At 38.0% G+C, this 144,179-nt stretch overlaps 4 protein-coding genes across 4 annotated transcripts; 2 read left to right on the top strand and 2 right to left on the bottom strand.

Moving 5' to 3' along the window:
• Positions 1-53,712: 53,712 nt before the first annotated feature.
• LOC580260 (gastrin-releasing peptide receptor-like) lies at positions 53,713-55,633 on the bottom strand. The gene has a single exon (XM_780332.5). It carries the CDS (start codon positions 54,651-54,653, stop codon positions 53,802-53,804), a length of 852 nt encoding a protein of 283 aa, XP_785425.3. The 5' UTR covers positions 54,654-55,633; the 3' UTR covers positions 53,713-53,801.
• Positions 55,634-62,520: 6,887 nt separating this feature from the next.
• LOC100893881 lies at positions 62,521-76,559 on the top strand. Its single transcript, XM_030994229.1, has 12 exons — positions 62,521-62,838; positions 63,784-63,946; positions 64,536-64,650; positions 65,308-65,490; positions 66,115-66,297; positions 66,849-67,012; positions 69,390-69,538; positions 69,962-70,164; positions 72,287-72,556; positions 73,069-73,200; positions 73,928-74,064; positions 75,463-76,559. The coding sequence occupies exons 1-12, from the start codon at positions 62,671-62,673 to the stop codon at positions 75,615-75,617; spliced, it is 2,022 nt and encodes a 673-aa protein (XP_030850089.1). The 5' UTR covers positions 62,521-62,670; the 3' UTR covers positions 75,618-76,559.
• A 1,249-nt stretch (positions 76,560-77,808) lies between these two features.
• LOC580439 (decaprenyl-diphosphate synthase subunit 2) lies at positions 77,809-88,922 on the top strand. Its single transcript, XM_011672372.2, has 6 exons — positions 77,809-78,124; positions 81,793-82,420; positions 82,957-83,148; positions 83,431-83,884; positions 85,509-85,655; positions 86,357-88,922. Exons 2-6 carry the CDS (start codon positions 81,834-81,836, stop codon positions 86,507-86,509), a joined length of 1,533 nt encoding a protein of 510 aa, XP_011670674.2. The 5' UTR covers positions 77,809-78,124; positions 81,793-81,833; the 3' UTR covers positions 86,510-88,922.
• An 11,457-nt stretch (positions 88,923-100,379) lies between these two features.
• On the bottom strand, positions 100,380-133,718 carry LOC100892960 (popeye domain-containing protein 3). Its single transcript, XM_003723846.3, has 5 exons — positions 133,405-133,718; positions 125,301-125,959; positions 107,002-107,110; positions 103,222-103,435; positions 100,380-101,651 (listed from the first exon to the last, which is right to left on the bottom strand). The coding sequence occupies exons 2-5, from the start codon at positions 125,786-125,788 to the stop codon at positions 101,272-101,274; spliced, it is 1,191 nt and encodes a 396-aa protein (XP_003723894.2). The 5' UTR covers positions 125,789-125,959; positions 133,405-133,718; the 3' UTR covers positions 100,380-101,271.
• Positions 133,719-144,179: the final 10,461 nt, after the last annotated feature.

The following is a 144,179-nucleotide window of genomic DNA, read 5'->3' as shown; positions in this document are numbered from 1 at the left end:
GTCGAAAAAATTTATTTTGGACGTCGCTTTTTTTTCTTTCGTTGCTACAATTAACATGATGAAGTTCATTCGAATCACAATAGCTTTCGATGCATACAGTTTTAAACTTAGTCCGCGTGTCTTAACATTTAATTAATGCACAGCCTCAGAAACGCTATACATTTTGAGGATGAGGAAGAGTCTGTATAGCCCTATATGTTTAGTCCATTACCCTTATCAACGGTCACTTCTACAACAGAAGTAACACAATTAGAGACGATTATCAGAATTTTATTCACATAATAGTGACCAACAGCTTTCCTCCTCCTTCATCACGTGTTATCGTCTCACATGTGCATTCAAAAGCATAGATTCAATGTGTGTCCACAATCTTTGAAATTGATTTTTTTTTTCTCCTAAATGCTTTTAAATACCCAAATTCTCTTAGGCAAACACGCACATACTACCAGACGACAACAAACCTACGGTCTAATTTGATCGGTCACTTACTATCGAAAAGGTGTGCCCTCCTGCACTGTCTTCTGCTGTGGCCCACATTTCCACATCCCCTGTCAGTTGAAGATCGATATCAGGGCTTAAATGGCTCTTGTTTGTTCTACTTTTCATTTGCACTTCCAATAAATATCGAGCCCCTCTTGCCCATCACCTTCTAAACGTTAAACATTAGCTCCCAAATGCGCGCTGAACTGGTTTATGGTAAATACTGGTATTAAATGGAATTGTGAGATTTTTCTTAAGAGTGATGCAGATTGCAAATACTAGGCCGGCAACATGGGACGCTGTATATTCAATGCAAACAAATAGATGGAAAAGAAACACGTCTGAACTATAATACCACATGCGTTAGATAAAAAGCAGCTTGTATTCCAAACTTACGGGGGCACTTGCCGCACCTCTAATAAAAAGAAAATACGGTTGAAAGAACTAAAGGAAAAGAGAGAAGAAAAAAATAGCGACCAAGAAGGAACATCCTTCAATATCCTTTCACTAATCATCGAAGAAGAAGAATATGTTGAAGAAGAAGAAGAAGAAGAAGAAGAAGAAGAAGAAGAAGAAGAAGACGAAGAAGAATTAGAAGACGAAGAAAAAGAAGATGAAGAAGAAGTACATTTAGAAGAAGAAAAATGAGAAGGATAAGAAGGAAAAGAACAAAAAGGCGACGACAAAGAAGGAGAATTGTGGTTTTTTATACAACGCTCATGTCACACCTTGACGCTCCAACAAATGTGATATACATGAGAATGGTGTTCTATCCTAAGATGCATATCTTATTTGTAAGAGCTCTGTGAAAATAAAGCCATGAGTTTATGCCACTGAGGTCAACTTGATACCCTTAGCAGCTTTGTTACACTTTAGGGCTCAGGCTGCTGAGCACATGCTGCAGATGGTAAAGAAGCGAACTTGAAAAAACAAAACATCAATACGAAAATAGTTGAGTGGGTTTACGGTATGTAGGCCAGTGCAGGGATATCCTCGATCCCTGGTCATCAAATTCTAGGCCTCCAGGGATCTAATTTCATTATATGTATAGAGGAGGGAACACATTGCAGGGGTGGGGTCGTCTGCTATCAACCAATACTGCCGGATTTATTTAAAATTAATTGAAGGGCCTACTTTTGAAACTTTAAAATAATTCAAATACCATTGATTATCATGATGACAGGCACAGCTTAATATTGGTTCCGCCTACCTCCAGAAGAAAAATAAATAAAGTAAGAAAAAACATTTTCGATGAAAATAAATCAAATAAAAGTATTCCGCAAATATTCTGTAGTATCTAAGTTTACTGATACTCTTGGTTTGCTGAAAACCTTTGGTGTCATAATATCGAATTTAAGGCCGCCAATATCCCTGTGATATACCCGCCAAAATGGAAGGCATGAGTAAACGCTTAGAATTGCAAAATGTGATGTTTAGAAACTGGATAGATTTCGACATTTTGATTCGAATGTTCGAGTGGGCTGCGGGGGGAACATGAACAAAAGATGACAGTAAGTGAGGGTATGGGATGGGATGTCGTAGAAATTAAAACCATCATTTTCCTTCTCTCTTTCCTTAATGGCAGCAACCCTGGAAGAATGTTGCCCTGGATTTTGCCAGAGGGTTTTGATGAATGTTTGTGGAAATAAGGTATCACAAAAGGCTCTAAAGGGGACTTATCCAATTTGATCACGTTCCCGTGGGTCGTGTCACGTGATTTAAGGGAGCAAAAAAGCTCGTGTAGTCTGCTAATCGGATGGGAATGATTGCGAGTTGAAACGCGGGCCAATTTTCCGCGGTTCAGCGGTGAAGATAAATTGTTTAAGTTTGATTCTATGAGTATTTGCAATTTGATGAAAGAGGTATTAACAGAGTGATGATTGATCGAATGTTGAGTTTACAGTGATAGTGAAAATGAATTGAATCCGGTTTTTCTTTTAGATGAGACTAAGATTTAAGTGATTTTAAACGTATATGGTAACGAATGAAGAGGGTTATCTGTCATTTAATACGTGTGTGAGATCCATGAAGTAACAGCCTTCCATCTATCAATGAAATTGATCTGTCCAATTAATATATGTCCTGTCTTAAATTGTGTTCCTGATATGGAATAATATACGATTTATTTTTTCCCATGAAGTCTGAAATAAATGTTAAGGCGCCTAAACTATTAAGCAATTTTGGGAAATTTGATGGTAAATTTTATTTGGCAAACTTGTTGCATTAGGATAGGGAGCATGATAAAAAAGGGACATTTTATGAAATACACATGTTTAATATTTTATAAAGCGACAGTTGAGTTCAAACCTTTTTTCTTCTCTCCCACTCATTTGTGGAGAGATGATGTAGCTTAATATGGAGGAAAAAAGTGGGATATGTCCTCGCTTTGTTGTTTTGATATAAGTTTAAGCCATCGCCTACGGGAGCTAAGTACCCCTGGATTATGGGAAATAAAAAAATCCAGTAGATCATGAGTAAAAAATACTTTTGTTCGCTCTATAGTCAAATTTATTTTTGAAAAGGTTAATGATTTCAGATACTCTCTCACTCCTCTCTCTCTCTCTCTCTTTCTCTTTCTCTTTATCTATCTCTTTCTCTTTATGTATCTTTCTCCCGTTTCGTTATCCCTCCTATTTTGTGTATTGAGTGATGGATCCTAGTTTAAAATGTTTATGATTTTTTCCTAGATATACGTCATTCTAGAAGTGTTTCCACCTCTCTCTCTCTCTCTCTCTCTCTCTCTTCCCACCTCTCTCTCTTTCTCTCTCTCTCTCTCTCTTTTCTCTCTCTCTCTCTCTCTCTCTCTCTCTCTCTCTCTCTCTCTCTCTCTCTCTCTCTCTCTCTCTCTCTCTCTCACACTTTCTCTCTCTCTTTCCCTTTCTCTCTCTCCCATTATTCATACGTTCTGTGATGAGTGATGGACCTTTCGATCAATGATGGGATCAAAATCGACTGATTACATTTTTGTTCTAATTCCGAGTTTTCCCAATTTATACGTCTTCAAATTCTTACTTTAAAACCATGCAGCTTTCTGTCATGATATTTTAGAAAAATATATTCGCCTGACCTTTTAAACGAAAGGGAAAGACGTAACCTATTTTCACGATCCTTTTGGACATTGGTTTTGAAGCGCTGGAGACTGCAGCAATATACTCGGGATATATTAGTGATCTTATTGTTTTTGTTACATCCTGTTACTGAAAATATCTTAGAATTGTTTCTTCTTCAAACCTATGAAATTCGAGTGGAAATGGGGGTAAATAGAAGAGACTAGTGAAAGGGGAACCCCCCCCCCTTTTTTTTTTATACAGCCCTCTATTGGACCATAAGATACATGTGTATGTCTTTATATTCTTATTTCTTTTTCTCTTTCTATTTGGGAGGGGGTTCTTATCAATCAATGTCGTCCCCCCCCCCTCCCCCCATCCTCTGTCTCTGAAGCGTATTTCTGTCAGTGCCACAACTCTAAGATTCAGATTGCATTTGTGTCATATGTGTCACTTCCCCCTAAAATACCCCACGGGCGACCCCCAGGATAAGATCCCTCTCGACTAGAGATACACGCTGAAACAAGTTTCACTTATAATCATTGATTGGTGAATTGTAAGACAATAATATTGAATCTTATCTTTTTATGCAAATTAGTCTTATGCTGGCCAAAATGCAATTTCGAAGCGTCTCATGTGGACGGCAATGCAAGGTCTTATATATTTATTTGTTTTAATATAATCTTAATTTACGGCAGTAATAAAATATGAAAGGACATATTTTCAAATTGTCATTTTAATTAATAATCACCGACTGTTTGGTCTAAATATTCATATTGAAAAAATTGGATTTAGAGCATGATTAATTTATTATTAAAAGCGGACGGTCAAGCTTATAATATTTCAGTAGGTAATTGTATATTAATACCTGGATAAAGGTCGCGTATTGTTGGGTTATCTGGAAAAAGTGGCAGGGAACCAATGTTTTCAAGGACCCACAAAACAAATTAACGTCGCCTAAAATTTGTTCGTGTTATACAATTTCAATTTCAAAGACGATTTTGACATTGCCTGGGGTTTATTCAGATGCCTTTGACTTCAACAATAACAACCCCAAAAGTGATGCAGAGTGCTAAATAATAAGTGAAGAAATCAATTAAAGATGGGGTGTTTTATTTCGTTCAACGTAACATGAAAGAGAGACCTTTAATAACACGCGTGTGTTAACGTTAACGCATCGCTGGTTATCACAAGGGCGTTTTCTCGAAGATTTGAACTGTGTCGGAAACACGTGTTGCGATTAAGCCCGCTCAACTGAACGCAGTTGCGTTCTCGAATCAAATTACATGGACGATTTGTAATTGAAGACAAAATCAATGGCTATTCATATTTGTGTAGCTCTCCCATTATATGTATAGCGATCGGTCATTTCATATTTTGTTTTCTTAGGTTCACAAAAAAAAATGAATCGATCTGATTAATATTTCAAAGCAAATTGTGTTTTTTTTTCTAAATGAGATCGTTATACTGATAGCAACTATCAGCATGTAATCGGTTTTGTCTCGCATCTGACAAAGACTGCAAAAAAGGGCGACTTTCGAATCGAGTAGCGTTCCTGGCATAAAAAACGTCTTTACGGCCTTATAAATATTTTAGAGAAGATATTAAGAAGCTACATTACTGATGACGTGTTGTTTTGAAACTATCAGCGTGGCAAGGAAATTTCGAGATTTATTACATTTCAAAGGTAAAACTGCGTCATAACTAAGTGTTCCCGGCATCTCTAAAGCTTAATGTCATTCAATATTAATGCGCTGATTACCGCGAGCAAGGGTATTAAGGTACTGGTAATCATATCATTTGTAGTATCCTTCCAGCTTCCGTACGTCTTTTTTCCTAAGGTCCCACCTATTCAAGTCTAATGGGGTTTAAATCCTTCCATAAATCAAACTCTAAGGTCTTTTGATAGCTTCTCTCTTGAAAACATGGATGTTTCATATGTGTAAATGATTGATTGACGGAAGGGTTTCACTCTGGCGTAATATCCAATCCTGGTATTTATAAAGCGCCAATATCTAGTTGCCTAATCAAAGGCGCTGAAAAATAGCTACTCGTTGAATAATATGTGTCCATTAGGACACTCGTTTTACTTCTAATGTTGATTTAACGTTAGATTCAAAAGGCACTAACTCTAGTTTTCATCTGCGTTTATGATTGACTGACGAAAGTGAGGCGCTCTAGCCGCTAGCGTAATAACTACCGTCTTCCTCCATGCGTTAGATAGGACACTCGTTTCATATTAAGTGATGAAATTGTAAATTCAAAAAGGCGCTCACTCCAAATATCAGTTGCGTTAACATTATGATGGATTAATTGACGGAAGGGCTTCAATCTGGCGTAACAGCTATTTTGTTCCTATCACGCGTTAATTATGACACTTATTTCACATCACCTGATTATCATGTTCATTCCAAAAGGCTTTTAACTCCATTTTTTCATTTGCGTTTTATATGAGTGATATACGGAAAGGCTTTAATCTGGGGTAATAGTTTCCATGTCCTATCATGTATAAATTATGACGCTCGTTCCATATCTAATGCTGATTATGACGCCGGGTAATTCCAAAAGGCGTTTACCACAGTTTTAATCTGCGTTTATAATTGATTGACAGATTCACTTCAATCAGACGTCATAATATATAGCCACCGTAATTTATTTGCATGCATCATGTAGGACACTTGTCTAATGCGAAACTTACGTTAATTCTAAATGGCGCTTACTCAATTCAATCTGATGTAGGAGTTACCGTTTCGTATCATGCGTCAGTTATGACACTCATTTCACACCTAACGCTGATATTACGTTAATTCCAAAGCGCGCTAACGCCTGACGTCTGACGTCATCGACGGAATGGTTTCACTTTGGCGTACTTCTGACCGTTTCTTATCATGTGTCAATTATTGTGAAAATCGTTTCACATCTAACGCTAATATAACGTAAATTCCAAAGAGCGCTAACTCCTGATGTGATCTGCGTTTCTGATTGATTGACGGAATGGTTTCACTTTGGCGTACTTCTGACCGTTTCTTATCATGTGTTAAGTATGACAATCATTTCACATCTAACGCTAATATAACGTAAATTCTAAAGAGCGGTAACGCCTGATGTCATCTGCGTTTCTGATTGAATAACGGAATGGTTTCAATTTGGCGTACTTCTGACCGTTTCTGATCATTGTGTCAATTATTATGACAATCGTTTCACATCTAACGCTGATATAACGTAAATTCCAAAGAGCGCTAACGCCTAATGTCATCTGCGTTTATGATTGATTGACGGAATGGTTTCACCTTGGCGTATTTCTCACCATTTCCTATCATGTGTCAAGTATGACAATCATTTCACATCTAACGCTGATATTACGTTAATTCCAAAGAGCTCTAACGCCTGATGTCATCTGCGTTTCTGATTGATAGACGGAATGGTTTCACTTTGGCGTAGTTCTGACTGTTTCATATCATGTGTCAATTATTATGACAATCGTTTCACATCTAACGCTAATATAACGTAAATTCCAAAGAGCGCTAACGCCTGATGTCATCTACGTTTATGATTGAATGACGAAATGGTTTCACTTTGGCGTAGTTCTGACCGTTTTCTATCATGAGTTACTTAGGACAATCATTTCACATCTAACGCTAATATAACGTAAATTCTAAAGAGCGGTAACGCCTGATGTCATCTGCGTTTCCGATTGAATAACGGAATGGTTTCAATTTGGCGTACTTCTGACCGTTTCTGATCATGTGTCAATTATTATGACAATCATTCCACATCTAACGCTGATATTACGTACATTCCAAAGAGCGCTAACTCTTGATGTCATCTGCGTTTCTGATTGAATGACGGAATAGTTTGACTTTGGCGTAGTTCTGACCATTTCCTATCATGCGTCAATGAGGACAATCATATCATATCAACCCTGAGTTGACTAATGTTAATTCCAAAAAGGCACTAAACCAAGTTGTCATCTGTTGTTTTTTTTTTTTTTTAATTTGATTGCCGGAAGGGCTTTAATCTAGCGTAATAACTTCTGCTTTCTCATCTAATGTGTTAATTCGAAAACTCGTTTCATATCTCAAGGTGATATTACGTTGAATCCAAAAGAGCCCTAACTCCTAATGTCAACTGCGTTTCGGATTGATTTTAGCACCGTTCTGACCAGTTTCTAACATGCGTCAATTAGGACAATAATTTCATATTAACACCGAGTTAACTAATGTCAATTCGAAAAAGGCACTAACCCAAGTTGTCATTTTTTTTAATTTGACTGCCGGAAGGGCTTCAATCTGGCGTAATAGCTTCTGCGTCTTCTAATGTGTCAATTAGGAAACTCGTTTCATATGTCACGCTGATACGATATGAAGAAAAAAAAAGGCACCAACTCAGGTTTTTACTTATGGAGATACTGAAATATATACTTCCATGTTTCCCGGGAACCTAACAGTCCGTCTATTGAGAAAAAATGTTAGTATCATATTCAAATTTGCAATTTCAGATGTTACATCAAACCCCTTTTGAAAAATTGCTGAGCCGTAAATTTACAAACGTTTTAAAGAAAAAATACTTATTGGTAGGTAATTTAACTAGAGATTTACAATTTTTAATTTAATCTGCTCGCTTCATTTGATATATTTGATAACACAAATGGCAGTGACGAAAATGTGATCAATAATTCATTCCGCACCGACTTTAGACAGTTGTAAACTCTGATGAGAACGGTAGATCTATGTGGAATGGGCAATGTGCCGAAAATGTAAGCATAAGGTTATAGTGCTTCGTATAATATTGTTTTGTTTGGATGTTCTTTGGACAGTGTGCCTCCTACTAGCCCAATATAATGTTAGGATGTAGTTGTTGTTTTTTATTTCAACATTATCCCACAAGCTCCACCGCTATCGATCCCCTCCCCCTCCCCCCCCCTCCCCCTCCCCCTCCTCACTCTCTCTCTCTCTCTCTCTTATTGATATTTCTTCTTTTAAAAAGTAGATCCAGACCTTCCTTAAGACAAAGCCAATCCTTCTAGCATATAAACCTGATCCGATTATGCCTTTAATACTCTCATCATTGTACATTAGACATTACCCCAGTCGTATCCTACATTCAGGGGCTTCCATACTTGTCTTACGCGCCGACAGTAATACTGAAATTACGTAAAAGGATATAATAAACGAGCCTTGAGAAATACGAGTATGGGGACCGCCCGAAAACTAGACTATACAGAGTACTGTACCTGAGGAATAGGATTCGATTGATGCTATCCAGTACCGCTTATGAAAGCCTTCGAAGTTTATCTCATCACTTTGAGGGTGGATGGAAATGATTTCAAATTGCTCATGAAATCAATCGTCCGTTCCTGTTTGCCAACCGGTCTAGAAATACATGAAGGAGTTTGAGTGTATGCATGTAGATGTTTTCTTGGAGGAAGAGCTTATTACACTGCGGTTTATGATGTTCTCTTGTCTGTGTCTATATGCAGTGAATTATTTGGAGTAATTACGAGTGTGGGCGGAAAGAGTGTTTATCTACTCTACTGCCAGGACTGTGGTGAGAGAGGAGGAGGCAGGCACAGCGGTGAAACGATGGGTTTATAAGGGGAATGATGGTGAATGGAAGGAATAACATGAGACCTAAAGACAGACGGACAGACATTCAAAGAGAGAGAGAGACAGAGAGAGAGAGAGAGAGAGCGCAAGAGAAAGAGAACAGGCAGAGAGAGAGGGAGAGAGAATTAAAGGAGAAAGAAACATAGAAACAGAGAAAGATCGAGAGGTATAGTGCTGGTGCCAGGTACAAAGACAAATTTAAAAATAAGACGATGGAAGGGAGAAAGATTAATAAAGAAAAGTGATATTTCAAAAGATGCTAATAGAACAGAAAAACAGGAAATGGCCACCGATATTCATACGATATTCATTTATACTTCTTTGAAAAGCAAAGCGATACCGCAAAGGCAGGGAGAGACAGAAAGGCACATGAAAAGAAAAAGAGAGGGGGGGGTCAATCTTTATTACAAAAACAGGTTATGTTTTAAGAATTAAGCGGGGAAGAGTGAAAATAAGAGAGATGACTGGGGGAGAAATCATAAGAGAAGAGGATAGTAGAGATCGAGATACGAAAGAGAAAGGGTGAGCGAGAGAGAGGTGACAGAAAAAATAAAAGACAGTGGATATATAGAGTGTGGGAGACAGAGAGTGTGTGTGGGGGGGAGAGAGAGAGAGAGATAGAAAGAGAGAGAGAAAGAGAGAGAAAGAGAGAGAGAGAGAGAGAGAGAGAGAGAGAGAAGTGTACTATTGAACAGGCGGACAGTCTGACAAATAGCTGTATGTATCAATTGTGATATTTTGATAGAGTAGATAGATACACAATCACCCGAATAATGGATGCGTTTGGAAATGGAGTTTCACCTCGCCAGATTCACGTCCACTCCAATACGGACCAGGCTTCTAATGTCACCTACGTGCTTGGCATAATTATGAAGTACATTGTAGATGTAGATGAAAAGATTTCTAGATACAACAACAATCGGTCCTTTTTCTTCTTCTTCATCTACCTCTTTTTTCTTTTTAAACAAACAGGAAAGACAGAGGTGGGTGAGTTAAGTGATGGGAAAGTGCAAAGAGAACAGGGTAAAGTGATGGCAAAGAAACGGTGACAAGCGAGTCCAGGATTATGTAGCGAGAGGGGAGAGGGTGGGGCGATACCGAAATATATCAGGGGTTCAGGGGCCTGTTTTGGGGAGTATAATTTTGAGGTGACACACGTTTTTAGAATACTAATTTAACATGTTTAAATTGATATATTATCCCGCAATATCATTATTTTTCATCATCAATTATCACCAATAGTTGAATACCCTGGCAAAGTTTTTTTTCATGTAATTGTGGAGTCCTTTGCCCCTTTATACTTGTATGCAATATCTTTCTTCCTCCAATCAAGCGCAACTTTGCTATTTGTTTATGGACTTGATGCTTTACTACTTTTCTATATACATTGCGTCCCAGAAAAAACGAAACCGAGAAGTATCGATGTTCTATCATAACTTAATCACAACTATAATTAATGAATGATACATATTTGGAAAGCTTAGAGTCCCCTCTTTCATGTGATGCTACTATATTGCTGCATATTTCACGCATGAGTGATTAAAAGCAATTTGAAGGAAGGAAACCAAAAAGACATTTGGCGGGCGGTATCTGAATTTCGAAGGAAAATTCACATTTCTAGAAAGTTGAGTTTCTACCCTTTCATATGGCACCTCAATCAGGAAAAATGAGCGAGGAATGACAAAGTTCTGTTTGTTTAAAGTAGTGCTTGCATTTCCATAATTTTATTAAACGAATTCGTTTTAATCACTCATGCGTGAAATATGCATCATCTGAGTAGCACCAACTGAAAGAGGGGACTCTAAGCTTTCCAAATATGTATCATTCATTAATTATGGTTGTGATTAATTTATGATAAAACATCGATACTTCTCGGTTTCGTTTTTTCTGGGACGCACTGTATACAAAATTAGATTAGACATTCTATTAAAACAGATTTTCTTCTCACGATACCTCTCAAATATTCTAGAAAAATCCGCCAGCTCCGTTGTGCCCCAGTGAGCTTAAATAGTATTATTGTAATTACATAAATTGTGACGGAAAATCCATACCACCTGGCCTCAATATATTCATTAATTTCTATTAGTTTTGTGTTTCCTTTATTCCTAAAATCCTCAGTTCGATTTTTCGCAATCGGACAATAATTGAATCGCTTTTTTTGTCTAAAAAAAAGATGTTTTTAATGCAAGGGATGCATATTTGTATGAATTAAATGAACGTTTTATGCATTAAACTCAAAAACAGCATTATCATTCGAAATAGCTTCAGGGAAGATTTTCTTTGGAATACTAATTTATTCATTACTACTAGTCCATGGATCTCTGTCACTGCTGTATTACCTCAGTGAACATAAAGGGGATAGATACCGTGGTCAAATTGACATTAAATTTGACAAATAATCTGTATCCCCCGGCCACAATATCAATTGGTTTTCAATTTCATTTTTCATTGATTTTATAACTCCAGGCCAACCTTCACATATAGCATTATAATCAAATTGCCCTTTTCGCTTTTACAAAAACAAAATCGTTACCGTTTTTGTAATAAATAAATGATATTGATATATGATATCGATATATTTCCCCAATTCTTAAACACGTGAAAATACCACGCCTTGGTTTTACAGAGCAGAGAATAACGTTTGCAAATGTTGTAACTATACTGTCCTGCCGCTCGGCATGCTTAAAAATCATTCGAAGTCGTTTCAGGGAATGTCCATCCACCTACAACCCCCCCCCTTCAAACAAAAAAGAACAATAACAAAACAAAACAAAACTCAACTCACCTTAGGAAAGCAATTTGTATAAACAGAAACGAGGGTAGAGTTGAAGATGTCTTTTCTTTTGTTGATGTTTTTTTTTAACAGAAAGAGAAGAAGAAGAAAAAAGATTTCTACCGTCAATCTCGCCGGAAATTCTTATGGGAAGTAACATACTCCGAAGCTTGAGTAATCAATAGGTCTGACTTTTTTCGTTTTCTTTTTTTCCCCTTCTTGTTTCTGCTTTTTATGCAACCAAATTGTATTGTATTGCACCTCTTTAACTAATGGACGACACAAACACATTTTCTACATAGATAGTTCTTTATAACCGGGCCAATTTTCACCATGCTACAGTTCTATTATTGATGTTTAATCTCTGGGGCTTCAATGTCCGCTGGAACATGGATGTAAACAAGATGCCCGGGTTCTTTCGTAAGCATAGTTTCGCATCACAACTTTGAAAGTATTCCTTCTTATCTCCACGTGGGAGACGGCTAAATAATAATTGTTCTAGCTTTAGAAACTCCTCTGAAACAACATGTTTTCAGTTAGAGAACATGTTATGTTCTTTTTTTCGGGGAAAAGGGATAATAATCTTCATACTTTAGTTTCAGGTATAGATGAGAAAGAAAAAATATTGCTCCATTGCACTTGTCATACTACATATATTTTTTAAAGAATGTAGATATATTAAGGAAAATAAAAGTAGAATTCTCTTTTATCATTAGATTTTATCATTTTGTTTTTCACATTCCAATTGCGATTAGAAGCTGGATACAAGACAATTCACTTTTTTTAATTCGCTTCTTTAGGTACTTCTTAATTAAGTGCTAGACAAGAGTCTGACATTTTAATACTTGAAGGGGTGTCCTACTGCCCCTAATATGCCCAAGGCATGTATCGATGCCCCTGGAATGAGACATTCATGAATCTTAAGCAGGTAATTGATGCGGGTGATCTGAGTTTGAAAAGGGCAAACACACTTGAAGTTTATTATTCCATTAAGCACGATTATGTAATCATTCTCAAGTCCCTACCAAATATTGACAGGAAAAGTATCGAGTTTTTTTTTGTCAAACGAAGGAAAGTTACTATCAGAGGCAGCCACACATGTGTTAATAAGTTCCTCTCCTCGTGACCATTACCTTGTCGTACGTATTGGGAAGGCTTATTTGAAGATCCAACAACACTCGTATGGTTTTTAGATGCGGGTAAGAGGAGAAGTCACGTGTCCCCTTAAAGATGAAAAATAACTTATCATACCTTACATACACGAAATAAAGACCCGTATAGATATGACGGGGTAAACCACCGCATTTTCGTGTAAATAAAAGGCTATTGCTCGCATCAAAGGTCCTGATGTCTGTGTTATAAGATAGGGATTGAATAGCACTTACGTGGTCATTAAACAAAAATCACAGCTGTTTTAGCGCGTCATATCTGAACGGGGCTAAGATACGCCCCCTGTGTGTTTCCGTTTCTAGTTAGACTGCACTCGATGAATGTATACAGAATCCATAAGTGGTGTACAATGGTGCTTGTCGTGTTGGTAACGATATGACCAGCAACATAGTCAATATGATGATGATGACATAATCATGTGCGTGGGTACTTGATGATTATGTGGGGATGAACCCTATCTCCCCTCCACAACGAAGAAACATACACGAAACCGACAATCGATGGAACAAGAAATTACGCTACCCGAAGAAAACCGCGGCGTTTTGTTTTTCTGTCTTTTTTCTGTTTACGATGTCGTAAAGTGTAATGCGCTTCACACTTCTCCATCTTATACCACAGAGCTCAGTGAATACGCACAAGTGGGCTATTGGTATTCATTAACACCAGAAGAAAAACTGTGGCGGCTTTTTTCCTCTTCTTTTGCGGCGGTCTACCTTGCCATATTTAAACAAGTCTTAATGGCTAAGATTTGGTCAATAGACCATTTTCATTATGTATACGTGTTGTAAAGTAGGACAAGCCATAATGTTCGTCTTACCTAGCATCAATTAATGTATTCAATTCTAACTGATGAAATACAAATATTCGTAACAGGTGAATGATATAATGTGTAACTTAACAAACATTTGTGTCTTAAATTTGATTACAATACGAAAATTGCCTTTTGGCGATCTATTTGTTAGCTTACTATGAAAAAACTTACCACTGTTAACAATATTATGTTTGGTACAATGCAACAGAAAAACAACAAATGACCGGAGAAGTAGGAATATCTGATGGAAAATTAGGAAAACGGGTGGCAAGAGGAGAGGAATAAAGGGATAAATCATAGAGAAAGAAGAAGGTTTCATGAGTGATTAAAACGTTAATGTAAAACATAACAATTCTATACAATTGATAAGGGACAATATGGATCTCAAAACTGCCAATCAGTATTGCTTTTTCTTCTTTCTCTCTCTCTCTCTCTCCCTCCCTCTCTCTCTCTCTCTCTCTCTCTCTCTCTCTCTCTCTCTCTCTCTCTCACACACACACACACATACCATTTCTCTCTTTCTCTTCCTCCTCTTCAGGCTCCCACTCCCACTCGCTGTCATCCCTTGCTCTTACTGTCTCTTGTGTAAACATGCATGTTCAGCTGTATCTACAAAAACGTGATAAAACATGCACTACGGCTTGTTTCAAGTGTTAACAATTCCTAAGCTCAACATGTAGCAATTAGTACTGTCTAAAGGCGAGAATCTGTCTTATTAATGACGCTCTTTTATTTTTGTGCCACTCATGGATCACGAGCTGAAAAAACATCATTTTAAACAAATGTTTCGGGGCAGAATTGGTCGCAGGCCGCCTCATCATTGCTATTAAACCTTAATGTGAAGCATGATTTGTGTTATTATTATTACGAGTTGAACGGAAAATGAAAAGTATATTTTTCCCCTTATCTTTTAGAGGTACAATTCAATATGGTGGGTACTAATACGAAAAATGTTGTCTAATTTTGGAAATTCAAATTAAACAGAACTAATGTCAATAAATATTTTATAAGAAAATAAAGAAATATAACATAGGCCTACTCAAACCGATTTAGTAACATTGAAAACTAAAGTATGTTGTTCTAATGTATGTATTTAGTCGAATCAGTATCCACTTAATTATTTAAAACTGCAACTGTGTTATTTTGTAGGAATATTTTAAAAGAGCGTTGGTAAAAAGAACCTGATTGTGAAAACAATATAAAGGCTGAAGAATGTTAATGAGCGGAACCTGCTAACTTATTTATCGGCAAATTGGGAGTATCAAAATAACTTACGAATAATAATTATAATAATTACAGTGCTTATATAGCGCCTAACACTTACTTTGTCAGAAGTCTCTATTAGCGCTCTACAATAATGCAGCATAATTACCCGTGTAACGATACCCCACCCACACCGCCAAACGTACTGAAATGTGAACGCACTGTAAGCTGCAGCAGGCTGTCATGTGCGGAAACTACTAACTTATTTACAGGTTAATTGACAGATCAAACATGACATATAAGGGGTAATTGGCTTGGGTACATTAAGACCAATGTTCCTTAACATTTAAAGTAAGTCAGAGCACCGTCTCACGAGACTGTCGTTAGCACCAGATCGCAGACATCCCATTAGAATTAGTGTTAATTTTGTACTCAGGACGGTTTCGTGAGACACTGTCCCGCTCATTAAATGGTTAAGACGATTGAGGGCAACGAACCCTATATCTTTAACGCTTGGGGGAGGGGGGGGGTAGGAACGCCTTGTTTAAATTCTAGGACACCTGATTTATTGCACGTCAAGTGACAATCTTAGTATTATTATTAATCACAATAATTTGGTAAAAGAGAAAAATATGAATACTCGAAATGAATCCAGTTATGAAATAAATATTACAATTTTGCTTCATAAAAACATAATTTTCATGCTAATTTAATTGACAAATATTTCTGAATATTCAGTTAAAAAAATAACGGTAATATCTTCCTGATAAAGAGGTTGGCACTTCGCTCTCCATAACAACGCTGACTTCGGGGTTAAAATCTGAACGAATTTTATTAATACCGACTATCAAACTTTTAAATTGGGTTATGAACGACTTGCTGAATTTACAAACGGTCATACCTATACACGCTGGTAGGAGTAAAATTTCAACTTCATGTAATGACCCCGTTTTGGCTGCTTCTAATTTTACTACCACTCGTTTGCATCAGCACGTCTGTGGGATGGGAAACGTGCCTCGAAATCGATCGTTGCCTAAACGTTTGGAGTAATGTTAGAAGTTTGTGATTTCCTAGAACGATCGGTTTCAGAAAACACGGTTAGACTAATGGATCTTAAAGCCAAGAAAACGGTGTGGAGCTTTTTCGGAGAAACAAGCTCACGTTGATGAAGGTTTTCGTCCGTATAGCCTGTGTTCGATGCCCGGGCTTATGCATAACAAAAACTACCTTCAGAATCGTCCATTGGTTATGTCATTAACTTTTCCTCTCAATTTCTTCCTTTTTTTTCCTATTTGATTGTCAGTGCAAGAAGGCCTATTTAATTTCCTTCTCTCCTTTACCCCATCTCTCTTTATTGTTCGATTTATATGTGTCTCTCTCTTACCCAGTTCCATCTCTCCCTATTCCCCCTCTCCCATCTATTTTTATTTAACTATACTGTTTATACTTGCCTGTCTGTATTTATTTTATTCTCTCTTTCCTTCTCCCTCATTTAGCCCCCCCCCCCCTCTCTCTCTCTCTCTCTCTCTCTCTTACTTTTGTATGTATGTTTGTCTCTCTGTCTGTCAGTCACCCTCTCTCTCTCTCTTTCTTTCCCTCACCATCTCTTTCTCTCAAAATAGTTGAATTTCATCACCCCTTCATATCTAAACTAGGCCACGGACACGGATAATATCATGGCATACATCCCATAACCCGAATTTAACCGACGTGACAACCTATTTCAATTTGAATCCAATCAATTTTTTTATCATTACAATATACAGGACCCTCTGTCTTATGCATTAATGTCGTCTCATTTTGGGGGTGCACATTACCCATTTTTGTCAGCTGTCATTCTCGTATAACGTCATATTATATACACGAAGCGCGTCTGCACTGCAACGAATCTTAACAACGTGAATACAATAACAAAACCATAGGAAAATATCATAACAAGACATGGGTGTATTACATAGAAGTTAGCTGTAACTAATTACGTAATTATTTTCACTTTTTTTTGTTGTTGTTCCTTCTTTTTTTTTCTTTTTCATTTTTTACTTATAAAGGCAGATCCCAGCACCAACTTTAACACCCCCATAAAGGCTTTCATGAAATCCGGGCCCTATATTCAAACTGATCATAAAAGTGGAAAGTTCAAACACCTATAGGGGATGATTAAGCGTCTACACAAGTTCAAAATTACGTGTATTTTTTTCCCCAAATGCGTTTACGCAATTCACAAAAAAAAATACAGTGTATGAACCTTTTTTTTCTCGAAGAAAATGTTCTTTTCTAAACTTCTTTCTTCTGTGAATGTTACTATCCAACTTCCAAACAACCCCTACCCCCCCCCCCACCCTTAAAAAATGAACAGTATCTTTAAACATGATGACACTTGTGTCTCATCGTGTTATAATCTCCTCTGGCTGACGATACACGTACCTGACAACCAAAGTGTAATGTATCATATCATGTTTTATAATCAAGAATCTCAAATTGTACGGAGTCTTCATGATTTTCCTGATACAGCCCGATATCCTTGTTTACTGGCGTTTGTCAATTCCTGATTGTTTCATCACCTCAAGACGTTTACTTAAAATCTTAACATCGTGCAACTCAAGCCCATTGTTGTGGATATATATTTTGTTTATCGTATGATGACAAGTTACGCGACCGGTAAGAGAAAGGGCAAGTGCTTCCTGCAACCCTTCAAATTAATTTTGTAACATAAATTTGTTAAACATTAACGTTCACCTTTAAGTGAAAATACCGGGTAAGGAAGTGCAAATAATTTGATGATGGGATGAAAGCAAATATATGGGGATGTATTAAGGGATAGAGGGATGGAGGAAGGGAGAGAATGATGGATCAAGGGATGAATTCTAGATGGAGGATGGGAGGGTTGGATGGATGCGGGATGGATTGAGGGTGATTGGTATGTATCAATCATTGCGATCGACATACCTGTCCGATGGGGGGAGTAACACTTCGACATTACGTGAAGTGTGATCCACACGTGATCCACATTCCCCTTTTTACTCACGCATTAGACCCCCTCTCCTTAACTGTTCAAGACTTTATAAAAACGAACGTCAATCAAAAAACTAAATAATAACTGGGGATAGGTATGTCGTTTTAGACTTGTTTAAGCACTATAACCAGTGATGCGAAGGTCGGAGGTTCGAGCTCCGACAGGGCACAACATTCCTTTAATAAGGCATTTATCTGTCTTTTCCACTTTCGACCCAGTTGTGCGGATAATGATTGTCAATAATAACTTCCAAAGCTCTGGAGACGTTATGTCGTCTGCATATATTAATATAAAGTAGAATGGCGTCAAATTAACATCGTCAAGCATCATTAACAAAACAAATGGTAATTATCCTATCGGCTAATTGGGTCGTCTCGTTATTGTATTAATTACGTCATATGTATGCTTCATCAGGCTTGGATGGCCACGAATTAGCACGACCATCCATGAATTTTAATTTTAATTTGATAGTTATATTTTCCCCTTTAGAAACCGGATGGGAGATGGGAGATGTCTGCGCAGAGGGGTGACAAGTTCATGATGTCACAACGTTTGGGGCGATTATTTATTTATTATTAAGTGGAAATAGAAATCGGTTCATCCTCCTCAGCTCATCTAAAAGCAAATATTTCACAATATGAAACATTTATTTTACTTGGAAACCAGAAAATGATCCATTCTATGATCTCAAAGGGATCTTAGGATAGTCTGATGCAACAGCTCTTATTTGAATGCATTTGAATTTTGGATTCGACGGATGTTGGCGAAAATCATGGTTCACCTTTGACATTTAGCGACGTCTAGCGAAGTCTAGCGGTAATTAGCAACATTTGAGCGAATGTTTGAGAAAGTGTTTGCGGAAGGCAGTCTGCGTCTATATTAGCGACTGTAAGTAAATTTTGGCGAGATTTTTTGCGAGGATTAGTAACTATATGCCAATCCCTTGCCACTATTTGTGAATGTTTGGGACCTCTTGCTAACTCCTGGTACTCAACGGGTCGTTTAATATAGGAACCATATTGTCACGTAGTCCTTAGCAATGGCGAATCAAAAAGAACATCAGCGTCATTGTCTTACAACCGTTTGCAAAGGCTTACGACCGGTTTGAAAACGCTTGCAACTGTGTGCGGAAAAATAAATCAGCAAATCTTTTTTGAATATGTCACATGTTCAAAGTTCCCTTGCGAATTTTTGCGACAAGACAAACTGTTTTTGAACTTTCTTGCAACCTTTTACGAACCTTTATCAACCTTTTACGAACCTTTTGCAACCTTTTACGATCCCTGGCGAAAACCCAACTTCGCTACGTTCGCGAGCATTCGCCGCTCAGTGAGATACTCCCTTTTACGTGTTGCAATTACGAAAATACCGAAACATTAGTGTTACCCCCAATGTCAAATTGGTTTATTTATCTATCGACACTGCCCGATATGAAAGGAAAACAACATTACGTGACACAAACACCACAGCTGTGTAATACACCCTGGGCCCACCGGCACCTATACATTGGGGACAAATTGACATTGGCTATGCCGGGGGTCCCGTAGTTATTAAAGCGAGGAAAGGAAATAGCCGAGTATAATATGAAGCTCGGCGATAGACAAAGCCAAATTACCTCAAAGAAATGTGAAGTTGCATTAATGTAAAGCCGCGTCAGATTAATACTGTCCTCGACAATTCTTTTCTTCTTATTATTATTATTATTTCTTTCTTTCTTCCCTTTTCACCAATACGCGTATTGGTAAGATTTGTTTCACAATTATCTATCAACAAAATTATTTATTGAAAATTATTGAAACTGATAAGGCACTCCACGTATTACGTATTCTAACAGAAGGTGTGGAAATGTGTCATCTTTCTCTCCCTTCCTCCACCCTCTCTCTCTCTCTCTCTCTCTCTAATATATATATATTGTGTAACCTTATTATCTTTCTCATTTTCCCTCCTCATTCCCCCCCCCCCCAATTCTATTTCCCCTCATTTTATTCAATTTTTGACTTTCTCCATGTCTCCATCCATCCCCTGCGAGGCGTGACACCAGGTCACCCCATGTCACCGTACCAGACACATTTACACCTGCGCTGTGCTATTCTTCCAATTAGATTGATGCATGGGGGATCGTGGTAAAATAGAACTAGGAGTGAGGATTATTATTCCAATAATAAAACATCCTCAGGATAACTGAGGAGAGATCCTGCCAAGTAAGGAATGAGGCAATTAACGCGACTAGAGAGGATGGATATACATTTCGTGGAGGTGAAGGGCGGGGGGGGGGGGGGTGTAGCCCCTATAACTGTGCACAGCTGTGGCGTTTTATTGACCAAACTGGGCGCCACTGCGGTAAAATAAACGTCCACCTTGAACCTTAGCATGTAATGAACGACCGCAGACGCCCATCATCGAGGACGTTGGCCAATTTTTATGACGATGATGATGATGAACAAGAAGAGGGAGATGAAGGAGGAGAAGAAGAATAAGAGGAACAAGAACAACAACAAAACAAAGAAATAAAAAGACAGCGAAAATGATAATGTTGTAGAAGCTGATAACGAAGAACAAGAAAAAGAAGAAGAAGAAGAAGAAGAAGAATAAGAAGGAGAACAAGAAGGAGAAGAAGAAGAAGAAGAAGAAGAAGAAGACGAAGAATAATAATAATAAGAAAAATAAAAAGAAGAAGAAGAAAGTGTAGAAGTAGAATTAGTAGTAGTAGTAGAATTAGTAGTAGATGTTATATTAGTAATCTTATAATATTTATGATAATAACGACGATGATGATAATAATGATATTACTATATTACGGCTTCTCCTATTAATAATAATACTAGTACTACTACCACTACTACTATTACTACTTCTACTAATTACATTATTACTAGTAGTACTACTACTGCTTATAATAGTCGGAGGATGGGGAGGAGTAGTAGTTGCAGTAGTCCCTGATGAATTTATGATGCGTCTTCTCATAATTAGGCTTCTACATGATATCATATGCTATACCCTCCAAGAACACTGACCTCATAAAGGTCAAGATCAAGTCACCGGTCATTGTCCATCCTCATAGTCTAGGCATCATCATCATCATAAAACTGCCCCACACGACCCATGCAACCCTCTTCCTGCTAACAAACGAAAGCAATTTATAACAAGATGCTAGACCAATTTCCAAATGACTCCTTCGCGATCATGACTCCGCCAAAATCGTGTTAAATAGACCTCATGACCGGGGACAAAATCCTTTGCATAATTACTGCTTCTGGTAGCGTGTGGTTCATATTCCCTAAAGCCAAGTCAAGCCTGGTAAACGGAGCATAAAATAGAGACTTGCCCCTACACTGATGTTGGGGGTAATTATGCTTTCGTTGGATATAGTGGTGTAGCTTTAGAGGTCATGGGGGAAAGCCCTCCCCCACAATCGAGTGACGAAAAAGAGAAACTATAAGAGATAGGGAAGATATAGGGTTGATATGTGAAAAGAATAAGATATAACCCCTGCCAACCCCCTCATTTGATGGCCTCATTGTCTCGTACCATTGTATTCATATTTCAACACTGGAGCCCCTACCCTAATGATACCAGCGCCCTCTAAAATGGCTGGACCCACTATACGCCATTGTTAAGGGAGATATGGGACCTTGTAAGATAATAACCTTTATGAATAAAATGTGTATCGAACACAACGTGAAGCGTTCGATATTTCATGTAACTTGGAACAACAACAAAAAAAATCATCGCATTATTTTGACATCCTTCACCCAGAACCTCCAGAAGATCACATTTCAATAGTTTTAGTTGTCCTTTTTAAAAAGTTAATACTACATATTTCTCCGACAAGAATTTGTATTTAGATGCCTTCAGTGGTATTGAAATTAACAGGTGCCGTGAACTTGTGGATACTTAATTGTACTGTGGATCACAAGGTACGAGGTTCGAAACCCAGACGCAGCACCAATGACCTTTGGAAAGGTATTTATCTGCAATTGCCACTCACCACCTGTGTTTTGGGAAAAGGTTTCTGGTAGGAAGTAACACGTTGAACTTTGTCAGCGCCTTAGCGCCTTAGGGCAGCTTGGCTAAAGCTGAGGTAATACTACGATTTATAGGGTGCCTTAAGCATCCCCTGTGACGGAAATGACTTTTGTGAGTACTACAAATTTAGCTTTTATTACTATTGCTATTATTATCACTATCAAAATTGCTAGCGATGGACACGACATGTTGACACCATTTTCGTGTATACGGTGTTTACTTGACGTTTGGCAGAATGAGCTTCCGGGGGTCCCCTGCCCCGCCGATCCGTGTAAATTAAATGCTCCAATTTTGTTGAATTTCTTATTAGCAATGTCACTGTTTTAGCTTTAATATTACTAAATACCAAAATAAACAAAGCTTGTTTCCCCCACCAGTAAAGTAAACTTTTAATGTCATACTTATAACAACATACATTTTCACGCCAGGAAAATGATCATTACAACATTTATAGTCGAAACAAATTCTGTTACATCTAATAATTGATCAAATTTTTTTCTTCGGTAACGCGCAATTTATTAAAAAAAAAAAAGTCCCACCCCTCCTAGCCCTCCCACCCCACCCTACCCCACTTCTGTCACAGCGTACATCATTTTGCAACCCAAGGCCGTTGGGCAAATCTCACATTATAGGCACACACCGTGCGTGCCAGAAGCGGAAAATGCAATATCATTACGATGTAATTTTGATCTTTAATCCCCATCGGGCAGAAGCGATTAGGTGAGGTAATAACGTGATGGACTATTAAAGATGGGGGTTAATAGAGGAAGCTTTAAAGACTTGTCCCCCATTTAGAGTTCAATCGTAGCTGCCAGAAGTGCCTGGAAAGGTCAAATATAAATTGTTGCACTCTTATCTTTTTCTTAAGTGTCTTATTGACTTTGTATAGTCCATGCTCAGTTTATATCGACAACATCCTTATGTTCGTATATTGCTGTAAACATTAACACTTGATAGCAGTACTGGAAATGATAATATGAAGTCAAATGACAAATTAATATGATGTCAATTTATATGAGGAACTATACAATACCAGGTTATTCAAGGACCTCTGATGTCTAAATGTCATTAACCTCCCCATCAAAAGTAAACTATGACTATAATTATGATCATATCAAACAGGTTTCTTCATCAGAATATGAGAAATGCATGTAGGTATGCCTTTAACTCCTTTAATGCCAAGGATCTAGGTTTGTAGGTCTACTTATTGAATGTAACTTTGGTTAACCCTGTTTAATGTATTGGAGAACTGATTGGCCTTTTTAAATTTAATAATCTCGCAAACTAAATGTTTTGTGCATATCATGTGCATGAAATGCCTCATTCGAGACTCGTTAAAAATAATTGTGTGTATGTGTGCATTGTGTGTGAGCGCGCCTGTGCGTGTGTGCGTGTATAATGAATTCATCATCTCTGACTTATCTACCGAGTATCACTATGCATCCTTTATAGATGCTGCTTAATTATGCTCGACCGATACTTTTAAGAAAAAAATTAATCGCTGTCTGAACTTCCATTCAACCTACTTGGTCGTACCGCACTGTATTCACAAAACTTAAAATTTTGCTTCTTCTTCTTCTTTCGTATGCGATAGTAGTAAATATATAAAGCTTTTTCTTGAAGCTGGGTAAGCCAGTTGAATTGTGCATCCCGTGAACCCTGTCAGTTGGCGGAAGTCAGGCGAACGACAACATCTAGAGTTAGTAGTATTTTCCATTTTACTGTGTACCCTTTTCTAACAGAAAACTGTAATTGCCCGTCAAGCTATAGAAGATTTTTAGATTTTCTATCATGCCATCAAGAATCTTTCCTCCGGAAACATGACTTTATAATGACCAATTATTTCACTGTCACCGTGCACATCGGAATTCAGTAAACGCCATTTTAAATAAATATGCCCCTCGGAATAGCGGTAACTAGGTCAATTATCGTTCGATCAAACTACGCACATGCGCTGTCATGTTTTGGAGTCATACACCTATGTACAGTCTGAGGGATCTCCATACGACGATTATATTTAGAAACTTTCCTGCCCTTAACGTGTTGTTAAATTTAGATGGGGTAAACATAAAATTCCGATGCTTTTGTCTTGTGTATTTATCGCTTCTGTACCCTCGTTAGGACAAATTTACGAGTGTCTTGAACATCGGTTGATAGATAAAGCAAACACGAACGCGTGTTCTTCAACGAGTCTCAAAATGTCAGGCTGTAAGAATATGGTGCTAAAGTTTTGTAAGAAAAAAAGAAAGGAAAGGTCAGTTTTGAGATGGCAAGTGTTCTTTCTGTGAGATATCATGATTGAAAATACTCGTAGGTGGAAAGTAAAGTGCATTTAAACCTACAATACATGTAATTATAGCCTAGGCCTTTTGATCATAAGCCTAAACTTATGACATCGTATTGTGAAAGAAATTGTCTGGAAGCGATACGAGAGTAAAGGTGAATTATCAAGGATTGATGTATACTGTGGGGTTTTGGGAGTTATCAACATGATAATAAAGTGACTCGATCTGATGAAGTCACATGCACTTTACACAGAATTGGATGTATGGGACTACACAAACACGTGCCACTAAAATTTCGTTCATTGAACCATCCAGCTATTTGTAGTAATTCATTTTGAATATGGGGGCATTTAAAGAGCAATCCTTTGCAGTGACATTTTTTCTATAATATTCTTGCACACTGACATTGAAAGAATGAGAAAATCTCACTCGTTATTTTTCACATTTGCCAGAACTCCACTTCCGCTTTAAGATCTGTCCTTCGCCTTTGTGCGAAAGTGCTCCCGTTCACAGCTGCTGTCAAAGAGTGGATCAATGGAAACCCAATCCAGCTCAGATATATCACAACATTGAATCGCAAAGAACTCTTACCCTGCGAAAATGTCAACTTATATCACCATGTCACCTGACACCTCAGTCAAAGGATGATACAATGTCACCTGACACCTCTATTAAAGGATGATACAATGTCACCTGACACCTCTATTAAAGGATGATATCATGTGACGTACCTGTAGCGTATATTTACTTTTATTTCACACTACAATTTGAAAGAATTATATTATACTGGTCATTGTTGACGGAAAGATGAACAGATGGGAAAGACCATTCAGTCCTCATATTGCCCACACCGCTGAGTTTGACTACGCCATAGTGTGTTGTAAACATTCTGCGATTATTTCTGTGGTCATTCAGTGTCCTTGGTAAAACAAAATCTTTTTCTATCGAGAACAAAAACAAGATTGTAACTCCCTAATTTAGTTATTATTATAAATATACTCCGGGAATTATTAGCCAGGATATAAGGAATCAAGGAATAACCTCCAAACTGAATAAAATTGTCAAATGGTGCTGCTCTGCTCTGTGTAGTAGCTCACGTTAATGGATTACGAAATTAAGACATTGATTAGAACACGATATCAACTATTTTCGAAAAATACATTCGGGGCCAGTTCTATCGTTATACATCATTGCCATGGTCTGGCAATTCAGTAGGTGACACACAAGGCTATTGAAAATGAGTTAGGCTGGTTTTGTCCGTATGTAGTTGTAATCGTGTTTAATTTATGCTAAGCTGTGAAAAGATGGATAACATTATCTAACATAAATGACGTAACATTTCCACCACTCTCTATAACAGCGATACATTTTTATGTACATGGTGCTCAGCCAAATAATGACCAGCGCTCATAATACTACATGTATTTAGCTATTAAAATAAAGATAACATCTCCTAACATCATGACTTCACATTGTGGCCAGTCCATGCATACAACAGCGCCACTTAATCATGCACATAGCATGCAGGAAAATAATGACAAGAGTCCGCTCATTATAATTAGTATGTTATTAGGCTGGTATCGTCGAACATTAAACGTCACAGACAAAGTAATATGACGATCACCAGTAATTAAGCATCCAATCATTTTCTCATCATTATTGATGTTGATTCCCTACACTCTATCAATTATTACTCCGTCAGTGGACCCTTTAGCCGAGTTGCGCTCCATCTAAGGTTAGCGACCGCCAACCTGCAAAGTGATGATTAAAAATTGTTGCTTCGTTCAAGCGCAAATACCACGTACAAAAATGTTGGTTTGAATACTGATTCAACAAAATGAATCAATGCTCCAATAATTTGGCACTGATGTTAAGCGGTGAAATCCGCGATACCGGTTCCATTGTCAGTAATTTCCTAATTCTATTAATCATGCTTTCACGTTGAGAAAAATAGACATTAAATGCGTGAATGCTTTCTAAAGTGTCAAGTCATGCATGCTATCAATATATTGATAGAAGGTAATGAATTGAAGATGTGAAGGTGTTTGAGTGAAATTTTAAGGACGGGGAAAGTGTACACATTGTATAAAATCATTGGTATAAAAAGGCCAGAAATAATTATTGCAGAGCTCTATAGGCCTATATGTTTGTTTTTTCTTGTCATTTCTTTTGTGTTCCCTTTTTTTTTATTGAGGCATAATAATTTTCAAGTCAAGCTAAATTGTGGAAGAAGATTAGAACGTACCAATAATTATCCCATTTAGCACATTTTTGTTTTCTCTTTTCCTCATACGAGGCACTTTATTACTTTATATCATTTTAACAACATTGCATATAGAGTTTAATAACAATATCTATATATATTCGCAATCAACAAACTGATATAATAAAATAGGGGAAACATAAGGAAAGTGGAAGGGAAAGATCAAGGCATGAATATAAATGCGTTAAAGGTTCAACTAAGAAAGATTCATCTTGATATTACTTATTAATTGTTCTTGGTTTCTGTATTGCCAATTGACATAAAACATAAAATCGCTTTTGAAAGTCATCCAAATTGAATGACTATTGAAGGATTTACTTCTAAGATGATTAAGTGTATACACCTTATAAATTGCATATTGTGCATAAACAATTAGTACGTTCACGAGCAGAAACTCCGGGTCTTCAATGTTGAAACCAATTAATATGATTTTTTTCTCCTAATTCAATATCTTTTTGGAACAAGTTCGATTTAGCACATTTATGGCGTTACTAGAAAATAAAGGTCAAATTTGATGACAAGTTTACTGGAATTTTTCCACCGGGCAAACAATATCTCGAAGTTGATTTTAAAAAAAAAATATTTAAAAAAATAAAATAAATAAATCCATTTTGTTTCTCAACTCGTCAATATGACTTTTAAAACTCATATCAATATATTTTCGGACTTCAGAGTGGAGAACGGAAGAAAGGCTTTTTCGTTCCATATCCCACCTTTACCTACGTACTTATCCGAAGTAGTTTCATATCTCACGCTGATGGGCCCCTAACGTTTAGATAGAGGAACATACAAAGTGCTTTCGATTGTAGCCGCCGTTTCGGGGAGGTAGATGTTTTATTTTCTGGCCTGCCATGTTTAACTTCGTTTCTCCAAGGAGTTACATATTAATCAACAAAGTGTACCGATAATCCTCTCGGGTGGGCTTGTCTAAATGGAAGATCTTAAATTCAAAGCTATATGAAATATGTAATGAAAACACAGAGAGAAAAAATTAATTAAAAGTTTCATGGTGAACATGCTCACGTTTATTTCAAAAGACGTCTGAAATGGATCATATTGTCTTCAAATTATAAATTGATTTAAACATGGATAAGTTGGTTATAACATCGAAGACCCAAAATTTAAGTTGATCAATTTTAGATAAATTTGGCTAAGTTTACAAAAATGTTAGAAATCATTACGTAAAATAAATCTTTAGAAATTGCTGACCAGTCATTCCTCTTAAAGTAATAAATAAAATAACAGAATGAACTTACAGATTCAATGTCAAAGAGGTCAATAAACTAATTGATATATTGTAGTCTTTTCAGAATTAATATCATAATTTTGCCTCATTCTTTTATTTACTTGCTAGGATGTACATTAATCCTTTCAGAAGAGGCAAAGAGAGAGACAAAAAGGTTTTCCAATTGCCCTGGGAAACCTGATTATTTCTTTGACATTTGAAGCAATCTGTGAACCATCGACCCCGCCTGCTCTTGACAAATGAAAAGTAATTGCTATCTTTGCTGACAGGAATTGATGTCTTAGTCGACCTAGTTTGGTTAAGCTATGCACATGATCCATCCATATCTCTTATACTTGATTGACTCATCCTGCTCTGTGTATTTCATTCCATGGTAAGACTGTATCCTTCATAAACTTTCCTGTTTGACAACTAGGCGTTGTGGCGTGCGCCTGTAATCCAGCTAATAGTGGAAGTTACGAACTGATTAAGCCGAGGACGCAGGTTCGAAACTGAGTCACGTCTTTCGGATAATGACGTTTAAAGGTCGGTCCCCAGACGTAAATCATCATATCTGATTGATACACGCCTGTAAAAACCCAACACACACACATAAACGTTTGAAATACATGTACATGTCTGCTCTTGTGTTCATTGTAGCGTTATCTATAGCTTATAAGTACATGCTTGTGCTAAAAGGCAATGACATTGAATGTGAACACTCAAAAGGAAATAAAAACAAATAACACTGAAGATAGACTTTGATAGACAAAATAGATTGGTATTTGTCTCTATGCCCTTAAAATACAGCTAAAACAAAATACAATGTAATGCTTACAGACTTTAAACAGATTAATGTTAATGTAAACATTAAAACGTCACGTAGTTCTTAAACTATATACATAACAAGAAGAGGAATAAATGATATTGTATATATGTACGTGTATACATAACTTACGTCAGTATTGCATATTGTGTCAAAAGACATTGACAAAGTAAATAACGAAATAAACGAACAGCAAATAAATATTGTAATCTAACTCAGATTAAAAACTGAAAACTGAAGCGTTCCAGCATGTTATCCCCGACAATTGTTCGGAGGTTTTTTCTCTTGGTCCAGCGTTATAATGGAAAATTTGGGCATGGAAAGAAATAACTAACTTCCATGATTAAAAAGTTCCGTTCCTTCAATCAACCAACTTTCATGGAAGAATCGGGAAAGGGATAGTTGAGTTCTTGTTTCAGACCGCAAATGCCTTCAAAGTGCATGGTTATTGCTCTTATTCTTATTTATGACATTTCTAGTGCTCAGTTAGGACCTAAACTTGCTATGAAGGTAATATTAGACCCCAACATAATGTGAAATTAAGCCAATACAATTATACAAATTCAGGTACACTTTAAAAAAAATACGGTGACCGTTAATTGATTACTTAATTAATGATAACAATACACGGGTTGGCTGGTTGTGCGTATTAAAACCAACACCAAAAAGCCAACAAAAAGTCAACATCGGCATTGGCTGGAATAAAATGTATAAGGCGCTATCTCATTTTCAACGGCTGGTTCAAATCATCGAATATTTGTGAGGCACCACAAATATTATAAATCGTTATATCTATTTATATTTCAGCCGTCTCTGAACCGATTTTGATCAAACAAAGATGATTTCGTCATTTCAATTGTATGTTCTTTCAAATTTGACACTCATTTTTTCATTATCTCACACAAAAAGTTTTGTGTGTACCGCCCTCTGCAACAAAACTCAACTATCCCTTTAAGTACACGTCTAAGAATATTACCTTATCGTTTTCAAACTGCGCATACCTCCATTTTACGGACTGAACCGTGTGAACGCCTTTTTATTTCTGAGGAAAGAATTTGTTCAGAGTATAATGTTTCCTTACTTTAATGATACAAAAAGAGTTTTTCTTTCTTTCGTTCGTCTTCTATCCACCCTCCCCCAGTCATAACTTCATAATACCTTTGTAATCATTGTTTGATGTTATGGGATCGACGTAGCCGAACACAACCCGAATTCGACTAATCTACGGATTGAGGCACCCCCTGTATTAAATAACACACAAATACAAAAAATACCAAGGTACAGGCGGGAGGGCAGGATTATCCTCACACAGAAGAAACGGGGAAATTTTTTGACAGTTTCGTTCGTTCTAACCATGACCTAGAAACTTTCCCTTGAGGTATGCGTTCCACCCTGGACAGAAATTCAATAGAACTTGTACACTGCCATCATGACAATGTGAAATCAATTTGAGAACACATTTTGAAAATGAACTGAAATTCCTCCATTCTTGTCAGCCGAGGGTAGTGTACCCAAACAAAGAATAAACAAAATACAATAAAATCAATGAAATGATACATGTGCAAATGCATGTGACATATTAGTCGGAGATTATGTTGCAGTATACAATCTTACAGATTGGATTCAAATCTGGTCATGCGATTGCATTGTGATAACAAAGTGAGAGAAAAAAAATCATTAAACAAAAAAATAATTTTAAAAAATGCGTGTTTTTCAACAAGAAGAGATGGAAAACTCTTACGGAAGATCACGAGCAGTAATCTGCAGTGTACTCAGAAATTTGATCCAAAGTTATCATTAATTTGTCTAGTCATATTTCGTAAATTACGGCATGTGAAAAAGAATCCGTTGCAGTGAATTGTATTTCTTACTGTAATATTCTTCCTCAGAAGAATTTTAAAAAGTAAGAAAGCTCGCAAATTGATTTTTGTTTATTACTTTTACCAGAGCTAAACTTTCTCTTTAATCTTGATAATCAAACGTACATGAATGTCAGGCGCGATTTGAGGGACAGTGTTTATTATCTAATGATGGATCGATTGGAATGGCGGGTATAGCGACTGCATCGATTTTTCTTGTCTTAACCCGAGATGACGACAGGGAGGATGTGATTAGAAAGAGAAAGAAATATAATTATCAGGCAGAGACGGCCAGACGGTGAGAGAAGACAATAAGAGATAGTGAGAGAGAGAGAGAGAGAGAGGAAGAGAGATAGCAAGATAGATAGATAGACAGAGAGAGAGAGAGAGAGAGACGACTAGAAACACTCAAGAGAAAGATATGGGGGGAGGTGGTTGGAGATATCGTCATGAACATGCATGGTTAGAGAAAAATGTGATTATGTATACACAGGTAGTATGTGTAATCGTATGTTAGAACGGCATCGTTTACCCCCCCCCCCCCCCCTCTCTCTCTCTCTCTCTCTCTTCTTCTTCTTCTTCTTCTCTCGCAATATATTTCCTTTCAAATTTTCCCGTCTTTTTTACCCATTACCTCCCCCTCTCCCTCTCTCTCCCATACTATTTACCCCCCCCCCCCCCTCTCTCTCTCCTTCTTTCTCGTTCAACCTACTTTCTTTCTTTCTTTCTTTCCTTTTCCCCTCCCTTTTCTCTTTATCTCCTACCTATCTCTCTATCTCTTTCAAGGATAATATTTTACCCTTCACTTTCTTTCTCTCTGTCCTTCTTTCTCATTCCCAGTTTTATACATGTATTATGTATCTCCCTTTGTCTTTCTCTCTCTATCCCTCTCCTTCTCTATCTAAACAAAGCAAATGTAGTAAAATTCTCGCTTTTATAGATTTGCTTTATGATATATATTTGTTATTCATTTGTTTACATTGTACCCTCCGTGCGTAAAAATAATATTACAAGTCACATCTAGTAAAAGAGAAATCGTCTTTTCAATATGCTTCATGGTTTTCCCACCCGAAATTGTCAATATACAAGCGAAAACATTGTAAAATATCCAAATTGAAAATGCAATATCCCGACTGATTTTTGAAGATGAAAAGCGTCAGAACTAATTTATGAACGATGTGGTTGTGATCAGGAACATGGTCTTCCAACCATAAACAAAGACCGCGTGTTATTCAACAATGTATTATGGGCAATATTTCTCCAGGTAGGGGCGTCGTTGAAAAACTTTCAGGGGGGGGGTCAGAGGGTGTTCAGGATATACTGATTACTTGTCCGACTAAAATACAGAAATGGGGGTCTCATTTTGTTAGACTTGTTCCATTCCCCGATTCGATTATGGCAGATGTTTAGAGGGGGAGTGGCACAACCCCATCCACCCCTCTGGGCGAGGGCCATGTTAACTTTCCACTGCTGTGAATATTGCCTATCCCCTACTACCCATTAGCTATTAATATCTTGATTTAAAACCATAAACATATGTACATTAAGCATGTACACGTGTGTTGATATCTTTTTTTATCCGCTAAGATTATATTTTGTTGATATGCGATTGGTATGATGACAGCAATCCAAGTCACGTGATGCATTCCATTCCTATAGCTCTATTTCCTTTAGCTGAATCGATCTTATACATTTCGTTTGCTGTCATTCTCTTTTAATTCTCTTCACGCCCTATACGTATGCGGTAATTAGGAATTTTTTCATCAAAGACAAAATTAAAGTCATCATAGAATCCAACAATTTTAGCACTGAATCTGCCTTATACCAATATGACAGGAAATGCATCGTGTTAAAATGTACTGAGTAAGAAAGGTGAAAACATGTTGATCCACTTGTATATATCCATGTGGGTGCCTTTTCGTATAATCGCATCGGCTGATGATAAATTATTTTGACAGTTTATATCGACAAGCTGTATTACAAGTCTCCATTCTAATCAAACGCTCTAGACTGTCTTAAATCACGTTTAAAAATGTTTAATTATAGTTATTTTTGTCCATATTCTCTATCTTAATTCTCTCCCCTTGCATTCATCTCACAAATAAAATCCAACGTTCCCTTTGGGAGAGATCACCTCTAATAACCGCTCGACCTTCTCAATCTGTGACTCCAATAATACATTCACGAATCTTCTTCCGACTTAACAAAGTTGGCATTTGTCAGATATCGTGTGCGTCAAGAAGTTTATTGTCCGCATGATGCTAGGATCAAGTAGGAGCGCATTAGAATCTGATGCGCGGTCCGCGCGGATTAACCCTGTCACACCCGAAAGCAGATGCACCCAAGCCGGTGATGCGTTGTGCTTGTGCATATAGTACGGAGATGGTTAAGACAGCATGTCATCAATGCGATGGTATAGCGTAACACAAATGCAAAAGTAAAACATATGAAAGGCAGACATTATACACAGCACGATTGCGAAGACTTTCAGTAAATCATAGTATCAGTACCTTATTGCATTGCCTGTAGATACCATGTTCGGAATATGCCATTTGAATCAACATGTTCGCCTGTTCAATAGGCGACGCACACGACTATTGAAACTGTTGTTTATTTCTTTTTAAAGGAATTTATCATTCATTTATTCATTAATTTCCCCACTCTTATATGGGGTGAAAGATTTCCATAGGGCTCCATTACGAAACATAAAGCAGAAAAAAGACGAATCTGTATTACCGTATGAGTTAACGCAAAGTACCAATTTAGAAATAATAATACTGAATTGAATTATTAACATAATGGAGAAACATGACATTGTACTTGTACAATAGGCCCTACAAGCAAAGGAAAAGTCAAAACTTAATAGCGCTGTCATTAACATTTACACAATTTGATACTAATATCTGCTTGCTTTTTCTCTTTTTCCCCCTTCATTTTAACAAACGAAGTTTATACAAAATTCACATTCAAAGCACGGTCTTCGTAATGCTTTTAATTTACATAACGTCATATATTTCGATCTCTCTCTCTCTGTTTTTTTTTAAAAGACATGTCATGTCTCACTATGGCCGAATCGTAAATAACGAATCATAATGATTCTATTAAAAGCGTATGGAATGTTTTACTATCAATCACGTATCGTGTTCAGACCCTGAGATCCATTACCGAAAAATTGAAATTAATCAATTAATATTTGACACGTCTTCAGTGCAATATCGTTTATCACTGCCAGTTGATACTGTTCCCAATAGACGTTAGTGTTGATTCAGATGACCTTAGGCTATTAATGAATACCAAAGGGGGGGGGGGGGTTGGTGTAATTGCAGGAATTAAAACATAAGGTCCACGGTTTTAATATTCCACCTTTAATGCTTGTATGGCCTTATGGGAGCGTGGCTAGAATTAAGTTGTTGTGACATGCCTGCATTCATAAAGCTTTTCAATAACGAATATGTTGATATTAATCAATAATATTAATGTTTGACACCTATTTTTCATTTATTTTATTTATTTATTTTCCACTTGTGGGATGAAACACCCTTATCAGCACCAGTGCTGTCCAGTGGGGTCCATCTTTCATACGGAAGTCGTTTGTCACTATCATCTATCAATGTTCCCAGTAGATCTCTGTCGTGTCATTTGACATTTGGCATGTAGGGTCGGAGGGATGAGTTGTGAGTAGGTTAGAATATAGCTTTATTCCACCTTGCTTGTAGGAATGTGTATAGAGCTTGGTAACAATAAAGTGGGTGTTTATCTAGTATTTTTTACATCTTTTTACCCCAAACAACCCCACAATATAAGTTATCTTGTTACGAATAATCAAGTGATATTTTATCACAAAGTACAAACTCTGTCCCAACTTATAATGTTACAATTTTTCCTATGCACTTTGACTTTCTTTTATATTTGTCTGTATGTTAACTCGTTAACTGCTTGAATCCTTTCCAAGTTCGTGAGCCTAATAATAATACGGGGCTATCCTGTTCCAGTTTACAACGGGTTAATGTTCCACTGTTTTCTCTTTTGTCTCGTTTTCAGAGCCTGAACCAAAAGTTAATTTTCAAATGTGAATGGGTCCTCATTTGCTTTCTCTTTTACCAGTATGCGGGTACACTTGACTCTCAATGTTAAGGTCCCCGAGCACACTTGAGTACTGTCTCCGTCCATCTTCCGTTACACAGTCAAGTATAAATGATTGAATTTCCAGCCCGAGGGGAGGGGGGGGGGGGGGGAGAAAAGGGGCAAGAGGGTTAAAAGTGAGACATAGTTGAGAATATTGTAGATACAAACCCTTTTTAAATGGAAGCTAGACAAGTGGAAAATTATATGAAATGCCCTAAAATCATGACTTTAAGTGGAATAAGAAGGAATATCATTGGCTTTTAAACATGTTGCTACCCAATATATGCCTTTAGGGCAAGCCTGTATATACTTCGCAGAAAAGACTAAGGAATTCTTATTCAAAGTCATGGACAAAATTAAAACGGAAATTCGCTGTATTCTCTTGTTGCTTCTAGTACAATATTTTAGTTTTTCTTCAAAATGATTAAGTGTATTAGCAAATGAAGAAATCGCATGCGATCGTAAATACCCCTAATGATTGACATATTGGTGTACATGTATGTGCATGAGACATTCAATAAATGCACGAGGCAAAGTGAGGAACGCAAGGGTTTCCAATCATCACTTTAATCGAACTTTTAATGTAATCATATATCAAATTACATGCTGGTGTCTGTAGGGTATTATCATTGTTACATTTTGGATTTGTTCAGAAAAATGCAATTTAACGCTGCATATTCCCACCGGTTACGTGCAAGTTCTATAACATGTTTATCTTGATTGTTTCATTTTCTGCATGTAGGCCTACGCTTATTTGATATAATGTTTTTCATACAAGCGCAATGCGAGAAGTGACTTAGGAGCTATTTGGCTGTAATCAAGCGAAGTAACCTTAATATAATGTATATTATGTATTGAGTTTACTACATCCATCATCGCTAAATCCATAGCAGACATCTACTGAAATTGAAGATTGTTTATTCCACATTAAAAGCAATTATAATATTTTGATATTGACCTACCCTTAAGAGACGGTTAAAAACAACAACGGGTAAACTTTTAATAGAAATTTCGAGGGAAATATAGACAGGACTAGCACTAAAAAAAAGAGTTAATTGTGAGTAGTATACAAACAAAGAATAGTTTGCTTGTACTTCATAATATATAAGCATTTTCCAAGAACTCGTAAATTGTTTATGTTGCAATGAGATCAGACGAGCGGTACTTGAAGCCAAGTCCCACGAAACCCTAGTCAATGTCACTGCCACCGGCGCGTCAAGATTCTTGGCTACGATGGTGGGAAAATCCCTCTTGAAATATCGAGATCAATACCTATTGGTGGCTTACCTAAAGCCTGGAGACTATTGCACCTGTGAATTTCCGCTACATATTAACACAATGACATTAAGAATGCTCAAAGACGAATAGCCACCTCCACCAGAAATCGATCTTCTTTTTAAAGATACCACATCCCATACCCCCTTTCAAATGATTTGTTATTACACTAAACCAAAGTCACACTTAACCCGAGACGATGCCGCTTCCGCGACTCAAGAGAGAGTCTACGACACCCGATGACGGGAAACCCCCCTCTCGAAACCTCAAGATCTCTTCGCATCGGTGACGTAAAACCAGACCTGTAACTCCTATGTTAATCTAATATCCTACTAGACCTAATACATTTGTTTACTTGACTCTTATGTTGTCTGTCTGGGGGCGGATACAGGTTATGTTAAAATAAAATACGGGGCACAATATTCCTTTGATTTTATAACAAGGGAAATGTGAAAAACATACTGCACTTCAAAAACGGGGGAGGGGGGGAGGGGGTGATCAACTAATGTGTGTACTTAAGGATACACCATTTGGCTTATTTTTAAAGGAGAGTGTTGCACGGGCTGGATGACCCCCCCCCCCCTCCCCCCCCCCCCCCCCCCCCCCCAAAAAAAAATCCTACAGTCGTCTGTTTATACTATCCCCTTCTTCGCCAACACGTATGTGACAAAAACAATTAATTAAGGTCTGGATCTGGCAGAATGATTTTGTCTCGTCGGGCCGATCCTCTAATCACATACAATGTTCTTATATCATGTAGTATTACCAAAGAGCTGGCCATGTATTTCCAATGATAGTAACTATAACTATAACTATAAATAAAACTTTAATCATTAATATTACTATAAATATGAATACATCTGCAACTATAGCTGTATAACTATTATTTTATATATAACTATAACTGGGACTACATAACTATAATGTATCTACAACTATAACGATCGCTAACAGTTAACTAAACTATTATTATTGGCCTAACTTTAATTGTAATTCGTGCCCACATCAGTATCTTGCGGCTATATGTGGAGAAAGACGTCTGAAAAAGACTTTTGTTAATAAAAACAGTCTATCGTAACCAAATACGCGTCTATTCACATGGTGTGGACATTGAAATTGAAAAGGTTGCTTTCCGGGAAAGATGTTAAATGATTTGAGAGCTTTTTCATTCCGGTATGTTAGTCTAGGAAAATAACATGGAAATATTTCCCCTTAACAGGATTGGTCTTGAAATGCCATCATATTCGAAATATGACAAGAACTTAAAGCAGATAAATAAGTGTTTAGACATATCTTTGTTGTTGTTGTTGTTTTAGTTTTAAGGGCGTGTGTCATTCAATTATTCAAATTCAAAAATAAATTCAAATTCAAATTCAAATTCAAATTCAAATTCAAATTCAAATTCAAAAACCAATCTGATATGCAAAAAATCTCATGCGGAATTCCGCAAGGGTCAATTCTAGGCCCTCTACTTTTTCTAATATATATAAATGATATTCATAAATGTTCTTCCAAACTTAGTTATGTCCTCTTTGCAGATGACACTACAATTTCTTTATCAAACAAAGATGAAGCAACCCTTATTCAAACTTTAGACCATGAACTAGAACATGTCGCCCATTGGCTCAAACTTAACAAGCTACTTCTTAATACAAACAAAACTCACATGATGATTTTCACCAAAAGAAATATTGATATTTCCAACTATAAGGTATATCTAAATGGCTCTGAAATCACAATAGTATCAAACACAAAATTCTAGGAATTCAAATTGATGACAAATTGCGTTGGCATGACCATGTAAATTACATATGTACAACAATTTCACGAAATATTGGTGTAATGAACAAAGTAAACTATCTGCCTAGAAATATTTTGTTATCTCTTTACTACACACTCATTTACCCTTTTCTTATATATTGCAATATTGTCTGGGCCTCAGCTTCTCAAGTAAAAATGTTGAGAGTATATAGATTGCAAAAAAGAGCAGTGAGGATAATTTGTAAAATGCCTTTCCTTGCCTCTACTAAACCTTTATTTACTCAATTAAAAATCTTGAATGTATTCGATTTGTATAAATTAAGACTGGCCATTTTTTATGTTCTCTTGTCAGAGACAGATCTTGCCATTATCCCTGACTCGCTATGTTTCCATTAACTCTTCAATCCACTCCCACTGTACTCGTTCAAATGCAGACTTTCACATCCCATATGCAAGAACTTCAGTTTCTCAAAAGACAATTTACTATGCAGGTCCCAAACTATGGAATGCATTGCCACCTTATCTAAAATCTGCATGTTCTCTAAATATTTTCAAGAGACAATACAAAGAAAGGCTTCTACAATCTTATCCACATTGAGTCACCTGTTGTTTGTTGTTTATGTCAATGTTAATTGTTATATCCCTGGTTTGTATGGGTTTTTTTCTTTTTATAATTGTTATTTCTATTTTCTATTTTGTATGTACTATTATTCTGCTTGGGTCTAATTTCATCCTATGTATTAACTTTACTTCTCATCTTGCCTTTCTCTCCTTCAATTTTCCTTCTCTTCCCCTCTCTCTCTCTCTCTCTATCTATCTCCCTCTCTTGTTTCTCTCTGACCCAGCTGTAGCTGTATATATATGTATTCTCTCCCTCCTGTTGTTGTACATGCAACAGTATACAATGCAATTTATTTTATTCTAAAGGGTCGAATTCACAAGATCTTTGAGTAGATCTTTAATCTGTCCCCACTCAATTTATGTTATTTGTGTTGTCATCTACTGATTTTGCTATGTCCATCTTTTTATATTTGTTATACATGTATGCGTTTATTCGCAATTCTATGTGTCTGTTTTTTTTATATTGAGTGAATAAATTATTTTTATTTATTTGAAGACTTGTATCTCGAGGTTGAAATTCCCACCGTACCGATCTTTTCCTATGAGCATTCATGTACTGATATATTTGAATCCAGAGCAATTAAAAGGTTATACGCTTTGATATCAATATTAGCAGAGAGGCACCCATAAGAGTCTCTTCTTGGAAGAGAGAAATAGAGAGAGAGAGAGAGAGAGAGAGAGAGAGAGAGAGAGGGAGAGAGAGAGAGAGAGAAACATAACAATTACAACCTACGTACATCTCTCTCTTTTACAACACGCATAGCACACAATGGAAGAGAGAGGGGAGAGGATGGAGGGAGAGAGAGAAGATGACAGAGATGCAGGGGTCAAAAGCGGGGAGCGGTAAAGAGTGAAGAGTGAGGGAGAAAATCACAATTAGAAAGATCATGATCTCCCGCAATCCTGACAATTTACCTTCATTCAATGTCAAAACAAATATTCCTTATCTCGCCGAGTTTATTATAGTAGGTATGGGGGCACCCGCCCCTCTCCCCAGCGAATGGCACGAAAAGAGAGAGAGAGATGCATGGTGGGTGGGGGAAAACAACATTTAAAATACATGAACACCTCCCCCCCCCCCCCCATCACCACCACTACCATACACACACATATTTTTATCTTACTTGATAGCTTTGCCCTCTCCAATTCCCTCACAAAGTACCTCCCCCCCCCCCCCCTTACCCCGCCCCATAACAATAGTGCCCCTCCTTCTCTGACAGGACCCAGTCTACACCATTGCTTTTGTTCCTATCTTAGTTCCCCACCGCCATCATATCCTTTCCGCTAGAAGCATTAACGAGGAAAGACCCAGTCAATTCCGACATCGTGCCGGACTTCCTAATTCTCTCTCCCCCGGGACCACGGCGAGTCGTAGGGCCAAGAAAACGGTGCATGAACCCTGTAATTCAATCGGTAATTTCCCTCCACTTCTTCCGGATCCTCCCTAATTGCATCCTAGTCGTAGATACCCGAGTCATACCAACAAGACCGTCAACAAACCGAACAGAAGTTTACGTTACCTCAAATAGCCTAGAGTCGATCCGTCGATCAGAGCAAAATCCACAAGGTCTTTAACGAGCAAAATTGTCTCATTCCTTTATATATATATTATATATATATTCGGTGTTGTTTCGCTCACTAAATAAAAAAAAAGACATCACATGATTGCTGTTTGCCATATTCAAATATATGGGGATTCTCTTGGTGTGAAAATAGAAATATAGAAGGGTAAGAAATTTGGTGACTCTTCCGGTGTTCCGGCAGATGAACGCGATACCCTGGCGGATTCGGTGACGGTCATTCCTTAATCTGTAAATGGTTGATATTTATTTGTTTGGTGTTGACTGATCTGTATCATCAACAACATTCGCATCGGTGACAGTACCTGAGAATATATTACGCTACGCAATATATAAACAAAAATACAGGGTAAATCACAAATAGTCCAAAGGTACTATATAAGGAGCATAGGTCTAGCTACCACAAGATGTGGCATGATCAGACTTTTATACTCACTTTGGTCATGGAGGAAAAAAACTGATAATGGCAAAACGAACTGCAAAGAACTAGGATAAGATTTCAGAGAGTTCAGAAAATAAATGTTTGAAGAAAAAAGAACTTTTGATTTCATTTCAAAGTCATTGGTCTAAAAGAAGCCTCTGGGGGATTGCCCTTAGGTTTCTAACAAAAATCGATAAATCTTAAATCTCTTATGTTAAATTTATCTGTCAAGAATTATACCGTTCATTATTTTTTTTTAAACATGACAATAACGTGTACCACGAGTGTATTAACTGAGCCTGAGAGATTAATTATCTAGAATATTCAAGGTTTCTCCATGATTTATGATCACATTACATGTAATTCCTTCGGGTATAATATGTTCTTTTGCCCCAGCTCCGAACCAGAGTTCAATGTTTGTTTTTTCCATAGTGCCCATGTGGGATGAGGGATAGAGGAGCTGGGGGGGGGGGGGGTGGAGAGAGAGAGAGAGAGAGAGAGAGAGAGAGAGAGAGAGGGGGGAGGCGGAGAAATGGAGATGGGGATAGGAAAACAGGAAGAGAGAGAGAGAGAGAGAGAGAAGAAGAGAGAGAGAGAGAGAGGGGGGGGGGGTAGCAATGACCCTGGAACTTAAACACATATTTATAACATTACTGAATATAAGTCATGAAGTTGATCACATGTTGTGTCATAAGTTTGTCAAAATATTGAGTCTTTTCTTTAAAAAAAAAACCCTCACACATATATTGATAGAGTTGTCCCCTCTTCCTCTCATGTATTCTCATATAATGTCAACATCACTACAACCCCCCCCCCCCCCCCCCTACCCCATTTCGGCTACACAGAAGATAGTACAAGTCAAAATCAAGAAAAAGCTTCTGGAGGGGGTCAATAGCATGTGTTGGGGTTGCACTTTTTCCGGGTAGACGTATATCTCCGACCCTATCTAATCCAAATGTATATGATATATAAAACAGTGTTGCAAAAGTAAACTACACTACAACAAAAATCCATTAAAAAAAATACAAAACCCGGATCCAAAAATGCCTGGTTTGGAAATCCATTTGAAATCCACTGCCCCGAAAATTTTCACCAGAATGGAAATGCCATTAACATCGACAAAATGTTTATCAAGTTCATCATTCATGGTGAAGGCGTATTGATGTTACTGATCATTCAACACACAGCAACAAGCAAACATGTCAAAAACGCCCCCCTGTCATGTCTGTTTTACTACATCATAATTTTCAACATTGCATCCATAGCGCACAGCCTCATCTGCACAATTGGTAAGCCCCCCCCCCCCCCGAAAAATAAAAATTATGATATTATTTTATAAGAGTTTTCTTTAATTCATATTGGTACATAGTAAGAAACTTACATTCGTAAGCTGTCAAAATAGAGGAAAATAAACCGTAAAATATTGTTTTTTTAATGGACCTTTGTTTGCTACCTGCATTTGTGTTAGTGGTGTGGGTGTTTGTTGTATTTGCTGTTAATAGTCAAACCTGCCTATCAAGCTCATCCAAGGGAAACATACAAAGTAGCCACAGTAGACAATTTCTTTCAAAACACATTTCTTTCTTCAGGGAGCCAATATGGTGACCATTATAGACAGGTGGCCCTTTTAGAGAGGTGGCCACTCCGTCAGGTTCGTTTTTCTTGGTTATTTAATTGTTGTTGTTTTTATTTTTCTGTCGAATTATTCCACAGTGGAATTCAACTAACTTATGTATAAAACTTCTCTTTAAAATGGTTTATATAAAACATATCAATAATTATCACTCTGTATTCCTTTATGACTGTTGCCCATGACCTTTGTAAACAACCTTTAAGATAAATAATTTGTGTTTTTAAGTAACCGTGATCCTTCCACATTCAAGTAAAAAAAGTTAGCCTCCAAAATACCCATCGAATTAATTTACATTTAACAGTGCCTAGAGAGTACACCGATGTCAATAGCGAAAATCATGAGCGTTTATTGCACGCCAGTAATTGGGTGCAATAAACGCAGTTTTATTATATCAATGAGTTACTGGCGCTGCTAAAAAAAAAAACCTCAGTAAATGAAACGAAGGAAGACTTATGTTTCAATGAAGTATAGATGAATGGGGTAATTTGATAAGGGATTCAACATTAAAGTCATCATTTACATAGCGTTCTTGATTGGGAGAAGATTTGCCAATGATAGCGTCGCCAGAAGCAACTAAGATGCCTTTCCCTCATTTTACGGTCATGAATATATTTTTGGCCAATTTTTATCAATTGTAGCGGAGAGATAAGTTGAGTTAGAACGAGAGTATGGATGGGAAAGTGGTTTTGATATGATCACGAAGATGATTAGTTTTAAGTATTGTGACTTTCATTTTTACGAATAGGGCCTTGGTCTCCACTCAAACTGGTAATCGTATCGTTGGAGTTTTTTCGTTTTCGTTTTTCATTTTATTTCAAAATATTATAATTGCGAGAAAATGTGTAAAATATGTTGACATTCAACATAATATATTGTGATACAATTGCCCTGAATACATGCTAACGCGATATATTCAAAACAAACTTGAAACGGTTATACTTGAAGATTTCTTTTCCCCTTTCTCTTCCTCTTTCTCTCCCTTTCTCTCTTCCCCTGTCATCCTCGCTCCCCTGTCTTTCCTCTCCTTACTGTCGCAAATGTTTCACTTCGTCTACCATTGCACATGTTTAGATAGATCTGACGAAGGGAAGAGAAAGAATATGAATCAAATCCACGGATCAGCAAACAAAATAAATATGGATTGTACAACACGTGGGATGAATGGAGCAGGAACGGTCTCTCATAATACTTGATAGTAATCATTTCTTTCTCTCCGACCGTTCGGCGGGGATTTGCCCGCGTATCCCATCGTATAAATATTTTGCATTCTGTTGGTCATGTACCTCATCGTCTGCAAATAATGCAGTAATTACGAGATGAGATTGAAAAAGACGGGGGAAGGAATGCATCACCGGATGTACTTTGGAAATTGAGATGTATGATAATTATTAAGATGACCATGCAGTGAATGAAGGTTGGTTGCATGTATACTGGCTTTCAGTGGCGTAGATATGGGGGGCACGGGGGAGTGAGCCCCCCCCCCCCGAACAAAATTGACAGAAAGAAAGCGAAAGAGAGAGGAGGTAGGAGAACAAAGGGGTGACTACACGCCCATTTAAATACACCCCATCTTATTAAACTCTGCTCGACGACCTTTTCTTTCGCATTCACACAAATGGGACCGTAATCCCTGCCCCTCCCCTCCCTCTCCCCTTCCACCCCCTCCCTTCACCCATGACATCATATCCCATTAATGTTGGTCCCATGTTATACCACTGTCGGCTTTACAGGTTGTCATCCTAGAAAGGGTATACTAATATGCCCATGGAGTGCATTTGGGAAGACGAAAAACAATAGGAATAGGCTACTACAGTGTATGTATTCCACTTGTTAGGAATGGCTATATCGTCGACAGTGTGTATACACAATAACAATAATTCATTTCTGAAGGTGCACGATCTAAATCTATTCATGTAGATGTGATAAACTAGAAGTTTGATAAATTGACAAACAAATATCAGTTCAAAACTAACAAGAATAGGGTAGTAAAGTAATTGTACTCTTCATATTGTTTAATTCCCCTTTCCGAATAAGGCAACTTTTAATAGAATTGTGCCTTTCTTAATTATTATCAACAAAAATAAAGGAAATTACAACGACAACAAAAATTGCCTTCACAAAACTATGCATGGGCTTGTCTAACCAGGGATTCGATGCTTTATTTCATTAGTTTTAATTGTTGATAACATCAATTTTAAAGCTTTCCATACATCCAGAATAAAAAAAATCAGAGTAAATTTACACTGTAATCAACTATCATTTAATGATCTTTATGACATTACAAGGTATTTCTGCCATACCCTAATAATTTCCTTATCTCAAATTTCTTTTTTTTCTTCACGACACTATAGCCATGCAGCCACTAAGATTAGGGTATATAATTATAATGTGGTCGACGGTCACCTGTGAAGCTATGTCCCATGCTTCAGGGCATATTGTCATTTGTGTTAATTACATTTTGAGAAAGAAAAAAAATGTTAATAAATTAGATCAATGACGGATATAGGGTCGCACAACCGCTCTTGCCCCACCCCATCCTTTCAAACCGAATGTGGCATTCCTTCACTGTCCCCCTTTTTATTTATTTTTTATTTGCTACATATTTTTCGGCAGTCCCCCCCCCCCCTCATTTTTCTTCTTCAGAATCCAGGGGATCCATGCATTAGGCAGATTGGAAATGAACGCGCTCAACAAAAGTTGGGCATATTGTGATGAAAAAGAAAATTAATCTCTAAAAATGATTCATCACTCTCGAAACAAAATATCACAATTTTCATTATTATCTCCTTCAATCTCAATGTTTTATCAGATCCATTTTATTATTTGGAATAGGGGAACAAAGAGATACATGTTGGTATAAATAACACGCTTCTAAACTTTCATTTCCTTAAAATGCTCTGATGTCGGCGGGGGCTCTTATATACATATGTATTGTTTTATTTCATCATCGAATGCGTTTCATGTTCTGTAGAAACATCTTGCAATCTAGCAAATGAAATACCATCCATCAAAACCAGGAGGAAGCATTATTGCGTATAATTTATATATAAGCTGAGTGGCATAGCCAGAGAGGTCATGTGGGCTACAGTGCTCCTCTTATCGAATTGCAAAGATAAGTTGAGAAAGAGAGAGGGAAGGTATAGAGGTAGATAGAGAAGGGAGAGGGGGTGAGAGAGAGAGAGCAGGGGAGAGGGGAGATGAGAAAGAGAGAGAGAGAGAGAAGGGGAGAGGGGAGATGAGGGAAGATGAGAGAAAGAGAAGGGAGAGGGGGAGGTGAGAGAGAGAGAGAGAGAGAGAGAGAGAGAGAGAGAGAGAGAAGGATAAATACCCCTTCAACGCTCATATTTTCATTCAACGGTAAGAGACATATTAATAAAAGAATTGTTTTATTGGGAGTACTAATTCCCTTTGTCCCCGCCATTAATAGTCCAGGCAGATTTCTTTCCATTCCTATACCTCTACGAATTGAAAAACGACAGATTTCAATTACCGCGATACTCTATTGCTTTAAGACGTGATAATAATTATAATCACTATATAGTTTGCGGGGACACGCAGTCATGTGAGCTAAAAGTAATATTTACAATCCACTTTTCTTGCGGTATCATGATAAAATTGAAGGTTGTTTGTATATCACACAAAGAATAACATGGTATTAAAAAATCATGTCTTTGTTCTCCTTGTGTCAATGCTCCATTGGCTGCTTTTATCTCTTCACACAAAAGCTGAGGACAAAGATGATAATAGTAGCATGGAAATGGGACTTTGATGTGATTAAATTAAGCGATGACAATACGCGACGCCCTAATAACCTCGTGATCATAAAGCCGTTTCTTTAAAAAAAAAAATCAATAGTAGATTTTACTCTAAACCCAATATCATCTGACTCGTCGTGCATTGTTTCCGAACTTAATATACGAGCCTGAAAGTTTTTCAAATCACAGTCATTCCGACTCAAAAACTCGTAATATGGACAATAATCTCGTCGTTATGTGTAACAACATCGATATCTTATTGCAAACTATAAAAACTAAATTATCACAAATCGACTCCTATATTTTTTCTCGAAAAGCCATGCAGGAAACTAGTCTTCTAAATTAATGACCTCCGCGATCATTTCCCACTTTTTCGAGGAAATATTTCACTTGGTAGTTGTTATACAATGAGGTACACTGCCTTCGGGGAGGTAGAATGATGACAAAATTTGGTATGATGTGTCGCCTCCAAGCTTGTTAAACTGTCACGGTATACGCTTCTCAACTAGGAAAGTGATTTTCGAAGTTGCATATTGATTTCACTTCTTATCTGAGATTGATATTTTCAGGAAGGTCGAGGGGGTGAACTTGGGCAGATGATGGAGAGAGAGAGGGAGAGAGAGAGAGAGGGAGACAAAAGAGAGAAAGAGCAAGAGAGAGAGAGAGAGAGAGAGCCAATAAAAGGGATGAGACGAAATGAGAGAGAGAGAGAGAGAGAGAGAGAGAGAGTCGGAGAAGGACATCGAGAGATAGATACATGTAGGTTATAGTGAGAGAGGATTGGGAGATCATGAAAAGGAAATGAAAAGGGCAGGACATGTCTGGAGAAGGTTAGGTTCATGGTGAGAGCGAGTGATGGAGAGATAACAATATAAGAGAGAGAGAGAGAGAGAGAGAGAGAGAGAGAGTCGGAGAAGGACATCGAGAGATAGATACATGTAGGTTATAGTGAGAGAGGATTGGGAGATCATGAAAAGGAAATGAAAAGGGCAGGACATGTCTGGAGAAGGTGAGAGCGAGTGATGGAGAGATAACAATATAAGAGAGATGGAGAGAGAGAGAGAGAGAGAGAGAGAGAGAAACGGAGGAAGAGTAGGAGCATGGTAGGAGGGAGGGGAGTGACATGGCAAGTGGTGCAGAGATATTGAGAGGTGGAGAGAGAGAGAGAGAGAGAGAGAGAGAGAGAGAGAATGTGAGAGAGAGAGAGGGAGAGAGGAGAGAGAGAGAGAGAGAGAGAGAGAGAGAGAGAGAGAGAGAGAGAGAGAGAGAGACATGGTACAATGGATGCAAGAAGATGTCTAGTTGCTGTAGGTAAGGTGTGTAGATGTATGGGAAACTAAAGAAAAAGATGACAAAAATAAAACAAAAAAATATGATAAAAATAGATATTAATTCAAGGGTGATGGTTTATTCCTTTTTAATGTAACGGCCTTGCATAGAAGTGCGTCAATACCTGTTTTACTCGTGGCATTGGCAATAAAATAATTATGCCTAAAATTAAGTGGGATTGAGTGAACTTTGAGTTGATTAATTAGTTGGTATGTAGGCCGGCAACTGATTTATTACTAACCCCGGTAGTATACAGAGCTGGCAGAATTGACGTTGTTAATTTGAAAGCCTCGCGACGTTCTCGCTTCTGTTGATATTTCTTTCCATATGTTTACCTTATTGTAAAGGGGAAAACACTCATGTATGATAATGAGAAGACTCTTCAGGTATAAACCAGAATCATAATACGTAAACAGCTTATGGCATCGTGTTCAAAAATATTATGCATAATAATTTCGGTTTCATAAAACCACAACTCGTGATTGTTCAAAACCGTTGTTTGCTTATTTTTTATATCAAATATGGTTGATGAGTGTGGTGTAGGTACATTCCCAAACGTCCAAGCCATATGGGATATGAGGGAGATATGTGGTTGAATACTTATACCATACAGTGATTCGGAAGGAGATTAAAAAGCACAGTAAACTCGTAATATACTTTTTTGTAATGCGTTGTAGCATTCGCCTACATGTCGACCTTCATCATTCGAAGGAACTCTCCTGCCATATTAGCTAAAATTTGAGACTATATTTATGACAAAGCATCTGTGATTTGATATACTCCCTGCTCCTTCCTCCCTCTCTAGCTCTCTCTCTCTCTCTTCTTCCCTCTATCCTTTCCTCCTCCCTCCTTCCAGTCCTCTTTCTTTTCCCTTTCTCTCCTGCACTCTCGCCCTCCCTTCCATTCCCTGCCTACCACTTTCTCACCCACCATACCAACATACTCTTCCCATGTTCCCTTTTACCCAGAGGCATTGCCCCCCCCCCCTCTCTCTCTCTCTCTCTCTCTCTATCTCACTTTATATCTCTACCTCCCTCCTTCATTTCCTCCATTTCATTCCTCACTCTATTCCACCCTCTCTCCCCACCCTCCCTCTTCCCCTCTCTCTTCCCCTCTCTCTTCCCCTCTCTCTATGTAAAATTCCTTTTCTGAAACCGAGATGTTGTTTTGTCCGGATAGGCGACTCGTGATATCAAGTGGATCTACCCGACACGGCCATGCGAGATGACAGTCGGATCAAATAGTTAACACAGGCCCAGTTCAATCAATCATTATTTTAAGTCTGTATGTCGAGGAAAGATGTGAGTTACTACAATTTCAACACGTATGTAAAATTAAATTGGCATTAGAAAAACATTGATATCCAACTGTGCGTGATGAATTTGTCAAAGTGGCAATTAAGTTTGAATTATAGGAGTCTGCACCTGTTACTTTTCATAGTTTTACATTTTCTCTTAGGAAAATAAAGTATCATGATTCAAGTAAAGTGTGTATAAATATTGTTTTCACCCTGATTTATTTACGTACATATCATAATCAGTCCTCCCCTTTGCAATAGTAGTGGTAATGGTAGTAGTAGTAGTAGTAATAGTAGTAGTAGTAGTAGTAGTAGTAGTAGTAGTAGTAGTAGTAGTAGTGGTAGTATTAGTAGTATTAGTAGTAGTAGTAGTAGTAGTAGTAGTAGTAGTAGTCAGGCGCGGATCCAGGATTTCTTAGGGGAGGGGGCCCAACTTTTTTCTTTTTTTGCTCCCGAAAATTTGAAATCGCGCCGGCCGAAAAGTCGCTGAGCGGGGGGGGGGGGGGGGGGGGGGGGGGGGGGGGGGGGGGGGGGGTAGTGAGCAATTTTTTTTTTTATTTGATCCTCAAAAATAAAATTAATTTGCACCCCCCCCCCCCTTGAGCGCCAGGGGGGCCCAACCCCCCAAAAAGGTAAAAATCACGTGATTTTACATGATTTTTTTCTCAAGGGGGGGCGGGGGCGGGCCCCCCCTGGATCCGCCACTGGTAGTAGTAGTAGTAGTAGTAGTAGTAGTAGTAGTAGTATGAGTGGTAGTAGCAATAGTAGTAGTAGTATAAATTATTGGTAGTGGTAGTAATGAATAGTAGTAGACTTTATTTTATAATTATCTACCGCAATACTAATCTGCCACAAGAGCCAAAAATTAACTTGTATGACTCCGCATGTAGATTGATAATTATTTTCAAAATTTGTACTGACAAAGTTACACAATCGTGTGTGCTGGGATGTACAAGAAGTTTGTAATAAAAAAGAGCATGTGTGTGTTTAAGAACCTTTATTGAATGAATACAAAAATAATCGCTTCGGTTTCCAAGTACACTAAGCAACTAATTCATGCAAAAAAGAACAAATTTCACCTTCCTCGAAACCTTCATCAAAGGTATCTATTTCTATAACACTCAACCCATGCAAATGCAAGTTCACAAGGAACTACACAATGCAACGACCAGTCTATGTAGTATGGCTAGACCCGTTGCAAGCAGTAGCAAGTGTATCTTGACATGTCACCTATGGCCTACTCTATTATTCATAAGTGGCAAAAATATTGTAATTGATATAGTAGACAGTGGGATAGTCACGTGTGCACTTTATTGTTTATAGTAAGGAGGTCAACATTTTTTAGGCGACGAATTTTAATGAGGTTTTTTTCTCGATCTGTAGTCGGTCTGGCAAGTCTGAAATCTGTATAGTTAATGTGTCTAGGTTTCGGTCACCTCACCAAACCGATTACAAAGCGACATGTTTAGGATCATTCGTAGACTGTGGTAGAATACCCCTCTGACACCAACCAGACTAACACCAGACCGAGCATTTATCTTTACCATGAATATAGACACGTCTATTTGTGTCATTGATGAGTCGGTTGGTGGTGTTAAACCTCAGTCATACTGACTCCACATCGACTTTAAGACGAACAACAATTTGTCCATTCAGGGTAATGTAATGGTTTTTTTCGGTCGAGTGTCGGTCATCATAAAGCCCAGTCACACCGATAGGGACTTTTAGATTTGCACGTCGACAAAGTGGACTGCTACGTGGGACGTCCTTTTAAGGCAATGTGACGTCCTTTTAAGGCACTGCCAGTATTTAAAAGGACATCACATGTAGCAGTCCACCATGTCGACGTGCAAATCTAAAAGTCCCTAATGAATGCAAATCGCACCGACGACAGACCGAGCAATTTTTACCCCCAAATGCCTTAAATCGGTATAGGTTTTGGATTCATTGTGGTTGAGGTATGAGGTAGGCCTACAGTATGAGGTATATCACATTTGCCATATTTATGAGAACGCTCGGCATGTTCAAGGGCGATCATGTTTAATTATGCAATGTTATAATTATTGTTTGGGTACAATTTCATGTTGGGTACTCTTAACCTTCCAAAAGTGTAGTTTTCTACGACACCATAGCTCATGCTAACGGTTCTATATGCATGGATGGATCACGAGTTATATCACATTTGGCGTGTGATTTATGAGAATGCTTGACATGTTCAAGGACGATGATGTTTCATTATTCAATGTTATAATTATTGTTTGGATACAATTTCATGTTGGGTACTCTTAACCTTTCTAAAGTGTACTTTTCCACGATACCATAGCTTATGTAAACGGTTCTATATGCATGGATGAATCATGAGTTATATCACATTTGGCGTGTGATTTATGAGAATGCTTGACATATTCAAGGGCGATGATGTTTAAATATTCAATGTTATAATTAATATTTGGGTACAATTTCATGTTGGGTACTCTTAACCTTCCAAAAGTGTAGTTTTCTACGACACCATAGCTCATGCTAGCGGTTCTATATGCATGGATGAATCATGAGTTATATCACATTTGGCGTGTGATTTATGAGAATGCTTGACATGTTCAAGGGCGATGATGTTTAAATATTCAATGTTATAATTATTATTTGGATACAAGATCATGTTGGGTACACTCTTGACCTTTCTAAAGTGTACTTTTCCACGACACCATAGCTCATGTTAACGGTTCTATATGCATGGATGGAAATTATAAAGGTAATAAGCGTAGGATATAATTATGATGAATACAGCCAGTATGGGCGTTATAACTAAAATAAACACTACAGCAAGCATCATTGACTGGCTTAAGTAGAGCAACAGAATTGGACGACCAAGGTCATTTAACGTCGTTGTAATCATTAAAAATGGAATCGAATCGAATGTGATTAAAACCAAATATAATTACAGTAGTTAGTCGGCCAGAAAATGTAATGCAAGCTGGAGCATTATGGAATGCAAATTGCATCGCTTGACTATGCTTTCTTTACAAAAAAAAACATGCTTCTTTAATACTGCCTCGTTCATTATACGGCTGCCTAGACACCCCCTCTCCCTCTCTTTCTTTGTGGTCATGTTTATCCCTCTCTCCCTCTCTCCCTTTTAATCTGTCTCCCACCGTGCCCTTTTATCACAACCTAATTCAATATGTGAAATTTAAAACTAACATTAAATAGTTCAAAATTCATTTTATAATTAGCCTACACGTCTCAAATCAGCATTTTGCTTTTTTCCGAACATTTAATTTAATCCAATTACGTTCGAGTCATAAAAGGATATGAATAAAGCTGAACTCAACTTCATAGGGCCAAGGACTATGAATATCAAGGACTATCAAATCAAGGTATATCATAAGTTTCACCATACCTCATTGCGTTTGAACGTACCATATATTGTTTATATTCATATATCAATATTGCGTTCGCATGCCTGGTACAAGCATATAGCTTCGTTGAACTGTCACTTCGAGTTACGTACAGTATTTATTTAATTGAGAATACGAGGACACCGAATTGGATATAGTATGCGTAATGATAGGTGGTTACGAGTATGACTTTCATTAATTGTTTTAATCAGTGAAAGCATTGATAACTAAATGTGGAAAAGTCGTGTTGTAAGGAAAACATCATTTCAGTGAGCGAAAACGAAAACAGGATAGCATCCGATGGATAAATCACTGATTTACATAGAGTAAAAACTTGTCGATATCAATTATGTTGCATATCTGTGGGGTTGTCTGATTAAATAGGAACATGTTTCTGACAAAAGATGTCCACACAATTATTGTCCGGGGGAAAGGTTATCATTCAATGCAACTTATACTCTATAGCAATTGTCGACATTACAGATGAATCCTGGAAAGGTTGTAGCTCTTAATCCATTCATCCATCAATAAATTGAAAACATAATGAAACCAATGTATTCCAATGTATGCTAGGGATTTACATTAAATGACCTTTTGTGTAATATCACAAATTCATGTTCAAGGTTTGTTTAAACTATAAATATTACATGAGCTTATAAGGTCGTGAATTTAGCTTATACCGGGGGGGGGGGGGGGGATGCGCAACGGATGTACGTTAACCATGTTCACTTTGCTATTCGTCTTAAGACACAATCATGATACAACATTCAGATAGCCTTTACTAAAATATGATATAGATCCTAATCAAACTATTAGCTGAGTGCGGTCATCTGACCAGTCATATTATTTAACTCACGTCTTACAGGTCATTTGAAAGTACTATTGACCGGTCATTAGCATTCAAACGACTGTTCGGTTAGACGCCTAGATCTAAGTAGGGTCAATCGACTCTAGAATATGGATTTTGGATGATTTATCAATTGACAAGGACCCTCGTCTCCATAGGGTCTATGGAACAAAAAATACTCATCATACATGTGGGTATTCGTTTTATTATCTGCCATCAGAATCTTTGAAAAATGCTTTGGCCCCGGGCGTCTGACTCCAAGGAAGGTATCCTGTGCGGAGATATATTTTGTTTTACTAATGCCCTCAGTGATGTGTAATTGCTAATATTTGGCTATCTTTGTCTATAGGGAGACCAGGCTTGTTTTAATCAAATATTGCACAATGATATTTACACGATATAAAATACATTTCATCGATTGAAAGTGTAATCAATAATACCGAGGTATAGTTGTAGCGCTAAAAGTGTTTAATTATCACGATTATGTGCAAAAGATACCACGCGAAATGTCGAAGACTCTCAAACATTCGAACAATACGTTATTTGGTTCTATGAAGATACAACATTTCAAATAGCCTTTACTAGTGTTTGTTTTTGTTCACAGAGATCATGTCGTATTGTTCTCAGACAAATATACACAGTGGTAACTTTGACCTAAATAAAATTTGCTTTATCTGTCATGTCTATACTGGAAGTGTAATTACAAAAAAAATTAGGTTGTTTGTGACGCTAAAATAATGTCAAAATGCAGCAATGTCAAATGATTTGCAAAGGATACTGCATGAAACTGCCATTCGACAAAGCATTAGAAGTAGTAACATGGAGTTGTTTTTTGGATGATACTAAAGGGTCAGGTAGTCTTTATCAGTCTTTACTTTGTAATAATAATGTTTGTTACAAAGATCATGTCAGATAGTTATCAGTCAAATGAAATATACATTGGAAAAGTGACATAAAACAATAGTTCATCATAATACTGCAATATAATTATGAACAATGAGGTAGAGTGACACCATTAAAACATGTCAAAGTATCTCAATGTTCAGAAGATTTGCGAAGGACACCGCGCGAAGCTGCCCTAGACCAGTGAGTTGTGAGTTTTCATAACTTCCTGCCTAGACTGAGCGTTTTAAAAAGAAGTGGATAACTTTTGAAGATAGGAAACAGATTCGGTCTTACCTTCTCATGAAGTGCGGAAACCAGCAGATACCAAAGATAAAGACCAATACAAGAACAGCCTTGGCGAGACGTCTCCTAGCCCTTGCCTGCTTGCTCTCCTGGTGACCTTCACCGGGCATGTCCCTGGAACTTTGAAAGAGCTGGATTGCGATGAGGCAGTAATAACAAGTGATGATGGTGAGTGGGATAACGTACATGAGAAGGCATCGGGTGACCTCGTGGATGCGTGCTTGGAGGGTGAAGTGGGGTAGAATGAAGCAGAGCACATAGGGTTTCATCTCGTAGCTGAGGAAGGCAAGAAACATGGAGGGTATCCCAAGGCATACGGCTACGACCCAGATACAGACAGCCACCACGCAGGTGCGACGGACAACGGGGCTTCGTCGCCGCTGTATGGGGCGGACGATGGCGTTGTAACGGTCGAAGCTGAGCGCCGTAAACGTGAACACAGAGACACCTTCAGAAACAATCGGGATGAACGCTTGGACCTTGCACATGGTCGCTCCCAGAGGGAAATCGTCCTGGATGTAGGATAAGACGGTCAACGGCACCGAGAACGACAGCACAAGGAGGTCACCGACGGCCACATTGGCTATGAGGACGTTGGGGACACTCCTCATGTCTTTGTTCATTAGTACACTGTATATCAATGTTCCGTTGCCGACCACACCGCAGATACCTATCACCACCAACACGAACATCTCGAAGTAGTCCCGGAACATCAGTGGTGGGATATCATGATCGGTATAATTACCGTCGCTATAGTTCCCAAGGGCCACATTGAATTGGTTTCCAGGAGACATCGGGAAGGCCGTACTCCCTACCCGAGAATAGCTCACTGCATCCATCTTAGAGCGAGACTTACAACTTCCTTGATCAATCAATTTATATTTTCTGATAAAGATTCGTTCTCAACAAAGAAGCGAAATACAGTTAAAACATTCCAAGGCCTTGTGCAAAGCGATATTTCGAGACAAGGCTTGAAGAAATCGCCTTCTTCCGTGGGCCGGGGAAAAACACGCATATACAATCAAACACCAACTCCATGAAATTTCGGAGTCTTTTCTTAAAATACCAAGCAAGACGCGATTTTATATCTGTCAGTTGAATGGATCAATCTGACCAGCTTTCTTTTATAGATAACTGCTAGTAACATCCGATATTTCAATATAATTCCTTGTGACACCGATGCTCATCAAACTAAACTGTTAGATGAAAAACACGAATCCGAGTCTTTCCATGTTTCCATCCCGAAAGTTTTGCGATAGGTTCTACCTTGGCGGAATCAGGACAGCGTATGAAGCATCACCGCTTCTTCTCCACGTTGCAAAAGCGCCACCGTCAGGTCACTAACCTCTACTACCGAGTAGACGAAGTTGATACTATTTTTAAAAGCATGTAATTTATGATCTGTTTTTCTAAGTCTCGGGTCGTGGTATATCTACTTCAGAGCCAGAAATTCATCGTTTGTTTCATGCTGGCAAAAGAGAAATCTTCCTCTATTCGTGTGCCCTATGATGGCATTTACAGAGTGTTGGTGATACGAATGAATAAATGAACAAAGACGGATATCGGGATCTCTACCCAATGGTGGACTGCATCGCTGATTCGATTGTTACTTCCTCCGTATTTTGATCACGTACTCTACTTATTAAAGAGCACTTGTTTCTTCGAAATTGAGAGTTCGTGCAATTAGCGGATTATAATAGTAAGGACATGAGATGCATGAATCAACTGGTTGCTGTGTCCTCTTCTTGTTGAGCGCTCTTAGAAAGGGAACTCCGTGAAACTATGGACGCTCCGAGGTTTATTAATTTATACCCGGTTTCGAAGGAAAAGGGGGGTACAACACCTTCTTAAACTTAGTCACAGCACGATGGAATCCAAGGTAACCTTCAATAAGTCAATTTAAGCCCGGTTATCAAGTCCTACAAAGTTGATGCCATGGTGTATCGAGCAGCTGTCAGTCGAAATCAAACCTTTTGTTTAATAGGAAGTCAACTTCACGTTCACAAGGCAGAATCCATGCATGTAGTTATTATCTATATCATGAACTGTTGCACAATACAACTGGTTGTTCCCATAAATTGAATAATCTTTGGACCCTTTAAATTACGTTTATGCCTGTTGAATACAAATAAAGAAAACACAGTCGCGTGGTTGACTTTCAATGAATAGATTCTAGGCTCAGAAGTTGTGCAAATACTGATTTAAAAAGATCCTCAAATATTGACTTTAATTACTCTTGAAATTTCCAGTATCCTTCATAAGGATGTGAAGATGAGCCGGAAAAATTACAATTCCAAACACACCTTGCGATCGCGAAGATGGTGATATTCGAGACGTACGTCCTTCAAGTACAAACTTTGGTAAAAATTTTCGCCGGTGATAATTCCTCCTGTTTCAAAATACTACCGTTGAATATTTTATCCTGTTATTCCTGTTCTAAGCACCACTCACCCACCACGTGTGTGTGACTTCGAAAGATCGAAAATGGTGAATGAACAATGCCCCTTGTGGTAGATGATAATAAACGATGATAACTTCCAAAGCTGAGCTGGTACGATCTTAGCCAGACGGAAGGTTCCGACAACTCTGCGAATCGTCGTTTATAGAAGCGACGGTCACGGCTGTGAAATTATTGGCAGCCGTCCGAAAACTCTGTCCACGTGTAAAATTAACGATTTGATGTAACACAAAGGGCACTGCATACACATGATAGTGACAAGGTAGATTCGTGTATTTATTCCTACTCGCGTTCGTACCGCCGTTCGTTTACCTCCTCCGTGCGTAACGCCCCTACCATGTGTAAGCCGCACCTCCTCCATATCTTTGACCAATCATGATCGAGCACTAATCGTGAGCGCGGGATAGACGATGTGAAGTGCAATCAGGGAATTTCCTGCTTGGAGCAACGACTTGTGATAATTCCTTGCTTAGCGTCGACTTGTGGTATGAGCGCATTTTGGGGCGATCGATGTTAGGGTATGATTATCATGTGTTGTTCTAACATTTCAAATTCGTCTACTTTGTATAATTTCATTACTTTCGAGAAAAACATTTTATTTTTCTTCTCTTCCAACTTCATTTAATCTTATTCTTTCCTCTACCATCTCATTTTCCAAAGGTTAAGAATTATTGGCATTTTCTGGTGTACGTATAATAGTTTCCTATTTTCACTGCGACTGGAGGCGCGATAGCTCAGTCGGTAGAGCAGTGGTCTCGTAATCCGGTGACCCGGATTCGAAACCAAGTCGATGCGCTAGTGCCCTATGGTAAGGCATTAATCCTCATTACCAGGTCCCTCGAAGAGGACCTAAAGCCGTTGGCCGGCTAATTGCTTACTAACGAGCATATTTATGCTTTCTTAGCAGTCAGGTAAAATAACCACCACCACCACTAAATTTATCATAATTTTGTACAATTTTGTTCTCTGAGCCAATTTTCAGTTTTTGAATTTATATCCCAAACCACTTTCACTTACTGCATTATCTTCCCATTTTTATATCCAGGCATACTGTCCTCTCCTTAGTACCCAGTCCCCCTTCTCACCCTCTCTCTCTCTTTCTCACTCCGTCCCTCCCTCTCCCTATCTTTCATCTGAAGCTACCTTCTTTTAAAATTGTACTCCACATATTGGCTTTTAATACGAATGTTTGTTCCCTCCTCATAATAAACCATTCTGCTAATTAGCATATTATACGGTATAAAGAATTATGCTCAATGCAATCATGGATATTCCTTATGGTTTAAAAGCAGTTACAGGGGAAGTCCACCCTGATATTAAGTTGGTTTTAATAGAAGCAGGAAAATAGAAGAAACGGGTCAACATTGATTACAAATTGAAAAAGTTAAGGCTTTGTTTAAGGAGCTATCCATCAAACACAAATCGCAACTCTGTAACGTGTCTTGTGTGCTCGGCTCCCATTTGCCCTGTACCAAAAACTTGTAACAATTAATTATTTATAGTTGCCCTTTTCCAATTTCCGATCATGCATTCACCCTAAATAAAATTGTTGCAAATAATTATGTTTATCTACAATCCCTGTCATAAAGAAAAATCTATTCCGTCATCAATAAATTAGAAAATGAAAGTTTCTAGAATTTTCTGTACAGAATAAATGCGAGAGGAGCTCGCAAAATACATCACAGTGTTGGCACTTTTTGTTTCTCTCATTTTTCTGCGTTTATTAAAACCAAATTAATATCATGGTGGACTTCCCCGTTAATGTACACTCCGCACTAGCCTTCGTTACAATCATTTTTTTTTCTTCTCCACTCCCTAATTCTATTCCTAATTAGCATCCATAGAACTAAAAATCATGTTATTCAGTCATTATAATTAAGGAAGCATTGTTAAATGCAGTTTTGAAACATTCAAATATATTTTAGTGTAAAAAAGGTAAATTGACTCCTATGTATAATGTCCCTCAATTAATCAGGAATACAAGCAGACGAAAAACATCCAACGGACGATGGAAAACGCTATAAAAACCACCACCAACAACAAGCAACAAGAGGAGGGGCAAATGGGGGTGGGGGCATGTCCCTCTTTACCCTAAGTTAAAACATTGAAGGTCTGATTTCAGCTTCCGTCATGATAAGATACTATTCCCACTCATAAAAATAGCAACAACACCAAAAGTGTACAAATATAAGCCATAAATAAAATAATATAATACATACGTTTACGTGAATGTAAAATAAAGAAAAATAGTAATAAAATTAAGATGAACGAGGTCGGCAATGGCAAAAGATCCAGCGTAGTTCCTTTATTCAACTTTAAAATATTATTAAAACACTTAGGATTAAAAAAAAAAAATACCCTCTTCCGACTGCTACCCTCTTTATCTCTTTATATCACTATCTCTCTCTCTCTCTCTCTCTCTCCTCTCTATCTTTCTTTTTTACTCCCCTTCCCTCTCTCTCTCTCTCTCTCTCTTCCCCCCTCTCTCTCTCTCTCTCTCTCCCCCTCTCTCTCTCTCTCTCCCCCTCTCTATCTTTCTTTTTTACTCCCCTTCCCTCTCTCTCTCTCTCCCCTCTCTCTCTCATTATCTTTCTCTCCCCCTCTCTCTCTCTCTTTTTCCCTCTTCCCCTCTCCCCCCACTCTCTCTCTCTCTCTCTCTCTCCCTTCATTTTGTACAAGCTATCAACTAGGGACTTTTAGATTTGCACAACGACAACGTGGATTGCTACGATCGACGTCCTTTTAATGCACTACCTTGAATGGACGTCACACGTATCAGCCCACGCAAATCTAAAAGTCCCTATTGATTTCGATATGAAACACACAGCATAGACAGAATATAACGTATATCCCAAAGCATTATGGTGAGACAAATATTCGTTGAAAGGCATAGTGTGTAAATGATTCTACTATTCATAATACTAATATTTAATACATACATATTGTTTTATACTTCTACTTTTATTGAATAATATACTCCTTTAATTATTTTCTTCTGTCTTATAAATTGAACAAGAATTAATCTGAAGTCTTGCGAGAATATCGAGTGTGAATGGTGAAGTCTGGAAGCACGATGGCGCAAGTCAATCAAATCCAATGTTGGGCGAGTTCTGGCAATAGATTGGACAAGGTTATCAAAATTCAATGCTTGGAAAAATTCGAAGTAATGAGTATTAACAATTACAAAACGCTTAAACACAGCCCCGGCATATATCACCTGAAAAGCTCTCCGATCGCTGCTGAGATGTGTGACGTCACATGTTGAACATGATGTGCACAAGCAGACGATGTCCAATGACATCTCACACATTTTTAGTGCCTGTTTTGTCGTCTTCTCTTCAGTTAAAGCTACGGTCACAAAGGTTCGTACGAACGATTATTTCGTACGAATCTCCTTGTTTTTCCATTGTCTGAAAATCGTTCGTACGGCGTTCGTATTAGTTCGTAATGACATTTATGACCGAGGCTTTAGCTACGGTCACGAAGGTTCGTACAAACGATGCGAATTTTCCTGTTTTTCCATTGTCTTCCCGAATATTCATTGTCTGAAAATCGTTCGTACGGCGTTCGTAGCAGTTCGTAATGGCATTTGTGACCGAGGCTTTATTTCTCTTACTTCACTACCCTCGGGCTGATTTTTCAATCTATTGCCTCACTCTAAACCCCGTGCTTGTTATTATTTTGATGAAACATGCAAGGATTAAAAAAAAAAGGAATCTGTCGCTTGTAAACAAAATAAGACGCCATTGTATTTCAGCTGCACGTCCATGCTATCATTCCGGAGGTTTTTTTTAATTTGAAAGCGTGGTTTCTTTAATTGTTTATTAACCCCCTATCCTGTGTATTTATAAACAAAAGAATTTAGTTATCAGTATGGGGGTCATATCCCGTTTTGAATGGTGTAAAATTCCATCACATTTATATACAATAAACTCAATGTAATTTGAGAAATAATAGCATTGCAATTATGTTCATTCTTTATGGGATGTCTTACGCTTGGGCAGGATCGGTTCATATTGGGACGGCATTAAAAACATCGTTATTTTTCCGGCGAATCTCTCGCATATCCCAAATGCTATGGAAGTTGTTTTACCTGTATTTTTATAAATCACCCGAAATGAAGTTGACCTAAAACTTGTATGATGGCCATCTGCTAGGTTACTAGTTTCTAGTGATACGTTAATTGCAATATTTGTGATTTTCTTTGATCAGACACTTTAAGTACACAGTAGTTGTAATTTGTTTATCAGGCAAAAGATTAGGTTGTTATAGAACAACGTGTATTAACTGGTTCTAGGATACCTATCCCCTGGACATCAAACCCCCGGATAACCACCCCAGTTAACTACACCCTAGGACAACTACCCCTAGGGCAACCGTCCTCTACGACGACTACCCCCGGGGCAACTACCCCGGACAACTCCCCCTTAGTAAACTACCCCCTAGGACAAATATCCCCGGACAACTACCCCAAATTAACTAACCCCTAGGAAAACCACCCCTAGGACAACTACACCCCCGGACAACTACCCCCTAGGGCACTCTCTAGGACAACTACCCCCTGGGACAACTACCCACAGTCAACTCCCCCTAGTACTGGGGGTAGTTGTCCGGGGTAGTTGTCCCGGGGGGTAGTCGCCCTGGTGGGTGGTTGTCCTAGGGGGTAGTTTTTCTAGGGGTGGTATTGTCCTAGGGGGTAGTTGCCTTGGGTGCTTATCCGGGGCGTGGGTGTCCAGGGGCCGGGTAGGTGTCCGGATACGATATTAATTAATTAATGGAAAAGTGCTAGAAAGCGATACCCAATGAAAAGCACAAGTTATGATTTTGCAGTAGAGACCGTATAAAATGCGGATGCAACAGGACAACAATTCCATGCATAAAATGTGCTCGTTATTGAGCTACATGTACATGTATCTTGCGGTTTCTACAAAATCACTAATCTTAAAATTTCAAGCTACAGCAACGTATATTTATGATGGATGGGATTACCCCCTTCCTTTAACTTTGTTGTCAATGTCGCAATTGCCCATAATTACTGTTAACAAATTTAGCAATTTGGGACCCATTCGCAAATTAACAATTTCGGGGAGATTTCGTGCAAAATTACAGCCCCCCCCCCCCCTCCCCCCCCCAAAAAAAAAACTGTTAACATCTCTATAAAAAAAAAACAGGACAAATTTCGTTTGTCTATTTGGTGCAGTGGGATGTTATGAACTGGTGCAAATACATTTGTTTTTCCGTCGTAGATGGGGTAGTGTCGTGAAGACAAACGTTTTTCTTCAACCCTCCACTGATTAATAGTGACGCTCGATCCTTATTCGACACCGATTTTCTTTTGACAATTAGTGAACTAAAGTTTGTCTTTTTTTGGAAAGAGAATGACGCGCAATGCAACCACATGTCGTGAAATTAATGTAATGATATTTACGCCACTGTTGCGATTAAACAGTGAAACTGCGTTTTTGCTTTTTTCATTTTCTTTAAAATATGTAATAAAGAACCTATAGAGGCTTGTTCATTATCATTTAAACCTCAGTCATGATTATCAGCTGAGTGCTCTTGACGGGGTATAGAAGCCTCTGCCCTTAATGTTTGATAATTATTGTCACTGGCGTACTCATGGAGAGGTGGTGGTCCCCGATATTGGGAAGAAAGAAAGGCCGGGGGAAGCATTTTTTTTAAAGGGAAAAAGAAAGAATTAGAGACTTCTTTTGTTTACCCCCATCAACTTTCTTTTGTAATAACTATATTGGTTCTATCATGTAGATTAAATGGCCTTTTATGGTCTTTTGAGGGTCTATCTTTAGTTTAAACAAAATATATCTAAACCTTTGAAATGATCGAGTATATATCAGATCCGAGGAGTTTCCCCCGTATAATAGGGGCAGAGTGTAACGCTTTCTATCCTCGTTACATAGGAGAGGAGAGAAGAGGTGAAGAGTGCCTTTAAATGCATTATTTTCTTCTTGGGGGGGGGGGGAACTTGACTGTAAAATGCAAATTTAAGTCCGTCCCCCCCCCCCCCTCCTCTTGATTCAATAGATTAACACCCTAGTCGCATGCATTGCATTCTTGGCGCATAAGAAATGCTTTAATTCTTCCTTGCTCAGCATCCTCCATTTGGGGGGGGGGGAGGGCGGGGGCTCACTAAGTTGCGCCACTGACTACTTTTTACCTCTGACAACTTTTACCACTCAGAAAAAAAAATCCAGCTGGAGGTCTTGAAATTAGACTAATCATAAGGTGTTTTGAAAATTCCGCGGTCTGTACGAAAGTCAAAACTGGTGCTAACAATTTTCTTCGTTTAATCATTAAAAAATAGTCGAAATCTTGTTTTTAAAAGTTTCCGTTGATGGAAAAAGATAATCTTAGCAACTTCCTATCATACAGTCATTAGAATGGATGGAGAAAACGTGTTTGGTCAGCTAAGACGGATCGCAAGGAACGTTCAAAATGAGAGCGCTCTCGCTCAGGAGCGAATGAGTAGGCCAATTGCACTCCGTACCAGCGGCGACTCTGCCCGCCCAGTGCTGCGACGAATGCAGGCTGATGCACACAATGTGAAGGTATGATGGGGAGCCATAGTTTTTAGAGCTGTGTCGGCGCACCTAACATTTGACTCGAAATTGACAAGGATTTTCTGTTATGTCCCTGAAATGAGTAATCTGGTGTTATTCTTTATATTCTAGAGAGTAATTGTGCAAAAGATCTCAGCTAAATTGGAGCAAGATTCAAGAATATGTCATGAACTTGATGAAGTCGAAGAACAATGTAATTTTCAATTCAGTTTCACAAGAAATAAAGTAGCAGCCGGCAGCCTTCATTCATCATGTTCATGCCTGACATGGCTGTCACTTTTCAGTCATAAATTGTAACAATATAATTCACCAGTACCGCAATTTATTAGGAGTCTCTTGATCAGTTGATGGTCTTCATTTTTATAGTTCTGTTTTATGACATTTAATCTGGTCAGCCCGGTTTTGATTGCATTGAATGCTTTGCTCGACGTGAAACGGGCTTCTCCGCTACATGGCGTGCGTGTGCAGTGATTTGACATGGCAAAAACGAAGGTTATTTATAGTTGCATTAATTCTGTTCTCTCATTCATTTTACACAGTTCAGGGTTTTTATGTGAAATAAAGCATCTTGAGGTGTGTGAAACGTAGATAGTCTATAGACCCTATGGCTTTATCAAATTTTACTTTTTTTCAATACAAGACAAAATTCTATGTTGCATATTTATGTTTTATATTGTGCATGCAGATATGTAGTCACTGTGCATTTGTGTGTGTTCTAGTCATACACACTACACAGGATGTACAATTGTACATGTACTTTAGCCCAATTCAATGAAGTAATAAAGAATTTTTAAGTTAATGAAATGTTATCTTAAATATTACAACGGGGTAACAGCACTTAATGTTTTTACACCTAACAGTCTTTAAAATGATTTTTTTTTCTTCTAAATTTCTCTCCCTCCCCAATCGTTTTCCTTGCCTATGTACATGTAGCTTGCCGCAGGAGATGCACACTCTAGTCTACCTTCATCCGTGGAGTTCAGCAAAGTTCTTGAGTCTTGCAGTCAGCTTTGTGATGCATACAGGTCAAAGGTCAACCTGCTTGAAGGGTTTCTACAGCAATATGGCTACCAACCACAGCCCGTTAAAGTCAAAGGTATTGAAACAATGGACAAGAGCTACTTAAATTTATTAGAATTTGTGCATGTTGAATGTTTGATTTAAAACATGAGGTGTGGCAATGGGTCCTAAATCTAGACTGATCATTAAACTGCACACATGCTGAATAAATATAGGTATAAGTCACAGTACTAATTTTGAATAACTAAGTCTAAGTGACAGGAATACCATTACCAGTATCATTTTCATGGGCATCACTATCAACCAAACAGTAATGTATGCATCATCCTGGATTCAAATTCTAAATCAATCAAGTTAAACAAAATATATACATTGTGTAGATATTGCCTTTTGAATACTGAAACTACTCTATCTTCATTGTTTTTGTCAGTTTTCTCAGCAATTCTACTTTAGAATATAGAACCATGGTAGCTAAATATTGTGGATTGACTATTAAACAGGAAAATTATTTCAGTTTCTAAGCATTATCCTACCTGTTTCTAATACCTAGCTAGTAGAATATTGATAATTTTTGCATATCATTGGATTCGTTGGTTTGGGATGGTACATTGTACATGTTGTAATAAAATCCATGAATATCACCCTGCATTCATGTTTATTTCCAGGGGTTCCTGTCAATAGTATCATCAAGAAAGAAGCAAGGGCAAATGAAACACAACATCCTAAAGGAGAACAGCTCCTTACCTCCACATATGATGCTGAGGAAATGAAAGAAAATGTGTAAGGCATTCATGTTTCTAAAACAGAATGCGTTAACTCTCATTACTGTTGAACAGAAATTTTCATGTGCATGAGTTTTCACAAATTTTGTGTAGAAAATTTCTTGTTTCACAGTATCTGCATTGTAAAAACAATTTGTTGTTCTCAGAAGCTCATTTGAGATGTCCTAGCACCTATAGTGAAAATTAGATGTCCTCATGAATTATTTTGATTTATTGAAGTTTTCCTGATCTGCAGTGAAATCTCTCACACCAGTTAGAACCACATCAGACCAACAATAGACCAACTAAAAAAGTGGTATTACAATCAGACTATTACTTAGGGGATTGCAATCACTTCTGGTTGTTATTTTCCCACATGGAGCCCTTTCGTTTTGAGGGAAGTTCTAAATAAGTCTTGTCTTTTAAATGCTGTTAGAATTTAACCTTTTCATTTTTTGACCTGCAAATGGGACATAGTACCTCCAAATCGAATAGCCAAGAAAAGAGAAGAGGTCTCTTTGGAGTAGGTCTATGCTTAGAGTCAGTTTGGCAGTGTGACTGAGATATCATGTTGAATCTTATTTACTCCTAGATTGTCGGTCTGTTGACCAAAAACTGATTTTGAAAGTTAATGAAATTCACATTTATTTGACTATTCTTGTACTGCACCTGCTAGACCAACAACCCCCACCAACAAGCCTGACCTGGGGTCATCATGGAAAGGAGGGACCCCCAGACTGGAAGACTTTGGATTGAGCAGGGGTTTCTTGGAACAGATGACAAGGAGCAAGCACCAGAGCCACCAACAACCTCAAGAAGCAACCGAGAAGCCTCAGCCAAAAGCTGTTGCCAAACTCAAGTAAGTTGGGACCTAATATGTATGAGGAAGGACTAATTTTATTCATCAGGGCCCCGTCTAACAAAGAGTTGAAATCAATCGCAACTCTTTTTAAGACAGGACCCAGGTGTCCATTAAATGTGAGTGGGGTAAAATCAGCACATAAGAAGTTTTTCAAGATTAAGACTTAACATGATTGCCTGAAACATGTTATTTATTATATATTTTTTATTTATATTCATGGTGATACTCCATGGTTTGTCTGCCTTTTCGTACATCTTAATCTAAGGTTAAACCAACTATTAGAATAATCCTTATTGCTAAAGTGTTGTTATTTATCGATATTGCAGCACCATATTTAATAATTCGTCAAATGTAGATTTTACAACTTAAATGTAGTTTACCAAACAACTCTTTCATGCAAATGATATCAACATTTATATCTTTAAAAGCTGTGGTTAAAATGAGATAAATAAAATGAATAAATCTGAATTACTGATTTAAGAAAAAAAAAGATTATTTTTTAATTCAGCTTTGATAACTATTTATTGATTGAAGAAAATGTAAGTTGTTTAGAATGAGGTTTATAGGGAACTGTAAGCTTCATAAACGTGTATACTTTGCATATTTTCTATCAAATTCCAGTCCCACTACGCCAGCCAAGAAACCGGATGTTGTTTTACCGGTTGCTGGTGGCACTCCTAAACTTGAAGACTTTGGTCTCAGCTCCAATTTTCTTGATAGCGTCTCCAAGAACAAGCTTCGGAATCAGCACAGAGTTGAGTCAACGCAAGAGGGCACTCATTTAAACTCCACATACAACAAAAGGTACATGTATGTATTAATCATTATAGTGAAGCAAACCAAAACATTGAAAAATGTAGTAGGTTGTTCATTTTCTTCTATTATTTGAAGAGGAGGATACAGAAATGTGAAGCAGATTATTCCTGCATAACTCCATTTTGTTGAGGCAATAATTAATATTTAAAAAAAAAAAAATCCATGCTATGGTGTGTTCAACTAGTTGGTAGGTGAGTACATGAGATTAGGACTCGATGCTGCTTGTTTTATAACATTGTATCAGATACTGGCATTTCATCAGAGATGTTTGAAAAGTTTCATTCACTCTTCATTATGATAAAGTTAATTGCCGTATTTCATTTTTTCACTAATGTATATAAAATTAATTTGTTTTGAAATGGCTCATATTCAAGACATTTTTAAATTGACAGATGTAGCTTCAAAATGTGGTATTGTTGTTTTCAAACATTATTGAAAGTTGAGAGGAGAATCTTTTCCTCTTGTCTTTATTGCCATCCTGTTTCTTGAATGCCACTGTTTTAGTGTTAGATATTTTATATTTGTTCTTGAATTCCTAGGCAAATGGAGATGGCCCAAACCACCATGTTTGCCCCCTCCCAGGCCTCCACCTGCCCCTTCACCCCTGTAGGGGTCACCACCACCCCTTCAGCCCGGGTCACTGTGACCCCTGGTATGTTTGGGGGCAGTGAGCTACCGGACGAGACCCCCACCAAGTTTATAGGTAACAAACAAAAAAGTATTGCAAGTTGAAATAACAACCCACATATATGTCATAGTCAGTAGCAAAGTGCGTCTGAAATGTAAAATCAATTACGGGCTGTCAAAGGGTGAAGTTGAAAAAGTATGTTGGCATTATCAGGCCTGTTAGCGTTGAAACTTGAAAGTAACAAAGTACCAGTACAAAAAAAATGCAAAATGGGTAGCCAGGCAAGTTTGAACAATCTCTTGAACTTGATATTTATAATTATACCTTACACATAACCCTCATCTAAGCTGTTTGGATGAGTAGATTAATTGTTCCGTGAAACGGAAGTATTTTGGGGCTAGAAAGGTGCGTTTTTGCTCTTTTAAGATTCTGAAAGTGGTATAATTTGTGAACAACATCCTTGTCTCAGTTATGATAATAATAATACACAACATTTATTAGGCACTTAATACGGGTGTTTCTAAGCCCACCAATGTCTAACTAAAAATCACCAACCAAAACTTATAAGTCAGTTCAGTTCAGTTCAGTTTATTGAATTCCATCTTTAAAAACATTTTTACAAAGTAAAAACATGCAATTTCATGTAAAATATAATACATAAATTGGGATAGCATATACATGTGAAATGAATTAATACAAAACAGAATAAGGCACAGCTGTAAAGAAACCAAGAAAAGGTTTTGTCTGGACAGCTTCCTATCAAATTAGATATAATAAATATAGTAAGAAAACAAGTAGCAAAGTAAAGTTTCGGATAGTATCATCCAGAAATTGCATAACAACCGGCACAAACCCAGTACGTGAAATACAACAAAAATCAGAAGATAGCAAGGGGAAGAAGAACGAGAGAGAGAGAGTGAGAGAGAGAGAGAGGGGGGTAACAAGCTAAATAAATACATTCAGTGAGAGTCATGCGCAATCAAGAAACTTTTGAGATTACGTTTAAAACTGTTGTAAAATGAGATTGAAGTTATATTAGTTGGAAGCAAGTTCCAAATTTCAGGTGCATGATGTCTGCAAGAATATGATGCAAAATTTGTATTAACACACCATCGATGATATTTCTTCTTATTTCTAGTATTATAGTTATGTATTGTACTGTTTGTTATAAACATATCGGATAAGTTTTTAGGAAGCAGACTTTTTTCATTCTTAAATATAAGTATTGCACACAAATATTCATTTAACTGGTAAACATTCAAAATATTAAGTTGTTTAAAAGTGGTTTTGAATGAGATTGATAATGAGATAGCGTTATATTTCTAAACACACAAAATATAAATCTGTTCTTTATTCAATAAATCATGCATATATATAATAATAAAAATAAAAATGAGATAAAAAATAAAGTCAAACATAAGATCAAACAAACAAGGAATAAGATGGTGTGCACCTCCTTTGACCGACTCACAACTGCAGAATATCATTCATGAATTAAAAAGGTGCGTTTTCAGCAAGGACTTAAACTGGTCAAGAGAATGAGTTTTTTTAATATGCGTTGGTAATTTATCCAAAGGGTAGGGGCATTCACTAAAAAAAGCTTGATCGCCATATTTTGTAACAGTACGAGGTCCAAGGGTTAACTGCAAGGTTGATGATGATTGAAGAATTTCAAGAGGTCTTAAAGAACTAGAAGATCGAAAGGAAATCAAATCTGAAAGGTATTTAGGGGCTTGGCCATGGAGAATTTTGTATGTCAGAAGAAGAACTTGAACTTGAGAAGGTTGAGTTATGGGAAGAGGTGAAAAATTATTTGTGAGCTTTATCATTCTTATTATGCAAGTGTGGAAGAACATCAGATAAGACATGTTCCCTGAAAAGCATGGCTCTTCAAATGCCTTCATATTCTAAATATGTCATGTAACATCGTAAAACTCCGGGGTAGGATTTTTATGCCACGTGTTCGTGTAGTCCCATATACATCTTTCTGTGTACAGTGTTTGCAACTTTACCAAGACTTGGCCAAATTTCTTATCATTTTGATGATTCCAGAACTTTGCAATACACACAAATTCTTATATGCTAGATGATCAACCTTTTCTGGTTGATTCCACACCGTTTCTTTCACAATGCAATCGCATTACCAGAACTCAACTTCATCTTTAAATGTTATACGATGGTGTATGGGAAGCCAATGAAGAGAACGCAATATTGGGGTTATGTCCTCATGCATATCCATTATAAAAGTTTATATTCTTAGGCCAGGCAACCATATTATGATCACATATAAGGTTGGAACATGACAAGCTGTAGAACAATCACCGTCTTCATCTATGTATTATTAAAGTTAGGTGAACTTTTAAGATATACATGTAAGTCATTACTTCCGCATTTCAAATTTCTGAAAAATCCTCTCATTACTGTGTCTTTTGTTTTGTTTTTCTTCGCACAGACCTAAACAGTGCTATGCCCCGCTCTCATGCTGCACCGGAGGATGACTTTGGCGGATCCCAAGGAGCGAAGAAGTCTCTGCATTATGAACCATCCAGCAAGAAGGGCACTACATCTTTCTTGGACTCCATTTCAAGTGACCTAGCGGAGGTGATAGCACAATATAGATACTCTAGCTGAAGAAATTGTGCGTTGCACACAATTCAGCCTGAACAAAACATACATAAGAAGTCATGCTTTCATTTTCTCGAGTTCTAAAATTTGCACTTGTCGATCTTAGCGCGAAATTTGTGAAAATTAATGTACTTCAAATATTTCTACTTTTACAGTAGTTTTAATCTGTGCTATCATCAAAGTCATGTATTGTTTTCACGTTGGCCTGCATTTATATCATTTTTTACTCAACTTGATTGAATGCATTATTGCAGACAGATGTTGTTGGTACCTGTCATGAATGAAGAAAAGACTACATTGGAGATTTATAGCAGATAGCTGGTGTAATTGAAGTCCTTTCACTTGAAGGTATTGTGTCGGATCTTGAATAATACTCTTTGTTATGATTCGACTTTTCAGAATGAAGATCAGTTTGGGACTCCTCAACCTCCGGAGCTGACAGCCAGATGGGAATTCACCTCCATCCAGGCGCCCCTGCCAAGCCAACCAGAGTTCACTATGAGTTCAGATAAGCCCCCCAACAAACTTGACATGTTTCCCAGTCTGGGGTATCAGACCGATACCCCTCCCACCCCAGAAATGACTGCTAAGTGGAATATCAGGTAAGGTGGATTCTTGTGTTTATTAATTAATTCGTCTTTACTGTAAACAATTATTATTCAAATAAAGAATGAACATAAATAACCCTGTACCTAGGTTTACAAATGAAATTTTGATTTCCTCATGCAGGGTAACATAAGTAGTACATAGTAATGTATGGGTAAAAACGGATAAAGACATAGACATACCTGCCAACCACCCCGATTTAGGCGGAGTTCCTCCGCATTTTTCATACCAACTCCGAATTCCGAGTGCATGCCTCAAAACTCCGATTTTTTTTAATTTTAAAATATTTTTAAAACAAATGACTGTTGCATAAGACTAAAGCATAACACAGCACTGATAACCAGATCACGCCGACATCCGCGCTCGCGCTCATAGAAGATATTGCATAGTAACTGCATGCGTATAGCCCACGTGCATAAACACTGTATACATTGGCGTGTTTTCTTCAATGCTTGTGCGATGACTGCGATTGTGGAAGCTTGTTATTTACCGGACTTCCTCAGATTTATTTTGGATTACTACTACTATATTCTTCTTCTTCATTGATTTCTCCATTTTTGAAGGACAAAATGGGTAAGACTCGTGCTGTTCATAATCAGAAGTATAAGAAAGAATACGGGAAACAATTTCCAGTTGCAGAATCAGCACTCGGACTTCAACACGCATTTTGCATTGTGTGTTCGGCCGACTTCAGTATCAACCATGGGGGAATGAATGATTCAGAAACACATGAACTCGGAGAAACATAAAGCTTTCAGCGAAATTAAGGACAAGGCTCGTCCAATTTCAACCTTGTACATCAGCTGGATTGGTTGGTTTCAGTAGCCAGTAATTCTGAATCTTTCTACCTTTGCAAAATAGGGCTCCTAACTGAGGTGGGTAGTGAAACATGGAGTTTTGTGAGTGTTCACATTTTGATATTTCAAAAATTGTTTATGTGTGGGGCGAAAAGGTTGAAGGAAAAGGCCCATTTGCACCATTAAAATGGAGAGAAAAAAAAAATAGACCCTAAAGTCCTGTGTACCCCAATCCTTCGGTGGTTCGCGACCTCGTAGTCCATCCAGAAAAATTTACTCCTAATTTCTCTTGCCTCAGGTTGGCAGGTATGCATAGATTCATGTTAATATACTTACTTGGTAAGAACTATATATTTCAAACATGCCAAATAAAACAAATAGTTAAAAGCCTGTCTCAGAAATAATTGACCTAAAGAGATAAAGAAAATAGCTACAATAATTATGGTGTTGTATTTTTACAGGATATTAATATATGTAAGATTCGAAGGTTAAATAGTGTAATAAGTTATTGATTATTTTGGTATTGTGGATCGACCATTTTATCCCTGTATACCCAGGACTAAACATTAGTGGTGCCTTGTTATCATTGTCTACATAGAGATGGCCACCTGGTAGTTACAAATCCTGTAAATGATATAACCATCTTTAATATAGAGCAGCATATCTACAGCCAGAATGACTGTGACTTTTGTAAATGCCTCAAGCATCCTGTTTGGATGTACTTTGGATGTCAATCTACCCTCAACAATTGCTGTGGTAGACAAAGGAACATCCCTTCACTGCTATTATGTAAAAATAAGTAGCACAGGTAAATATGCATGTGACACCTGCTCTACACATTTTTACATAATAGCGGTGAAGGGATGTTCCTTTGTCTACCACAGCAATTGTTGAGGGTAGATTGAGGAACTGTATATTTTGTCCGCTTTCTTTGTAATAATAATAATAATAATACATATGATTTATAAGGCGCCAAATCCACTTGACAGTCAAATGCTCAAGACGCAGCTTGTGCAAAAGATGAAATACATACATGATACATTCATACAAAGTGCGATAGGAAAGGTACAGACATGAAAGGTAATGGTAATCAATTATAAGCTAAATTAAACAGATATTTCTTAAGATCGTTTTTTAACACTTCAGCAGAACTGCTATTCTTAACCCATTGAGGGAGAGTATTCCATAACGAAGGCCCAGCATGTCCGTCATGTTCATAGTGTATATTGCAGGCTTGTGCAATTCCTTCAGATTTGTCAGATGTTTTTCTCAGGAATGCACTCACATCCCTCTTCTTCTTGCCTCTCCCTCTCACCATCAGAACCACATCCAAGGCTCCAGGCTCCCTCCCACCAGCGGAACCCCCTTTCGTAATGGAAGAACCCATCCGCCTGACCTCTCACGAACCCAAGCAGACACCAGAGGAACCGCAGCGTCTGTACGTGGAGAAGGCTGCACCTTCTCTCCAGGATATGCCGGAGACACCTCCTGGACTCCCTGGAAAACTTGGCGACTCCAAGTCGTTTGATTTCTCCAGGTTTATGGCAGATGAGATGCCAAAGACCCCTGAGCTCACTGTCTCTTACCCCAGGTTTGTTATGCATATGAAGTCATACCTGCCAACCCTTCCAATTACAATTTTCTGGATTTTTCAGACCTGTTCTGATTCTGATTTGTCAAAATTCTGATTTTTTTTTTTTTTTTTTTTTTTTTTTTGGGGGGGGGGGGATGCTAAAGCCAAATTAAGATTTTTTTATCATGTGTCACGATGTAAGAGGTCACATATTGCGTTCGTTAAATGGCTGCATGATCAAGCAGCGAATTTGTATTTGCTTCTTGGTACAGATTTACTGCGTATTGCCAGTAATATACTGCCGCTGCAAGTGCGATATCTCATTTACTTATTTTCAAATATTGGCAGGTATGTGATGTGAAGAAAATGTCCTTAATAGCTGCCAATCGTTCATAGTTTGGGGGAATGGGTTCTATTTTATAAATCTTTCATTTCTTTTTAACCAAGTTGTAAAGAATTGTAGAGATGGACTATTTGTATTTCACAATTATTCATGCCGATGCATTTTTGCTATCTTTGATTATTTCCAGATATGTTGATCCAAGCACGAAACCCACAAGTGTGCCAAAGCCAGTCGTAGACAGCGTCCCTCAGAAACCTTCAGCCAGTCTTCATTCTGGAATCCCCCGCATGGTGAAAGTGGAAGAATCCAAGCCTGTGGAGTAAGTATCACTAATTCAAATAATGTTAAAAAGATATTAAAGAGGAATGTGAAAATCAGGAGTTACAGGGAAATTCCATGCAATGTAATATGTCTCTTTTCAACATATTTCATTCAAAAAGTGAAGAATTACTTGATGTGACCATTGAATAATGGTGCTTTCTGGTATACATTTCAGTCATAGCAAGAGATTTTTCACTCATAAGATGAAATATATGGATAAATGTGATCACCCTAAAAAGATTGAAGGAAGAGTGCTAATAGATGAATAGGCATAACCGAAAGTAAACAGCTGAATAAAACATAGGGAAGGTGAATATTTATAAAGAAAAAATAAAAATAATTGCTAAATCAACTTTGAAGACAACATATCTTGACACTTATTTCTTTTGACAAGAGATTTGCATTCTGGCACTCCATTTCAAATTGCCACAGAGAAGTATCACTTCACATTATCCCCCACTTATATTTTTTTACCACACATATTTATGGAGAGCGATGCTAAAACAGTAGGTAACATAAACGTTTGATGTGGTGTTTTATTAGGAAGAAACTTTTCTTGCAATTGGTTTATGAGAAGGATTTAAGAATAGTAGAAGTAGTAGTAGTAGTACATGTAGTATCAGTATATCAAGGAAGATGATTTAGTGAAATATCCTTGACAGATTTATAGGTATTCATTATTACTATGTTTCTTGTTTAATAAAATGATTCTTCCTTTTTAACAGCATCTCCTATGTTACCATGGTGACGGAAGAGGAGTTCTCCAAGCAATCTGCTCACATGAGGAGAATCCTTCCTCTAAACCTTGTCAACGAGACTGTCTCCTGCATCAATACTATTCTCAACATCAAACACAAACAAGGTATGTTTTTCAGTGATTCAGTACTGGAGGTTCAAGGGGGAGTCCACCCTGATATTTAGTTTGTTTGAATAGAAGTAAACAAAAATGAGAGCACAGGGGAGTGTTTCACAAGTCTAAGATCGACTTTAAGTTGGACTTAACTATGACAGGCCATTCATGCCACTGGTTGCTCTCACTATTGGTCTCTCGATTATGATCTTTAGATAACATTTTTTCCTTCAATAATGAATTATCAAAAAATGTAAATTCTGTAGATTTGTGACCATGATTTGTACGTCCCTTGAGAGACCATTGCCAGTATAAATGGTGAGAAAAAATTGTGGCATAATGGGCTGCCAATCTTAGTCTTTGTGAAATGCCCCCCCCCCCCCCAGATCAGTGAAAGTTTGAGCAAAACCTGATTAGAGAAAAGAAAGTTGGGATTTTTTGAAGGTGCGATCAATCAAACACAATTGGCAACTTTATGGCGTATCTTGTGAGGTCCTCTACAATTTGCTCTATATAGAAAATGTCATGAACTTTCATTTTCATTGTTATTGATGATGGAATCTTTCATACAGGGGTCGTATAGAAGCATATTTGCAATAATTGTGTTTAGGGTGCATGTATAATTGAATTTTGTTTTAAAGGGAATATAGACTTTTCTGATTTTCTTTTAGTACAGATCGAATGGGAGGGGACCTTGCGAGATACATCTCAGAGCTGCTAATTTGTGGCTGATTGATCACAATTAAAAAAATGTTTTACCTTCTTATTTGTAATCAGATTATGCTCTACTTTTCACTGACCTGTTCTCTCATATGTTTTCGCTTCTATTTAAACAGACTTAATACCAGGGTGGACTTTCCCTTTAAGGGTTATTTGTAGGGTTACAATACATGTAGTGTTTGGTCCAGAGTTGAAATTGGGAATTTGGTTAGTGTAGGTAAATGACCGCAGAGCGATTGCTGTCAGAGCATGTTTTAATAAGGGAGATGTTAGGTTGTAATACATCTCTCTGTGTCATTCAAATCATTTCTTTCTGAAAAAAGAGAATCTGTGCTTTACATACTTGAAGGAGACGAAACAATGAGTGAACCAATCTTAGTGTGTAAAAAATAGATAATTCTCAGAATTAGAGATCTGCATATTCGGGAGATGCTAGAATTGCTGAGCAAAATGTTATATAAAATTGCATATTTTTATAGAAATATTTGTTTTTTTCTCTCAATCATGTTATCTCCATGATTCAATTCATGTCACATTGAAATCACCAGTTTAAAAAAAAAAAGGTATTTTATTTTATATAAAGTGGTTCACATGCTTTACAGTATAATGTGTATGGCATCATGTTACAGATAGATGAAGAAAATAGAGTCTAATGCTTTTTATTGTTATTATATTTTCTCTCCCGACCAGGCGAGGGCGTTTACCTGACGGACGACGATGTCCAGGTGATCAGCCTGGGTCCAAAGTCTAAGGCCATGCTGCTCTTCTTCATTACCGTCAAGCGACTCTCAAGCGGGAAGAGACCAGGCACATCCGAAGTAGCATATTTCCCAGTCTCATATTAAGGGGATGAAGAAAGACCCAAAGCAAGCAAGAAAGAAAATGAACGAAAGATATGTAGAATTCATGAAAATGTTACTAATTATAGAAGAGAGTAAAAGTAGAATATTCTCATCATTTTACCATAATGTTTGCCATTGGAAAGAGATCTTACTTTCAAAGTTTCATTCAAAAGTGTGAATGTGTTCATTTTATACAAGAAAATCCCATAGTATTAAAAAAGTTGATTATTAAGAAACATTTCTTTTGAATAATTTCATCCCTTCTATATTTTGATTTTGTAAGATGTGTAGTTTACTTGTACTAAATTGTACTTATTCACAATCCTCTCACTCACCTAATGTCCATTTTCATAGTTACAACTTGTTATTAACAGCAATTTCTTTGGTCACTTGGTCGGCATAATGTACAATATTTGTTAAATTATATATAAAGTTAATATATAAAACTTTAATGATGTTTGGGGTTTTTAAAACTTGCAATGGGTCATGTGAGTATTTAGGATTTTTTTTGGGACATTTCAATGTAAATTTCATTTTTTTTAAATACCGGTACATTAAAAACGTTTAATATTACATGTAATTCTTCATTTTTTGAGAGGCATTACTTTATTTCTTAAGTCTCATAATTCATGTAAATGGAGATAAAAAAATAAATGTCATGATCTAGCTTTGACATGGACTTTTATTTATTAACTGACTTTAAATAACTGTGGATTATTGACAGGAAGCACTTGGCAGTAGAACAGATAAACCAAGCATTAGTGAAGAATTCATTGCAAATAAGAATGTAATTCTTTTCTATGCTAAGTAGTAATAATTATATACTTGCAAGTAATTAAGCCAACTGTAATATCCATTTGCTACAAAGAAATAAAGAAGAGGGATTACAAGTTTGAAATTAGAATAAACCCCATATTAAAATGTACACAAGCCGTCAATGTAAACAGTTATGCAACTGTGTTATTCATCTGCTCTATGATTTATTTATTCATTATTTTTTTTGTCTTGTCTGTAAAAAAAAAACCCTATCATGTTCCTACTAAGTAGATGTTGTTTTGTTTGATGTGTGCATTCGTTTGGTTAAATTAATATTATTTGTAATCTGTATATTGAAATACTATGACTTTTTGAAACAAAGATACATGCTCTAAATATCACACAGGGAGTAATGATAGAAAAAGGAATAATAAACAAAAATTAGTTATAAATGAAAGAAAATATGTTGTATAATTCAAAATTAGTACAGTGACATAATACATATAATGATATCATACTCCAATGTAAATAATAACAAAAAGAAATCAGAAATAATAATACATGTTAATGTACAAAAATATGTCGTCGATTGTGTTTTATTTTATTTCATTTTTTTCTTCTTCAAATTAATTTATTCATCTTTTTGTATTCATGGGAAATCAATATCATGCCTAATCTCTTTCTACCACTTCTAGAACCACACTGACTCACTATACTGTACAATAATTTTAACATTCACTTCATATATATATGTGGTTCATATTTTAGTATAACACGCTCGGAAGTGAATATATCATATAGGCCTTTCTTGCGCTCATCATCTTTTTTAACTCCCACTTCACGTTCATATAAGTTAAAGCAGGCTAACAAACCTTCAGATTTGTGAACCCTATTTCATTTTAAGAATTTTGAACTTTCTGAGTATAAATGCACCAAATGTTTGGAATAATGAATCTTGTTTCATTTTTGGAGTCTTGTTATCACTTCCTGCTACTTCTAGAACCACACTGACTCACTATACTGTACAATAATTCTGACATTCACTTCATTATGATCAGTTCATATTTCAGTTCAACACGCTCAGAAGTGAATATATTATAAAGGCCTTTATTGTGCTCTTCTTCCTTTTCACTCCTACTTCACGTTTATATAATTTCCATGCAGGATAAATAGTGGCACATAAACTTTTAGTTACTTTAGTTTCTGGTTTTTCCTTTTGTGGGCTGATTGGAAAAAGGGTGTGATTTTGACCAATGGATAAAACTTTATTAGGAGGGTTTTTTGAAATCCTGTGGTCACTGATATTCTTACTGGCCCCTCCCCCTCCACCCCCCCCCCCCCCCATGTGGGCTGAACAGATTATCTCTCCTGGATTATTGATTCCTTTTTCAATTTCCCTTTACTGTTAGAGAAGGTGGGTTCGTGTGAGATATTTTAAGAACTGGGCATGCTGCAAAAAGACCTAGTATTGCATCATTATTACAGATTTGACTAGATAGATCATTATTTGGACTTCCAAGAGAGATATTTTTATTAGATATAGACCTCTAGATCTAATATTGAATATGTTTGTATTCAGTAATTTTAAGAAATTGATTGTGTCGTGCTCAGTTTATTAAAATCAAAGACCTTTTCTCAAAAGCACAAAAATCCTGATGAATATTTTATAATTTTTGTTTTCTCTTTGGGGATACCTTAAGAATCGACATTGCGTAATAGTTTATTCTTGTCGAAAATCCTGCCAATTTCGTAAGGTAAGAAAGATAATTTCTCATGATTCACTGAATATCATAGTCATTTGGGTGATGAGGCACATTTTTTCTCTTTAAAATATTCGGTTGAAAGATAGTAAATGATATGCAAAGTGCTAGTGATACCCAAATGTGCCCCCTCAAAAGACTTGTGAGTTGTGCCTGATGCCGCGGCAGCAACGCACACTCCTAACTGGCCCTGGCCTGGCCAAGCTAGCCATACATGAGGCTAGCACGCCCACCGGCCGCGCGCCGGGGGCCGATACCGACTGGTCGAGCCTAGCCTTACGTTGCGGGCGTGGTGATTGATTTCAACTAGAAATTTCATTTCATATCATTTCATTTCATCTTTGTTGATCCATATTAATTGTATTACTACACCTAGACCTAGGCAGTTTCATATTCGAGTTTTGGGTGCTAGTTCAGAAACCTATCCAAAATTTTCCCCCAAAATGACCCTTTTCAAATGATTTTGTAGTAGACTAGGTCTAGTCTAGGTCTAGCATGGGAAACAATTTTACAGGAATTTTAATAACAATTCTGAGCGGTAGTGTAGTGTAGTGTGTAGTGTAGTGTGCCGGTAATTTTTTGCAAATGAATCAAAATTCAGTATTTAGGATAACTGTATGTCTGTATGGACATAAAATGGCTGCTGTGGAAGAATTGGCCTAGATCTAGTCTACAGTAATAAGGCTTATTTCAAAATGTTTGCGAGCTGATAAAAGCACACACAGGATCATACTTGACACCTTTAATTAACAAAATTTTGTTTATTTGATGGCTTGTGTATCACTTTCTTGAAACATTGAACTACATCACATTTCATTTTCCATGTACAGCATTACTGATCATTCTAATGTTTTATATCGTTTTGATTTCAAAGTGGGTCACAGCTTTTGGTCTCAAAATGCACTCAAGAAGCATGCCCTCAATATTGTATAAGGCTGTGAAACTGCATGATAAGACAGAGAAATTATGTTTCCATTGCCATTGGCTTAAAAAATGTATGTACAAGGGTCAAGGTACTACAATAATTTTACAATTACAACATTTACACATACAGTCTAGAACATAAAACGAATCATACTAACACTAACGTTTTACAATTGTTATATATTTGCCTACGTGTACATTGTATATGTACAGTGCATGTACTATAGAACTTTGACACGTGTGTGTCATAACTTCATAAGAGTAGGGTGCATGTGCCAATAACTTACAAGGTGTATTAAAGTAAAAACAGTAAAACAAACTAGAAATTTAATTCGTCATGGGGACGAATTAGGTGGTCTGTCTTCAAGTCTTATGAGAGATTATAATATTTACTATATTGAGAAAGGGAGAAGTTATATAGACATGTAAACAATGATGATCATCATGATGATCATGATGATGATGATCTTGATAGTAATGGTGATGACGATGATGATGATGATGATGTTGATTATTATCATCAACAGACCACGATGACATCAGACTGAACAAAATTAGAGAAGATTCAGATAGCGTATAGTCTCAGCTACAACATACTCAAAAATCGACAAAAACCAAGCCGAAATAACGGCGATATTGCTCGCAAAAGACAAGAATGTAGAATCCAGATTTGAGAAAAAGTCATCTCCCAAAAGGATTACACGTCAAAATTAATGGATCTAGTGATAATAGGGTAATGATAAAGTAAATATGGTTGTTTATTACATTATTTGCGATTCTACGTGTTTTAATATTCAAAGGAGATGGTACAGTGAAAGATCAAAAAGAAAAAAAAGTGAAGAAAAAAAATTGTTGGAGACGCCCGGACTCGAACCAGGGACCTCGAAGTCGGAAGTCAAGTGCGTTACCGATATACCAAAACATTTCCCATAGAGATTACACGTAAACGGAAAATGGAATTATCAAATCCCACTTTGTAAGTGAAATATGAGTATGATCCCGGCATCTGATCGAAAAATAAAGAGCACACTTATGATAGCTTATTTTCTCAGCTACAACATACTCAAAGCTCAGCGTAAACAAAGAAAAAACGACGGAGATATTGCTCGCGAAAGACGAGAATGTAGAAACCAGTTTGAGAAAAAGTCATGTCCCATAGAGAATACACGCAAAATGTGAAAAATTGACATGCCTCCTTTAATCGCAAAAAAACGCCATGATACCTTTGTCAAAATGGAATTTTGTGGTGACTGTATTTGTAGAGAATATTCTCAGGTAGAACATATCAAAATTTAAAAGAAAATTGATCAATATTTACAGAGATACAATCAATTTTCCAAAAATCTGCTGACGTCATAATATACAAATTGAAATTATGAGTTCGGAGGCCATTATGATGACGTCATGAGTTAATTGAGGGTCAAATGACACATGAAATCATATCTCCAACTCATGCTTTTTCCAACCATGATATAAAAGTTGGGGTCAATTGACTATCTGAAGAGTTATTTTGATTTTTAAAATAGGATGTTTTTGATCAAATTTGCATTATATTGCCCATAGCAGCACGCGCAGATTTTGAACTTTGACGCGCACTCACGGCCTTATGAAAGGTCAAGAGTGACTGAAATTAATGTAAATTGTCATTTACGGTAAGAGGAATCTAAATCATGTAACAAAATTGAATTTGACCTTTTCCGCGCGTTATGAGCGCGCGCAACGCGCGCGGTGACACGTACGGACGGAAAATTTTGAAATGCTTAAAATGACCTGATTCGTACTCTCCTTTAATAGTTAAGTGATTTTGAGCATTTTAAAATTTTGACGCGCGCGTACGTGCGCGTCATGACCTTTATGTGACCTTTGATGACATGACTTGTTGACCCTTGACCTGAAATATATGTGATATGAATATGAATGACCTTTGCTCATGCATCATGAAGATATGATGGATAACGTGATTTAACAAAATGGCGCCTGGATGACGTCACGATGACCTGATGACCGTGAAAAGGTTACTGTCACGTCTCATGACAATGACCTATAACTGTGTCAAAATTGAATGAAATTAACACAACCGATCTTGAGTTAACCGATGAACAAAAAACGGGGAGAAATAAAAATAAATAATAATAATAATAAATAAATAAAGAAAGAAAATTCTGACGAAAACAATAGGTGATCTGTCGAAAACGACAGACCACCTAATTATGAAATATGGTAGGCACATTGCTATCACCAAACCTTACTTTAGATTGTGCTCGCCTGTGTGGTACAGTACATACATGTACATGTATCTTGGTATTTGAAAGTATTGAAGTGTATCATATAAAAGTATAGTGTACATAAAGGAGTTGTTCTTTAGAATAGAAGCTCAACCAGGATGGAAGGAGATTTTTTTTTTCTTCTGCTTTTTTCTTTTATGTTTGGTTTTAGTGATTACGAAAGTAACTTGCTCTGCTTTAATGACTCACAATGTTTAAGATCATTAATATTGGGGGGATGTATTTTTCCCCAAGTGTATTTTACCATCCGATATTTACAACGGAAGACCACGTTTGATATATTTTCCCTTGTCTTGTCAGCAATCATATTAGCACAAAGTTCCATTACTAACAATGCCTTTCTCATTTACAAAAATAGAAATGTTGTATTTGTTACAATACTAAGTTTTTGTTTTTTCACGAAGCCAAGTTTTGAATTTTGTTTGACTCTATCATGTTGTTCTTTTGACTTAGCTATCATTTGTCCTGTGGATGGAGATAAGCTAATTGCCGCCATGAACTTCACATCCTTCCAATTGCCATGTCTCCTGAGACATCAACTTCTTCGGTCCTACCGGTCAGTACTGAAAAGACCACACTGCTCCACTTGCTCAACCTGCCAAAGACCACACCAAGGTGCAAGTACTCCAAGACTGCCAAGGAACTCCAGCACAGTGTCATCGGTTCATCGTGGAACCATTGCAACGTTACCTGCCGCGACTTCACCAGTGACTTTGCTTGCTAGAGATTTCAGTGATAGGGTGGGGCCAGGACTAATTGGACAATCTGGACCAATGGACATTGTGGGGTCAAGGGCCATTGTGGGGTCAAGGGCCTTAGTGGGGTCAAGGGCAACGGGTGGATCCTTGCAGCTTGGCGGAGGTGAGCACGTGCTGTTTGTGCCAAGCAGAGACTTCATGAATCTCTTTGGCTCCTCACAGCCTACCGAGTGGGCTAAAGCGATATCGGAAGCCGAGAAGGTGGTGGGATACTCCACCTCGTTCATGAGCCTTCGCTGTCTGCTGAGCGACGAGCTGGCCAATGTTGCCTTGCACATGAGGAAACTTGTGGGTGCCAAGCATCCACTGCTCAAAACAGCCAAGTAAGTAATGGATGAAATGTTGTTGTAGTCAGTTCAGCTGAAGTATATGCTGTATGTCCATGTAGTCATTCTTTGTCACCATGCTCTCTATCTGTATTCATCATTTAGTTTCCTTCAGACGCTTTATAAATTCAACTACATGCATTTTCATAATCTCTCGGTCCCCTACTTTTATTTCATGGTTTTTAAAGAATACAAATTATGTACTGTGCACTTGATTACAGTGCACTTGATTACACACATACAGTGCTGTAAAGAAAGGGGAAAATGACTAGTCAAATATGTTGAAAATTTAATTAATTTTCTGGAATGTCCATCTCACTGATATTTTTGGAAAGTACCTGCATGTACATGTACATATGCATTAAGGAAAATTCCAATAAGTATTTGATATAACTTCTTCATGAAGTGAAACTCCTTGAGAAGAGGGGAAACCACAATGTTTGCATTAGTTCAAAGATATTTAAATGATACATGTACAATCTATTTCTTTTTCATTTTATTTCTCTATTTTTAAATATTTTTTTTACTTGCAGGAATTTTCTAACTGATGGCAAGCACAGTCTGCAGACCAGAGGCCTGATCATCCTTCTCATATCCAAGGCAGCTAGTACTTCCACTCACCAGGCCCCCGGAGACTCTGGGACCCACCGCCTTGATGATACTCCGGACCAGCAAGCCCCCATCGACAGCAAGCAAGTGCCACCATCAGGAGGGATCTATGCAAGGTAAAGCCAAGATTGCACGATTAGGTTAAACCGCCTCGATAAAATGCCTCTAATAAATTCCTTGGCAGAATGAAGTGCTTGATTTCATGCAAGATTACTGTTTATATAATGAGTGGCACTGTTTATTGAAAAGATTCAAAGAGATTTCTTTGGACCAAAGTAGTTTATTTTTTTACCTTTTTTGTGTGTTCAAATCCTACATACATGTAGAGTAACAAGTAGAATAGTAGTTGTTTGATAAGATTTTGTTACATGTACATTTCTGCTTCATGTTGTTTTCAGTCAAAGGGCATTGGCTGAAATCTCTGAAATGATCCACACCGCCTTCCTGGTCCACCGAGGGGTCGTTAACCTTCTGAACCTTGACCCTGCCACTGGACCAATCAACGTCATGGAGATGGGAAACAAGATGGCTGTCCTCAGCGGGGACTTCCTCCTGGCCAGCGCTTGTAAGGCCCTTGCAGGTCTGCGCAACACGACCGTTGTTGAACTTATCTCCAAGGCTATCGGGCATTTGACGGAGGCTGCCTTTATGAGATTTGGAAACGCTGACTTGAGTCCTATCGCGACGATCCAGCCTGGTTTGACTTTCTTGGACTGGGAGAGGTATGTGTATCTTTCATCGGGCACCCTGATTGGCCACAGCTGCAGAGGAGCGTTAGAACTCACCAATCACAGCCAGGCTTTGACAGAGAGTGCCTATGACTTTGGCAAGAACATTGCATGGGCCCAACAGGTAATTTGAGGAGAGTAGATTTTAACATGGAATTTGCCCGAGGGATTTTGAAAGAGCTTATTGCATCTTAAATCAAAAGCTTTGGAAAGCTTGATATTTGAGAAAAAAATAAAATTTAACCAGAGTGAAATGGGAATAAACCTTATGATTACTAAGACCAAAGTCATCCAATTCCATTTCAATTTGTATATTGTTCATTTCATATTGATTCTCTTGTGTGTGTAATGCTATTCATGCTCTCATCGTGAAGAATTTTTGAGTCAAAGAGATAATGAACCTTAATTTTGACATGCTAATTTGAAAAGAAATTCAAAATTAAGCTACTGTGCTTAATTATTGTAAAAATACTAGTGTTGAAGGAGAAAGAATCTGATTCTGCAAGATTTCATGCAATAAGTTCAGTAGTCTGCTACTTGCCTGTTTATTTGGGCGCACCACCCATCAAACGAGTGATGGACATCCTTTTTCAGTAATCACAGAGCACTTAAACTTGTTTGTAACAGTATTTCCTTCCCCATTCCTATCATCATGTGGTGATTTTGAAAGTGATATTATTTTATTATGCCTCCGCTACGAAAAATAGCCGGAGGCACTATGTTTTCGGGTTGTCCTTCCATCCGTACGTCTCGTTCTCGTGATCACGTTATCTCAAGAACCGATGGATAAATTCCTGCCAAACTTAAACCATGTATGTATCTGGCAAAGCCAATATGCTGATTGGATTTTGGGGTCATGAGGTCAAAGGTCACAGGGCTCATTATGTATGCAAAAATAGCTCTTGATCACGTTATCTCAAGAACCGATGGATGGATTCCTGCCAAACTTTAACCATGTATGTATCTTGCAGAGCTAATGAACTGATCATATTTTGGGGTCACGAGGTCAAAGGTCAAAGGTCACAGGGCTCATTATGTATGCAAAAATAGCTTGTGATCACGTTATCTCAAGGACTGATGGATGGATTTCTGCCAAACTTTAGTCATGTATGTATCTTGCAGAGCTAATGATCTGATTAGATTAGGGGGTCAAAAGTCAAAGGTCACAGAGCTCATTATATATGCCAAAATAGCTTATGATCACATCATTAAACTGATGAACAGATTACCATCAAAACATCTATTTATCTTGCAAAGCAAATGAATTGAGTAGATTGTGGGGTCATGAGGTCAAAGGTCATGGGGCTTATTATGTATGCAAAAATAGCTTGTGAACGCCTTCTTATTACAACTGACGGATGGATTACTATCAAACTCGAGACATGTTTAGATTAGATTTTAGGGTCTTAAGATCAAAGATTTTCTCTTCTTCTGGGATACTCCTCAACGTTCCGTTAGGAACTAAGCGAGGAGGAGGGTCATACATGTATATAAAAAATAACTTGTAATCGCGATATTCTGCAACCTGTTAATGAATTACAATCAAACTTAAATTTGAAAAATTGCTCTATGGCGGAGGCATCATTTTCGAACATCCATCTAGTTTTACCAGGTACAAATATTCATACTTAAGTTATTTGATATATGCATGTACATGTAGTTTCATTGATACAACAATGCCTAGAATTTCCTTTTAGTTTTAACTTTTGAAAGTACCTTTACATATGATCCTCTGTTCTCTCTTTTAGCTTCATACAGAGCTGCAACCCTTTGTATCCAGCTCATCGCCCAGAGGTGACATTGATCTTACATCTGCTCCTGTATTGTTGTACTTGGAGTCTGGTCAAGGTCAAAGGTCAGAGGTCAACTCATCACGTAAACCAGATATCAAGAAGGTTAGTCTTGTTCAGACTTTGTTATAAACACTCTACCAAAAAAAAATTGCAGCTTTTGGTGTATATGAACCGGATGGCAATAAAAATATGTTGCTGTAGCTTTGTGCAACAATAACTGCTACGTATACTTCTTGATCTGTCTGTTCTGTCCCCAGTTTGAAACCATACCATGACAAAGGAAGCCACCTATCAATGCACATGCTCACATTGTATGAAAAGTCTTTGGGGTAATGGGAAGAAGACACTAGTGAATTTGGCAAAATGATGTGCAGAAAGAATGGTGATTTTCTATTTTTAAAAGCTAAACTGTCCACATGGTTGTAATGGCTTTGAGAAGATAAGATTAATTAGATGGATAATAAATCAATCAAGCAATTCCTTTTTTCTTATTAAAAAGAAAGAATTATGTAATCATCTCTGATTATTATAATTGGTGTTTATTCAACACCTGCTATGATGTCACAAAGTATAACGAAAATACAATTTATCAGAAATTATAGGTTTTATTGTTGTAGACTTGTGTTTGGATTGCCTATGTGTTTGGGGATTATTTCCAGCATATGAGATTATGAGTGGATTTTAAAACGTTAACTTTGTAGCTCTACATGTGTACATGTATGCGAAAAAGTAGTTGGCAATTTTCTTGTTTTTTCTTAAACTAAGGAATCCATCGTTTAATCTCTTTTTATTTCTTTTGACAGCTGATGCGTGAGATTCGTCAGAGCCCCGCCCTTGATAAAGCTAAGAGTCTCTGTCTCAACTACTCTGACACTGCTCTCCAAGGTCTCTCAGCATTCCCAGCATCAGACTCAAGGACAGCCCTCCAGAATATGGTCCATGCGGTGAGGATATGAACAAAAGCCTTCGGCTTGATTGAGATACATTGAGTTTTCTGTGCCTCTGTAACCTTGAAATAATCTACAGGTTCCTGCAGCATCAGACCCCAGAACATCTCACCAGAACATGGTCTGTGCAATGAGAATAAGAAGAAGAGCCCAAGTGCCTATCAAGGTCAGTGTCTTTTGTCTCTGTATTGAAGATGCTCTCCAAGTCTGCTCGAAATCAGACTCCAGGACCACTTTCATAAACATGGTTCCTGCAGTGAAGATTCAGATCTTGGAATTTGGAATTCGGGATATGAAAAATAGCCCCAGCCTTGATCCTGACTGAGGCCTGTGACCTTTGTGGAGTTGATGCTGTACAATCTTCTCTGCAGTCGCATCACCGTCGCATCACCAGACTCCAGAACGGCCCTCCAAAATATTGTCCTTGCGGGGAGGATAAGAACAAGAGCCCTACGCTTGATGTAATTACAAGCTCTCCCAGGAGTTCCCAACATCATTGTCAAGAACGTCCCTCCAAACAAGGTTCACTGTTAACTCATATCCTGCCATAAGGCTGCTTGCACGCAACCGTTATAGTGCTTTGTACACGCGAGCGTGCTATTGATTGGTTGCTTCATTCATGCGAGCGAGCTACCGCTTATCTGCTTTGTGCATGCATGCTCGCATTCGTAATAGCAGTTATTGTTTGTGCCCATTGCACTGTGCCTAGTGTTTCACACGTGCTGTTGATAGTACCATCGCGTAAATCCGGTTATCTAAAAATTAACTTGGCACATGGGGATTTGAGGCTTGGCACAATGGGGATTAGCCCCCTGTGCATTAGGCTGTATTCATTATGGCAGGATAAGAGTTAAGGCAACTCTGGCAATGCTCTCCATGTCCTTTCTTTGTTGCCAGCATGGGATTTAAGGACGATTCTGTGCAATGTGTCCTATACAAAGTATAACATTTTTCCACATATTTTATCCATGAATAAAAAATTTCTTGATATGACTATGACTAATGGCAATGATACCAGAAAGCACTATTACTCTTTGGTCATCTTAAGATATCCTTTACTTTTGGATGCAATATATTGTGAAAAAAGACGTATTCAGGAAACATTGCACAGAATCACCCAAACACGGTTTTAAACATGGTCTGTACCATTGGGTTACATGTAGAATTTGTCTGTCGCTTAATAACGAAATGTAGTGGCACAACAATAGGCGGTAGAAATGCAGAAGTAGTAATAGTTAGGGATGTTGGTGACATATTAAACAGTTCTCATTTGACACATGGAAAAAAATAATTACAAAATTTTGGCGGCTACTTTTCAAGCTTGCTTGCATGAAAATAACACTCTTTAATTTGTTTTGCATTGAACTCTATGCACATTTTTGGGGACTCTTTTATGACTTTCGAGGGGCTCTTTTCGGCATTTTGGGGGCTAATTTGCCTCGAACGCCAGCGAACTTTTCCCCCTGATTTGACATATTCTGAATGAATATTAGCTAATGGTTAGCCTAATCAAGGAAATCATATTTACCAGCCTAATATCCTAATGAAATGCCACTGCATTTTGCTATTAGTGATTTCAAGGTTAATATTTCTCATTTTACATTGTGGTAATGATGAACTTCAACTGAGAAAGCATGTAAATCTTTTCAGCCTGTATTCCACTCTGTACTTAAATTAACTTGGTATTTTACTTGGCATTTAGCTTAGCTACATTGTAAGTAAGTAAAATGGCTCAATTTTTACTCAGACCACATGACTGCCATGTCTAAGTCTGCTAGGGAGCTGTCTGAAACTTGGTGTATAGTATTTAGTCAAAGGCTTCAAGTGAATACAAATACAAAGTTTGCTTAGTATTTTATCATAACCAATAGCTGAGTGAAAAATTGTCACATTTCAGACAAAGTATTAGATAGAATACTGGCCTAGAAATTTATAGTGCAAATTCTCAGGAGTTTATGTGTGTGTTTTCATATTAAATCTTATATGAGTACTAAGTGTATTTTAAGATATCTACACTGTAAGTTGGGCAGGTCCAAGCAATTCTTCCCTCAGGTGTAAACAATTAGGTATATTTGAATGTAGAAAATATATACATGTACAGTATGTCATTTTAACCCATAGCAGTTCAGAATTTTCTAAAGGTCTTAATGAATTAGCTTCAAAGTTTCTAATATTTGCAGATCAGTAAGGTACCAATTGCGTAATATCGGTTTTATTCGTAAATATTTGTCCAAGTCTGCCACCGAAAAATTAGTACATGCTCTGATTTCCTCCTGTCTTGATTTTGGCAATGCCCTCCTAATCAATCTACCCCAGAATCTACTGTCCAAACTCCAGAAGCTTCAAAACGCTGCAGCTCGTATTGTTTCTCTGACCACCAAGCGTACCCACATTTCCCCAGTTTTGCAGTCGCTACACTGGCTCCCAGTAAAAGATCGCATTGTTTTCAAAATTTTGTTGCTTACCTTTCATTGCGTTCACGGCTCTGCTCCTCAATACCTTATCTCTCTAATCCAAAACTACACTCCTGCAAGACCTCTACGCTCATCCACTTCCAATTTTCTTGTGACCCCCAAAATTACAAAAACATGGGGGGAAAGATCATTTTCATACTCTAGTCCTAAATTATGGAATGGCCTTCCTGAAGACATCAAAAAATGTTTATCTTCTGATTCTTTCAATACTCATCTCAAAACATTCCTTTTCAAGTCTTGATCGTTTTTCCTGTTTACACGCGCCTTGAGCACTCCACAGAGTGGATTTGGCGCGATATAAGTTACATTTTTATTATTATTATTATCTCCTCAAATTGGCACTACTTATTTGAATTTTCCACCCTTTCATGGTTTGAAAAAAAATGAGTGAATGGAGCAGTATGAATGAAAATTACAAAAGTCAATGAGAAATTGCCGAGATTATACATAAAAATAAGGATCTTAATTTTCACTCTGCATTGCAAATTAAGAGACTTTGATGATTATTTTTGATTAATTTCTTATTCATGAATGGCACAATATCCCACAACACAAACATGTATGAGCTCAAAATTTCCAGCATCATTTGGACTTTTTGCTCATGTGCAATTTGTAATTCAGACATCGTAGCATTCTGGATGAAAAGATAAAACTAAAAATTCACTTAGGAGACACTGAACTGCTATGGGTCAAAATTGAAACTTTCGGTTGTCTGATCCTTATATTGTTTTTTTTTAAATGTGTATTTAAAGTAGTTACATGTACATGTACCCCAAAAATCAAAAGTGTTTTGAATTGATGCAAAAATTCATGATATCATTGCGAAGGTGATCAAATATAACAACTTCCCTCTTCAAAAATTTCGAGATCCAGATTTTCTGCCTTCAGCGGTCCTCCGTAGAGCATCCAGATTTGTGACGTCACATGCGAGACACAGCTAGCCACAAAATTGCATAATAAGCCTTTCCATGATATTTACATGATATGATTTTTCAGCAAATTAATCATGTATTTCAAGAGAAAATCTTTCCATCCATATATAATTTGTCCATAATTATCAGTTGTTGTGAAGTTAAACTAGGCTATTTTTTCATAATCAATATGAATAAGCATGACGTTCCAGACGTTTTCTTTTTTTCATGTTTGAATCATTCAAATGAACGCCAGACATTGTTTCATGCGTCAATAGAAAAACCCAGGCATGTGCTTAATTCTGAAAATATTCTTAAAATTCTTGATAAAGCTAAGTAGTGGATTGCAAACATGTAATGTCCTGTATTTGGAAATTGGGTTTTCACATTCCAAGGAAGAGTTAAGGATATAGTTGAGTTCTGGTCCTATGATCACATTGTGAAAAACATTATCTCAAAGCACTTTGGTTAATCGTGTATGACATAAAAATTGGTGTATACTTTGAGGTTTCTAGATTATCAAAATGATAAGAAGTTGACTCAACCTAGTGAAGTCTCTTGTAGTACAGCACACAGAAATATGTATTTGGGACCACACACATGGGTCTTGAAAGTTTGGCCCAAACTTTTCAGCTCTTCCCTTTTGTACACACATTTTCAATATTAGGGCAGTTTAAGAAAAAAATCCTATTTCAGGAGACACTTCCATGCCGGATATTCTTCCCAATTTCCATGAAAAGAATTAAAAAAACTCACAAATTGTTGTTAACATTTACCAGAACTCAACCTTCTGTAAATTAGTATTTTTCTGAACTTCTGTGAAGGTCTGATGAATACACTAGTAGTCCCCAACAACGAAAATGATCATGAATTAATCAAATTTGTATCAATTGTAAATATGTAATTATACATAGTATGTGACGAATAGGATAATTGCATGACATACAGGACAAACCAATGCAAAACGGTCTATTGAAAAATGTAATACAGTTTTGAATATTGACACATGAATATTCTTATAAAATTCATCAGATAATTGTTGATTATAAATTACAAAGCAACTTATAACTTGTTTATAACAATATATGTTTGGTACCATTACAATGCCACATAAAGACCAAACAAAAAATTCTTTAAAATTCATCAAATTTTCTTTCACTGAGTGAAAACCTCCTAACTAGCTGAAATATTGTTTTGTTTTGTTTTTCTACATGTATGTGCATTTCAGTTTTAAATTAGACTGGCTGTAGTCTGATCTGTCCTGTACGTCACAGTTGAAATAGCTTGGACCTGCCCTAGAGTCTACAAATATCTTATTCATGTATTTATGATATTGTAATTCTTGTAATTATTTGGTAAACATTGTTACACTGGCAGCCCAGATGATTTATTCAAGTGAAAAGCACAGGAACAACTGACCTCTATGGTTGATGGGATAGGCCCTAGGCCTCACAAAAATGGAATCCTGCCCGGTCTGAGCTGTTGTCTTCCGGCCCAAATCACACAATTTGTGATGTCACTACCAAGAGACCCATTTTTTCAGTGTACAGAGAGGGGTACATGATACCATCACACATGACATGTCCCCTCCCTAATGTAAGTGCTTCAATTATGTTTTTAAAGATATTTTGTTTTGCCTTGAATGTACAACACAATGCAATAAGTTTTCCCGGCGATGGCGTTGCTGAGGGCGACAATTACGATGATAGTATGCTGCGGTTTGTTCGCTTTTTGTCTCAATTGCGATTTCAACTATTTGAGATTGTTTTATGGATGTTACAGATAGGTTTGGGGTCATATTCTGACTATTATGGTAGCATGAGTTTGAGGGAAGTCTCTCAAAAATATTTCTTGGTAGTATTTTTCAACGAGCTGTTAAAAATATGTTCATTTGTAACTTATTGATACATGTCATATTTATGTGCTCCCCTCTTCTCTCTCTCTTTCTCTCTCCGTCCTCCTTGCTTGATCCATTGATCTCTTTTGCCGTCTCTGTGTCCCTCCTCGTACTATATCCCCATCTCTCTCTCTTACTCATAACCTCCCCCCCCCCCCTTCTCCTTCCCTCTCTTTATGTCTCCATCCATTGGTATCTTTTGCAGTCTCTCTATTCCTCCTTGCACTACACCACCCTCCCTCTTATTACCTCAACCCCCTCTCTTTCTCATTGCCTCACTCCCTCCACCCCTCCCACATTCTCTCTTACTCTCTCTTCTCTATACCTCAATCCATCGATTGAAATCTCTCTATACCTCCCTCTACTACCCACTAGTGCCATTGATCTCTCTTTGTTCTATGCCTTTTCAACATACATCCATCATGACTGATACAATGTTCTAAGAAGTCAACAACAAAATTGTTTTACCAGAGAAGATTTTTATTAATAGTCCTTTTTATTACTGTGATTTTCAATCATTTAAAAAATTCAATGCAGAGTCCTATGGAAGATCAGTATCAATTATTTTGCTCGTAATATACTCTCTTTTATGTACATGTTATGGTTGTGTTTCTATGAATGCCAATTGAACAGTCTACTCTCGGTGTATATTTGAAATACCTAAAACTTGTTCCTTTATTCATGCTCCACGATGAGTAAACCAAATGTTTGTGACATGCCTCTGTAGTGTGTACACTTCATGTAACCTCAGAATGTGTAAGGATAAGGAAAATATTGAAAGCATTGGAACGATAAATACTCCTCGTGTATAGGGTTGATGCTCAATATATATGGGCTTGTCCGCCAAGATTTTTATAATCAATTCCGGTTATTGCTTTTTACCCTTTTTTATGAGCATTTTGTGCTTAAAAAATATATTCCCCAATGTGAAACAAAATGCTTCATCGATTATCACAGTATATGTAAGTCATGTGTCAAGTTTGTTAAGCGCAATGTCATGTTTCGCGGATAGCGTGCAATACTATGTGTCTTCTTCGTCACTGATTCTCACAACGCCGTTGTGACTTTCCTGACTCTCAGCATCGTCTGATTCCATGACATCCTGGATGCTGTTAAGGGGTGGTCTTCTAAGCGACTCTAAGTGATTTTAAGTACTCCTGAGTACCATTGTGTTTCAAAACGGTTGTTGGTTGACATTTTACCAAAGCCCCGCCAGCTAGACCTGTCAGGTCAACCATCTTCTACATTCTACCGACGTTGGTGACGGATTTGCCGATCATGTCTTTGCAGACAGAGGAAAGAGGACAACAGTTCTTTTCTTCAAGTTCATACGAGGGTCTTTCGCAAATCCACATTTTGTGTATAGTGCATATCACATTATGATATAACGTCTCTATTTGCTCCCAAAGGACTTTAGATATTATTACCTTCGGCTTCAGCTCCTGCAACCAGGTATCCATTCACACTTGCGTCAAGTGTGGCACGTTTAGGTTAAAGTCTTTCTAAGGACATGAGTACCAAGGTGGGATTTAAACCCATACCTTGTGGATCACAGTCTAGACACATGTCCGCTTGCTGGTGATCAGAGTGTGTGGCAGTGGTTTACATCCTGTGGGCTTTACAGGGATCAGGTTCTTGTACTCCAGCGTGTCTCTGCAATCTTATTTGCAACGAGAGCTGAGAGAGTCTTGGCCTCTTTGTGATGACGACAGAAGGAACTCGGCGGATCTATTTCGAGTCGGTTGGCCCCTGTTAATTTCCCATCCTTTTTTTGTGTTTCTCCAATTGTTACCATCCTTTGTGCTCGACCATACTGTTTCTAAAGGAACACAATGTGAAGTCACAGCCAGTATGGGGGATGGAGGCTGATCAGTGCTTCTGTGACACCAGTTCATTTCTTGAATGGCAAATAATTTGACACATCGGTGTATCATAGTTTTTAATCCCTTTTGACCTCCCAAAGAACCAAACCAAGATGAAGACAACATCTGTATCACTTTACCTTACAAAATATTGCTATCTGAAGTCTTGCTTGTATAGAAAGCTATGAGAATGTCGGCTGCTTCGTGGTGATGTTAGAGGGAACTCTGCAGATATTCTTCTGGTTGTCTATCCCCATTATGTTCCCATCTCATTCCAAGGTTTCCTTTCTTTGGGCTTCACATGCTCTTACTAAAGAACCAACCTGTTTCATCTCTGGAAGGGCAGCTATGTCCGAGACATCGGTGTATTTCCTTTGATTGCTGGCCCCATGGTTTCAGTCTCTTCATGAAGACGTCAAATGGAACTTGCCATGGGACACGTAGATGTACTTATGTCTTATTCTTCCAACTATTAATTTTGTCTGGACTCGTGTTCTTCCCTTTTTCTGCACAACATCTGATGGATTATGCTGTGAGAGAACTCCTGAGTAATTCTGTGCCACTCTGATGCTAGCCCTGATGAGAGGTCATCAGATGGTCATCTGCTTTGCCTACAAAGGGTTTAGACAATGATGAAGAAGACTCGCAACATGCTATCCACGAAATATGACATTGCGCTTCACCTCTTGTTACATGCATTGTAATGTAATGATCGATAAAGCATTATAGACAAGTGGGGAATATGAAGTACCAATTGCTCAGGGACTGGCCTATGTTGAGAGCCTACCCTTTTCACATAAATGTATTATTGTTCCGATGTTTCTTCCTTATCTTTCAGAGTTGTGAGGTGAAATGAATCATACACATTCCATTGCTGCACAAAACATTTGGTTTTCGTATTATTATTACGAATGGGTAAATGACCAAGAACCAAAACGACAAAACAAAACACATGCAAAAACTGGTTGCATACTTTTTTTCTTTTTTGTGTATTTCAAATATTAACTCTAAGATGAATGTTCATTTGGTATTCATAGCAACATAACCATAATATGTACAAAAAGGGGAGTGTATTAAGACAGCAAAATAGTTGGTACTTGTTTTCCATGGGTCTTTGAATTGAAGAAAAGAAAAAAATAGAATTAAAAACAGAACTCTTGGTAAAACAACAAAATTGACTTTGTTGAACATTATGATATCAGTCATGGTGGATTTGTGTATTAAGGGCATGAAGAAACAGAGAGGCTTGGGTATTATAGGAAGGTATAGAGAGACAGCATTTGATGGATGGAGAGATATAGAAGAGAGGGAATGTGAGAGGGAGGGAGGGGATGAGGTAATGAGAAAGAGAGGGAGTCGAGAGTAAGAGAAAGGATGGTGGGGTAGAAGGAGGGATAGAGAAACTGCAAAAGAGGTCAATAGATTGAGAGATGAAGGGAGGAAAAGAGAAGGGGGGGGGGTAATTGAGGTAATGAGAAAGAAAGGGGTTTGGGTACCGAGAGAGAGAGGGGATGGAGCAAAAGAGATCAATAGATCAAGAGATGAGGAGGAGGAGAGAGAAAGTGAGAGATATAAGAGGGGATTGTATGTTCATTTGATTTATGTATCAGTAAGTTACATATGCTTTGTAATACAACTCCTTGAAAAATGCTACCAAGAAAATAATGCTACTTTAATTATCAGAATATGACTCGTAAATATTATCGCTATCCATGAATTCTCTGGATAGTTGAAACCAAAATTGAGGCAAAACCAAAAATGTTAATATTATCATCATAATTGTCGCCCTCAGAGACGTCATTGCCCGGAAAACGTATTGCATTGTCTCATATACTCAAGGCAAGACATAATATCATTAAAATCACAATTGAAGCACTTACATTAGGGAGGGGACATGTCATGTGTTATGGTATCATGTGTCCTTCTCTGTACATCGAAAAAATGGGTCTCCTGGTACTGACGTCACAGATTGTGTGATTTTGGCCCAAAGACCACAGCTTAGACCGGGTGGCAGTTCATTTTTGTGAGGACCAGGGCCCATCCCATTGACCTACGAGGTCAGTTGTTCCGACACTTTTCACTTGAATAAATCATTTGGGCTGCCGTTTTTTTTTTTAAATCATTTTTTCCCCAATTTTTTAAAATAAATATCATGCTCCTCAAAAAAGTTATACGATTCACGTTTTTTAATATCAATGTTATCTCTCGTGTGATATACCATCATAATCGACTTTGGTATCATTAAAATGCCCGTTTACTCCTACTTTACCATGATGCCCTATTTGTAATTATTATGTCGTCATTGAATGTGCACGAGTCCTGCATTTGGGGGCCCAAAGTAAAAAGCGAAATCTTGCAATTTTCCATTTTGTTTGGAGTATGCATTGTGTTTGATAATGTTGAAGTGGTATTGCATGAAAGTAAATGGTGTAATCTATTCTTTGGAGGATGGAAGGCGTTAAGTACGATCTATCTACTAAAAGTAAGAATGGCCCAAGCCAATTTTTTTTCTTCTTCAAACAAAATAAAACATTGCTTCATTTATAAATGACCACCTCAACAATATCTAAATGTATTTAATTTAATTTGCCATGTGGGGAGGGGGGGGGGTCATATTCAGGTGTACTGTATATTCCACGATTATGCAATCCTTACGAAAGGGGGGTAAACGGGCCTTTTAACGATACCACATTCATTTATGATGGTACATTAACAAGAGAGATCTTAAACTTGAATCTTACAACTTTTTTGAGTAAATGATATATACATAGTCATTTTTTTCTGTTGCATACTTAGCAAACATAACGTGAACTTCATGAAGATAGAGTATTTGAATGATAAAACTACTCCCCCCTAAAGTTTATAGTTTTGTCTCATTAATGTGTGGTGAATTTCCTTTTTTTATCTGTTGAAATTGATTTGTTTTTTAATAATATATTACAAATTTACCAAGTTCTTCATGTAGTTTACCTTATGTACAATGGCAGAGATAGGGAATGGGGAGAGAGAAAAAGAGAGACAAAGGATGAGACGAAAGGGGTGGTCGTGGTGGTGGTAAGAAGGCGTGAAACAAGAGAAGAGAACGATGTTGAGAAACAGAGGGAGGGGAGGGGGTATAAAATTAAAGGGGCAATAATTTGACGAATGGAGTGAGTGATGGTGAATAAAGAGGAGATGAGCGAGAAAAATGAAAGGGGAACAAATGTAAAGATAACAATACACACAGAGAAAAGTGATAGAGGTAGAGTATAAAAGGGCAAGATAATGGTGCGAGAGTGTAACGAATATAGTGGGTGAGGTAAAAGAAAAAAGAAAAGAGGGGGCTAAAATGTAAAAGGAACCAAATACGAAGGAACAAGATAGGGATGGAAGATGAAAATGTAATGGAGTGGGGGAGGTTTAAGAAAGAAGAAGACTAAATGCCGAATGTAAAAAAGGAGCAAAATAGAAAGTGGGTATTGAGGGAGCAAGAAAGGGGTGCAAGAAAGGGGTGCAAATGGAGTAGGAGGGTTTATTAAAGAGAGAGGGTTATAAAGTGATAAGAAAGGGATGTAAGAAAATACAAATGGAGTGGGGCGAAGATAAGGAAATGAAGAACAAGGTAGAAGGGGGGGGGGGGCTTAACTTTAAGTGTTAAAAGAACATGAAATAAATACAAATAGCCAAAAGAAAAACAAAATGACAAATGCATTTAATCAAAACGCCGTAGACGCACAAAATAATAGGTGATACAATTTACTTGTTCGCAAGTACATGTATAACTTTAAAAAACTTATTTGTCAGACAAACCAATCAATCAAAATTTAATAACCAATAAGAAAATTATGAGTTTTTGATGACATGAAAAACTTTGAAAATCACAAGACAAATTGGCAGCTCACTCATGAGTCTGTGACGTCATTGCCTTTAACTATCCACTTATTGTTTTCTTGTTATTGATATAATAAATTTCTCATTTTCCCCATAATAATCTTATTCCTCACACCAGCATCCAAGCTATAATGATATTAATATGTTTTTGTGTGGATGCACTAATAAAGAATAATTTTGTTCAAATAAATCATGACAAATGTGAACTATTTATATAAAAATCAATGATTATGAATATACAATATTCTGAAAAAAGTAAGCAATTCTTCAAAAATGTCATGCACGCATAATGATACAAGTCATATACCCTAGGCAAAGGCATGGATAAATCCAAGTTTTGGGGGATAAAAAGGGAAATTAATGGATAAAAATATATAAAGCAATTGATAAATGGTGAGGCAATGACGTCACAAACTGATAACCAGATTGGCAATTTGTGTAGTGATTTCCATTGTTCCATAGTTTTGTTAATACTTTTTCAAACATTCATAACTTCCTTATCAGTTATCCGATTTTATTCAATTTTGTGCTCTGTTTCCCTTGTTTTTCTGCATATATTAAATGCAAATTATTTTTGGAGTGGACTCGGCCTTTTAAGAAATTGACAGCCCCGAGGTAGTGCTTAGAGACTATTTATTTTGACAAGAGTTATGTGGTTCATTTTCATCTCATAATTATGTTTTGGTATGTAATCTATACCAACGCCGATGAATAATTGAAATATTTAAATGTAGACCAAATCCAAGAGACACGGAATTAAATTTCTAGAGAACTTTCAACTTTGAATTAAAAAAATAGAGACAGATCAACAAACTAGTGATATAATATACTAAGTAATGAAATGCACGTCATTTGATTTTCCAATCAACCATTTATCAAATTAATGAAATATTGAATTTTAATGTGTTACGGAATGATATGAATTTTTTTCATTTTGTAACAAAGCTAGTTTGATAATTGCCATATTATTTTATGAACTTGATGAAAGATTGATAGGAAAATCAGCTGTAGTGAAAGTTCCTGATATAAATTTGTAGATCATACCATAAATGTGTTCATGTTTATCAAAATGTCTATAATATTCTTTATAAAACTTTATACATTCTCTGAAAATGTAATTCCATAACGTTTGGAATTGACCAATAGTAAATTTAATATTTGGGGTTAATTCCCCTTACCGATCTCACAAAGGAAAAACTGTTGTCTGTGGTTGTAAAGGCAGGAATCGCATGAAAATTATTAAATGAATAATACTAATACTAAACAAAAATAATTGAATTACAATTCAGGCACTTGGTGATGCAATGTGATAAGAGTACATTGTATATATTGGTAATAAATTTTTTAAAAAGTAAATAAAAGGTTGCAAAAGATAGTATAACAAATTTCGTATCTCTTGATTTGAGTAGGATTTGCATAATGATCAACTTGGGCAATAAATATGAATATTTGTTGATAATTATTCTAACATCATGGTTAAAAGCTGAAATATAAATAGAGTAATTCAAACATATTTTTGCAATGTTCCATGCACACCAACTGGATATTTGGCGAAGAAAATCCCAACTCAAAATTAAATTATGCAAACTTGGTTAACAAAAAATGCCCGACTATGAAACATGGATCTTGTTTGAATATTATAACTATTTCAATATTGCCATTACATTTTATGTAATATAAACCGATAGGGAAGTTGTATTGGAAGAATGTACCAATCATTGTTCGGCCACTGAAACACAGGTTTTGCCAATTTTAGACAATTTGAATTATTTATAAATAATTTCCAGCACTTCATATTAATCAATTTCTACGTTTTACCACTGACATTTGGTAAAATACAAAATGTGATATCTGTTATCCTAATCTAAGCGTGGAAGATGACATTTTTTTTTGGTAATACATCATTGTGCACCAAAAAGGCAAATGTAGGCTGTCAATTGCCAATTTGAAAAATAACTTGTAACAAATAAGTGTAAAACATTATATACACTGTACACATAGCACTGCAGCACCAACAAAATCATGTACCCTTAAATACTGAATGTAATAATTATAGGAATATACATGTATGGTAAAACATTTTTGATTTTCATAATCTTAAATTATTTAAATAACTATCCTCAATACAAACGCTTAGGCGTAGAAACTACAAATTCATATATATATTCTATTTCTAAGGCTATGCAATATCTACATGTTCATGAGATTGCTTGATTTGATTAAAAATACAGTTATTTAGCGATTTAAATCAAACGGCAAGAGAAAACCTTAAATAATGTATTGATGCATTCATAACATATTATATATGTTTCATTTACTTCTCTATATGACTAATTCTCGTTTCACAAACTCAGCACCTTATATATTTAATACCAACATTGTAATAAAATGTGATTAAGATTTGGCGTGTGCACTTACATAGAATTTAATATAAGTTGCAAAGAATTATACTAAAAATGTGGAAGTTTGATTTTGAAAAGCGCATATGCAGCTTTGATATGTTCACTAGGGTGCGTTTACTTTTTATCCAATGTTATATGGCCATCCGAAAAATAATGGGGGTATAATGGAAACTGTTTTATATTCTGTAAAAGTCGGTCATGCTTAGGGCCCCTATTTGTGAAATCATGCGTAGGATAAAAGCAAACACGTTTTTTAGGGACAGTATACCTTCGATTCTTTATCTTCATTGATCACAGAAAATCACTGCGTTATCATATTAAAAACGCAACAACTTTGTGTGATATTACATAATCATAAAGAATAAACTTACAGCATTCTAGGTTCAGAGCAACGTATCGTTACACTGCAAACGTTCATATGCCATCACACTAATTATAATGAAATCATATAAATAGTTAATTAAATAATGGGGGGTATTATGGAAACTTTCTTATATTCTGTAAAAGTCGGTGATGTGTTTAGGGCCCCTATTTGTGAAATCATGCGTAGGGTAAAAGCAAACACGGTTTTTAGGGACAGTTTACCTTCGATTCTTTATCTTCATTGATCACAGAAAATCACTGCGTTATCATATTAAAAATGCTTCAACTTTGTTTGATATTACATAATTATGAATAATAAACTTACAACATTCTAGGTTATGAGCAACGTATCGTTACACTGCAAAGGTTCATATGCCATCACACTAATTATAATAAATCATATAAATAGTTAATTATAATATCACAATAACTATTAAAGCCTAACACCCATGGACAATTATCCCCAGACATCTCCTTGTAAGTGTGTAGAAAGGGGCAATAGTATAGGTAGACCCAGCCATTGAGGAGGGTGGCTGGCATCTGGGGGTAGAGGGCACCATTTTTATCAGGTGGATGGAGTACAAATTAATAAGAAAACAGTTATTAGGGGAAGGGTAAGTGAGGGGGTCCCATGATTCCTTTTTCATGACCCCATTCCCCACTCCCTTTCATTTTCTCCAATTTTTTTCCTTACTCTATTTTTTCTATCATTCATTGCGGGGGATAGGGGTACGGAAGGGCCTCCAACTCCATTTCCTTGCCACTGGCACCATGTAATTATCTAGAGGCGTATCCTCATAATTGATAAACAAGTGAAAGAATCCACCACAGACGAGAAGCCATATTTACTCAGGTAGCCCCCTCATGATGTAAAAGCATTTTCTTGGGCCTTCAAAGGGGTCAGGGGGCTACAACCGGCTTCACCCGAAGCTAGATACGCCACTGATGACTGTCTGAAACTATAAAGTCAAATCATTGAAGTGGGTTCACTCTTAGAAGAAATGCCACCATGATCCATCACCGCCCGACTGAGCGTCGGGTGAGCTGCCCAACCGCGATCGTCGTGACCCGAAGTCGGCCGCCCCTCTCCCCGATGCTATACTGGCTCGTATGTCGACGATCGACCGTGCCGACTTGACGCTGACATCGGAGCTTGTCCCGTCGTGACTGGCGGGGATGCTGAGCCTACCCTGCAGCGGTCCACCCGGTCCACCACCACCTCCTAGTCCAGCTCCACCGCTGACCTGGCCGCCTGGTTGGGTGCTGGAGTCATCGTCCTCGGATATTACTCGCTCCCACTTGTGGCTTAGCAGCTCCTGGGAGTCGGTGTCAGCGGCATCGAGGGCTGGCTCGACACCGGAGGCTTGGGCAACTGGGAGAGGAAAAGACAATTCCACTAATTTGTTAAAATGTCAAAATTATATGTTAGAACATTATGATGCATTAATACACCAAACAAAAAATGTCTATGTGGCTCTTAAAATATGCAATGCCGTAGCTATGGATAAGGGGTAAGGGGGCAGGCACAGGGACATGCATGCACGAGCCCCCTCACTATAAACAGAGCAAAATTTAAAGAACAAATGAGGCTCAAGGTGTCACCTTGGGGAAAGACAAAATAAAGAAGAAAGTATGACCATCTCACACCCTCCCTTTCATGGTAGAATGTCATCTACCCAACATGCCCTCCATGTCTGACCAGCATTACTTCACTGATACTGATCAAATAATTACGTAAGGAATGAAACGGTACAATTGACCTTCAATACAGCGAGAAAATCCACAATTTTGTTTAATATACTGTCCGACCACTTGCAGTCACATTTGCTTCTTTCTTAAAACGTCAATGTCTTGCCGACTTTTTGTCATTCTTTCTATTGTAATGGTACTTTCCCTTATAAAGAAGTCCCGTCGGTCGATTTCACCACTGAACATGTCTTCATCAGTTTTAGTTTTCAGAATCAATTTGCCATTCCACTGTGCTACACTGCTACGTAACAATCAATCTAATTTAGAAACTTACGCATACGGGCGTCGCATAATTGCATGAGTGCCTGTACGGATTTAGAGCACGCTATTTGCCTTCAATCTTATCATTCCGATTCAATTTAACATCCTAACAATCAATTGATTAAACCTAGCTCGTGTCTAGACGATTCCTTCATCAAAATTACACCTTGGCTTTAACAGCTCAAACGATAGAGAGAGGAGGACTCAAACGTACGATTAATAGATTATAATGGAGTATAGCTAGAGCAAGAAAACAAATTGATTTTGGAAATTGAAATTGGAATGGCATAAGGTGACACAAGTAAAAACAGAGAGGAACACAATGAAAGATAGAGAGAAGTTGAGAAATGGAAAGAGAGATGAAGAAAGGGAAAGAGAGATGAAGAAAGGGAAAGAGAGGTGAAGAAAGGGAAAGAAAGATTGGGAAAGAATGATTGAGAAAGGGCAAGAAAGGTTGAGAAAGGGCAAGAAAGGTTGAGAAAGGGAATGAGAGAGAGAGAGAGAGAGAGAGAGAGAGAGGAGGGAGGGAGAGAGAGAGAGAGAGGGAGGGAGAGAGAGAGAGAGAGAGAGAGAGAGAGAGAGGGAGGGAGAGGGAGAGAGGGAGAGAGAGAGAGAGAGAGAGACCGACCCGGGGGAGGGGGTGGATAGAGAAACCGGAGTGAGACGGTTTGAAATTGTAACCAGTAAAACCTGATAACACTGTACATGATGTTTAGAAATAGGGCGGGGCGTTTATAATTCCAGTTCTTTCACTGGACATGAATGGAATATCACAGTTTGGGAGTCCTCCTCGAGATCACTTGATTTGGAGTTAAAATCTACTCTCAAAAGTAGGAACGAAATTGTCATATTTGTGTTATGAGCTGAATCGGGCAAGAAAACATAGAAAAAGATAACTATATAAACACGTAATTATAAAGTAAAATTCAAACCATCGTTCTCGCCGGCCTCGACAGTTTCCTTCTCGATGCGTGCCGTGATGGGAGGTTCCATGGGCTCGTCGATGCCGTACAACTTTTTGGTGATGTCCTTCCCAATCGTTGTCTCGAACACCGAACGGAGGAAGGGCTCGCGGCGGAGGAAGTTTTCCAGCTTACGACGTCGCCACTGGATGTAACGGCAGTCGATGTCGGCCGTGATCGTCACCTGGGTGGGAGGAGGAGGAGGATAAGTCTGATGACGGTGGCAATTGCGGTTTAAATCCATTGACGTTAAGAAAGATTAATGTAGAGGCAGATGATTGAGGATTTGACATTTGAGTGGGGGTTCAAGTAAAGATGGAGTTAACATTTGGGGGGAGGATGGGGATAAGTGACGGTGGATGAAATATTTGTTTAATTAATGGCGGACAGAACATTTCGGGAAGGAGTGGAAGGTGGTGAGGGGTAATTTTGCAGATTAACATTTGGGGGATGGGGTGGAAGGTGGTGAGGGGTAGGTATTGCAGATTAACATTTGTGGGATAGGGTGGAAGGTGGTGAGGGGTAGGTATTGCAGATTAACATTTGGGGGATGGGGTGGAAGGTGGTGAGGGGTAGGTATTGCAGATTAACATTTGTGGGATAGGGTGGAAGGTGGTGAGGGGTAGGTATTGCAGATTAACATTTGGGGGATGGGGTGGAAGGTGGTGAGGGGTAGGTATTGCAGATTAACATTTGTGGGATAGGGTGGAAGGTGGTGAGGGGTAGGTATTGCAGATTAACATTTGGGGGATGGGGTGGAAGGTGGTGAGGGGTAGGTATTGCAGATTAACATTCGGGGGATGGGGTGGAAGGTGGTGAGGGGTAGGTATTGCAGATTAACATTTGGGGGATGGGGTGGAAGGTGGTGAGGGGTAGGTATTGCAGATTAACATTCGGGGGATGGGGTGGAAGGTGGTGAGGGGTAGGTATTGCAGATTAACATTTGGGGGATGGGGTGGAAGGTGGTGAGGGGTAGGTATTGCAGATTAACATTTGTGGGATAGGGTGGAAGGTGGTGAGGGGTAGGTATTGCAGATTAACATTTGGGGGATGGGGTGGAAGGTGGTGAGGGGTAGGTATTGCAGATTAACATTTGGGGGATGGGGTGGAAGGTGGTGAGGGGTAGGTATTGCAGATTAACATTCGGGGGATGGGGTGGAAGGTGGTGAGGGGTAGGTATTGCAGATTAACATTTGGGGGATGGGGTGGAAGGTGGTGAGGGGTAGGTATTGCAGATTAACATTCGGGGGATGGGGTGGAAGGTGGTGAGGGGTAGGTATTGCAGATTAACATTTGGGGGATGGGGTGGAAGGTGGTGAGGGGTAGGTATTGCAGATTAACATTTGTGGGATAGGGTGGAAGGTGGTGAGGGGTAGGTATTGCAGATTAACATTTGGGGGATGGGGTGGAAGGTGGTGAGGGGTAGGTATTGCAGATTAAAATTTGGGGGATGGGGTGGAAGGTGGTGAGCGGTAGGTATTGCAGATAACATTTGGGGATGGGGTGAGTTTTCAGGTAGAAATTGTGTATAATTCAGATGAAGAAGTAGAAATGAAGAAGGAGAAAAATTTAAAAAAAAGGGAAATAAACCAAGGAAGGAAAACCAACAGGAATTCAAAAGAACAAAAAATGGTTTTAAAAAGATGAAAAAGGGAATAATGTTCATGAACAAGTTGGTAGGTTGAGTGAATATTTTGATTGACAGTAAAGTGACATTTGAGTTATGGGACGAAATGGATAAAAGGGGGCAAAAGAAGACAAAGTTGGATTCAAATGTCATTCTAAATATTTGACAACAAACGGGGGAGAGGGGATATGGACATGGTGATGAAATCTGGTGACATATGAGGGCAAAAACCGGCTCATGAAACCCAATACGCGAGAATGCCCCTCAACCTAAATATAATATTTTGTTCGGAAATGTAAGCCCCCCCCCCCCCACATGTTGCGTCTAGGCACAAATTATAATATCCCTTTGATACTTAATGGAATTTATGACAAGAATCCTTAAGAAAAATGTGGAATAAACAATTATGTATAGATGAACAGGTACTTATTGGATAAATATACTGTAAAACTACGTAAACATTCATCCTAATGGATTATGTTTTATGTAATGTGTCAACACTTGGCTAACGTGATCGCAAACATTTTCGAAAAATCAACTCGAGGGAAATTTCAATATCGTTTAGTACATTCCATAGAAATCATGTTCGGGTTACATAATACATCATAGTCATGTTCGCATATTTCAATATGTGACGCCCAAGGCTGTAGGTTTATATTTTCGGAAGTGCACGTCTAGTTGATATCGTGTTGGCTGTAAAAAATGACATATGTCGTACATAATTTATGTATATTGAAAATATGTAAATGAATACACAAATAATAACTGTAATTAAAAGTTAAAAGGCAGATGAATTTGACGTGAGGTGGCCATGTCCATAATTATATTCACCACAATTCAGCGGACAATTAAAAAAAAAAATCATCCCTTACTTTTTAAAAAAAAGGCTAGAATGAAGCGGAAGCTATAAATGGGGATACGAATGAAGCTTTTTGATGAAGGCCATTTAATGGTTAAAGCATGTCGCTCAAGAATAGGAATTTTGCCTATACATCCTACCCGATTGCGTCTTATAAAGAACCCATGGCAGTGGTTTAGAAGAAAATTCAAATGGCTGGCTAACCACACGTCGATAATCCCTTGACAAGCATTAGTTTGAAGGAGAAGAAAACTAAAATGTTATGCGGTATTGCATTTCATTTCTGTCAAAATGACAGTTACTGTCGCCATTGTTTTTCAGCAATGAAGAGAGAGATTATAAAACACGACATAACACACCGCAAAGATGGGAGGAGATCGAGAGAGAAATATATCAAGAGAGAGAGAGAAATAGGGAAAGAGAGGGGAAATATGAGAGGAGAGAGAGGGAGAGAGGGGAGAGGGGGGGGAGAGAGGGGAGAGAGGGAGAGAGGGGAGAGAGGGAGAGAGGGAGAGAGGGGAGAGAGGGAGAGAGGGGAGAGAGGGAGAGAGGGAGAGAGGGGAGAGGGGGAGAGAGGGAGAGGGGGAGAGAGGGAGAGAGGGAGAGGGAGGAGAAGAGAGGAGAGGAGAGAGGGGAGAAGGGGAGAGAGGCGAGAGAGGGAGATAGGGGAGAGGGGAGAGAGGGAGAGGGGAGAGAGGGGAGAGAGGGAGAGAGGGGAGAGGGGAAAGATGGAGAAAGAGGAGAGAGGTCAGGAGAGAGAGAGGAGACCGGGGGGGGGGGGCGGGGGATGAGAGAAGCGGAGAGTGCAACAGGTGAAATTGATAATATCAATTTCACCTTTTTCACATATTTCACCTGTTCTGCTTTCCGCTTCTCCCTTCTCCCCTATATGGATGGAAGAAATAGGAATGGAAGAAATAGGATTGGTAGGAAGAGAAACGGAGAGCGAGAGATGAGGGGAGGGGAGAAGAGAGAACGAGAGACTGAATGTATGTAGACATACGCGCTATTTAATGTGTTACCGATATTCAGTTTGTTAGAAAACGGTTAGAACAAATAGAGGAATAAGATTTCTCGCGGACAGAGAACGAAAAGATATACTGTCTTCTGATAGCCAAGAGGGTGTTAGCTCTACTGTATGCAAAAATAAATTATCAATAAATGATCAATAAATGCCCCTTTGAAAGAAAGAAAAACAGAACGAAACATAAAGCGAAAAATTCTCTGAACATTTTGGCAGTATATCGCAAGATGTACTTCTCACCTGAAATTTACTCTTTGTGCCGTCGCTGCTAGCCTCCCACTCGGGAGAGTCGAGAAACTGTGTAGGATGGATGTAGTGCAGAAACTGACCTCCTGCTGAAACAATCATTCTGAAAAAGAAAGAAAAACAAAACAAGATAAATAACGTCAATGCATATCTATCGCCAATGAAAATGTTTTGTTCAGTAGCACATCAAATAAGTATTAATGTATGGTTAATTACTTGTTGAGGTTATTCTGAAATCTTATTTTTAAAATGTTTTTAATTCTGAAAATCTAAAAAAACCTTCTTTGGTTACTTCATGATGTTTCTTACATATTTTGTGTTCCTAAATTCTGTATATTAATTTCGCTATGATGTATAATCGTTTGCATAGAGCCACAATAGCATAATAACGTTGGCATGGAGTTAACGCCCTATGAACCAAACAAATGACATATTATACGTGTCCGTTAATATCGTTGTACAATGTGTGACCATCGATTTACTAAAGCTTTAGTACAGTAACTCCATGGTGTGACACGTATTTCATTATTAATAATGTGACGTATTAGCCCTGCATTGTTAATAATAAAACATGATCTGGGCTCTTTTCTCCTTTCTACGTTTATATAAATTTGTTTGTAGTATTTATACTTCCTTTGTTAATAATAATGATTGTTAATAAAGTGATATTGAAACAAAACCGTATATGTAGCGCCAATGGGTTAAAACAAATTCTTAAAAATAATCATGGATTAATTGTTCATCTATCAACACTCAAACACGATAGATATCTTATTGTTCGGAGAATGACCCTACACACTTATAGCTACGAAATATACGATGATGCACTGCAAATAATGTATGATAATAATGCAGCCTGTGTAAGAGGTTGGCATTTACGCAATATCACGCAATGTGTGACATCTGTAAGACAATAATTATCAGGAGATTGCAAACTAATATTGTTACAAAGTTACGTAATATATGACGTTTGCGCGGACAATATATTCACTGACGTACAGAAAAGAAGGAGGGATAGAATAAAAGCCACAATGTTGTCATGGCAACACATGATGAAGATGGGGATTTGAGAATGTCTTCTATCATCTTGTCTGCATCATGAGCGGCTGAACAATAAACAATTCCATGAATAATTATCTTCACGAGACGCAGTTTGGTTGAAAATACGAGCATTGGATGTATAAATAAATGTTTTTTAAAGGGAGTGTTTAGGAGTATTGGACAAGGTCCTAGGAGGAATTCAAGTGGGGATGGGGACGGGGACGGGGGGAGGGGGTTACATGCGGAGGGTGTGAGGTCGTAAGAGACATGCATTCTGTGATCCAATAGTTAATTAAGGTAAAATAACTACCTCTTGGTGATTCAAAATTTGCTTTTGTTAAATATGTGGATATTATAATGTACATGGTTGGGGTAGTCGTGGCGATGGGTTTAAGGCTAGTTATATAGGTTAAGGATAGCTGTAGCGTTCATAGGAGGTTTTATTTATGTTTAAATCGAACGCAGACTCCAGCAATAAAGTCACCTAAAACTATGCAATATCTCGTCTGAGAAGTCGCTATCTTTCTTTTTCATCTCCTAAAAATTACTCATCATTTTTCTATTTCTTGTTTTACTTTTTTCTTCATTTTCTTATGAAATCTGCGCGTACTTCGATCGTATATGTAGTCAGTCTTTCGACGTTGAAGTACACATATCAACCTGTTCCAGTAAATCAAATCGTGACGTCACAATACCTTTAGAGCACCCTAATACGGCTAATATAATTACAACCTTATAAGATTACACATCTCGAATCTTGTATGATACTTGATGAAAGGGTTCCCTGCGGGAACTGACAATGCTTTTCTCTTCATGCCCAGTCATCAAAATGAAAATAGAATCCCTTTGAGCTAACATGCTAAAGCTAATAAGCTTCTCAAGATTAGAAGGTCAATAAGAACGCTCAAACGTTATAGAATGAAATAAGATTGGCATAAAGCACTGACATGAGCATTATATTACTTGAATATAATGTCTATTTTGAAGGGGATAATGATGTTGGAGGGTAGTCTTACCACCGTTCTACACACTGAAAACCTTCGAATAAACAATAGTCATGATACGGGATCCAAGAGGCAAGGGACGGGGTCATGACTGTGTCCCCAACAGAACCAAAGTTTTTGCCTCCAACTATGTCTCTTGGTAGCAATGTCTCAAATTTATCGGGTCATTACCTATTCCTCGGTTGGCGGCACAACTAAGAAAAAGAGGGACATTGCTCACGATAATTTTCGTCTGCTGGCAATATTTGAACATTTTGCCGAATATATTGAATTGGCCGATAGACATTTTGAAAGAGGGTGTCGATCGCCCCATGAATCTCATGTTGGAATGATATAAAAAAGAGTCTACCCTTTTACATAATGACAGGAAGCCCACAGGAAAACACAAACGAGACCTTGAAGCCGGAAAAGGGAAATCAATAATGAATTTGAATCAGTTTATTTCTAAAATGTCAGCAGAATCATGAGATCAAAATCGAAAACAAAATAATTCAAAAGCTTGATACGACATCTTGTATAAAACTGAGTCTTTTGATGGGAATTTTCATTGGCCTACATGACTACGCAAATTTAGTTTCGTCAAGGACCTGAATGGCCGTTATTTAAGAGAAAGGTGGAGGGGAGGGGGTAACAAGCCTATTTACAATTTATATCGCTAGTCCCGTAATTATTGCTCTTGAAAATCTTTTTTTTTTTCTTTTTTCAACTTCCTTAAAGAGAGGGGAAGGACGGTTTAAGGGATCAAGGGAGGAGAGAGAGAGAGCCAGTGAAGGGGGGTGAAGGGGTAAAGAGAGGCAAGGAAGGGAGGGAGGGAGAGAGAAGTAAGAGGGAGAGAGGGAGAGAGGGAGAGAGGGAGGGAGGGAGGGAGAGGCGTAAGAGGGAGGGAGGAGAAAGGCGTAAGAGGGAGGGAGGGGAGAGGCGTAAGAGGGAGGGATGGGAGAGACCGCGTAAGAGAGGCGTAAGGAAGGCGTAAGAGAGGCGTAATAGAGGCGTAAGAGAGGCGTAAGAGAGGCGTAAGGGAGGCGTAAGGGAGGCGTAAGAGAGGCGTAAGAGAGGCGTGAGAGAGGGGTAGGAGAGAAAGAGATATCAATTGGGGATAAAAATACACCGGTACGAGAAGACAAAATAGAGAGAAGGAAAGAATGAAATGGAGCGATATATTATATATATATACTTGTCTAAAGAGTGAGAGATAGTGAGAGAGAGAGAGAGAGAGAGATACAGACAGACAGACAGAGATATACAGACAGACAGACAGACAGAGACAAACACACATGCAGACAAAGGCATCAACATAGACAGAGAGAGACAGAGAAGAACCCCTTGCATATGGAGCAACCTCCTGAGAAAGCAGGTCATTTGCTTCTGATTATCTAGACCTGAGGCGTTGATTAAAGAGTATTGTGGTGTTACTTTCCGCTGATTCCGATGGGATACACTAAATCTTGCCCACAGTGCATGTACAGGGCCATTGATTAAAAACGTAGTCCATCATGTCCATAGAGACTTAAGACAATAGCGAATGGGAGCAGCGAAATCTAAAAGATTTTTCGTAGAAATCAGTGGCATAGCGCGATTCCTAAAAACAAGGTTGGTATGGTGGCCAGGTGGGGAGGGGAGGGGGCGTGTTTAATAATAGTTAGCGGTTTAGAATGTGTAATGCATGGTAACATGGAGGGACTAGTCATTTTTTTTATATACAAATAAATCAATAAACCAATCAATAAACTTAAAACAGATAATTGTTTTATGTTGTTAGTTATGTGAAGAGAATTGCCTCAATATGTGAACTCTGATGATTTGTTAATGATACCGTAAGATTCAACACGTATTCGAAATGTGGTCAAAAATTTTAAAATTATTTTACTTCAGTCTAGAGACCTTTACTCGGGTTAAAGGGACAAGGGCTTTATTTCGTGAAACAAAACATGGTAGGGTACTAGGGTTGCAAATGGGTTTTAGGTTATTGGGATCCTGTAAGATGCTGTATTGTCCTTTGCGACCGACCCCAAAATCTTGAAATCTACGGTCGGCTTTAAAAATATTTAAAAATACCGTTTTTTAGAGAGGAAAAAATATGGGAGCATCCTCAAAACTGAGAAATATCAGCCCAAGGAGGGGAAGAAAAAAAAAATTCCGATCGACCGACCCACCTTAAGGGCAATACAACATCTTTTTTTTTGTTTAGACCTCAAGGTGAGCTAGTCAAGGGTGTTCCATGATTCTTTCGGGGGGGGGCACACATCCATACTTTCTGATAAAAAACAACCATGCATACCATATTTTGCAGGTGCCTATGGCACTGGAATACACTTGGGCACATTTTCATGTACTTGAGATATGCGAGAAGGGATGTTAAAGAGGGCACACGCCCCTCGTGTACCCCCTTTCGGATCCGATCAAGGAGTCATTCGGAGCAGAGCCATCTAAACACAGAGTTTGGCCAACGTGGTTTCACTCACTCTGGGTAACAACTTGGCGTATATTCTTTTGTTGCGTGCTTGCCAAACAAAGCAGTAGTCGCCATATTGTGTCCAACTCAAACCGGGTTGGCCAAACTCTGTGTATAGATGGCTCTGATTCGGAAAAGATTATACAAGATTAAGTAGAATATATGAGCAAACGACACGATGAGACAAGAAGAAATAAGAATGATAAGGGACGACGAGGAAATGGAAAACGCGTAGTGAAGCTGGTCAAGAAAATAAAAATGAATCATTGGAAATAAAGTCAGGATTTCCAATGTTTGCACAGGCTTTGCAGCAGAAAGACTATCTCCCAAAAGGAAATTGCTAAACAATCTCCATTTCGTGACTTTTTACTTGAAATATGATTTCAAAAGCAAGGTGACCGCGTTGAGAGCATTAACTGAAACTTCCAATAACGCACGATTTTGACTTAAACTCAATAACCAGTCGTTTATCGATAAGGGCCCTAGGAATTAATGTGAAACATAATGAGCAATTCAAGGTCGTCATGTACTGTACATTAGGATTTGATGTTCATTTCAGAGAAACATTGATTTTGTAAATGTCAGAGAACACACAAAGCATATTGTTCAATTCCCGCTTGAGTCGATTAAAATGGCAAGCTTTTCAATTGGTCATTGTTTACAAATCAGGTGTAATTATAAATGTATGTGACATTGTGTGTGTGGTACAGTAACTCATTCGGATTATTTTGATACCATTTTTGAAGGATGTTATTCGACTGATTGACCCAATGGAGGCAGTGATTCTTTTCATTTCCACTGATATTCAATTCCTTCGTAGATTCCCATTTCGGGAATTCCCTTTCACAGGATCTAAATATCTCACCCCAGAGCTCGCTCCCACCCCACCCCCCCCCCCCAACAACAAAAAAAAGCAAGGAAATGGTTCCGAATTTAAGAAATATTTGCTTGGGGTATGAGCACAACATTTTGTGAACATTTTGTCTTCCTTTTCTTTTGTGTTCAAATCATTGCCATTCTCTTAACTGGTTGCAATTTTAATAAAGTATATTTATATTCGATTGCAAAGTTCCAACATACCAGCAGTTAACGCCTTATAACATGCGTGTTTGCGCCATGTTTGAACCCCTCCCACGTCGTCAAGCGGGGTCAGTGGAGTAAAGCTGGGAGGGGGCCTGGGGACTGGGGTAGAAGCTCGATGCGCAAGCCCTCAGTCGAATGGCGAGTAATGAGATTATATTATTAAAAGGAGGTGAAAATAAATGAGAGTGAGACAAGATCCTAGGAACCCCTGTAATTGATGTGTCCTTATAAATTCACATTCGTTCACCTCAGAATTGGAGCAATGCACCCCTACCTCACTACGCAACTGAATACGAGAAGTAGATTTACAATGATTTTAATTCTGTATTGCAATTTCAGACAATTTCAGAGTAGGAAGCTTTTTTTTGTTTTAAAAAAAAAATGGGGGAGGGAGGGGGGGGGGGGGTCTTTTCATAAAAAATTTACTTTCTTAAATTCGAAAAAATTCTGCGACGAGAAAAAAAGGGGTACCCCCCCCCCCCCCCTGCCCCCCCCGACATTCCTGAAGTATTGGTGATATATGTTATTTAAATCGCAGCCTTGGAAACGAAGGCGATTTTAAGCTACTTTCACAAATCCCTCCAGCAGAAAGCTCACAACCACCATTTGGCAAGCAGTAAAGAGGCGCCAACGCGGAACTACAAACGTCGGGAGGGGGCCGTTGGATGTGGAGGGGGTCGTGGATGGGAACTAAAGACTATGGGTGTGAAATTACCCCCTCGAGAAGATAATGATGATAATAATGAATTTCTAATAGCGTGCCGGCAGGTTTAGCAAGTTTATATTTTAATATTTCTTACTTATTAATGTATTGATTAGTTATTTATTGTTTAATTTTTATTTAGTTATTTTTTGGTTTATTCACTCTTTTAAATGTAATTATGTTTATATTAGGTCTGTTTAATTGATTATTAATGACAAGTCTTCTTTCGACTTATTTACAAATTTGACAATCCTTTAACCCCCTTTTTTTAAATTCTTGTTCAGAAGTTTTCAGCTTATGATCCGACACCCCCTCCTAATGCTACAGACTAGCGACGCCCCCTCCCATCCATGTAAGCCGGTGTTGTTGAGCAAGCAGGCTACATCATCTAGAACTCTAGCATCCTTGCTAACAAGAAATGCATTCCCTGGCGATTTGTCGATTCTAACAGCGGCGAGGTTAAACATGCCAAGCTCTCAGGCTACTTTGCTACTGATTTTGTAAATGGATACGCATCTTAACGTCTGACCTATGATGGGGTGGAGTCATCCGCGGCCGATAAATAGGGTTAGAGTATGGTGGATGAGAGGATGAGTGGATGAGAGGGAGGGTAGGAGGAGGGTAGGAGGAGGGTAGGAGGAGGGGGAGTAGAATGGCGAGGGGTTCTGTAATTTCAGCAAACGTCAAGGGCATACATGCAGGCGGGGGGGGGGGGGGGCTAACTAAAGTCGTAACACAGTGGGGGACGCGATTTACAAAGAACATAGATCGTAAAGATATTCGGAAAATCAATTTTATAAATGGACATTCCAATTCTATATCATGGTGATGGACAAGGCTATTGCAATTGTCCGAGGTTAATTTCTCGAAAGTCTTTTGCGAGCGTGTTGAAGAAGCGTAGCGACCGAGCTGGATAAATGTCTGCAATGGTACAAGACCGGGAAGCACGCACGCACTATAACTTTGGTTGGCTTATTACTTCCATGTCACCATGTGTTCACTCGTGGACATTATCCCCTTTAAAAATATCTTCCATAGGCAAACATAAAATGTACTTGAGTGCACCTCTCAAAGTCAAAATCTCTGATGTACTATTGATTAAATGTCACTGGAAGGTTTATTGAAGCAACGTTGGATGTTGTTGAATTCCATAAATCAGGAAAGAAAAACAAAACAAAACAAACATGGGTGTCTCTAACATATTCGACAGTACGCTTTTTGCATTATGAAACAAAAACGCACTTGTCCTGCTAATGGGATAACTGACGAATATTTCTGCTCCCATTTTGAGAAATTGTATCGTTAGATTTTTTTTTTAGTGGAAAAATATTTCAAAGTGTTGAATGTTGAATTTCGAATTTGCATTGTGAAAATGTAACGTAACGAGTTCTTTTTCTCGTTCTAAATAAGTTTCCCATCTTCTTCCTCTCATTTTTAAAATATCTTTGTCTCATGATGATGCTGCTGTTGATGATGATGATGATGGTGTTGTCGATGATGATGATGATAAGGTTGATGATGATGATGATGATGATGATGATGATGATGCTAACAATGATGATGCTCAAGATGATGCTGATGACTGTGATGATGACGTTGATGCTGCTGCTGTTGACAAAGATGATGATGATGATGATGATGATGACCATATCAGTGACAATGGAGTTAATGGCGATGATGACATCGACAACGACTACGGTCATAACTGTATCATAATATCAACTCTGCATTTAGAAAGGGCGCACAATGTATCATATGTTTGAAAACATACACCATGTACTACGAGCAGTTATGTGGCTTACGCTATATAATAAGTACAGGTCGTATCCCTCGAAGAATGAAGAATTTATCAATTATAAAAGCGTTTTGTCGCGATGAACCTAAAGGGATAGATTGCTTTAAAAAAATTGGTAGTCATGGGCTTTGCCATTTCATGACTAACCTGATAGATCTTTTATGATTCTTATTATTCCTAATCGAATAAAGTTATATACTCTCTTCCTTTAATTATTTTACCCGCTCTCAAGTCAAACTTATATTAGATTAAAATAGACCTCGCATAATTGAAGAAGAAATGCAAATACATCTACTGTACTTAATCAACAGGGCTGAGCTATCGACGGGCCACAAAACAAACGAGCATTGCTGTGCGTATTTATCACGAGTACTAAAATGTAATTAAAGCTGTCTGGTCCCCCGGTCAGTTTGATGTTATGTTACGTGACGGAGTCAAGGGTAATACTGCTATAGATGTCTACTTCGTTATTGGCAGTGGCGTAGTTGTGGGGGCGTGAGGAGACATGCCCGCTCCCCTGAACCAATCGAAGGGGGTGGAGACATAATGGGAGGGGCAATGAGACAAAAAAGGGGTGCGACCCCGACCACATCCTCCGCTCCCTCTATCTACGGCCCTGTTCTTTCGCATTTTACTCACCGTATATTGATTGTGCCCCCTCCCCTTCACCTCCCCCCTGACACGAGTACCCCCCCCCCTATCCCTTGACGCGAGTACCACCAATCACCGCCTCCCCGACATACCCATGACTATAGATCTATGCCACCGCATTGTCGATTGGAATATTTGACGAACTTTAAAGGTAATTTAAAGCTTTGGAAAATTTGGTGGATAGTGATTCTTTACAATTTTGGTATATTTTGATGCCCCTGTGGATGTATTATAAGCACTAGAAAATTTAGCCCCTAAAACACTTCCGCTTTCGAGAAATAATGTATATACAAATTTACCGGTACTCCCGGTAAATTTTGATAAATTTCAAGTAGCGTCTACGGCCGTATAATGGTAGCTGCGACCATGAAAATCTTAGAATATGGAGTTGTGATATATAATTTCCAAACGGGAATAGATAATCGGTCGATTTTAGTCAAGAGACATTGTTTTGTAGTTTAATTAATATCTTGACCTTGAGAGGGAGCTACATGTATACAACACAAAGAGTCTATTTTTTACAATTTCTTAACTTTAAACTCGATTTCAACCGCGACAACAATCACTGAATATTGTAGGATCGCATATGCTTCCAATATTGTTCATTTAAACCGATTTCATGACCTCATACCAAAACTTTGTATTATCTTTAAGGCAACTTAAATCCATTATATCATTTGATTATGCTCCGAATACATGATACAACAAAAATTATAGGCCCATACTCCGATCGTAACGTGTTGAAGGTAAACAAAATCGGTTCGATTAGAAATACGGATGCCTTGAATTATAAATATATCACTTACACGATGTTTCACTTGCGAATTAAAATAGTGGCTTCTTCTTCTGTTCACATGTCCCTAGTTCGGGAAACCTATCAGATATTACAAATATCTCACGAATAAGAAGAAGAAGAAGAAGAAAGGGGATCTGTCATTCCATCAAGGAGGCTAGATCTAACCTTTGACATTTGCCAAAGCCACGTGCCGCGAATGGAGGAGTATCTTACAGAAGTTTACCCTATCAATAAGTATATTTACTGGTCGACAAAGGGTATTTATTTTTGGTTCAGCGAGGTGAATTTCAGCCGAGAGCCGCACTAGAGCGGACACTTGAATGCTCTAAAAATACAAATACAAAAGTTGTTTTCCTCAAACAAGGGTGGTCGAAGTAGACAAGCGGATTTCATACTACTACTACTGACTAGTACTGACTACTGCCTACTACTACTTCTACTACTATTACTACTTCTACTACTACTGCTTCTCCTAATACTTTTATCATTGTCATTATTATCATTATTTTCATTATTTTTATCATCATAATCATATCATAAAAATCTTTATTGTTATTAATAATATTATAACTATCTATATTATTATTACTATCATTATTATTATTATTATTGCTATTATCATATTAACATTAATAATACTGATAATAAAACCACTTCGTTCTAAATACACACCATTAAGAGAAAGAAGTATTTATATAATACTATTATCTGTCGGGTGATATATTAACAAACAGATTTCCGTCTGTTCGTGATACAAGTCACGAACTTCAAATCATAACGGCCTTTTCAATTAGATGTCATTGCATGGACATGGGTTTATGAATATACCCCATTGGAATCCAAATGCGAAGTAATTTAAGAGGCAGGCCTAATGAGGCATGGACGATTACAAGAATTATTTCCATACGTCTTAATTGCACCAGCTCCACTCATTGAGCATTATTATGGGTGTGTGTGCGTTGTTCTCTGTGTGTGCGCGCGTGTGTTTGTGTGTGTGCGTGCATAGTGATATCTTACGGGTGATCAGCACAATCTTCAGGGACATTTTGTCTTTTCTCAACAGTTTCCATGGAAACTAAGCAAGACTATTTTTGTCTACTTCATTTGTACGTTGAAGAAACGAGCACCTGGAATTCTTGTGCGGTGTGCATGGTGTGACTTGAGAAACGACACCGTTTCCGTTATAGTTTTGTTTTGATATAATAGGGACTTTTAGATTTGCGTGGACTGATACGTGTGACGTCCATTCAAGGCAGTACATTAAAAGGACCTCGATCGTAGCAATCTACGTTGTCGTTGTGCAAATCTAAAAGTCCCTAATTGCTGTTTTCTAGTCATATTCCAACAAAATGCGGGGTTTTCTAACAAGAAATCCGGAGCGCGTTTCGGTGTTGGGTGGAGAGATGACTTGACAAACAAGCTATAAAATGTATAACTGCCTACCTTATCTGCTAATTCGTTTGCTCCCTTATTGTTTCATTTTATTTTATTTCGGTAGTTTTGGAAAAAATAAACAAATGTGAATCATCCCTTGTTATGACTTGCTTGCTTGTTTGGCAAGGATTTAAAAACTACGTCGCCTTATAAAAAAACTCTTTGGGCTAGTAATACAAATATTAAGGTTAGGCGGTAACTATAGAAAAAGGTACGACACAACAAAAGGAAAACATCCAGAAGTCGAGAAAATGAGTGAGAACGAAAAGGAGAGGAAACATGAAGCTTTGCCGTTTTCATTTTTTTAATCACTTTCTTGGAGTAGTTTCCAAGACAGGTAAACCGATATGCCATGTTCTAGATTTTTAAAAAACAGTCTCCTATATTGTGAGAAAGTGATCTGCTTTCTCTATGTTCACGCTGGATGATAGATAAACCTCTCAGCTTCCCGTTTCCAATAATGACTGCACTGCGCTTTAGGAGATAACATCCCCAGCTTCATCTTCATCATTCACTTTCATCTCCAAAAGCCAAGGAATCTATGAATATTCCTCCATTTTGTATCAAATAGAAGAAAAAATGGAGTGATAAAGCCCAGTGGATCATTTAACTCCCATACGCCTGGATAACTCCCCTAGGGATTTCTGAGTCTGCTGATAATCTCCCCGCCTCCCACGTGCTCCTTGAAAGAAAAACATCCAGGCAAAGACAAAATAGGTGCGTATACATTGTCCATCTCGTTGCCTAGCAACGCATCGTCGTTGAAATGTCTTCATGTAGTATTTAATATTATCTATGATTGGGTTTCATTCGGCGTGTATGGCTTGGGCGAATAGGGATTGCTTTTGTTTCTTGCTTCGTATGAATTTCACAGCGTACCACTGCGAGGCATTTTTTTTAAACAAGTTAGAATATATGTACAACCATACACAACACATCCAAATATAGAAGGCAATGCTCTATATAGTGATGTATGGTTTCACAACGCCTCTCGAGTTTGATACAAAATTGAGGCGCTTTGCAAATAACTAAGGTGAACGTCTCAAAATACTTCAACACACTCCTCTATTGATATTGTCGATCATTTCTCAACATTCTCAGGGGAAATATATCGTCTAATATATGGATGTAATATCCTTATGCCATGTATATTGAAATCAAAACACACCGACCGATGAATCTTGCCTGCTCATGAGCATATTGCAGTTTACTATTCAATCCAATTTGTTATACAGATGTAGAATATCAATATCTGCAACTGTCAGTGCTGATGTAGACCAATTCATTTCTTGTTGATGAAACATGCAATATAATGTATCCCCTTGTTTGGAAATCAAATGCTAGCCTCTTTCTCCCCACGATCTAAATGGCAACGAAGATTGATCTAGACAGAAGCGAATATCGTATTCAGTCGGTGAAATAAAAACATATGATGAGTATATTTAAGGTGGGTGGGATCAATGTGGATTACCTTGGTTGCGGGTTGATTTGATTCGATTCCTCAAGTATATTTAAACAACGTAATGTAAAGTAATGAAAGGAAACTTATCTCTAAAAAACAAACTTGCAGATGTCACAGCTATTGGTTCTCGTGTTTTAACACCCCAATAACATTTATTTGCAATTTCAAATTTGATCCCAATTAGAATTTGATTTAGTGCTTTGATTGAATAAATATATCATTAAGAATTACTCATTTCACTGTATTGGGCTTTTAATCCTTCATTATAAAAAAAATCGCAAATTCAGGGCTATATATTTTCCTCATAATTTACTACCAGCATTATTGAAAAATCATAAAGCAGAATTTTCGATTTCTCAGAATCAAATCTTTTAAAAGCTTTCAGGCGTTTAGTGCTTTGTGCTCTGACATGTAAAATAAGTCGGATGTAAGAGGGAAATCAACCTACCCCACTCTCATCTCTGACCAGAATTCGAACACTTAAAGTGCACCAGCAATGATACACCAGTGCCATGGTAATGGTGTATAGCAACCCCTTTCAATGAAAAAGGGGAACTCAATGTACCCTTTCCTCCCTGCCCCTACATCCCTTATGCCACATTATCCACTAGGCGTATAGTCTATCCAGGGGTATTTCCGTTGTACTGGCAATGACTATACCGACATTATACGGATGGAAAATATACAAGCAAACCTTCAAGAAGATGAATAAAAGCAACCCTCCCACCCCTTCCACCAATAATAACAGACCCCGCCTTCCTCTCCGCGCTATCTAAGAAAACTTCTATATACTGATCATGACTGTACCAATAGAATGGTAATAATATAGGGAAACCAATGCACCCCCTCCCTCCCCCTCTTAAGTCTTCCACTACTTAAACCAAAGTGTCGCCATCTAAGCGTCCTATCATTGCACTGGCCATGGCTATATCAATATTACAATGAGGTGTAGCAGGGACGTGATAAGCATGACACATGTTACACAAGCTCACGCCTGAAAGCTACGCAAAGGTCAAGTTTACGGATTTATTACCACTTCACAGAACTTAATGACCTAATCGCCTGCTGGTAGGAAAGTTCATACCCCAGTCACACCATTACACATGCCATACAAAGGGGGTCGGGTTTTTTTTCTAGCGGTGTGACTGAGGTATTTTGGTATGCTCACCGGCTGGTAGAAATGTATGACCCCTGACACACCAGACAGACTGACACCAGACAGTCTAAAGACCGAACACAGAAATGCATCAGCATGAACAGCGGACGGTAGAATTTTTTTTAACCTGAAATCATGAGGCCTGCCAAAGACAATACCCAGTTCACTTCACAAAAATCATTTTGTTCGGTTGATTATCAGGCTAATCGGAGGGGCTGATGTATGAGCTGCACTAATACACTGTCACGACAATGTCCTTTACGATTCCAATTGAATATGAAGATCAATTAAAGTAATATAGACAAACATGCAAAAAGGTAACGCTAGATGTCATATTCACATGTTAATGTTATAGTTATTTTATGACAAACAGGTAAAAGCATGTTTTAAAGACACAAATAAGATGACATTAAGTATAATTATAACAAACAAACATGTATAAAATACTACACTGTCTCTTAAACAAAGTACACTAGTTCCCCCCCCCCCCCATTTCTATTTGGGTCAAATTCTTTCCCTGCATAATGAAGTTATGGTCTGTTTCTTTTATTTCATTTGTATAATCCATGCAATAACCATGGACAAAATATCGTAACTGTGAATCACTGCCCAGTTTCTTCGCTGTCTTACTACATCTTCACACGGTATAGGAAGCAACTGCCTAGTATCAGAGAAAGAGAGAAAGAGAGAAAGAGAAAAAGAGAAAGAGAAAAAGAGAAAGAGAGAGAGCGGAGAAGCTAGGAAGAGGGAGAGATAGAGAGAGATAGAGAGAGAGAGAGAGAGAGAGAGAGAGAGAGAGAGAGAGAGAGATGGAGAGCTAGTTGGAGTACGTTTCGTAAGAAAGGCCTGTGGCGCAACGAGGGAACGTCAACAATTGACAAAAGGGTCACTTCTACGATTATTGATCCCTTTGGAACACCTCTCAGCTCGTGGCACTGGTTTTTATACCAAGAACCTGTCGCCATGGGGTGTGCGAGATTGATGTCAATGAGGAAATCACGTTACGGCTTATATATCGATGGCGGATCAAGGGTTTAAGATTAAGGGGAGGGAAGGGGAGGGAAGCGGAGGAGGGGAGGGGAGGGGAGGGGAGGGGAGGGGAGGGGAGGGGAGGGGAGGGGAGGGGAGGGGAGGGGAGGGGAGGGGAGGGGAGGGGAGGGGAGGGGAAGGGGAGGAAAGTGGAATGGGCAGGGAAGTGGGCACTCCACAGATCCAGACAATCATTCTTTAGATTTGTATGAAGACCTCCGCAACTGAATATACTGTAATGAAATAATATCGGCCTATTAGAAAACATAATCGAAGTTGGGAGCAATTGTATTTTGTATTTTGCAGAAAGCTTGCAAAGGGCTTGATCGAACCTATCAATTCCTTAAAAGGTTAAAGCAGTAACGAATAGAAATATAAGCGACGGATCTTGTGTTCTTGGCATGGGGTAGGGAGACACATTTTAAAAATTGACTGACTTGCATTTTGTATTTATTTAAATAGATTAAAATATCCATCACATCTTCAGCAGCCTTTTTCGTCTAAATTTACTATAAAAGCGGGGTACTTAAGGTATTCGAGATTTGCGTTTTACCCGGAAACGTTCCACGTCCCCTCTGGAGCCCCATCCCACCCCCTCTGGACCCCACTCCCTCCCTAGCCCACACACCCCACTGGATATTTGAATCAGCCTCTTGATACAACAACCATGGACCTACTAAGAGTAGTAGGTCCATGATACAACTTTCCCCGAGTTTCTGGCCGCCATGTGTTATCGTCTGACATGTTTACTCCACACACGCCGGAGTCTGATTAAGAATGATGCCCTGTGACAGATATGATACCCATAAAAGGTCGACACGTGATAACCGCATATCTAATCGTTCCCAGTCCCTCCGAGAACCATTAAAGAGAAGGCGAGTTCTTGTCATAGTCAATTTTAAGTTTAGTGATTTCCATTCCTAATTGTTGCCATGTGGAAAATTATGGTAGTAGCAATGGAAATCATTACCATATAGGTACTCTTGTCTTTCAAATATGACCAAGACTATTCCATAGCACTACAGACCTAAGTTCTTATGTCACGTGTTTACTTATGTAGTCTCAAATACCCATGCAGTATGACCTATGCAGTGCTCTCCAATGTTTGTGACTTATAGATTTTGTTAATTTGTTAGTTTTCTTTTCTTTTTTTTTATAATACTGGGCATTTCCAGTAACTAAGTATTATTCAGAAAGCATTGTAAGGTAAATTTCAGTTATTTTTTTTAGCCAAGACAAGACATGGACATTTATATTTGTTGTACCTTTAAGTTTAATGATGGAAGCACTGGGTTGCCATTAAGCCTGGGTGCGAGGGTTCATAGTTGTCGCTACCCAGTTTCTTTGACCTCTGTGAACTCGGAGGTATGGCATAACTAAAGCGGTCTGTCGACACAAGGGGGTATACATGTACTAGATACGAGGGGCGTGGCCGGCAAAATGCGGTCCAGGAATGGGGAGGGGTAAAAACAAATACTTTCCTCTTTCCATTTTTTTGCTTACATGTAAGTGGTCATTTTGGCCTAATAGATATTAACCTAACTAAGCTGATTAGTGTATTTGTATCCTACAAAGATCGCAAGTCCTGCTTCTAAATTCAAATAATAGAAGAGTCATATTATACTAAAGAACTCACTTCGCCAAAGAAAAAAAAGAAAGATCCTTAAATCCTGAAATTCTTGAAGAGTGATCTTTAACCTTTGGACGAATTTGTGAGGGGGCGGTACAACAGCAACCTCCTCTAGCAATTAACCCCTGTGAACTTAGCGCTAGACCAAAAATATTGTGTAAAATCAAATTACAACGCATTACCTATCTCACAACAGATACTCATACATGTTATATAAACGCGGAAATAGATTAGATGTAGGTAAGTTATTATGGAAGAAAATATGACATATATACAATAGCTGTACAGTTTGAAGCTGAATATATTGTGTAAGCCCATAAAAACCACCATGTATATTTATAAGATTATATTTCCACAACACAATCAGCTCACCACTCTTTCTCGTAACCATGGCAACCATTCACAAGCCATATGAGGCAGCACGAGGCACCATTTGCATCTCATATTTCTTCGGCATAATCCAGGGTTTCCTAACTATTTCCTATCACTGTGCGGTTGTTCATTGCTTACCCAGATGGATTGCTTAGATGTAATGACTTTGGTTCGTCTTTGGGAGATGTGGTAACACTAGAATAATTATCAAATGGAAGTTTTACCGAGTGACAAAAATAGTACAGAATAACAGAACAATTTTTTTTTTCTAACACAGTCCGGGTAGCTACCTTTCTTCTTTTCCTGGCTCATATTTCAAGTATTATGATCTTACAAAATATATCTTTGGTAGATGTAGACATGGTATGCTGGTATGAGTAAAAGGAGTAAAACCAACCCCCCCCCCCCCCTCGCCGGCATAACCATGCATGAAATGATTTACACACTATCGAAGCACATGCCGGCTACCCCTACCCCCCCCCCCCCTCCTTTGCACTGGCTTCGATCTCTGGTAGATGTGGAAACACTATAATAATTCTAATTCTGGTTAATGGACGTTTGACCAACAAAGAAAAAATAGTACAGATTAAAACATCATCCAAACACAGTCCAAGTATCACCCCCTTCCCCTTCCATTCCCGCCCCGGCTGGCTCCACCTAAATGATTGTGATTTACAATCTTTGGTAGATGTGGACGTGTCATACCGGGTCAGTGGAATCTGTACCCCTCCCTCATAAAAACGCAGACTTATTATACCGTTTCTCCATCCAAATACATTCCCAGCATCCGCATCTGTTCCCCTCTACCTCTCTCTCTCTCTCTCTCTCTCTATTTCTCCCCCTCTCTATATTTCTCCCTCTTTCTCTTTCTCTCTACCTGGCCCTAGCCGTAGTTGTAATTGGGATCAGCGCAATTTCACCTCATTGCATTATTACGTAATAACACACCATCTGTTCAGTATCGGAGTGAACCCCCTTCCAACCCCCACCCTATCCCCTCCCTCGCTTTTATTGCAATCATTATTATCGCTACTCGTTGTTAGATGTGAACTTCTCATGCTGAATCAGTTCAAAATATACACAAAACACGGTCCTACAGAAAACATGATTAAGACGGTGTATTATTCAATAAAGTTCTTTCAAAATGCCACTATCAACCAACCACATGCAGCCGGTGATAATATTTAAGGTTGATGTTAGAATATGACCGCGAGGCAATTATTGCCACTGAAGCATTTGCTGCAGAAACAAACTATGTTACAATGCACTGCTGTTACAATCATATGCACAGCCAAGAGCACTTACAGACAAGAGCACTTCAACAAGACTGAAGGACGCGACCTCACACCCGTCTGCTTTTCAGGAAAACATTAAAATAAATGGTAAAGGGTGTCTATAAACGCATCCGGCCGGCCGGGTATTGCTCCTTTCATATGTGAACTTTATAGGATTGTAGGCTATTCTTTCAGTGTAACGATTGTAAAGTGATCCAGATTGATTGAAAGTCCTCCAATCAATCGCAAACTCAAAAACCTCTGTCCATTAAAAACATAATTGCGATTGATTTCGAGTAGCAGCCGATTTGAATCCTCCGCCACTGTTTATAAGCCGGGGTCCTGGTCGATTTCCCCCCACTAATAAATGGCTTTGGAATAAATAATAAGGTAAATAATTATATGACTTACCTTCCAGTCAAAAGCATAGCTATCTGTTTATCCGTTCTCGTTTTGTTCTCCGCCGCGTACCTCCCTGTTGCATCTAACTCGTAAATTTCCCCGTCGCAGTCTAGAATCTTCTTGAATTCTTTCTTTGTGATGTTAAACGGATGGAAGTGGGTTTCATACACCTTCTCAACCTCCTCTTCAAAGTGTGTCGGGTACACGAGATAGAGGAGGTACAAAAGATGGGCCAAGTTGAGAAACAAGGCCGCCATGTTCCACCCGAAAGCATCGGGCCAGCACAGAACGGGCCCAGACCAGAGTACGTGGCAGAACCCACCTATGACTAAGGTGGACCGGAGCCACAAGGCCTGGGCTATACCGACGTTTGGCGGGACCAGGAACCCGTTGAAGAGAACGAAGGATCCTAGTTGGTAGATGGAGTGTTGGGACACGAACATGTCACCACATCCAGCGTCTGGATCTATGACTGGGTCCGACCCGTTGTTCTGCATGTTGGTTGATGGTGTAAGGCGCTAATGTGTGTGTGGTAATGGACAGAGTTGTTGAAGGCTATCACCTTTTGGAAGCGGTTGTTTCATATATGGAATCCAAAGGAGTTGTAGAGGCACATGATGGTAATCACAGACGTCAGGTTATCCTCACCTTTATGCTGTTGAGTCTTCCTACGATAAAAAGAGTAAACATTATCACAATAACATTTATAAATTGACCGAGATTTACAAAAACTTGAACAAAAATGTGAACCTTAAATACATAATCAATAACGTGAAATCCAATCATCGTGCATTACATAATCATATAGTAGGAGAACAGATTATAATGGCTATTAAAGAATCGATGGCATGCTGGTTTAGAAGTAAATATGTTAATATAAAGTCAAGTTGTAGGTGTTTTTTTAATAAGGCACAATGTTTAGTGTGGCAGTGTTTAACTGCCACAGGAACACATAGGCTTCACATACAGGTTATGCACATATTTCTACACATTGCCTATCAAATAAATAAAACACTTCAAATGCGAGAAATAGAGAAAAAATGTCCTTGTTTTCTTGTGTCAGTTGATCACCATTGCTGGTGTAATCCCTTACAAAATATAAAATAGACGTATTTGGCGAGCGTACAACCCTGCGTACAACCTCCATCTTGCTTCTGGAAAGTATACACTGCCATCAAGATCTTGTTCAACTTCGTATCAAGTTTCAAAAATGAAGGGATGAAGCACGGTGAGAGGGAAACGTGGCTATCCTGTATATTTACAGAACCTCTAAATAATATGCCAGGCAATAATGAATTCCCTACACAGTAAATCACACAAAGGGAGAAGGAAGCAGCACGCATTACATCACCAGGCCGGGTCATAAAACCCACCGCTTTACCTAGGCATCCAACAGCTGGGTATAGCCCGCAATGAAAAGATTAAAAGAGATGGTTGAGTTCTGATATAGCATTGTGTGAGCTTTCCCTCTCTTCGTATGTTATTTTTGGGGAAATATCGCAGTCGAAATGTCCACTCAAAAAAAAAATCTTCAAAATATAATCTCACTCATTTTCGACTTTCGACGAGAAATGTTTGGTGGTTTTGTTTTTACCAGACTTCCATACCACATTTGCGTGTGGTCCCATATACCTATATGTGTATGTGCGATTTCCAGCAAGATTGAGTCGATTCCTTCTCATTTTTATCATCTCAAAACCTCACGGGATGCATTCATTGTTATGGACCTCAGATTCGATCTTTCCCAATAGCTTCCGGGTAATTTCTCTCACAATATTATCGCACGACCAGTAGTCATTTTTATCCTTAACAGAAGCGACTGATGTTTCCTCATCACGATGTATGACTTGGTCTATTTCAATGGATATCAGGTTTACGGTGAGAGAAGCGTAGCCTAGACATTATAAAAGCAGGGTAACCATGTGTGTGAAATATAAGACATGTAGAAGCTTTGGGACTCTTTGACACCGTCATTTGGTAACGTACCATGGCATGGTAATAGTAATATTAATATTATACGACTACTACTACGAATACTAATGATGCTACTACTACTACTACTACTTCTACTACTAATACTTTTATTAGTATTACTACTTCTAATACTACTTCTACTACTGCTGCTGCTGCTACTACTTCTACTTCTAACAACAAATTATTCCATTCTGGACTATTTCTTCATTTCTGGACTGTAAAAAATACAAAAAATGCCATCAAATCCTTGTTTATTTGATCTTTTATTAACCATCAAGTCACAAATCTCTGTTATTAATTGGTAGAAACAACCAGGTAAAAAAGGTAAAATCTACTACTGATAATAATAATGAAATAAGATAAGGATGATTAATACTCATGTATTATTACCAATATCATTATTACTGTTTTTATAAGTATAAGTAGTAGTAATATTATCTACAGCAAAAATATGATCATTCAGGAAAATCAATTTTTCATGCATGTGAATTTTCAAACCCAAATATGTCAACATTGTACGCCATGAAAAATCTTCAAAGGTAAAGGGGACAAGAGAGAAATCACCATCGCATACAAAGATGGCGAAGGTGATATACTCATTTTATAGGGAATCGTTAGCAATAGCATCAATACAGCTCCATCAGTCCATCTTACATCATCACCATCACCCAATATTCACACGTCGTGTTTGCTGTTACTATAGGCCTATATCGTACTCTAACCCAATCATATAACCTAATGCGTTTTCCTCCCGCCTCCTGAAGTCTATTAGTGCAAGTTCTTCTCCATTTCTTCCCCATAATTTTGCCGCTTCAGATAAAAGATATACTAGAAAGACCGGAGGCAAGAGCGCGTATCCAGGGCAAAGTGTCACTTTATGAAATCTCTATTTTTCAGGGTTGTCAATAAATTGAGAAGGCGAGCGAGCGATGCGTTTAAAGCGTGAAGTGTTTGTTGGAATCACGTGTCCATGGAGGTTTTGAACGAGAGCAAAGAGGATGGAGAATCATTTGATAGCATAAAAGTAGAGCTGCCGTTTTCTGTGAAAGCCTGTTGCCCTCTCTTGCGGGGGTGTAAAAAGTAGACTCTATTTCATCCATTCCTGTTAATGGTTTTCTGCTGTGGATGAATTGTGCGGTAACCCTCGTTTTCAGAGAGATTTTTTTTTTTTAAAGGCATTTTGGAAGTGTCTAGGATTTACTTTCTTATCAATCAAAATTTCAAGTTGCACTTATTAGAGTACCTAGCTTTTAATATCATGAGGAGATTATAAGTAGATTACACTAGTATTCATTGAAAAATGTTGATGTGATGACCTATGACCGACCGTTAAAATTCAATTAGATATACTCCAGATTATCCATCATCTCTGTTAGGTGTTTTATTTTTTAGGGACGTGTCATTAACCCGTTGGTAAGGGCTATTCTAACGCTTGCATGTCACTATCGTCCGTTTGGTATATATAGGTTAAAGTACATTACCCGATAGCAATATACACAATTTTCCCACTGAAAAAAGTGGTCTTTAATATTCAACATGCTATCTAATTTCGCGCTCTTCTTCTACATAAATATTGTGGATATCAAAGGCTTTGGTCATAAGGCACAATGCAGGACAGAATATTTGGCTACTGTGGACGTAGGGCCGGTTGATATAGGTTTGCTATCCTGTAGTGCTACTGAGAAGAAATACGACTAGAAGAAGGTCCACTGGGATGTAAGGTAACTGTGACATTAGGACGTAAGCCGCTTGGACGTTTAAAGAGCCACCGGGCCATTTACGGCACCTAAGCCGAAAGGGCCAATGGGACGCAGGCACGTACCAGAGTTTGATGTTTGGGGGGGGGGGGGGGCACATACATGTAAATCGATCGACGTCCTGTGGAGGGGTCTAAAAAAGTTCAACCGATCTTGGATTTTTTTCGGGGGGGGGGGCTACGTGCCTAATGGGACGAAGGGCTACCAAAGAGCTATCAAAGGACCACCAGAACATAGGAACACTAAGTTGTAGGTCCAATGGAATGTAGGATCCCAGGTCCACAGGACCACGGGAACATAATACTAAGATTTAACATGTGTAAGGCCTCTGGAACACTGACCACCTAAATTAGTGCACAATAGGGCAATTATGGGATACACGAGTTGTAAGTTCACTGAGGAATAGAATCCATGCAGGGGCGGCCGAGCGGTTTCCAAAGTGGGGGGGGGGGACCAAAAAAAAGGCTCTTTCTGGAAAAAAGGACACCTATAAAGGGAAATCTCAAAGCGAAAATGTACCATTTTTTACATTGGTTATATACCCCTACATTATCGGGAATGATTTCAATACTTGTTTCACTTTATACATCATACAAGATATTGCTTAAGCACCATGCTTTGCAGTTGGGTGTGATTGTCTAAAAAAATGTTTGCGAGTGAGCGAAGCAAGCGAGGAAAAAAATTAAGATGTGTAAGGTCGCAGTGCGAAAAATTACATCTTACAAAGAGGGAAAACTCAATCCTAATGGGGTAATAAGCACATTCTCATAACGGAAGACTGAAAAGACCCTTGATAAGTAACATAACTATATCATCCATAGATGCGTGCGAGCGAGCTTTGGGGGAAATTGCTCTTAGTCGCTTGAAATTAGCTAGGGCGGGTTTAATGATAAGAGGAAAAGGGGACACTTATCAGGAAAGAGAAGGAGCATGTGTCAAAGTACAAAGAGTAATCATCAGAGGTGAAAATGGGGCACTTTTTACACCCTCAAAAAGAGGGTCTCACCAGGGTGGAAAAAAGTCAGTCGTGAGAAAAGGAAATGGGCATTTGTCGACGGAAAAGGGGCACCCATCGGATTTTGAAAGGGGAATTTATAAGATATTATTATATATTGTTAAAAGGGAAATTATCAGAGGTGAAAGGAGGCACTTATCGCACCTGAGAGGGGGCAATGACCAGAATATGAAAAGGGGCACTTACGTGAATGAAAAAGGGGCACTTTTAATAAGGGAAGGGTGCATTAGTGAAAAGAAAATGAATACCGATCAGATTTTAAAAGGGCATTAATCGGAGGTGAAGGGGGCACTTATCTGAAGTGAAAAGGAGTAACTTCTCGAACCTGAGCAGGGTCATTTACCAGAGAAGGGGAACTTGTGAGAAGGGTAAGGGGCTCTTTATTAATGGGGCACTTATTAGAAAGGACAAAAAAGGCACATGTGAAAATCTAAAGTGCGCTTATCCGAGTTAAAATGGGGTTAGTTATTAAAAGGGGAAGGGGTGCTTCTTACAAATGAAAAGGGGCACTTTTAATTCTAAAAGAGGCACGTACCTCTGAGATTTAAATAGTACAATTATCAGAGGTGAAAGGGGCACTTATCAAAAGTGAAAAGAGGCACTTATCGTACCTAACTAGGGGCACTTATTAGAGATTAAAAAGGGCACTTGTGAGAATGGAAAATGGACACTTATTGCAAATGGGGGGCCTGGGTTTCTAGCATTCATATTCTTTATGTGCCTCGCTTAAATCTATTAATTATCATTAACAAATTAACCACTACTGACGTATCCATTCTGAGATCGAGTTTAAAGTCTGAATTAGTCTGCTGCAGGGAAGGTGACCTTTATAAAAGTTTGAAAGAGAAGTTCCCACGTCAAAGATGTATTGCTTATGCCACAGGGCAGACCTGTTGTTGTTTGATGATGTAGGATACATCTCAGAGAAGGAGGTGCTGGAGGAATGGAAGCAGGAGACGGCAGGGAAAAGAAGGGTTGTAGGAGAGGCGTTTCTTGTTTATTTGGTAACTTTAAACAATACTGTAGGCAGTGTTATGTTTGGCCTTGCTCATTGGAGAAAAACTTTCCACCTATGAACGAACAAAATCGATCATTGTGTCATCAAGCCCAAATAAATTTGCACCTGAAGTAACACCTTTAAAGTTACCGGTTTGAAGTTACTCTTTAATTCGATATTACTGTGGAAAAGTCAGGAGTTTTTAATCATAGGTTTTAACAAAGATTACCCGTAAAACAGTATTAGAACCATCACAAGTATAATGTATGCAGGCCAAGCAAGCTATTGCTTTAATATCATTGAGAGGAAAATCCATGTAATGGGAAGTTGGTACCCAATTTCTCGACCGTTTCGTGCATGTTTCTTGGACGCAATGTAATATTTTTGTCTTATTTTTCATTGTTATCCCAATGGGTGGCCTTTATCATCATAAACAGAATAGACTCGATTGTGATTTTAAAACAATAATAAAACACCCTTATATTGGTAGCGTTCTGTACACTTAAGACACGCATCACTTTATTCTTCCAACCAGGAAATTAAACATACGGCCTTGGGCTAATCTAAGTTTAATATGAACAAAAATAAATAAAAAGGAGACTGCATTAAAAAAGAGAAGCTGTCGAGCTTCATCAACGTCTAGAGGCGAGAAAATTGCTGGTTGTTGAAAAGGTGTGTGAATCACCTCTTTATGTTGTCATGTGGGCGTCTTTATTGCCTGAGGCTCCTGTCTAATAATTTGTGTTTGTAATTGATCATATTTGATGTTTTTATCAAACGAGACAAGGGCTGGCAAACTATTCCAGGAAATGGATAACACACGGGACGGATTTCAACCGTCGGTCGATGCATTTAATCCTCCATAAGCTCCCAGTTTCCCGTTGTCTTGAGAATATATGAAAAACTAAAAAGGGTAAACCCAATATTTTTCAGGAGCTGGGTTGTGTCAAACGAGCTCGATATAAAATGGTGAGGCTCGAAAGAAATCGGACAAAAAGTAAAGAACGTTTTTGAAAGAATTTGATCACTATGCAAATTACAAATTGGCAATTCGGTATTAAGGTCGATTGTGACGTATTCGAGAACAATATACAGTTTAGATAGATTTTTGCTTTGTCTTATTTTCGAAAGAAAGGGGGCGGCCCACAGTAATGGTGTGGCAAATGCCCCGTATTCGTCCACAGACATTAAACAATTTAATTGGGGTCATAATTGTCCCCCTCCCTCCGCCAGTGCCCATATTTCTCTTGTTATCCCATGGTTAAATAAGAAAAAAGGGGCAATAACGGGCTGAAGAGTGAAGTGGAATAGACCATTAATTAAAATTGAAGTTACACGTTTCCAAGAGTCAGAGTGCAAACATCATTGCAAAATACTATAGTTGTTGCTAGGTCGGACAAACATTATGTCGCATCCTAACAACACGAAATGTATGCAGTTTGCATTCTGACTCCACAAATATTCCTAACAGGTGCTTTAAATAGGTCGTAAGGAGGCACCATCCTTAATAACGAAAGCGTACATTACGAACTGGTGGCTTATTGAATGGAATCACTGAATCATAATTCCTGATAATGCCGTTTCTGAAAAGGGAAAATTCCCAGATGGTTAATTAAGCATGCATCTATTAAAGACATTTGTTCCTGGATACGTCTGGAACCTTGCAAGGGGCTTGCGCACATACCGACAACTGATGACATAACCCCCATGTTCACTACTGAACAGTAATACGAAGTGACAGATGAATGCAATAACTTGTCCCCATTGGCTAGTGGATGCTCTGACATTTTCTCATGCGACATTTGCTCCGATAATTATTTGCCACAGATAAAAAGTTAAGCTCGCTAGTGGTATTGGGTTAGGTTTAAGGTTAGTGTTTGGTTAAGGTCTGAAGTTAGGAATTCTTTTTAAAAGCGGCCGCTGATAATTGTCGCCGGATTATTTGTCGTACGATCTTCTTCTTCTTCTTGTTGTCCATCCGCTTTTGATCAGCTCATGTGGTAGAAACTGGTCCATAATTTTGAGTGCAATGCACTATTTAAAAAAGCCTTCATTTGAATCTCGTGAAGAAAAAGGAGAAGGATATAGGCCTGCCTTCGTATCATATAAGGCAACGCAATGTGTATTAATGACGCTATGGACTAGGCATACATATAACACACACAATAACGTTGACGCAAACGAATCTCTATCCCCCACACAATTGAATGAAATCTAAAAAGATAATTAACTCGGATAGTTTACATAATCCTATTAAAGACATTTGTCTTGATTTCAACACACAAGGCAGTATTGAAATTATTTGCATACAAATAGCCTAACTAAGTATGACTAAGTATATTCAAGTAGCGGTTTAATTTGTATACTTACTCAACACAGCATCACGTTGTAAGCCAATAGTCGTGTGTACGTCGTTGTGAAATACTCCTCGCTGTTATTTCAAGAGAGAAGCATGCACTTTTCATCAAGAAGTTCTCAGCTATCGTCGCGAGTTAACAATTTTGTATTCTTGAATGCTTAATCATGCTGGGAGAAAGCGAAAAATCTGCTCAAAATCCAGGTATGATACCGTCCATACTATATTCACGTACATCCGTTTGTCCACAACCGAGCTTCGCTTGCAGACGACATTGAAAACCCGCGCTTTTTCATTTTCTCGGCGGACTGAAAGGCACTCGAAGAATGCGCGCTATGCGAGGAGTATCTGTTGTGAGCGGATTGAGAAGCAGCGATGAGTCTGTACTGTATGTGGTGTGGATCGAAATATTCGTGACGTATTTTGATTAGCTCTCGTAGTTCCGCATCTGTAATGAATGCACAATCACTCTGCACTTTTGGGCAAACGGAAGAATTTGTTTTCATTTTCAAACGGTGCAATGAGCACTTTCAGCTAAAAAAAACAACAAGATAGGCAATGTAAGAATTTAACAGAAAAGTCCACCTTGATATCAAATTGGATGTTATAAAGTTTAAAATGAGATAAATTTATCAGTGATAGTTTGATTTTGGGAAAATCCGATACTGTTTCCTTTTTTAATACTTTTTTTTAAATACGAATGTTATGTTCTTGATCAAACGAAAATTGACAGCTCTGTGATTTACTGATGAGCACCTCCCTAAAGTATGTTGTACTAAAAAAGAACAGTTCAAACGACCCCCAAATATACACACATATTTTTATAAATGAGAAGTCCCACTTTGATTTTAATTTTTACAAAAAGGACTTTTAGATTTGCACAACGACAACGTGGATTGCTACGACCGACGTCCTTTTAATGCACTGCCTTGAATGGACGTCACACGTACCAGTCCACGCAAATCTAAAAGTCTCTAAAGTATTAAAATAACTACTGCCAAAGCCATGGGAGTGCTTAATGAACACCTTCAAGCGCCTTCTTGAGAAGAATACTTCCAGCTGTGATCCTTAGAATGTACCGTTGGTCCATTAATGAATAATGATTACATAAATTTCATGAGAACGCATCTATTATTCGTCTCGATGGGTTTTTCGAATGACAGATTGTATCTACGAACTGGCTTTTGCATTAATGTTTAATTTCCTGGTTGTTGATGAATAAATAATCTATTTTTATTAAGAGGATGTGTAAAAAGAATGCTAATCCCATTTTAACATTATATTTTCAATGAAAACAAAATTCTATTACTGGCAAACGAAGATGTGCTCGCAATGATTATGTCATCAACCTGTTAAAGGTTTCTACTTCCATGGCCACAAAATCATTCCGTGAAAAATATATCAAATTGTTGAACAGCCTTGATCAAAGTATTCAGCAAAGCTCAACTGTTTCGAATTTTAAATTCTCTATAAAAAGATTATATTTTACCAATATTAGTACATTCTAAATACATATATAATATGTAATAGTTAATTCTTATTTTTTCTTCTCCTTGTCTGCATATGGTTATGTGTGTGCGTATGAGTGTGCGCGCGCGTGTTTTTGTGTGTTTTTGTGTATTTGTACATGTATTTGTCTATTTGAAATATCTGTTAAGGAGATCGCAATTTCCTGATTAATATATAATGTTGCTGTTTTTTAATTCTCAAACGTAAAGAAAATTAACATAATGTATTACCACAATCTCAAATGTCAAGCGAATACAACCCAATCCTATCCTCGTCATGTTTCAATAAGGGGGGGGGGAGGAGAATACATGTTAAGTATCAATGGAATATGTTATATGGTACACATTTTATAACTACAAGAACCAATTCTTTTAGATAAAATCAAGCCGAGCCAATTGTATTGCTTTTGTGCGTCACTCATTGAAACCTTGTAATGAATATTACATAATTTGAACATGAATTCGAATTGTGGCATTGAAATCGTTGCCATCACGTTCATGGTGTGTATCTGATACGCCTGTACATTGTCTTAGAAAGACAAGTTACCTTTATTGTAATACTTTTTGTATTTCCTTCTTATTTGAAATATTGAAGTGATGTTGAGAAGAACTGGCCTATGTATGGAGTCATGGAAATTGTAATTTTCTCCTCAAAATTTACAGAGCCCCTATTATATCATGGTAGCATTTTTGTGCTCTTTCTCTCTTTTCCCCCCTCTTCTTCTCTTCTATTCAAGTTTATGTTTGTCTCCCTTCCTGCGCAGAGATGTAAACGTCATTTATTTTTTACATGGCTGCATATATTAATGTTGTTACTCGCTCATGATGAAAAAAGATGGAATCCCAGAGGTGAGTGAAAAACTGTGCCATGAATTCGGTTAATTTTTTTTTGCTTTTCTTCAGGCCGTTTGACCCAGTTTCCTAGATATTTTCCTGTAAATGAGTAAAGCATGTTGTTTGTTGAAGCATGCAATTTGCCACAGCATACCATAATAGGCCATTTTCGTAGTGTGCCTCGTTACAAATTATTTCATTCACCTGTTACGAATAATTTCATTTCAATAGTCAGAATGCTTATTGCATACATTCTGTGTTGTTAGGTAAAGGGTAATGTTTGTCCTACCTAGCAACAATTAATGTATCATTTTGCATTCTGACTATTGAAATACAAATATTCGTAACAGTCAAATGAAATAATTTGTAGCAAGGCACTTAATAGAGATTTAATGATACTAATATAATAATATCTAAGATTTATATAGCGCTAGTATACAAATACTGTTTCTTAGCGCTTTACAAAAACAAATGAAAAGAAAATTACGGTTAAATTATGTAATAAGGGTCATCAAGAAACGTGAAATGAACATTGCGCTTAATGTGGACGAATTACTTAACTAATAATGTATATCAATAACATGATAATGAAAAATGAAAATGAAAATACAATAATTAAGTAACATTAATTAAGTTTGATTACACTACGAAATAGTCTATTCCGTCTTGATGAATTTATACATTTAAAGATGTACTCTCACCCTCAAACACAATGTAAGCCTTCAAAAACCTAATGCGCAGGGTTTCATTTCAAACTGATATCAATAAGACCAAGGTAAAACAATGAACCAGTAATGATTAAGTGTGTTCAGTACTGTATTGAGTTCCATACCAGCAAAATTCAACATCATTACTATCAAGGGTACAGATATAATGATTCATATTCAAAATACATTTATTTCATTCTTATGATAATCAATACAGTATAAAATTAACTTTAACATACATTACGAGGCTTGTAATTGACTCATCGTAATCGAATTCCGCAGGTGCCCTTTAGGTCACACATTTAAAAAGGGAGGTACATTTACGTTTTGATATTTATGGACCGATTGGCCCTCTCCCTCTTAATCGAAAAGTGCATGATTACTATGATATTAGTGCATGAACATATGTTCCATTCAAAATAATACTAACATTTCATTTTAAACTCAGGTAAAGCTTATGGGCTCGTTTGTAACTGTGTGCACATACTCTGCTTACAAGAACACCGCTTTCTAAATTGTTGAGCACTAAAATTATATACTGCGAATGAATACGGATTAAATATTTAGACATTCAAGACAGAAATAATAGTAGTACGGGTTTGAATTTAAAAGTGTTTAGATTGACATTTTGCGTCCTGTAATACGATCGTCCCTAGATTATATTTCATGTATGAATGTAAAATTCAGCGGGGTGTTTCACAAAGCTTTTTTCAATGAAAAATGACAAAAATCAGTGACAAATATGCTGATAACCAATCAGAAGCAAGGATTTCAATAGCTTATAATCAAAACTGTCATTTGTCACCGATGACAAGTTTTTGTGAAACACCCCCTGGACTTGATTTCATAGGATAGCGTCCTTCTAAGATAAACATGCATCGGCATGATCATTTTTATGATAAATGGTGACGTCATCATATCTCTACAAATGCATAGAACCAGCTGTACATTACAGCAGACAGGCGGATCCAGAATTTGTTAAGGCTGGTTGGGGGGGGGGGGGGGGCACATTACCTGAAATGACAAACTAAATGATACTTTTTGTTTTTTCACGTAAGGTATGTTAACGAGATTTCAGGGGGGGATATAACGAGAGAAATGTAGACGCATTTACTGCGTTTACCTCTCGGTTGGATCATTAAAGTGAAAATTATAGGCCTATATTTTGTTTTACTTTAAAGATATAGTTGAGTTAAGGGCAAGCGATTAGAATCATCAAGAAAATAAGACATTGGCTAAATCTCGCTAAAAGCCACGCAATGCACACAGATATGTGTATGTGGGAATAGAATGAAAAGTGCATGGCATGACAGTTTTGGCCAAGTTTGGTGTCAAGTTTGTTACGATTATTCCTCATATTTCTAATACGTGTGCATTCGAACAGCAAACCTTTTCAGCGGAAATTTCTTTTATGATATTGGTATTTTATTTTGAAATAATCTGAATTATATGGCGTTTATGAAGTAGAATAACAACAAATTTTTTTTTTACAAATCCATACCTATATTATTAGGATATTCTCATTTAACACAAAAAAAGAAAGGTCGCGAACTATTTTTTTCAAATTTCCAGTTAGAACTCGATCTCGTCTTTAACTGAGCAAAGGCGCCTGTTAGGCACATTCATGCTCGTCATGTAAACACGGCACATCCCGCAGACGACCGCCAAAAAACCCGGCGGGAAACATAGCAGGAGATGTGTGCCATGTCCCCACTTTCAAGAAAAGTGCGTCGCCCTTTCTTTCTCCATTACGTAAGTCAAGCTGGCCATTTCTGGGCTAGTGACTTCGCCATATTTGACTAGTGTCCTGTTCTTTTCTCCCAATTCCGTTATTTCCTCTATCGGCTGTAGTCCCCTGAAGCACACGGGGGCATGTTTGTCTAATATTTTGTTGTACCCCAGGGTTTTTTCCACTTCAACTCCCGAAGTTTGAAAATGTATCTGGTTCTGCGATGGCGGGTCCGTGCAGACTCCAATGTTTAATGGACGGCGCTGATTGGCATACAGGGTTTTATTTTGAAATGTGAGACCCGGGCTAGGGTTTATGCATCCTGATGGGAAGCAAGGAAGGCAAGCCACAGCGGACGTATTTGTGTTCGTGTGCACTGTATTATTGACACAAGCAGAAAGTGAATCCTTGTAAAGGTTGTGCAAATGAAAATGAGTGAGAGGCAAAGAATGAGAGAGAGAGAGAGAGAGAGAGAGAGTCTTAGAGAGGGAAAGAAACAAACACACACGCACACGCACATACACACACACACACGCACACACCTCCACAAAGACTAACATACAGAGACACAGATAGAGAGAGAGAGAGAGAGAGAGAGAGAGAGAGAGATTGAGAAATGGTAAGTGAGGCAGAGAGATAGAAGATGAGACTGTGCAAAGATTTTGAAAAACAGTAATGCCAATGGATATTTCTCTGTGCCGTTTTTGTTTCTGTCTCAGAATCATTGATTGAAAATGTCAGAAATTCAAACTTGCCATTGATGGATTTAGGCAAGAGAATTAGGGAAGATTAAGAGCATGCTAACTAATAAATCATGCTACCTTCGAAAATATTTATGAGATGAATATGCTGTCACTTCTGTTTGATTTCAGAATTTTCTCTTTACAGAAAAAAGAAATGAACAGAATCTGAATCTGAGTCTCAAAATCAACGATTTGTGGAGGAAAAAAATAGCAATATTATAATTGTTAGGATTTAAACAGTAGTGTTGCATATATTTTAAAATGCAGCCAGATTCTAAAATATATAATTTAAACACAGTGAGAAATGAAAAAGCCTTGCAAAATTATTGAACTATATGTTTCCTGAAGGAAATTAGTTTAAAAGGATCTGTAATATATTTACAAGAGGTAGCCGTTTTTTATTTTACACTTTTTCTCGAATTTTTTTTAAAATTCTTATTCTTTATCTCACCGTTTCAACAGTCCATCTGAAATTTTGGTTAAGAAGTAGTCCAAAGTTACTCACATTCAATGTTCAAATTAATACATCATTGAAATGACTGTAAAAAGACTACGAGGGATTTAAACTGTGAATATTTGCCTGGAGCCGTTTGGTGGGGTTTTCTAATTTCAAATTGTTTATAATTATAACTTGTACCGGAACAAATACTGATAGTACATATTTTCTTGAAAATATGAAAATTTAGTTTAAATATCAGGATAGCCTACATATAAACTGTTTTTATTGTTTTGATTTCAAATACTAGATATCTCATTTAGCAGATTAAATGATGGATAAATAATCGTTAATCGCTTTCAATAGCTGAAGAATAAATAGGTTTATAAGAAGTATAGCAAACATCTGAAATGCTTTCATCTTCGCAATGTAAATTAATTCCTTTTCAGCGGAGCGTGCATTAACCCTGTTCAAATTAAACAAATTCGAAACGCCAGCCTTTCAGAATTGCTCGCCAGATTTAGCATAAACAAATATGCGAAGCCTGAAGGCTAATCAGACAAGGTAAAGGCGGACGATTTATGAAGGTGTTACTGGAAGCCGTAGCACTTTTATCACCCTATTTCTCCCAGAATTCAATCCAGGTCGGGGGAGGCATCTTGAAGTCTTAGGGAGGGGTGGGGCGGCGGAATTGGAAGCGCCCCTTTTCAGAATACCGAACCCAACCGACTTTTCTTTTGTTGGATGTTAGATAGTGTCCGAGTACCTAGGCAGCCCCCCCCCGCCCTCCGTCCCCACTCCCAAAATGCTGCCCCTACCAAGAGTGATCCCCTCCCCCCCCCCGACTTTAACCATTTTCTCTTCTTTTTTTGGGGGGGGGCAAGCCGAGCAACTCCATTTTTTTGATAAATTGGTGTAGCTGTAAATTCATAATTGATATTTTTTCGATGGGCCTGGGAAAGAGATCCTTCAATTTGAACTTGTCATGACCGGATGAAGAATGAGGGAATACATCTATTAACAGTTGTATAAATTATTTTCGTGCATTTCATGTATGATAATACCTGATTGATTTCCTCTTGATGGCGTATAATAATACAGATAAAGATGTGTGTGTGTGTGTGTGTGTGTGTGTGTGTGTGCTTGAGTGTGTGTGTGTGTGTGTGTGTGTGGTGAGTGTGTGTGCGTGTGTATGTGTGCATCTTTGTTTGTGAAGAGGGATAAACCCGTTTTAGACGCATTCCATTGCCTAACCTCTATTTAAGCCATATGGGTGTCCACCCCTCCCTTAAAACTCATACCAACGGTATTGTCGCTACGAGTTACAGGGGGTGTACGTATCCCCCCTCCCCTCATTAGAAAGGCAAAGTCGAGGAAAAATGGAGAGGAAAGAGGGGTGGAAAGAGTAAAAGGGACGCCTGAAAACGGTTAATAAGACTCCCTACTGCAACCTTCCAAGTGATGTAAGTGCCCCTTGATGGTTTACGCTACGACACCGCCTACCAATCTTCTCAAATCCATCCGATGTTTTAAGGGAGGCTGGTGATGATGTCCCCGTGGAAACTTACCCAAAGGAAGGCCTTAGTGCTTGTTAGTGGACTAATTTGTTTACTTATTCCTGGATCTGCAGGGATCCCGCTAAGTAGAGTAATGTTCATACTCCTGGGATGGTTCGAGAGGTAGAGCTGATATACGCAGAGAGAACGAAAGTGAAACAAAGTGAAAGAGAGATATAGAGGGGTGGGGTTAAAGAAGAATAGACAGAAATAGATCAATAGAAAGATGCATACATACGTAGAGAGAGAGAGACAGAGAAAGAGAAGGGGGAATCGAGCAGGAGGTAGAGAGAGAGAGAGAGAAACAAAGAGAGAGACAGAGAGAGATATATATAGAGAGCGGTGGGGGGGGGGGGATGTTGGTCAATAAAAATATATATGTTGAGCGGAGACTTTTGATAATATCAGGATTTAATACCATTGATTTCATTTCTATGAACTCAAATTTGGTACATCCGTGCAATATAAGAACAAATTAATTAATATAACTGTTAAGAAATTTTAATTTTACTACACTCAATACGGTAAAAAAAAAAGACAAAATGACGTACAATGTATTTTTTTATTTTTATTGTCATATAAACCACTTTTCAACCCGATGATAAAAAAAATTATGTGTTATCAAAACATACAATAATTTATATTGCAAACAAAACTGAAAGATAATAATAATTAAAAAAAGAAAATCATGAATATTGTGTTAGTTCAAGGAATAACAGAAAATGATAGTCAAGCTATGCTACATAATATCATACACGTCATCATCAAATAATTATGCTATATTGTCATTAATATGAAATAGTGCTATTATTCCAACAAAGCTCATTCTAAATATCGTCTTCCCTACAAAGGCGGAACCAGGAGGGGAGTTGGGTCAGGGGCCAGCAGCAACATCAACGAAAACTATTCAACAACATTACAATAGTACATCCTGCCCCTACGGTTAAAGAGTATTTTGAGGGGTGGTAGGACTTACTAATAGGACAAAAATCACGAGCCCCCCCCCCCCCCCCAACCCAGCTCATGTGACATGTCTGGATCCGCCCATGGTCCACATCAAACCAAACAATGCTTCTTGTGATCGCATCATATTGTATCTTTTTTTTGTGAAGGAGGGTATAATCAAACAAGAATTTAAAACAACATTGACCAACATGTAAACAAAGTGATAAAAACAAAAAACATGAAATACTAATGACATATAATTTTACTCATTTAAAGGAAAAAATAATTATAAAATTCATAATTGACTGTGATTCTCGTTTTCGCCACTGTGTGGCACATTGTTTAGATAAGTGTGAACACCGTGTGTCACGTTTCGACACTACGCGAGAGTGCTAAAGCCTCGGTGCATAGACACTACAGTGTAAAGTATTACACACTGTCTCTGGTCACAGAGTGCCAAACAGTGTGGAACAATGTGAACACAGTACGTACACACATATGTGACTGTGATGCACACGCAACGTAATTTCCCGTTTTCACCACAGTGTGGCACATTTGTTTAGGTAAGTGCGAACACCGTGTGTCACGTTTTGTTCTGACACTATGAAAGATTGCTAAACCCTCGGTGGAACACACTGGAGTTTTTAGTATTACACACTGTCTCTGGCCACAGTATATCACACAGTATGAAACAATGTGAACACAGTACGTACACAAACTGTAAAATTATCAATGTTCAACACATTCATACTAATCGCCTACCCCTTACAAACAAGTTTTCAATCGTCACTATGCAATGTAATATTGTTGTCTTTCTATGGGGTGTGTTAGAAGGGAAACTACGGTGTCTAGACTCAGCCTTCAAAACATGTCTAATAAAATCCACAGGGATGTTTCTACCATCTCATGAGTTTAGCTGTCGTACAGAGACTATGACTCTTATTCTAATCATATTTGAAAATGGAATGACACTTGGTATAAATAATGACGTCTTTTGATAATAATATAGAGTTCACGAAATATCGATGTGCGGTTCTGTCGTTCTTTCCTATTTGTTTATTAATGATGATTTCAAACAAAACAAAAATAAGCGATTAAAGTTGCAAAGTCAAGTTACATAAATTGTGAACAAATGGTGAGACACTTAGATTACATAGCAAAATCTGATCCACAGAAAATCTCTCCAAACCCCGAGTCTTATAATAAGTTTCAGCAAATATACGCAAAAAAAGTATGATTAAATGACGATACTGCAATGATTATTAACGAACGCGGTCGCAGAGACTTTCGATAAATCAACTCCAGGCAATTTCAATATCTCATTGCTTATTCCACTGAAATCATATTCGAAATTACGTAAAACTTATTCGTAACATTGGCATATTTTAAAAGGCGATGGATAAGGCTATCAAAATTGCATCGATTTGATTTTTCGAAAGTCTTTGAGGAAAGGAAATAACAAGTTTAATGAATAAATAATATAAATCAAAACTCAAGAACACTGTATCACCTCACGAAGTCATAAAGAAAAGTATGAGAAAAGAATATATCACAAATATAGAACCCTTATTTGTTAGCCACCGGCGCCGACACAAAGCAGGTCATTTAAGTTAATCACACGACCGCGGTACACGATCTACTTTATATTTACTGGACGTGTGATTTCTACCAAATGCGGTGGAATTCTAGTATGCTTCGCAAAGAGCCCTCTTCACATTGAAAAGATTATTTATACTAATCTGACGAAGAAAGCAGATTCCACGCTGTTAAATGGCCACTACATACTCGGATAACTAAGGCATATTCAATCTTGGCCAAGCTTCTACGGTGCAAGTGCATAATAATACTAAACCAAAAGCAATCAAAGTGGTGATTTTTTGTTTACTTCAATAAAACGCAGTATAATTATAACGAAATAGATACAATAATAGGCACCATATCACACCTGGTGATTGGCTGACAACCTGAAATATATACAGTTGTTCTCAATATGCTACACATAGCGGGTGAGAATGCACTTATCACACGGTTGATCCAGGTCTTTGCACACGAGGCGTTTTTTGGTGACGCATGACTACGTCAGAGAACAGGTGGATCTTCCATGCGCCATATGAGAATTACATCGTACAGAAAGTGCATACATACTGATAGAGCAGCGGAGCAAAAGCAATGGATGAATGGGACATGTGTTAGAGTGTATGAGTTTATACATGTGGTTAGTGAACAAATAGTAATAGCGCAATCAAAATGACGCATCGTGAACGACGAGCAAAACAGGTCGACTTACAAGTTATCAATTTCTATGAAATATATTCAATTTCTTCATTTATA

Source organism: Strongylocentrotus purpuratus, unplaced genomic scaffold (assembly GCF_000002235.5).
Source record: "Strongylocentrotus purpuratus isolate Spur 01 unplaced genomic scaffold, Spur_5.0 spur5_scaffold_21, whole genome shotgun sequence".
NCBI lineage: Eukaryota > Metazoa > Echinodermata > Echinoidea > Camarodonta > Strongylocentrotidae > Strongylocentrotus > Strongylocentrotus purpuratus.
Note: the sequence above shows the minus strand (reverse complement) of the source record. Positions and strands in the feature narration are given on the sequence as shown.

Coding starts and splice junctions, on each gene's coding strand:
- LOC100893881 (XM_030994229.1), top strand. CDS start 62,671: ATGGATGGAGAAAACGTGTTTGGTCAGCTAAGACGGATCGCAAGGAAC. Junction 62,839..63,783: donor CTGATGCACACAATGTGAAG/GTATGATGGGGA, acceptor ATGTACATGTAG/CTTGCCGCAGGAGATGCACA. Junction 69,539..69,961: donor TTTCAAGTGACCTAGCGGAG/GTGATAGCACAA, acceptor TCGACTTTTCAG/AATGAAGATCAGTTTGGGAC.
- LOC100892960 (XM_003723846.3), bottom strand. CDS start 125,788: ATGCAGAACAACGGGTCGGACCCAGTCATAGATCCAGACGCTGGATGT. Junction 107,111..125,300: donor GCTATGCTTTTGACTGGAAG/GTAAGTCATATA, acceptor TTTCTTTTTCAG/AATGATTGTTTCAGCAGGAG. Junction 101,652..103,221: donor CGAGGCCGGCGAGAACGATG/GTTTGAATTTTA, acceptor TTCCTCTCCCAG/TTGCCCAAGCCTCCGGTGTC.
- LOC580260 (XM_780332.5), bottom strand. CDS start 54,653: ATGGATGCAGTGAGCTATTCTCGGGTAGGGAGTACGGCCTTCCCGATG.
- LOC580439 (XM_011672372.2), top strand. CDS start 81,834: ATGAACTTCACATCCTTCCAATTGCCATGTCTCCTGAGACATCAACTT. Junction 83,885..85,508: donor ACATTGCATGGGCCCAACAG/GTAATTTGAGGA, acceptor TCTCTCTTTTAG/CTTCATACAGAGCTGCAACC. Junction 85,656..86,356: donor GTAAACCAGATATCAAGAAG/GTTAGTCTTGTT, acceptor TTCTTTTGACAG/CTGATGCGTGAGATTCGTCA.